The 136,374-nt window shown below is 49.4% G+C and overlaps 10 protein-coding genes across 16 annotated transcripts in view; 5 read left to right on the forward strand and 5 right to left on the reverse strand.

The window, feature by feature from the left end:
* Window positions 1–479: 479 nt before the first annotated feature.
* MAJIN (membrane anchored junction protein) lies at window positions 480–24,645 on the reverse strand. The gene is made up of 11 exons (XM_060017498.1): window positions 24,634–24,645; window positions 14,820–14,937; window positions 12,306–12,351; window positions 9,487–9,562; window positions 9,186–9,323; window positions 8,313–8,344; window positions 7,919–8,010; window positions 6,479–6,542; window positions 2,392–2,464; window positions 1,149–1,266; window positions 480–534 (listed from the first exon to the last, which is right to left on the reverse strand). Exons 2-11 carry the CDS (start codon window positions 14,918–14,920, stop codon window positions 480–482), a joined length of 795 nt encoding a protein of 264 aa, XP_059873481.1. The 5' UTR covers window positions 14,921–14,937; window positions 24,634–24,645.
* Window positions 24,646–31,238: 6,593 nt separating this feature from the next.
* BATF2 (basic leucine zipper ATF-like transcription factor 2) lies at window positions 31,239–37,664 on the reverse strand. 2 transcript variants are annotated; one of them, XM_060017500.1, is made up of 3 exons: window positions 37,551–37,664; window positions 36,096–36,200; window positions 31,239–33,114 (listed from the first exon to the last, which is right to left on the reverse strand). In XM_060017500.1, exons 1-3 carry the CDS (start codon window positions 37,587–37,589, stop codon window positions 32,452–32,454), a joined length of 807 nt encoding a protein of 268 aa, XP_059873483.1. In that variant the 5' UTR covers window positions 37,590–37,664; the 3' UTR covers window positions 31,239–32,451. The 2 variants fall into 2 exon arrangements, with proteins under 2 accessions (XP_059873483.1, XP_059873482.1); XM_060017499.1 differs by having other exon boundaries at window positions 31,239–33,117.
* An 11,130-nt stretch (window positions 37,665–48,794) lies between these two features.
* ARL2 (ARF like GTPase 2) lies at window positions 48,795–55,240 on the forward strand. Its single transcript, XM_060017501.1, has 5 exons — window positions 48,795–48,909; window positions 52,046–52,156; window positions 52,252–52,414; window positions 53,895–53,975; window positions 54,807–55,240. The coding sequence occupies exons 1-5, from the start codon at window positions 48,845–48,847 to the stop codon at window positions 54,939–54,941; spliced, it is 555 nt and encodes a 184-aa protein (XP_059873484.1). The 5' UTR covers window positions 48,795–48,844; the 3' UTR covers window positions 54,942–55,240.
* A 4,160-nt stretch (window positions 55,241–59,400) lies between these two features.
* Window positions 59,401–67,664, forward strand: SNX15 (sorting nexin 15). 4 transcript variants are annotated; one of them, XM_060019205.1, is made up of 8 exons: window positions 59,401–59,597; window positions 61,817–61,852; window positions 62,072–62,192; window positions 63,507–63,622; window positions 63,725–63,893; window positions 64,180–64,350; window positions 66,567–66,824; window positions 67,096–67,664. In XM_060019205.1, exons 1-8 carry the CDS (start codon window positions 59,499–59,501, stop codon window positions 67,200–67,202), a joined length of 1,077 nt encoding a protein of 358 aa, XP_059875188.1. In that variant the 5' UTR covers window positions 59,401–59,498; the 3' UTR covers window positions 67,203–67,664. The 4 variants fall into 4 exon arrangements, with proteins under 4 accessions (XP_059875188.1, XP_059875189.1, XP_059875190.1 ...); XM_060019206.1 differs by having other exon boundaries at window positions 64,207–64,350; XM_060019207.1 differs by lacking the exon at window positions 66,567–66,824.
* Window positions 67,665–68,297: 633 nt separating this feature from the next.
* SAC3D1 (SAC3 domain containing 1) lies at window positions 68,298–70,774 on the forward strand. The gene is made up of 2 exons (XM_060019211.2): window positions 68,298–68,957; window positions 70,272–70,774. The coding sequence occupies exons 1-2, from the start codon at window positions 68,384–68,386 to the stop codon at window positions 70,772–70,774; spliced, it is 1,077 nt and encodes a 358-aa protein (XP_059875194.2). The 5' UTR covers window positions 68,298–68,383.
* A 455-nt stretch (window positions 70,775–71,229) lies between these two features.
* On the reverse strand, window positions 71,230–82,155 carry NAALADL1 (N-acetylated alpha-linked acidic dipeptidase like 1). Its single transcript, XM_060019210.1, has 18 exons — window positions 81,956–82,155; window positions 81,713–81,885; window positions 81,510–81,631; window positions 81,001–81,123; window positions 78,706–78,989; window positions 78,500–78,604; window positions 77,710–77,795; window positions 77,447–77,566; window positions 74,461–74,546; window positions 74,314–74,377; window positions 74,161–74,228; window positions 73,828–73,919; window positions 73,656–73,746; window positions 72,833–72,914; window positions 72,575–72,748; window positions 72,412–72,499; window positions 72,209–72,301; window positions 71,230–71,901 (listed from the first exon to the last, which is right to left on the reverse strand). The coding sequence occupies exons 1-18, from the start codon at window positions 82,153–82,155 to the stop codon at window positions 71,715–71,717; spliced, it is 2,238 nt and encodes a 745-aa protein (XP_059875193.1). The 3' UTR covers window positions 71,230–71,714.
* Window positions 82,156–100,553: 18,398 nt separating this feature from the next.
* On the reverse strand, window positions 100,554–105,893 carry CDCA5 (cell division cycle associated 5). Its single transcript, XM_060017502.1, has 6 exons — window positions 105,797–105,893; window positions 105,484–105,578; window positions 105,337–105,402; window positions 105,215–105,250; window positions 102,394–102,831; window positions 100,554–102,201 (listed from the first exon to the last, which is right to left on the reverse strand). The coding sequence occupies exons 1-6, from the start codon at window positions 105,840–105,842 to the stop codon at window positions 102,121–102,123; spliced, it is 762 nt and encodes a 253-aa protein (XP_059873485.1). The 5' UTR covers window positions 105,843–105,893; the 3' UTR covers window positions 100,554–102,120.
* A 153-nt stretch (window positions 105,894–106,046) lies between these two features.
* On the forward strand, window positions 106,047–109,913 carry ZFPL1 (zinc finger protein like 1). 2 transcript variants are annotated; one of them, XM_060019213.1, is made up of 8 exons: window positions 106,047–106,232; window positions 106,550–106,659; window positions 106,970–107,081; window positions 108,286–108,479; window positions 108,572–108,644; window positions 108,719–108,865; window positions 109,115–109,238; window positions 109,727–109,913. In XM_060019213.1, exons 2-8 carry the CDS (start codon window positions 106,558–106,560, stop codon window positions 109,911–109,913), a joined length of 939 nt encoding a protein of 312 aa, XP_059875196.1. In that variant the 5' UTR covers window positions 106,047–106,232; window positions 106,550–106,557. The 2 variants fall into 2 exon arrangements, with proteins under 2 accessions (XP_059875196.1, XP_059875197.1); XM_060019214.1 differs by lacking the exon at window positions 109,727–109,913 and adding an exon at window positions 109,518–109,719.
* A 212-nt stretch (window positions 109,914–110,125) lies between these two features.
* On the reverse strand, window positions 110,126–115,943 carry TMEM262 (transmembrane protein 262). Of its 2 annotated transcripts, none has more exons than XM_060019216.2 (4): window positions 115,644–115,943; window positions 110,617–110,888; window positions 110,412–110,511; window positions 110,126–110,311 (listed from the first exon to the last, which is right to left on the reverse strand). In XM_060019216.2, the coding sequence occupies exons 2-4, from the start codon at window positions 110,788–110,790 to the stop codon at window positions 110,235–110,237; spliced, it is 351 nt and encodes a 116-aa protein (XP_059875199.1). In that variant the 5' UTR covers window positions 110,791–110,888; window positions 115,644–115,943; the 3' UTR covers window positions 110,126–110,234. The 2 variants fall into 2 exon arrangements, with proteins under 2 accessions (XP_059875199.1, XP_059875198.1); XM_060019215.2 differs by having other exon boundaries at window positions 110,127–110,311; window positions 110,617–110,907.
* Window positions 115,944–115,945: 2 nt separating this feature from the next.
* Window positions 115,946–136,374, forward strand: part of VPS51 (VPS51 subunit of GARP complex) — a 23,710-nt gene continuing 3,281 nt past the window's right edge. Inside the window, exons 1-5 of the mRNA XM_060019212.1 lie at window positions 115,946–116,223; window positions 116,715–116,844; window positions 135,637–135,783; window positions 135,865–136,084; window positions 136,187–136,374. The exon at window positions 136,187–136,374 is cut by the window's right edge and continues 530 nt beyond it. Of these exons, the coding sequence (XP_059875195.1) occupies window positions 115,999–116,223; window positions 116,715–116,844; window positions 135,637–135,783; window positions 135,865–136,084; window positions 136,187–136,374 (910 nt within the window). The 5' untranslated portion in view covers window positions 115,946–115,998. The remainder of the gene's footprint in view (window positions 116,224–116,714; window positions 116,845–135,636; window positions 135,784–135,864; window positions 136,085–136,186) is intronic.

Consider the following 136,374-nt stretch of genomic DNA (forward strand, 5'->3'; position numbering starts at 1 on the left):
TTGAGTCTTGCAAAACCCCATTCTCTAACCTGGCCAGGGGAGTTTAAGGTTTGAAGTCAGGTACAGACCCCACCTACCCAAACTGTTCTGTCAACAACAACCAGGGAGACCCAGGGGAGGTTTCAGGCATTGTTTCCCTGTATCTGGAGGAAAGAGTTTGCTCTCTCGTGCTCTCTCTCTCTACTCCACTAAAATTCAGTCAATAACTCTTCATAAATAATTTATTTTCATTAGAAATCTAAGTGCTGCAGATGGAAGACCTAACTGGCTCATAGGGCAGTAAAGTTCTCAGACTAGAGCATTTTAGAAAGTTACATTCTTAGTGTTTTAAATTGGGGAAGGACAATCCATTGTAAAGGACAAACCCACAAGAGGACTCAGGGAGTTTGGGGCTCTCATTCCCCAAGACTGGAACGTCATAAGCAGGGAGTGGAGCGGGAAGAGTCGCTGCAAGAGAAACGCTCTTCCCACCGCTGCATTTAGGAGGCGCACTGGCTGCTCCTTCTGAAGAAATACCGAAACGGGAAGAGAGAGCTGCAGGAAGAAGAGCAGAGCAGGTTGAGACTCTAGAGGTCCACTTCCCTTCTCCCAGGTCCCATTAGGGCTCCATTATTAGCTAGGGCATTTTTGCTCTGAGACCACTGAATGGAAATTCAAGTCTGAAACAGCATTTGAAAAGGTACCCAAGTTAGAGTATACTCGGGAGGTGGAAATAAAGAAGAACAATTGCAATGGTATGGCTGAGCTCTAGATAGAGAAAGCGATTTGCTAACTGTACTCTGCAAAAAGGACTCTGAAGACAGCCTAGATTCAGAGGGGAGAATGGAAAAATTTTGGTAACGAAATCATCTGAATAACCCAAGCACGATCAGAATAGTTTCTGTCCAAGCAGCATTTGTGGAATCAGGTCCAATGCTGGGCACATCGGGGTGGGGTAGATTGTGTACAAATGAACAAGACACAGTCTCTGTTAAATTCAGTTAGGGCCCTAATGCTCACTTCATTTCCATCATTTATCCCGTACAAAATAGAGATTAGGCAGGTAATCTTTCTTTTGTATTCTAATTTCCCTGAGAGACTCAGTGGGGCAGGCTCTGGAGCTAGACTGCCCTGGGTCTCAGTTCGATGGCAGGAGAGGTCTATCCTACCTTAGAAACCCAAAGAAGCCACTGGTTCCCAGCTCCGTGCGTCCTTCAGGAGGAGGTGGATTGTTTTGCTGCAATGGTGGGATAATCTTCCCTGCTCGGCCGTCTCCCCACTTAGAATCTGCAAGGAAAACACTCAGGCAGGGAAAAGGTGTCAGTCCTCAGGCTACTTTTATGTGAGCAGAAGGCAGGACACAGAGCCTGAGCCCAGGGCAGCCTCAAACCAAGATTATTCAAAGCCAGGTGAATTGCTTGTTCTGACCTTCCCAATTTCATCTGAGCTCAGTAAGGTGCTATTCTGACCTTGGAGTATTTTCAAAGTCAGGACCCTGAGATTTTTTTAAAAAAATAAATTTATTTTATTTTTGGCTGCGTTGGGTCTTCGTTGCTGTGTGGGCTTTTCTCCAGTTGCGGTGTGCAGGCTTCTCTTGTTGTGGAGCACGGGCTCTAGGTGCGTGGGCTTCAGTAGCTGTGGCTCGCGGGCCCTAGAGCACAGGCTTAGTAGTTGTGGCGCACGGGCTTAGGTGCTCCGTGGCATGTGGGATCTTCCCGGACCAGGGCTTGAACCCGTGTCCCCTGCATTGGCAGGCGGATTCTTAACCACTGCGCCACCAGGGAAGCCCTGCCCCTGAGATTTTTACACTGCTCAAATCCTAGACACCTACCGTGGCTGGTGTGTCTGCACATGGAATGACAACTTACTGAAGAACTCACCTGCTCACAGGACTGCACCTGTGATAACTGTATCCATATCGAATCCTCACGCTGAGTGAAAGATCAGCAAGTTGAAAGGGCGATACCTCAACATGCATTCCCAGCCCTTGCCAAGCATCCACCTGCACCTTCAATATTAACACTAGTGCCCCAAAGGGAAGAGGAGGAGAGACAGCTTCCCAGAGATTGTTCTCCAGGATAGAAACGTGAAACATATCCCTCCCAACATTTCTGTAAAACTTATCACACAATATGGAAATGTTCTGAAACTGGGAGCATCAGTTTCGCTATCAGAAGCACAAGAAGGACATACGTTGCCTCCTTCACTCCTTCTGGGAACTGCGGGGGCTTTTATGACTCAAGAGCCTGCCCCCAGGCTGGAGGATAGCCAACAAGCACCTCCACGGGAGTGAGGTACATCACCCACTGAGCGTGTCCAGACTCAGAGCTCTGTGCTGCTCTGCTCATCAGACGACTAAAGAGGACGGCATGATTATTAGAGGAGAATACGTATGAATTTCCCAGAACCTACCCTGGTCCTGAACATCAGTGATATCAAGTGCTGGGGTCTCCTGCCATTCCTGCTGGGTTTTTCTTTCTCTGTTCTGATAAAAAGACCAAGAAAAGTCTTAAACGTTACTCCTTTACAGCTTAGTGGTCTGAATGCTATTTGCTGGTAAGGTGATATCACATCAGTGCTGGGGCCTGCCTTCTGACTGCCCAGGCAGGTTCTGTTTTTCCTTCTATAGGACTGTCCTTTTCTCATATCAGCTTCCCAAACACTGTCTCTCTAAAATCATAGTATTTAAGAGCCAAGAACAAACCAAGCTGGGTATACCTTATCATTCCATGTTTCTGAGTGCCAACTATTGCCAAGGACAGAATATTGAGGTTTCAGAAATCAGGAGGACCTTTACTTTACCTTGGAGAAAAGTATAATCTATGTGGTAAAACTGACGTATAAACTAAATATTATAAGTCAGTGTGATAAGACTACTCCATCAGTCTATACAGAGTGCCGTGGTTACTGAGGAGGACATGAATAGAGTGGGTAGTGGTTAGTCAAGGAAGAATTCACAGGGAAAGTGTTATTTAAATGGGGCCTTGGTGGATGGCATCAAGGGGTCAGAGATGGCAGGGCATTCCAGAAAGGGACATGATGTACAAGGGCACATTGCCATTAACATGTAAATATGATCAACGTGGCTAGAGCCAGGGCAGCAGAAACGTGACTATGGCGTAAGCAATCTTATTATTTCTGTCTACTGCTCTATAGACCTTCCTTTGTACTTTGAAGGGGACATCCTACAACCTGGTTCCAAGCTTATAATATTCCAGGAGACACACTGGTAGCCAGAAACATGGTTGATATATTTCCTTTGAGAATCTCTGCCAGCTGGCCACTTCCCTCACCCAGGCACAACCTGAGGGCTTGACTGCCCAGCAGTGCTGGGGAGTTCCTTGAGCCATTTTGCTGGTGAAGAATTCTCTCTCTCTCTTTTTGCTTTTGCCATGCCACGCGGCATGCGGGATCTTAGTTCCCCAACAAGGGATTGAACCCATGCCCGCTGAAGTGGAAGCACAGGTTCTCAACCACTAGACGGCCAGGGAAGTCCTGCTGGTGAAGAATTCTATAGCAAGGGTGTATCTAGGAGGCAGAGGCACAGCAATCCCAGGAAAGTTAGGACAGATCCCCCATCCTAAGCATAAGCTGACATTTCTGTTAAGCTATTCCACAAACCCCTCAAATCCCAGACCACATAGGCAGCCACCTAAATCATACCTCCTATAAAAGTGAAAGGTAACTCTCGGGAGGAAGGAGACTATCTCTTATCTCTTCCAGACAGGGCGGAGATGAAATTTAGAGGGCCCAGGTCTGATTTCTAGCTTGAGGGAATGATTCTCACAAACTTACTATGGTGAGGTATGGAAACTATGGTTTGGGGTTTAAATACCGCTGCATTGGCCCTAATGGAAGCATCATCTACTAAGGTTGGTAGTGGGGACCAGAAGGGCGAAGGCCCTGGGCAGAGGTATAGCCTCTACCTCTGAACCAGGGGAAGTTTCCCTCATAAGGCAGCCTTTGTGCTCTCCTGAAAGCTTGACAGAGGTTTCCTCAGGCAAATGTTGTTAAGAGAGGAAAACCATTATAGCCTGAATTAAGACTGAGGGTACATCTAGGACATCCAACAACACATAATACCCTGAAAACCTGATGCAAGGGTGTCTGCTGTATGTTCAGGGTCAGATCTGCTTAGAAGTGCAGTTCAAGCAGAGGCTTGAAAAAAAAGCTACGTGCACGGCAGTCTGTTTCACTTCTGGTCCATTCATCTGCTCTCTCCCATTTTTTTATCTTTTTAGAGTCTGGATCTCTACATCTGGGAGCTAAAGTAACAAAGGGAATGAGTCTGTCCTTCCGTCCCATTCTCCTCAAAACACCTCTTATGAAACAGAGACCTTATTCAGGTATATGTTGTGTTCTTCTATGCTTTCCCTGCATAGGCTCCCTATGTGTGCAGATGTGCACCATCCACACTGACTGCGTTTCTACACCTTAACTTCCCCCAAAGGGAAGAGAAGATATCAGGCATTGGACCATAGGAGTAAATTCAATTCTTCCAGCTCAAGTGACTTACACTAAGAGTCCCTGTGATCACTTTAATTTAGGAGAAGTCTGCTCTCTGGGAACAGGGTCTACAATGGAGACTGCTTGGGCTGTGAGTCAAAAATCAATAAACATGCTCCTTTTTTTTTTTTCTCAGAGTTTTTTCTAAACCCAGTATCAGGTTGAAAAGGTAATTATGTTGAGTAAGAAACTGTGGGTTCTTAAGGGAGATGATGCGTCAAACTAAGAATAGGACGGTACAAAGGGTAGAGAGTGAGGGAAATGTTCCTTTAATAGTAATTATCTTGGTTGTATAAAGTGTCTTTGTTCTCCAGAGCTTCGTGTACTCTTCTTGTACTTTCTAATTTCTTCTTCTTCCCTCTCTAAAGGATGAGGGTATAGAAGAGGGAAACCATCTGCTTTAAATCACTCCATGGGCCAGCTGGCCATGGGCACAACAGGGCTCTGTACCCTGCCCCCGCTACAGAGGCAGAGGTCTTCATCTTTAAGGGTTCACTCTACTCCAACTAAATGCTAAGCTCCTGGAAAAAAACTAGGTTTTATATGTTTGGGTGCATCCCAGCACCTAACACAATGCCTTGCTAACAGGAGACAGAATTGTTTAGAAATGAAAATCACTCCACTTTTCTACTTTAAAATGTTTTAGGGAATTCCTGTGATCTTGAAGGTGGCTTTAAAGCCTTTTAGGATCCACCCCATGCTGACCTCTCCAGTGACAGTTCTCAGCACTGTACTCTAAGCGCCGGGTACACTGGCTTCCAGTCACCAAAAGCACTGTACTCTTTCCTCTTAGCCTTAGTTCTCTGAGCTACTCTGAGCTACTCTGGGAACTCTCTTTCACACCACTTGGTCTGAATGAGGTTCTCCTTTGTGGTCCCTTTGTACCCTGTGCTTCCTTTATTCCTGTACGTAGCACGTTTATCAGTAATGTCTACCCAGCTTTACACTTCTGGTATTTTTCGGGAAGAGTGTGTGTGATAGCTTTAGTACTTGGCACATAGGAGTCACTCAATAAATGTTTGTGGAATGAATGCATATGTAAACGTTTGTTCGATAACTGATCATGTTATAGGTCCTGGGAAGGTGAGGGAGGGAATGTTTGGATACCTAAGGTTCGAGCTGCTTTGGAGCGACGGCAGAGAAGTAAGAAAAGTCACAAATAACAGCTATTTCAAGAAAAAGGGCACTATTTTAGAGACTACTATGGAAAAGGAGTCCTGAAATGGAGGAGTAGCAGATGTATGAATATCTAAATGGAGAGCAGACCTCACAAAATGAAATGAAATATTATTAGGGCCGGACCATCACTGCTCTAAATGAAGTTTTCTCTTACCAGTATCCTGTGCTGATATATACCTATTTTATCTGTAAAAACGAGATGTTCCCATACAGATGAACTGGTTTGCTGGGCAGAAATAGAGACACAGATGTAGAGAACAAATGTATGGACACCAAGGGGGGAAAGTGGTGGTGGGGGGTTGGTGGGATGAACTGGGAGATTGGGATTGGCATATATACACTAATATGTACAAAATAGATAACTAATAAGAACCTGCTGTATAAAAAATAAATAAAATAAAATTCAAAATTTCAAAAAAAAAAAACAAAATAAAAAAACTAGATGTACCCAGACTCAGAGTCTAGTGCAGATGAGAGCAAAAAGTTTTCTAAAGAAAATTCTAAACTGGATCCTACCTCAATTCAACAGATCTATTTTCTTTTTCAACTGCAGAGTATAAGCAAGCAGCTTTTTAAGCTAAGAGAAGACCTTTTAACAAAAGGATTTATCACTGTATGTATTATGCAGCTACATTTAGGACAGGTTGTGGTGAGGGTGGAATGGTTGAAAGTTGTTCTGCAGATGGTGAAAGGTGAGAATGAGTCCAGTGAATTCAGCCTGTACTAAGGATCAAGATGTGCTGGTAACAGGAATCCTGACTTGTAATTGAGCAGAAATAGCTACGAGTCTCGAAGTCTCCATTTTGGTGCTTACCCTCCTGGTTTCCATAGGGGCCTTCTTTTTGCTGAGCCCTTGGCTGGAAGTCCCCTTCTTGGGCCTGAGGTGGGAGAAAAAAGCCCAGGAAGTGTTACTGGCAGCAGCAACATCACCACATTCAAGCAAATGTGGCCCAAATGAATATTTCAGCAGGTTGGCTATTTTTATGCCACTCCTGGCCTGCAGAATAAATCGTGTGGCCAAACTCTCTTTGGGTGCTGCTTTAATTCACAGTAGAATCACAATTTGAGACATTTTGGGATCTAGGGGTTGAGAAAGGGAAAATGTGATTGACAGCAGGTATCAGATTTTGAAATACTTGGCTGTGCATCAAAACACAGAGAAAGGGAAGATGTGAGGCCGCATCTCCATGGATAATTCAGTCAAATGGAACTGACCAAAGCTTCATACCTCCAAGTACCCTCACATCCCACCTGGCTGGGAAAGGAATTTCCTAACTCTTCACCGATGTGTGCATTTGGAGGGTGTAGGGGTCAGCTCCTTCATGGTCTACCCTCACTGCTCCTGTATGTCTTGGGGCCCACACAGTACCAGGAAAAGAACAGCTGCTTTCTGTGAACCTGGGCTGAAAGCACTTTGGGCTGGGAGCAAACCACACCTTGGATTATTCCAGCATCTCTCTCTGGGTGCTAACATGAACAACTGAATTGTCTTACTGACTCATTCTGTCCCTGACAGAGAATCAAAAGAAGAAAATAAGCCTCTACAACAGCAACTTCAACATGTTAAGGGTTGTGCTCAACACTCCCCCTAATTCGCAGCACCTCACCCAGTAATTGATGCATATCCTGTTGCAGACATTTATGTTGCCGCCTGTACTACCTCTTAAGGTAGAGCTCCAAAAGCTTACTGCTAACTGGGTAAAATAAGATTATATTTTATTCACTCTCACTCTTTTGAGAAACCCTCTAAAGAGGGTTTCTCTATGTCCCTGGATAATATTTTGGGACTTCATATCTTGTGCCTTCTGTGTTTTCCTATAGTACGACCATAGTAAGTACTCACTGAATATTTGTTGGATTCAATTGTACAGATATGTTTACATTTCCTCTCAGTCTTCATCTTTTTTTTCTGGCAGTGCCATGCGGCTTGTGGGATCTTAGTTCCCCAACCAGGGATCGAACCCGTGCCCCCTGCAGTGGAAGTGCAGTCTTAATCACTGGACTGCTAGGAAATTCCCTCAGTCTTCATCTTGATGAACAAAAGAATTCTACTTTGCTGAGGAAGGGACCGTGTTCTAATTACACTGCAAACATCAACTTGCTTCCTTCTCTTAGTCCACCCACTAGAATAGGCAGGTATGAATGAAGCCCTGAGACACAGAGTGACACGCCCAAGGACAAGATCAACCAGCAGCAACAGCTGGCAAAGCCTAACTAGGATGCAGGATTTAGCTCCTCTCTCAAAACCACTGACCTGTCCAGCCCTGGCCTGGCTGGGGAGCTGGGCACTTCTGCGTGTTTTCGTTTCCTCATCATGGCTCCTGCTGCCTTCCTCTCTGCCGGGACCTATAGAGAGGAACCACATTTCCTGTGACTCTTCCTTTTCCAGAGTTGCTCACATGAGGGCACAGTGAAGAGAACTCCCCATCTTTAAATTGCCAAAGGCAACTTTTAGCACCAGCTTTGCAAGTAAGGATAGACATAGTCTCAGAAATCTAGCCAAGGGGAAAAAGAATGTCTCACGTATACAATTCTGATTGGACTTGGGCAACGACCAAGGGGCGTAAAAGACGAGACAAGAGCAGGACTTTTGGGACAACAGAAGGCAATAAGGCCATTTTCATTTCTTACAGAAAAGGCAAACTTACCAACCCAGGAGGACTGCTGTTTATTGGTTTTCCTGCAACAGAAAATTTGAATGTCATAATGGATCAAGACTTTCTGACTATCATTGACATTTTAGAACTGGTCCTAGACAAAACTTTGGTGCGTACCCTTTTCCCTACCGCCCGGTACCACTTTTCCTACAAATACTGTGTCCTCAAACTTTCTTCCTCCCTTATTTTAGAACTACTGCCATCTACAAGCTAAAAATAGTTTGATTCGTACTATATTCTAACTATATGTCACTTAAAAGGGGATGATCCCTATTATGAAAGAAAAAAAGTGCAACTTTCAGCAGCAGTGACAAATGAATTGAGGAGATCTTTTGAGGTAAGGCCTTTGTGCCTTTTTTCAAATCAAAGTGGCAGGTGTCTCCTTATCCCTCTATTTGTAAGAATAGCGGTGGCCCCCAGAGATTAAAAATTGGGAGATATCTTTAAGATACTACTAAGGTGAAAGTCATTAAATACTCTAAAATGGAGGAATTATTTATATAATAAGTATCTTTCATTGAGTGATTATTCTAAGTCACACTGTACTTTCCATCTTCCGGTATTTATACATTTAATCTTTTTAACAACTCAGTGAGATAGGTACTATTATTATTTTTCACCATTTCACAAAGGTGGCATAGAATGAGTAATTTATCTAAGGTCACAGAGCTATTAAGTGGCAAAGCCACCAAGATTTGAAGCAGGCAGTCTAGTTTGGACACATGCTCCTGACTTCTGCACTGTCAGTGCTGGCGCCCAATCTGGCTGACTGTTCCACCATATTCAGCTTGCACTGCTAACCCATGGATGTTCAACCTTCCCTTTTTTCTTCTCCACCACCTACACTTCTATCATTCTACTTACCAGTTGACAGGTTTTCATGAAGCCATTTCATCTCCACATACAGAGTGAAAACAAATGGATAAGGGACCAAGACAATCTCTCCTTGTTTGAATTTCAGGTGGGACACTCTCTCCCATTTGCTTTTATCTGGGAAATGTGCTAAGGAGTAAGGAAAGAAGCCAGTACGAATCCCTGAGTACTATTTTAGGGAAAAGACTCCCTCTGGTTTCCCTGACCTACCCTCCAAACTGCCTATGGGTTTGCTGCTTCCATTTGAATATACAGTGTGAACTGTAGTTCATTTCCACCCAGTAAAGGATACAGGGAAATACAATGAAGTGTTCTGTAGCAAACGGCTGCAGATTATCCAGGTTTCCCAAGACCACACGAATAGAATCCTGAAAAAAAAAATTTGAAATGACTTTAATCTAATCCAGCCAATCTATCAATTTATCCTTATCACTGCTCTTCACATACTCTATACGCTTTTAAAGTTGAACTACTTGCTGTTCCCTGAATATGCCTTCTGCTTCTCTATTTCTATGCTCTTGCCTGAAATACCCTTTCAACCCATCAGTATATGACCAAATTCAACCTATCCTTTTATGATACAGTTCAAAAGCCACCTCCTCCAGAAAGTTTTCCCTGATTTCCCGAGTTTTATTAACTATTAGTCTCAAATTTCACAGCAGTTAGCCTTGGGCTTTTACTATATTCCATGTACTGTTTTTTTTTTTTTTTTCCTGTCATGCCCCATGGCTTGCAGGACCTTAGTTCCCTGATTAGGGAGTGAACCCTGGCCCCGGCAGTGAAAGGGCTGAGTCCTAGCCACTGGACTGCCAGGGAATTCCCTCCATGTACATATTTTTATTTTCCTTACTGAGAAATCTTCTTGAAGTAGAATATACACCTGATTTATCTTAGCATCCCTTCTATGGTGTCTACCATTAGTGGATGAAGCATAACAGGTCCTCAACAAACATATACTGGATTAGTGAATAATACTGGTATTTATTTACATATACTTATTTTGCTTTTGCTTAAATCAAATCTTTTCTTCTACTCTCTTTAAATCTGACTTGATTAGTCTCTAATTAACCTATGCTTATTAGTATACACTAGTTAAACAATTGGTATCATGAAAAGACTACTAAATTTCTATGGGAAAAAAAATTTGAATTTCAGTCTCAGTTTTTTTTTTTTTTGTGCGGTATGCGGGCCTCTCACTGTTGTGACCTCTCCCGTTGCGGAGCACAGGCTCTGGACGCGCAGGCTCAGCGGCCACGGCTCATGGGCCCAGCTGCTCCGTGGCATGTGGGATCCTCCCGGACCAGGGCACGAACGTGTGTCCCCTGCATCGGCAGGCGAACTCTCAACCACTGTGCCACCAGGGAAGCCCTCAGTCTCAGTTTTGTCATTTCATCTCTCTAAGCCTTATTTTCCTCATATTTGGGCTCACAGAAAACGGAAACTGTGTCATGTTCATCTTTGTATGATCTCTATTAGCATAGTATCTAGCTTATAATTTTAATAGCTAGTATTTATTGAGTAATCATTATGGCAAGTATTTTTGTTTTTATACACATTAGTGAATTTAATACTCATAAAACCCTATAAGATAAACACTTCTATTATCCCCATTTTACCCATGAGGAAACTAAGACAAAGAGGTAAAATGACTCATGGAAGGCTACACAGGTAGTAATGATGGAGTTAAGATATGAACCCAGGCAGTGGGGCTCCAGAGCTTACACTCCTGACCATCAGACTAAACTGCCTGTCAATAAGTGTTTTCGAAATGAGTGAAAAAGGATGATAACATCTGCCTCAGAACTAATGAGAGTAAGAAAAAGAACATATAAAAAGCATTTCAAAAACTTTAAATATGATTATAAATGGATGTAAGTGCTCTCTAGCTACTCTTAGTTGAACTACTGTGTGGCAGGCATTGCATACATCTATTTCTAATCCTCACCACAACCTTGAAAACTGGTATTATTTATCAATATCACTGACAGGTAAGGAAACAGACTCAGAGAAGGCAGACAGATTTCCCAGAGTCACACTGTGAAGGCAGAACTAGAGTTCAAATCCAGGTTTCACTGGCCCTGAAGTCTAAGCTGTCTCCACTCTACTATGCTGCCTTGAGCTTTTCTCTGCCCATATTAAGTGAGGCAAAATGAAGTAAATTCTGCTCTACTCATAATTAAAATAAGCAGAAAACTGTCATGGTCCTATATTAAAATAATTTTTATTTATACTGATGCCTCTGAAGTCCTCAAAGATCCTAATGTATCTTAAAACACACAGCTGAAGAGCCACAGGTACCTTTAAGACTTTGGTTTCACAGAGTTTTCACATTCAAATTCCTTGAAATGTGGCAACATATGTCTTCATAAATCACAACAGTCATAGATCACTCAGTTGTGAAGTTAGAAGAGAATACGCTAGTTTAAAACTCTCATTTTATGAATGAGGCGATTAAGACCCAGAGAGATAAATGATTTGCCAAGGCTCACACAGCTAATTAGTGGTTCAGCCAGGACTGGAATCCAGGGCCATCCCCCAGAACTCTAATTTCTTTTCCAATGCTTTCACCAATCTGCGAATTTGCCCACCTTCTCTGTCTTCTTGTGGGAGAATCTAAAGCTAGAGGAGCTGGGTAGCAAAGGAATGAAAATGAAGTGGGAATAAGGCAATTGCAAATGTTTCCAATTAAAATGAAGACACAGCAGCCTTGTCTGTATATTTACAGTTGAGTTTCCTGAACGTCAAGTACCGGGCAGTGGTTGGGATGGTGAGGTTTCCCAGAGCCCTGGAAGGCTGCAGTCCTCCGGAAGCTTTCTCTGTGCCAGCTGCCACAAAAGAGAGCTCCCCATGGCTGGGAACTCTAGTGGAAACAAAATAACTCTTAGCCTCAAAGGTGCTGACATTTCAACTAGGAGAATTGAGAAAGAGTATAGGCTTTAATTTCCCTGAAAAAGCAGTAAAGTTTCTTTGCAGAGGAAATGTGGCAGGGAGAAGCCAAGTAATCAAGTGGAGGTTGTGACTCAGTTTGCAGGAGATAACTAAAATCTGAATATGGACTCATCCTCAGTTCAAAGAATAACATTCCCAGACGTTGTCTGCTTCTTTCCCTACCTCTAGCTCCTGGACGATGACTTCCTTGTTTTCTACCTCTTCCCCTCTAGAAGGTAAACAGACAAGAGATAAGTAAGCCAAGAAGGAAAGCTCTGGAGACAACAGACTCTAGTAGAGCAAAAATGAAACTTCCATTGAGCTAAGGAAACATAACTAAATAAAAATTGTGTGTGCTGACCCAGTGCTCAAGGGAAGAAGTGATCACCTAGGTGGTGTGGTCTGAGAATTGGTACAAGGCTGTACCAAAGTATCTTCTCCATTAACCCGCCAAGACCTGAAATTTCCACTGTGAAAGTTAATAATTTGTTAGACCCGTTGTACAAGTGCAGCCTGTGGACCTCTAGGGGTCCTCAAGACCCTTTCAAGGAGTCTCCAAGGGCAAAACTAGTTTCATAATAATATTAAGATGTTATTTGCCTTTTTCACTATGTTAACATTTATAATCTGTAGTGCACAATCAATGGTGGGCAAAACTGCTGGTGCCTTGGCACAATATAGCCAGTTGCACTAAACTGTACTAGCAGTTGTAGTCATCTTTACCACCACACAGGAAAAAAAATCCAGTTTCATTTAATATCCTAGAGGAAGCAGTGAAAAATTAATAATTTTATAAATCTCAAGCCTTGAATACATGTCTTTTTAATATTATGTGATAAAACGGGAAGCATGCATAAAGCATTTCTGCTGCATACCAGAAGATGATGGTTGTCTTGAGAAAAAGCACCTGTACAACGGTTTAAGTTGCAAACTGAACCACTTGCTTTTTCATATTTTACTTGAGTGATCAGCTGACAGATAAACTATGATTGTTATTCAGACTTGGGAATGTGACAGACATTTTCTCAAAAATGAACAGTGAGCTTATCAATTTAAGGAAAACAACTGACAGTATTTGTTGTCAAGGATAAATTTTGGGATTTCAAGCAAAATTTTGAATTTTGGAAAACTTCTATCCACCACTGTGGGGTTGACAGCTTCCAAATACTTAGACATTTTTCTGACAAGTTTGGTAGTGATATTAGCAAATATGATTTTTTGATATTATATAATGAAATGTGTTGACATTTGAACAATCTGCATAAGCCAGTGAACCAATATTTTCCAAATGACCAACGAAACACTTCAGGTTACAAAATCAAGTGGCCTCGCTGCGCAGCTTGTGGGATCTTAGTTCCCTGACCAGGGATTAGACCCAGCCCTGGCAGTAAAGTGCTGAGTCCTATCCACTCAGGGAATTCCCACAGATACATTTCTATTTAGGTCTCCTTTAATTTCACTCAGAAATATGTTTTTTTTGTAGTTTTCAGTGTGCAAGTCTTGCACCTCATTGGTTAAATTTATTGCTAAGTATTTTTTCTTTTTGATATTATTGTAAACAAAATTGTTTTCGTAATTTTCTTTGCAGAGTGTTCGTTGCTAGTGTGTATAAGTCAGCTGACGTTGATTTAGTATCCTGTAACTTTGCTGAATTCATTGATAAGGTCTAACAACTTTCTGTTAGTTTGTGTGGATTCTTTAGGTTTTTCCACATATAAGATCATGTCGGGAATTCCCTGGCGGTCCAGTGGTTAGGACTCTGTGCTTTCACTGCTGAGGGCGTGGGTTCAATCTCTAGTCAGGGAACTAAGATCCTGCAAAGCCACGTAGCACAGCCAAAAAAGAAGAAAAAAAAAAAAGACCATGTCATCTGCAAACAGAGAAGTTTCACTTCTTCCTTTCCAATTTGTATGCATTTTATTTCTTTTTCTTGACTAATTGCTCTGGGTAGAACTCCAGTACTATGTTGAGAAGAAGTGATGAAAGTGAGCACCCATATCTTGTTCCCGATCTTAAGGAAAAAGTTTAAGGTTTTCACCACTGAGCATGATGTTAGCTGTGGGTTTTTCATATATGGCCTTTATGTTGGGGAAGTTCCCTTCTATTCCTAGTTTGAGTATTTTTATCACGAAAGGGTGCTGGATTTGGTCAAATGCCTTTTCTGCGGCAATTGAGATGATCATGTGTTTTTTTTCCTCTTTTTTTCTAATAATGTGGTGTATTATGTTGATTGATTTTTGTATGTTGAACTATCCTTGCATTCCTAGGGTAAGTCCTGGGAATATAAACAATGTCAATCTTCTCATTAATTTTTCAAAAATATAGTTATTTTAATAAAATGTTATATTATTTTTAAATTAATAAGTAATTATTTTAGTTTTTCTGTTTCAATTTTATATGATGAATATTGACAGGTATAACCCTCTTAATCAAAAACTCTTTGGGATCCTCAATTTTAAGAGTGCAAAGGGGTCCTGAGATAAAAAAATTTGAGAACCACCACCCCAAAGGTATGCCATTGCTAATTTAAAAACTTATATGAATAATAAATATATGGAACACAAAATACCTGGGAAAGAGTCCTACAAGGTGCTGCTTCAGCCAGTCTCCTGGACTGGGTGAAGGCAGAGAAGGAATGACCTGTGGGAAGGTACTAACCTGTGTTTGCAAAGACTACCCTGCTGGTTTTAAAATTACCTGATGTTGTTGCCATATCTAATTTTGAATTTATACACATTGGATCCTGCATGAAGAAACCTCGTCTCCGGAAATGGGTAGGTGAAAGGTTTTAAACTCATTGCTTCCAAACAATAACCTAAAGAAAATAGAAATATTAGAGAATTATTAAAAAGCTAAATATGGTTCCTTATGTACAGGAAAGAGAGCCTGCCTAACCTGTAGCATCTCTTCATCAGTATAATGTCCAATTCTCAGTGACACTGCCTATGTCCCAGGCTCAGTTCTGATATTAATTACCTGGACCATTTCCCCACCTGCATGGGGAGGATACATGATATTCTGGGACAATCTCTATACTTGAAGTCAAAAGACCTGAGTTGAAGTTTTGCTGTTTACCTTATGACCTTGTGCAAATTACTTCTCTTCCATGAGACTAATGATACTAACATCTGATGACTAACAAGGTTTTTGTTAGGATTAAATCTACCTCCCAAATATCTCTTGAATCTGTTCTTGTCCCTTGCCCCCACTTTCCCTGGAACCTATGTCAAGGTGAAGAGGGCTCAAATCACATAATGAAACAGGATGCACCAATAAGAGGCACAATTGGGAACACCTCTGCTATTAATTTTAGACGAAGTTTAGGAATTAGCACACCTCCCTGCTACAGCCAATGCAGTAAATAAGGATGTACACTAATGTTTTCCAGTGTTGCCAAGGAATGCCTTATCTTCCCTACCTCTCGACTACTCTTCTTCCTCACCACTTATGAGAGTGCCCTGTGCCATAAGAGTGCCCACTCTTCTCCTAGCACTTACTAGTTTTACTTTTCCTATTCCAGAATCTCTGCTCACTTAAGGTCCTCTCTGCTGGAAACTCAGGAGAGGAAGAAATGGAAAAAGAAGTACAGCATGTCTCTTCTACTCCAAGAGAGCATTTGATATGCACTCAGAAGTAAGAATCAAGCACACTGTGATTTTCTAAGTCACTAGGACTTTTCTAAGCCTCTTTTTATTTGTATAGATAATAAACCCTGTACTTTCTGTCTCTTCATATGGAAGTTTAAATAATAAACAATGAGAGTAAAATGTCCAGAGTTCCTAGGATCAAATCTACCTACATACAATGCAAGGTATTGACTTCAGAGGCAGCTGAGATGGGGTAGACACAACAGGCATAAAGTAAGAATAATTTGTGTTTTAATTTCAGCTCCATTGTCCCTACCTAGTTTCTCTGGGCCTTGGTTTTCTTGTTGAAATTTATACATAACAACTTATTTATACAACAACTAACAACAACAACAACTTTTTGTAATACCCTATTCTAAGTGCCTTATAAATATATCTCACTTAATCCTCACAAAAAGCCTATGAAATAAGTAGTCTAAATTTGATAGATTAGGAAATTGAGGCACTGAGAGATCAAGTTTCCCATGGCTATGAATGTTGGAATTGGGATTCAAACTGAGGCAGTGTAAATCCAGACTCGATGGTCTTAATCACTTTTCCTGGGGTCATTAGGAAGAAAAAAATGAGATAATGAATATAAAATCATTTTGTAAGTACTACAATATTATACACACATAAAGGACTATTTTCATTATTCTTTCCTTCATATTACCTTGATTCCATGTCTACTCAGAAGGGAGAACTCTAGTATAGTAGAATCAGAAGATCTATGTGCCCAAAGAATGAAATTTCCCACAATTTCCAAAGCTTAAGTCTGGGGCTGCCAGTAAAGAGATATCCCAGTGTCTGATCTTGGCTGCTTGGGATTAGAATCACAGGAGGCTGGAGCCAGAGCCCGAGACTATTTAGACTAGAACTACAGTCAAAAGTGAAAAGAAATAGTTGGTGCCAACTGCAAAGTTACCAGAGAGGAAATACCGTTCATATCCTGAGAAAAACTTGCAGATTCCCCATGTCCTAGGCATGGCAGGAACCTACGCCAGATTTGATGGTGTTTTTGGTCCTAGATGACTTTACTAAGTAAGCGGGGAGTCCATTTGGTAAAACTTAGGGTGCTGTCACAAAAATTGAGCCCTTAATTATTCAGAGGGTTCTTCAAAAATGCAGTCACCTTTCCCCACAGACTGAGGACTGGGGGCATCAGAGCAAAGGAAATGAAGAACATTTGCTGGAAATGACGATCCAGAGAGGAAACTTCATGTGCTGTGCCACAGCTGGATGGCTGAAAGAAGTAAAAACAACTCTCTTCTAGCTGGGGCCTGTTCCTGTTAATTGCTGGCTGCCTGCTTCAGAAACAAACACTACACTCTAATTACCCTATTTGAAAATAAAGATTAGACAGCACAATCCCAAACAACCACATAGTAGTAGTGGTTCAAAGATTTCACAAGGTTATTTTCCAACACGAGTACTGCAGTCATGGTGACACTGTCCCAGGGACTATCATTAAGTTGATGAGATCTTGCAGATGAAGGGTTAGACTCTCAACCAATTTTAGGTGATCATAAAACATGATGCCTTTAAGACAAAAGAAAAGAAGTTATAGGCAATACGGTATAGTGGGAAAGACACAGGATTTGGAATTGGGGGACCAAGGCTTGAGTCTTAGCTCTGTGTCTTATCAGTCATTAGACCCTGATCAAGTCACTTAGCCTTTTCATTTCTCAGTTTCTACATCTATAAATAGGGATTACACCTACCCCTGGAATTGTCGTGAGGATTAAATGAGATAAAGCTGTAAAAAGCACTTCGTAAACTCTGGATTATTATATTAACATTAGCCATTTTGATAGGTTTGAAGTGTTTCTTAATGCTTTACTAGAAAAGCAAATTCAAGAGAAGAAAACTGATTAGCTTTAATAGCAGTACAAAATCTGACAAATCTCAATTAAGAATCTTTCCTTGAAAATCCCCAGTAATAGATTTAAATGACACATAGGCACTGATGTTAGAAAGGGAAAGATTTTTCAAGGTTTTAGTAATTTGTCTCACGGAAAGAAACATCTGGGTCAATGCACAGAACCTGAAGCAAGGCTGAATGTGATATGAGGATAATGATATTGACTACTGAAGCTGAAGGAGAAGATCATACAGAAGTACTGTCACTAAATATATCTGGTGATATTTGACGGGAAAACCCTCCACAGTGTTAAAGAATAAAAGAGCTTTCATAAGCATTTAATAAAAATACATTTACTGAGCAAATCTAACATGTCAGGCTCTCTGACCACTAATGAGTGTGGGCAAAAAAACAGGGAAATCCCACTGATGCTATGAATCCAACACCCAAGTTTTAGAACTGAGTTTGAGGACAGACGCTCAGCTCCTCCTTCTACCTTCAAAAGTCCCTGGCTAGTTTCAGAGGTCTGTCGGTCTGTCTGCCTTTGCTGAAGTAGATCCAGACTCTCTGAAAATCTATATTCCTAATGAGATTCACGCTTGCCTATGGCTGGAAATGCCTTTCATTTTAGAGGGGACGAAAAGGAAGTGAATTCATCAAAGAAGGAAATGACTCCTATAGGTCACATAACTCAGTATGGAACCAGGATTAGCACCCCTGAGATTGTTGACTCCTTTGGCCCATACATTTTCCATTATAACACATCGACTGGTCATTTTATTAAACTGTAACCCTGGTCACTCTCATAACTCTGGATGACTCAAGGCAAACTCAATTTGGGTACAAAGCCATCAAGCCAAAATGGAAGATTTCCTGATTAAAGCTTCTTAGGGTTATATCTTGGGGTGCAGGGGTTACAGTCACATGTTTGTCTTCAAGCTCTATTTTCAAAAGGAACTCTTCTCAGTTTCCTCACTTGCGGGGTGACTAGGATGATTAATGAAATAATGTATGTATAATTGCTTATTGTAGTGCTCCATGCACAGGTTACTCAATAATGAATAGCCTTTTTAGACTTCCCTGGTGGCGCGGTGGTTAAGAATCCGCCTGCCAATGCAGGGAACACGGGTTCAAGCCCTGCTCCTGGAAGATCCCACATGCCGCGGAGCAACTAAGCCCATGCACCACAACTACTGAGCCTGCGCTCTAGAGCCCGCAAGCCACAACTACTGAGCCCATGTGCCATGACTACTGAAGCCCGCGGGCCTAGAGCCCAGGCTCCGCAACAAGAGAAGCCACTGCAATGAGAAATCCACGCACAACAAAAAGCAGCCCCCGTTCGCCACAACTAGAGAAAGCCCACGCGCAGCAACGAAGACCCAATGCAACCAAAAATAAATAAATGAAAATAAATTTAAATTTTAAAAAAATAGGCTTTTTTTAAAAACATCTTTATTGGAGTATAATTGCTTTACAGTGTTGTGTTAGCTTCTGCTGTATAACAAAGTGAATCAGCTATATGCATACGTATATCCCCATATCCTCTCCCTCTTGCGTCTCCCTCCCACCCTACTTATCCCACAAGAATAGCACTTTTTTTAATGTGTCAATATTTTCTCACATTGATAAGCAGCTACTATTTTTTATTCCTTTTTTTAAAATTAATTTTGGCTGCATTGCGTCTTCGTTGCTGCGCGCAGGCTTTCTCTAGTTGTGGCAAGCGGGGGCTACTCTTTGTTGCAGTGCGCGGGCTTCTCATGCAGTGGCTTCTCTTGTTGCAGAGCACGGACTCTACGCGTGCAGGCTTCAGTAGTTATGGTGCGTGGTTTCAGTTGTTGTGGCTTGCGGGCTCTAGAGCATAGGCTCGGTAGTTGTAGCGCACCGGCTTAGTTGTTCCACAGCATGTGGGATCTTCTCAGACCAGGGCTCGAACCCGTATCCTCTGCATTGGCAGGCAGATTCTTAACCACTGCACCACCAGGGAAGTCCCAAGAATAGCGTTTTTAAAAGCAAAACAAATCCAAGTGTTAAGATACAGGACAAGAAGAGGCTGATCTAAGACTACCCAAGATACTTCCATGCTTATTGATATCATTCTCTTTCTCATTAGATTTCTACCTACTCTTTCTGGTAAGATACAATCTTTAAAACACCACTGGTATTTATTCAGAAATATATTTGCAATTGGAACTGTGTCAGATTTTGTTTTGTTTTGTTTGGGAGGGGAGGAATAACTAAATCTTCTAACAGAGGGGTAGGAAGATGCCCTGAAATGAAATCAAAAGGCCTTAGTGAACAACTCAATAGGCCAGAAAGGAGATTAAGTCAACCTCTTAAGTTACTCTTTACACCTAAATGGCTCTTCCACTTCCATTTTAACCATCCTAAAAGTTAATAGCAAAGCTATCTTTGGTCAATAGGTCCAGGACTGTACTCCTTATTCTAGAAAAGCAACAGAATGGTATCTCATCTCACCACCTGCCCATTAGCTGTGGCTTGTTACATGATGATCAACCTATTAGCATTCACATCACACTGAATTCACTGCAGCACTCTAAAAATCCTACTAATCCCAGGAACCCTAAAAGCATTTGGATGTAAAATTGCAGGCAATGAGGGACATTTTATTTTTTGGTTACACCACTGGGTGATTGCCCTGAAGCAGTAAATGTAAGAAAGAAGATTAAAAATGATGAAAAAGCATCAGTAGTTTCAGAAGGGCAAATGATGGAGAGAATATCCTTAGCTAGAGAGAAAGGAACATCTTTTACAATTTTGAGCTATAAACTCTGAGTCCTTGATGTACATATCTCAAGAGTCTTAGTGACAGAAGACAGATATAGGAAAGTATGAAAAGAAAGCTTCTAAAATATAGCTTTGTTCTTGGCATGAAACAATGGCAGATTCTGAAGAAATTGAGTTAATAAAAAACTATATTACTTTTTATATAAAGAGAGCAAATTTCACACAGGAAACCTGCAACACTTTTACTGACTTTAATCTAACTCTGGTGAGATACTGGGGAGATAAGAATTGTATTCACTAGGTTTACAAAAAGATTAAACGTGACTTGAGGATATCATCTAATTTGACCAAGGTCACACATCAAGGGCAAGACTAAAACTCAGACATATTGCTAAAGCAAGATGGTCTGGCTGAATTAAGGGTGTCAAGAATATAGTTACCTTATGAGTTAGCCTAGACTCAATATTAGCCTCAATTCTTTACATTTTACCACCTAAGCATAGCTCTAAAGTAACAGAATCAGGCATATTGTTAAGAAACATAAAGCTTTGTACTTTGAAAGACCATCAGACCATAGGGATCTGATGAAAAAAAATCTTATATTTATAAAAGCACTCTCAGTTTATACAGTGCTTTCCTATCCCTATCTCACAAGATTCAAAAACATCTATTGAAGTAGGCAGGGCAGATTCAGCTAACTTACACTCCATGCTAACTGCTCTCCTAATTTTTACCTGATTTGATCCTCTCAATCTTATGTTCACTCAGTATTCATTCATTCAGTTCACAAATATCTGCATGCCTCCTATGTTCCAGAAACTTAAGTGCTGGAGATAAAGTGCAGAAGAATAAGAACTTGGTCACTGCCTACAAAGAGCTTACAAATAATTTTAAGTGTGATGACTGCTACAAAAAAGGATAGGATGGGGCTTCCCTGGTGGTGCAGTGGTTGAGAGTCCGATGTGGTTGAGAGCCTGCCGATGCAGGGGACGTGGGTTCTTGCCCCGGTCTGGGAAGATCCCACATGCCGTGGAGCGGCTGGGCCCGTGAGCCATGGCCGCTGAGCTTGCGCGTCCGGAGCCTGTGCTCCGCAACGGGAGAGGCCACAGCAGTGAGAGGCCCGCGTACGGCAAAAAAAAAAAAAAAAAAAGGATAGGATGATATAGGAACATGACAGAGAATCCTAACTTAGAATGGAGGTCAGGGAACTCTAAGTAAGTGACTCGTATCTGAAGGATGAGTATGAGTTGGGGAGACACACATGGAGAGTGGGTGTGGGGTCTGATGTGGGTACAGGAAATAGCAGCTACAAGAGTCCTCAGTTGAAAGAGAGTGTGGTAATTTCAAGAGAGAGAAGTACAGTACTTCAGAACACAGTCGGCAAGGACAGTGCTACGAACTAAGACCACAAAGATAAGCAGTGAGTCAGCACACATTTGAGAGCCTACTGTGTATCAGGCATTGTTCTGAGTACTGAGAAGAGTGGGTAACAAGAAAGACATGTTTCCTTGTCTTTACGAGCTTAGATTTCAGGAGGTTTGGGGAGCAATAATAAACATATAAATAAATAAATGTAATTTGAAGTACTGTAAGTATTATGAAGAAAGTAAAACAGGGTTTTGTAGTAGAGAGTGACTGGGAGGCTGCTTTAGCTAGTGTGGCCAGCGAAGGCCTTTCAGAAGAGATCACAACTGAATTAAGGCCTCAGTGGAAAGTGAAACAACAAAGTCAAGGGGAAAAGCATTCCAAGCAGGAAAAAACAGCAAGCACAGACGTCCTGTGATGATGGTAGTTTAACGCAGCGGTCTCAAACCTTTTTGGCACCAGGGACCGGTTTCGTGGAAGACAATTTTTCCACGGACGGGGGTGGGGGAGAATGGTTTCAGGGTGATTCAAGCACATTAAATTTATTGTGCACTTTATTTCTATTATTATTACATTGTAATATATAATGAAATAATTATATAACTCACCATAATGCTGACAGGAGGCGGAGCTCAGGCGGTAACGTGAGCGATCTGGAGCGGCTGTAAATACAGATGAAGCTTCGCTCACAGGCCTGCTGCTCACCTCCTACTGTGCGGCCCGGTTCCTAACAGGCCACAGACCACTACCGGTCCGTGGCCTGGGGGTTGGGGACCCCCGGTTTAATGGACAGAAAGGTCAGTGTGACTGGATCACAGAGAATGAAGACAGAGTAGAAAGAAATGAAGTCTGAGAGATAGGCAGGAGCTAGATCATATAAGGCCTGTAGGTCATTGTAAAGAGTTCAGATTTTATGCTAAGGGTTTTATAAAAAGAAGTGAAATTATTTGATTTATGCTTTAGAAATAGCACTCTGACTGCCAAGAAGAAGATGAACTGTAGTTAAGAGTACAAGAGTAGAAGCAGGGAGACTAGTTAGGACGATTTGTAGTAGTCCAGCAGAAAGATGCTTCTGATTTGGACTTTGAGGTCTTAGTAGTTAGTGACTAGTTAGATTTGGGGTATATTTTAGACTGATGGACTAGATGTGGGAATCAAGGATGGCTCTTGATTTTGGCCTCTGCTATTAGAAGGTAATGGCACACACACTTTACTGAGATGGAGAAGGATTCTGGAGAAAAAGATTTGCCATTCTCTTTCTGTTCTGTTTTGGTTAAGTGTGAGAGGCCTGTTAGATATCCTAATGGATGTTTCCAGGGGGTGGTCTCCTACTACACAAGGAATGGAAATCAGGATAGAAATATAAATGAGTCATCAGTGTTTAGATAGTATTTGAAGTTATTGGAATGGATGAGATCATCCAGGGAGACAATACAGATAAGAGAAGGGATGAGGGCCTTCCTTATAGGCCAGGTTATGGACTGCGAAGTCTATCCTAAGAGAAACAGGACTGCATAATAAAGAGATGACATGACCACATGTCTGTGAGTTTAAACAAACAAACAAGACAAAAACCAAAACAATCTCTCTGACTGTAATGTGGGAAATAACCCAGAACCAGAACAAATGCAAGAGGATCAGCCAGGAGACTCCTGTGGTTCCAGGCAGAGGCTAACAGCATGGTCTATAGTGATGAGTGGAGATGAAGAGAAGTGGACTGGTTTGGAAGATGTCTAGTCATGATTTGGTGACTTCATGGCGTAAGGCAGAAGGACAGATAAGGATAATGGTGAGTTGCTTGAACAAATTGAAAAAGTAAAAGTGCCACTTCCCAAAAAAAGGAGCCTTAGAAAGTAAGGTTTTTTTTTTTGTTTTTTTGAGGTATGTGGGCCTCACTGTTGCGGCCTCTCCCGTTGCGGATCACAGGCTCCAGACGCGCAGGGTCAGCGGCCATGGCTCACGGGCCCAACTGCTCCGCGGCATGTGGGATCCTCCCGGACCGGGGCACGAACCCGCGTCCCCTGCATCGGCAGGCGGACTCTCAACCACTGCGCCACCAGGGAAGCCCAGAAAGTAAGTTTTTGAGGGGAAGATGTTGAGGCCATTTTTGGACATGCTCAATTTTAAGGTGCCCACGAGATATCCAAAGAAAGATTCTAGGTAGACTGCTGGCTATTGTGGTAGATTTACTACCTGCAGATGAAGGAACTAAAGTTCAGAAAAGTCCAGGATGTACGGCCGAGTATACCTTTCCCAGATGCCAACATTCAAGGACCTGAGCAGCTGAACAGAGAGATCTGAGGGCCCTGACGCAGATGCAGTCAGGCGTCTGAAAGCCAGAAACGCATTCAAATCATGAAGACATGATGTGACAAGACATGTTGCGATGGAAGACTTGTTTTCAGGGCAACTGCTAAGCCTGGGTTAGAGGACGGTTACGGACAGAACGATCACTTTTGTGGGTGTTTTTTTTTTTTTTTCTTTTTTCAAAGGGGTGCGGCGAGCGGAGCTGGGGGCCTAAGAAGACTGGATCTCTGCCAGAGGCAGCATTCGTGCTGGGTGTGGTGTGGCGGCAAGAACAGCCCCCGGACAGGGATCTTCGCCTCGGCGCTGCTCACTCGCCCGTGGACGGGGATGCGGACACAGCTCGCGGCGCCCGCCCGGCTTCCCTCCCTGCCCGCCCGGCTCCCCCTCGCACCTCCACCGCCCGCGACCTGTGCGCCAGGCCTGCCGCCCCGACCACGAGGCCCTGCGCTGGGCACAGCCCAGGCGTCGTGTGCACTGGGCTTCCAAAAGGGCCCGGAGCTGCGAAGGCTGCCTCAGGGGGCGGCTGTGGAGTGGGGCTGGGGTCTGAAATCTCCCTCAGAGTAAGGCGCCAACCCCACCAGAGCACCAGGCCGGTGCCGACCGTTACCTCAGACCCGAGGACCTCCCAGGCTCGGCCAGGCTGTTTCTCATAAGGGTTCTTCGTGCCTCATCAAAGTGGCCTTGGCCGGGGTACCCACTAATAACTGCTCTCTGAAAAAGGCAGGCGCCGACCTCTCACGAAGCCTGGCTGGCTGACTCGACGACTCGCCCGGCCGCTTACCCGCGCCTCAGTTAGAGCCGCGCTCCGGCCAGGCCCTTGGCGCACGCGCAGCTGCGCTCCTGGGTCACCTGGTGGGCGCACGCTCCGAGGCCTGGCCGCGGTCTGCGCGTGCGCGGTGCTGCGACAGCGTCCAGGAGTCGCGCGAGGCCAAGACCCGGGGCGGCCCCCGGGCCCCACGCGCCCCACCCGCTGGAGCACAGTTCAGCGCCTTTCTGTGGTTCCCGGGCTTGTCCGCCCAGTGGTCTTTTCGCGCCTACTGCGCGCCTGGCGGGGGAAGGTCCGGTGCTGTAGACCGCGGAGCCCCTACTGTGTGTGGAGCGTCGTGGTAGCACTTTTCGTACACGCTCTCCTTTAGTCCTCACCCCGGTGCTGTACAGCAGTATTAACATCTCAGTTCTAAAGAGGCTCCAAAACGGGAGCGACTTGTGGACATTCAAGAACTACAACACTGGGCTTCCCTGGTGGCGCAGTGGTTAAGAATCTGCCTGCTAATGCAGGGGACACGGGTTCCAGCCCTGGTCCGGGAAGATCCAACATGCTGCGGAGCAGCTAAGCCCACAGGCCACAACTACTGAGCCTGCGCTCTAGAGCCCTCCGAGCCACAACTACTTGAAGCCCGCGCGCCTAGAGCCTGTGCTCCGCAACAAGAGAAGCCACCGCAATGAGAAGCCCACACACCGCGACAAAGAGCACCCCCGCTTGCCACAGCTAGAGAAAGCCCGCGCGCAGCAACTAAGACCCAATGCAGCCAAAAATAAATAAATAAATATATAAAAGAACTGGAACACTCAGATGGGTATGGGTCTTTGTGATACCAAAGCCCAGCACGTTCCCATCCACTTCCTGCTGATCAAATTCTGACGGTGTTGTGAATTATTAAGCCATTTCGTTGCAGGAAGGTGGACCCCTTCCAGGGCCTGAGAGTGGGCTCTTGTCTAACACTCAGAAATGAATTTTCCGAGGAGACACACGTGCTGACAAAGCAAGAGACTTCATTAGGAAGGGGTGCCTCGGTGGAGAACAGGAGGGTAAGAGAACCCAAGAGGACTGCTCTGTGCCACGTGGCTCGCAGTCTGGGGTGTTGTGGTGATGGGATTAGTTTTGCCACCACTAATCTGTTCTCCATAATTTTGTCATTTTGAGAATGTTACATAGTGGAATCTTACAGTAGGTGGCCTTTTGAAATTGTCTTTTTCCACTCAGCATAATGCCCTTGAGATCCATCCAAGTTGGTATGTGTCTCTGTAATTCACTCCTTTTTATTGCTGAGTAGTATTCAATGGTATAGATAATTTCCCCCTGGCTTTTCAAATTTCCTACTGAGCATGAAATATTTTAAGTCTTAGGGAAAAGGAAACATACTTGTGAGAGGAGCAGTGCAGAGAGAAGCAGTTCATGCATTCAAGGAAATTTTGTGTTGAATTAAATAATAGAATTTTAGTCTTGGCGTGCCCTCAGCATTCACCTGGGTAAGTTCTTCATGTTGTAGGAGTCCTCCTTGCAGTATCCTGGCAGGTTTTTGTGAAGCCTCTGTGTGGATGCTCCCAGCAACAGGGAAATCACTACCAGATGAAGCAGCTCATTAAATTGACACAAAATATGCCTTCCTTCCTGGAGCCTGCACATGACTGAGAAATCTTCCGTCATAGGTTATTTTTACCCTGCCTGGAGTCCTTCCCTCTCCCCACTAACTAGATAAACACAAGCCTAAGATTGTGAGCAAAGCCTGCAAGAACCTGAGCAAGATGGGGATGTCCTGGATCCAGAATTGGCCTCTCTAGGGAGATTTCAGCATTCACTGGCTTAGAAAAACAAGGGGCTGCAGACTTTTTAAAATGGAATGAATTTCTGCATGAACACACACACGGATACCCATGGTCCCCTAGGAATATTCTCCTTTCTGCATGATAGGCGTGCCCTTCAGAAGGAACTGAACTGCTAATCTCAGAGGAAATGTCTTAGATTCTCTCCTGCCTCGAGTCCCCTGTATCAGACCAGAGATCTCTTCCTTTTCCTCCAGCCATCCTTGAATGCAGATTCTGACCTGTCCATGGTTCTGATTGTTAATGGCTTCACTTGGGGCCAAGGCATGGGTTCTTTCATTCATTCCTTTGCGGTAGCTTATATTTATTGCTCACTTGCTATATGCCAGGGACTGTGATGTGCTGCTTACATCCACCCTCTTTCTATTGAAGTATATAAGACATAACAGGAAAGAGCACATATCATAAACATACAGCTCAGTGAATTTTCGTACAGTGAATATATTCATGTAACCACCACAAAGCTCAAGAAACAGAACATTATCAGCACCCCAGAGGCCCCTCCTGTCCCCTTCGAGGTTCTATCCTCCAACTGTAACCATAAACCTGACTTTTAACAGCATCGATTAGCTATTTTCTACTTTTAAACTTTTTATTTATTTATTTATTTTTATTTTTGGCTGAGTTGGGTCTTCATTGCTGCGCGTGGGCTTTCTCCAGTTGCAGTGAGCGGGGACTACTCTTCGTTGCGGTGCATGGGCTTCTCATTGCAGTGGCTTCCCTCATTGTGGAGCACGGACTCTAGGCGCGCGGTCTTCAGTAGTTGTGACACGTGGGCTCAGTAGTTGTGGCTCGCGGGCTCTAGAGCACAGGCTCAGTAGTTGTGGCGCACGGGCTTAGTTGCTCCACAGCATGTGGGATCTTCCTGGACAAGGGCTCGAACTCATGTCCCCTGCATTGGCAGGCGGATTCTTAACCACTGTGCCACCAGGGAAGTCCCTATTCGTTATACTCTTGATGGGGCATTTGGGTTGTTTCCAGTTTTCTACCCTTATCCATATTCCTGATATAAAAATTCTGTTCATGTCTTTTGGTGAACATATGCTTTTCTATTATATATATAATATATATTATATTTACATGTATATATGGATATGTATACACATACACACATATACATAGGGTAGATTGTGGGTGGGTACATTTTTCAGTTCCCATTTTTCAGATAAGAAATCTGAGGCTTGAAGAAGTTGAGCCAGGAAGTAGTGGAGCTGGGACATGAACCCAATCCTATCTGACCCTGGAGCTCAAGCTCTCTCACCATCATGCTTTACTGCCTCCCAATGAATGAGCTGTTTAAAAGTACTCATGGAGGGCTTGACTAGTTGCTGCCATTGAGGGAGATGGAAAGAGAAAAAGCCACAGTCACAAAAGAAGGAAAATGATAGATGCTGGTGAAAGGCACATGGGTGTGATTAGGAGCCTGAGGGGGTCATTTTTGTCTTGGAGGGTCATAGGAGGCTTCCTGGAGGAAGAAGCATTTGAAGAGAAAGGATGGGGGCAGATTCTGGGCGTGCAGGAGGGAAGGAGTGCCAGGCTGAGAGAGCTCTGGGGCACAAGAAGAGGAGGCCCACATAGAGACACAGCTGCAAGGGCCTTCACAGATCATTTTATCTGGTCCCCAGTGTCCACCCACCCATCTGTACACTGCTGGCTTCCAAATTTATATACCCAGTCTTGAGCATTCCCCTAATTGCCAAACTCTTTTTCTATTCAGTTAGATGGCAAATAGGCATCTCAAACTTGACATGGCCAAAACAGGCCTCCTGATCTCCCCTCCCCGCCACACACACCCACTCCAAGCTGCTCCTCTCCCAATCTTTCTTGGTCTTTGGCACTACCAACCACCGGTTGCTCAGGCCCCAAGTTGCAGCCTCATCCTTCCTTCCTCCCTTTCCCCACGTCCAATCCATGAGCACATCCCATCAGCTCTACCTATAAAGCACACCTTGAATCAGGTCTCATCTTACCACCTCCCTGCTACCCCCTGGTCATGGCCACCACCATTACTCACCTGGATGAGTACAACAGCTTCCTCACAGCTCTCCCTACTCCTTTTGAAGTTCCATAGGGGAGAAGCCTTCTTTGCCTCTTCCAGCTTCTGGTAGTTCCAGACGTTCTTTGGTTTGAGGCTGCCTAACTCCAATCTCTGCTTCTGTCTTCACATGACCTTCTTCTTTGTGTCTTCTCTTCCCATTACTAGCGACCTCCTCTTATTGGTCATTGGACTCAGGGCCCACCTGGACAATCCAGGATGATTTAATCTTGAGATTCTTAACCTAATTACATCGGCAAGACCCTTTTTCCAAATAAGGGCACATTCACAGGCTATGGGTGGACTTATCTTTTAGGGAGCTACCATTCAACCCACTATAGAGGTGAATACCAGAAAAAAAAAATAACAGCTCAAAGAGTTTAAATTGAATTTAAATTTTAGTCCTCCAGTGAGTGATTACTTTTCAAAGCACAGAAGACTCTTGGCCCACACCTACCTGCTATTTCAGCACTGACCATTCATGCATCACTTCAAAGGTCATTCTGAGGAGTGAGTGTCTGCTTGGTACTTGCTGCAAGGCTGCCTCGAGGCTGTGGGTCTCTAGCCTTGCTGCAGCCTCAAACCTACCAGATCCTCTCTGCCCACTGTAGGGGCATTGCCACTGCTGCAAAAGGTTCAAAATTGTTTCCTTCTAAAGAGATGGTCTCCCCAGAGAAAGCCAGCTGCTAGCGTTGATAATAAAAGGAGAAAGAAGGGATCCAGGAAAGTGCTGGTTGTCACCCAGTGTGATGGGCAGCCTCTAAGATAGATGTCCCCCAACGATCCTGCCTTCTGGGTTTTATGCCCTTGTGTAATCTTTTCTTCTTCAGCATGGGCTGTATCTAGTGAGTTGTCTCTACTCAATAGAATATAGTAAAAGTGACAGGATGTCATGTCTGAAATTAGGTTACAAAAAGACTGTGGCTTCTGTATCGCTCACCTTTTTTCACTCTCTAGCTTACTTGCTCTGAGGGAAGCAGCTGCCATGTTGAGCGGCCCTGTGGAGAGGCCCAAGTAGCAAGGAAATAATATCTCCAACCAACAGCCTATAAGAACCTGAGGGGGACTGACCTGTGGTCCAGCAGTTAAGACTCTGCGCTCCCAGTGCAGGGGGCCCAGGTTTGATCCCTAGTTAGGGAACTAGATCTCGTGTGCTGCAATTAAGACCCTGCACAGCCAAATAAATAAATAAATATTAAAAAGAAAAGAAAAAGAACCTGAGGTCGTCAGTCCAACAGCCCTCCAGAAACTCAATCCTGCCAACAACCTTGTGAATAAGCTTGGGGGTGGACCTTCTGAGGCCCGCAGACAGCCACACAAGTGAGCTTGGAGGTGGATCCTCCCACTTGAGCCTTCAGATGATTGCAGCCCTGGACAACACTTAGACTGGAGCCCGTGAGACACCCTGAGCCAGGGGTACCTGCTAAGCTATGCCCAGATTCCCACTCCACAGGGACTGAGATGATACATGTTTGTTGATTAAGCCACTGAGTTTTGGAATAATTTGTTACACAGCAATAGATACACCCAGATACAGATTTCTAGGATATATTCAACCATGTGGAAGGCTTCTGCTACAGTGGTAGCTGTGTTTACAGTTTGGGAATTCACAGATATTAGCTCATCTCCCTCAAGAATCTACAACACCTCCTTGCACTCCTTTGATTCTGTCTATATTTTTAAACAAACATAATATCACACTATAGTGACAGTTGCACATTCTATTTTTTCTGCTTGATATGTCATAAGCATTTTCTCACCTCACTAAATATTCTTCAAAGCATTCTTTGTTCTTAGCATCTGTTCAGGGGATGAGCGTACCAACGTTAATTAAGTGACTCCCCTCTCTTGTTTTGAGCTTAAAGTAGGGTTTTACCTTCTTGGGTCACATCTATGGGCATGTTTCGGCCCCTCCATTCCGGGCCTACAGGGAAGGTTCCGGGAAGGTAGAAGGCAGGATCACCTGTGGTTAAGTGCTCCTAAAAGTTACATTGACCCTATACCATTTCCTAGCTATGTGACCTTAACACCTCTGGGCTTCACTTTCCCCCTCCAAACAGAGGGGTAATAAGTATATCTACCTTGCAGAGTTATAGAGTCATCATTGAGTTAACCCGAGTTAAACACAGAGTGCCTGACAAATTTTAGGGTATATAGACACAAGCCAGGCCACAGTATCCTCATCTCCCTGTGAGTCCTGGAGCACCGTACATCATATCGACTCTTGTCCCAGACCTCCAACCAACAGCATCTTGGCTTCCCTCCCACCAGTCTGTTCTCCCTGAACCTACTGGTGACCCCAGCTCTGCAGCCATCCACAATCCTGTGGCCATGACACCTCCTCTTACTGCATGGGTCCAAGCACTTCCATCCCATCTCGAGGCCTCAGTTTCCTCATCTGCAGTATGGGAGGGGGGTTGGATTAGGAGGTCTACGAGGGATCACCTGCCCCTGAGATTCTAGACTATTCCCTCTTCTTGAAAAGGCCCTTTGGTTTCAATAGTACAAAGTATAGCCAGAGCTTTAAACAACTAACCAAAGCAAAAAGAATTGGACAACACTTTATTAACCATAAAGTCTAGGTACCAAGACTTGTACTCAGCATCCTGGAGTGTGTCAAATACTAGCATAGTGTCTGTTTACATGTGTGTGAAAATCTGGGTGAAGAGCTGGAGTTTCTCATCTCAGGCCCCTTACAGTGTTTGTCCTGAGTCTGAATGAGAACCCGCCACCCCCCAACCCACCCCCATCCCCGAGCAGGCGCTACAGCTGAGCTCCCACCTAGCCCCAAGCCCCTGCTCTTCCAGCTGCCATCAGGCCAAAGAGCAATGAGGGGCACTGCTCAGAGGGGCCTGAGGGTAATGAGGGCCTGAGGGCTGCACAGGGATGGGGGTGATACCGGAGAAGACACAGTTCTCACCGCGGCCAGGTTCAAGTCCAGCACTTGCTTAAACATAACTTTGCACCTGGTCCTTCCCTCATTCTTTCCACCTGCCTTTTGTGCGTGACATGAATGCTCTCAGAAGTCCACCCACCATGGCCCTGGGAGGAGGGGGGAGGCAGAGAGTTATTGGGGAGTAGCCTGGAGAGCTAACCCTTCACAATCTCCCCAAGGTCACGGTATGGCTATGGGTACTCAGCATGTAGAAATCCCAGGGGGGACTGCTCCAGGCTTGTCCCCAACTCCAACCCTCAGGTTCAGTTCTTTGGCACTGAAAAGAACAGAAAGAATTCACTTCTGGGCTCCTGCCTGGCATCTCCCCACCCAGGCTTGGACTCTGGACCAGCCCCAGAGAGGGCAAGGTTTCAGAGACTGCAGGGCTCTGTGGCCCTGGGAATCACAAAGCAGAAGGGAGAGCCCCTCCCCACTCCCAGCACTTAAGCCTCTCACACCAGTTCTCAGTTTCTAGGACTTCAGCCCCTGCAGTGCCTGGGCCATGACCCCACTAGGAGGAGGAGCAGATCATGGTGTTTCAGGTCCCAAGAAAGGCTGTGTGACCTTAGCCAAGTCATCTGGCTTCTCTGAGCCTGTCTCCTTCCCACTCCTGAAAAACAGACTGACAGTCTGGATTCTGCAGGATGACCATGAGGTTGAAATAAGAAAGTAGCGGTGACAGGACCTGGCAGAGTGGTGGGCACACAGTAACGGCTTCCTTTCCCTGGTGAAATACTGGTTCAGCTGGTCAGCCAATAAAGGCAGCTTCCAGTGGCAACAGAGGAGATGCCCACATGCTGAGGCTGCTTCCTGAGTCCAAGGAAGGGGCCAGCCTAGCTCTGGGGGCCAGGTTAGAAGTAGACTTGAGCAGAGGAGAGCAGGGGGAAGGCCAGAGGGGGTGGGGCCCTTGCTGATCTGTTGCTGGGGAAGCAGGCTTTATGCTCCCTGCCCTGCAGAAAGCCCAGCCCCAGAGGAGCTGAGGGGCTGTGGGTTGAGGATGCCAGCTTCCCCCTGGTGGGGTGCTCCAGCCCGAGGGACTGTAGAGGGGGAGGTTGGGCTGGGGGGCTGGGCAGGAGGGTGCTCAGCTTGGAGGAAGACCTCAGCAGGCCGGAGCCAGTGGGCGAGGCAGATTGGACAGGGCTAGGGGACGGCTGGGCAGAGGATGCAGTGACAGGGGCGGGACCAAGGGACAGTGAGGGCAGAGGGGACAAGAGGAGGCCAAGGGAACCATGAGGCTGTGGATCTGGAGAGAGCTGCAGAGCCATCGGAGAGGAGACCGGGGTCTGGAACGGGCCTGGCTGTTCCTGGCAGCCATGTTGTCCGGGGCACACGGGGCCTGGGGGCCACTCAGCCTGGCCCCAGCAGCCAGGGGACACCGGAGCCAAGCAGGAGGCACAGTCCATGGGGCATAGGCGCTCATGCATGTGCAGGGTCCGACTCCACCACGCCAGCTCAGCCTGAAGGGCCTGGATCTCCTTCCGCAGGGTGTGGTTGTGTTTCTCCAGTGACTCATGCTGCTGGGGGGAGAAGCAGATGGGTGGGGAGCGTTATGTCAGCCAGAATCAGGGGCCCAGCAAGAGCCCTATTTCCCAATCCCCCAGGGTCCTCGATTTAGGAGGAAGGATACCACCGCCGTCTGAATGCCCTTTGGCTACTCTCTGGCCAGGCTTCCGTAACACCAGCAAGTCCCCCCAACTCACCCTCCTGCTAGGGCTCAGATCTGCCTGCTCTCCATCCCTGCTGCCAGGTCCCTGAGCTAGTCAGCCTGGGATCTCCACTCACCTGGGAGCTCCACCAGCCTCCTAACTGGCGCGCCCCCCAAACCACCCAGATCTCTTGGCCCAGAGGAGACATTCAGTGATTGCGTCGTTAATCGAACATTAAAGCTCTTTAAAGTCTCTAATGACTCCCTGTGCATGGCGGCCCCAGTTCACACCTCCAGTTTTATCTCTCCGACTTCTCTTGATGCCCCTACTTCCTGTTCCCCATATGGACGCTGCTTCCTTGCCACACTTCCGTTCTCCCCTGCCTGGACACTTCCAGCACCCCCATCCTCGGGCTAATCCTGACACTGCCTTCTTGTGACAACTTAGATGTCCTCTGTCCTGGACACCTCTACGGCTTAGTGCCACTGCCAGACCTCCCCAGTGCCCAGAACTTTCCCACTGAGGCACCATGGCCGGAGTCCAGGGTCATGTTTTACAGGTTGGCAGCACAGGTGTGTTCTGTTCCGCATTTAGGTTCTGTTCTGCTGAACCCTGGGTTCTGTCCCAGTGGGACAGCAGTTCTAAACAACCATTTGTGATGACAGCAATGGTGGAAAACGCAGAAGGAACTTTATTTCCACAGCTCATCAGGCTCAGTGACTTCCTTTGGCTCCCTCCCCCACCTACCCCCCTTTATGGACACTTTTTAAAAGAAGAAGCTGCAAGGGTGTTTCGCATTAAAATGTTGCTTAAGCCATGGACTCAAAGTTCTAACAGGCCCCAAAGCCACCCGCAGCCCCACTCCCAAGCTGGTTTCTGCCGTGGAATGTGGAGACATTTTAAAAACATGTCATTAGGTCACCCTTCACCTAAATTCTCCAAAGGCTTCAATTCACCTCCAGAAATTGAGTCACTCGCTCCTCACTCATTCGTTCACTCATTCATTCGCCACCTTCAGGCTGCTCAAATGTCACCTCCTCCGGGACGGCTTCCCTAGTTAGGTTTCTATCACCCCACGTGCCGCAGTCCCTTCCCTCTTCCCTGCTTTACTTTTTACCAAAGCACGTATCACCATCTGATATCCTAAATACCTCATAGGTCATTTATTTGTCCGGCCCCCCCATGAAAATACGAGCCCTGGGGAGGGTGAGCTGGGCTTTTGTCTGCTGTCGTCACAGCTGTATCTCCAATGCTTAGAATTGTGCTTGTCACACAGGAGATACTCAATAGGCATTTCTGGAAGGAAGGAATAAACGAACGCATGAAGTCTCTACCGCTGCCAGGCAGGCTCCATCCCGGGCATCAGTCCTCATTCTCATGCATTCTACAGGGTGCTACTCTCTTATGGCCACGCCAGCCCTATTTCACTTGCCTGAAATGCCTTTTCTTACCTTCATCCATTTGGAAAACTCCTATTCATCCCTGAAAAACAGTTCAGGCTTCATCTCTATACCACCTTGACCCAACAACCCGTGTGTTGCTCCCACCTATGTGTTCCCAAAGCACTTTACCCTGACTCTATCATTTGCTCCACAGGGAATTATTGAGTCCCTTCTATTTGTCAGGCACTGGTCCAGGTGATGGGGAAACAGCAGGGAACAGAATAGGTCCCTGCCCTCAGAGTGCTTACAGTCTGGTGGGGAAGACAAGCAGTGATCACATCTAAATATGTGATAGAAAGTCAGTACTAACCAGAAAAATAAAGCCGAGTAATGGGAGAGGTCTCTTTAGATCAGATGTTTAGAAAGACCACCTCCTTCTGAGGACGTGACATTTGAACCAACAACCAGAAAGAAGTGAGGATCTAGCTAGGCTGCTGTCTGAAGGTAGACGGAGCAGCCAGGGGGAGCCCCTGAGGCTGGATGTGCTTGGCCAGTGAAGGAACGGAGAGAACAGGGTGTAGGATGTTAGGAGAGGGCAGTGGACAGGTGGGGGCGGGGTTACAGAGAGTGTAGGGCCTTTGGGTGTGGAGGGCTCTGAATGTTACTCATTGCTCTAAGGACTAACGTGTATGCAGCCCTCCCAAAGGCCAGGTCCTGAACCCAGCCTAATCGAGCCTCTGGGATGGAACTGGTGGTGTCCTTTCTCCCCGCATAGAGGTAGAAGGGAAGCTCCAAGGTCAGGTTACCATCCAAGGTCAGGTTACCATCCAAGGTGAAGAGGCAAGTGTGAGTGGAGCCCTCCCCCTTCCCACCGGGCTCCTTTGCCTTCTTTAGTCTCCACAAGGGTCCTGCCAGTGGGCAGGGATTATTGTCCCCGTTTTCAGATGAGGACAGTGAAGCTCAGTGAAGGAAGCGACTTGCAGCTAATGAGTGCCCCAGCTGGGACTCTAAAGCCAGCCCATCTTAACCCTGAACCGGTTTCTCACAGCGTGGTCTTGGCCAAACCCATCAGAACCCATCTATCAGAGTGTAGCACCTCCTGAGGTGGGTCTGGGTGGGGAGGGGCCAGGAGCTGCATTGTAACCAGTGCCTCAGCTGGTCACTGAGCCAGGTTTTCCCTGTTTGCCTCCCTCCTTGTCTCCTCCCCCTAAATTGGAGGTGCCTTGAGGGTAGGCCCGGGCTGAGGATGCACTGTCATGTCCCTGGAGCCCAACGTGTGTCTGGCACACGGTTTCCACTCAACACCCAGGAATTTCCAAATCTCAGTTGCAAAGCCCTTCCCTCCTCCCAAACTCAGGCCCCCTGGCACATACGGCAGTGCAGGGGGAACTGCTCATGGGCGGGACAGAGAAGAGGTGGCCGGGCCAGGTAAGTGACATCAGGAATGGGAAGGGAGGCATCCCCCACCTGGTGCAGGGCATCCGCCTTGTTCGTGTGCTTCTGTCGGCTCCTCTGGGCGGCCGCACGGTTATTCTGTTTCTTCTTCAGCTGCCTCTGATGTTCGTCAGGGTCCTGTAGGGAGACAGGCCAAAAGCTCAGGGGTCCTGGCAGGGGCTGGCTAGCTGTAAAGCCATGCCCTTCTTGAATCAAGTCCCCGAGGGTCCCCCTCCTCCTCGAAGCCCTCTCTGGCTCCCTCGGTGTCCACACACCCCATCGCAGACACAGCACTCCTCGGTGGATTGCCAGCCTCACCCACGTGTCCTGCTCACAGCTCACGATGGGGCAGCACAAGCGAGCGAGGATTCAAACCCAGACAGGACCAACTTCACACCCACCGTCTCCTTATCAGCCGTGCTACTCTGAGCAGATCACTCACTTCTCTGTGCCCAGCTACCTGATCCATACAGTGGAGGCACCAGCGCCTTCCTCGCAGGACATAAAGCAGGCAGGGGTTAATAAAAGCCAGCCGCTCTTGTTCTGATCGCTATTACTTCCACGGTCAAGGTGTTGATTTCTCTAGCCATGAGCTCTGTCTGTAAGGGCAGGGCGGGGGTTCTGATTTCACTCCATATTCCCATGCCTAGCTCAGGCCCAAAGCTGATATTCACTTACGCAACGCAACAAATATTTCTTGTGCACCTACTATGTGCCACACACTGAGCTATGGGGACACAGCAGCAAAGAAAAGAGGCAAAACTTCCCGCCCTCAAGTTGCTCGCATTCTAGGGGGACAGCAGCCTAGAATGGGTGAATCGAGTCCCTTCTGATAGAAGAGTGGACTCAAAGGTTGACAGCTGTGACCCTCCCCCTACACTGGGGTTCATGAAACTTAGATGAAATGTTTAACCCAAATGCCCAGGGCTCTGGAAGGTCAGACAAGAGGGAACATTGGAGACCCCACAGCCCAACTCGCCCTCCCACAGGTCACTCTGGGAGGTGTGTTCTGAGTGTAGGGACCTCAGGCAAGACCCTGGCCTCCCTGGTGGACGATTCTGTGCTCCTAGGTTCATGGCCATAGCAGGCCCCTTCTTGGTGATGTGGGGACTGAGGGACTGGAGCCTGGGGGAAAGACCTGCAGAGAGAGAAGTGGGTGGGCCTCTGGTACCTGGGTCCTGGGAGAGAGGCAAGGTTCCAAGGGAACCATGGCTAGAGAACTTGGGGAGGAAAGAGAAGCCTCCTCTAATGGCAGTGAGCAAACAGGTAGGTTAGGAGAAAGCAGTATTCAGAGGCTAAGTTCTAAACTGGAGGCTGGATCTGCAATGTGAGAGCAGGAAAGCCCTCGATCCAATCCCCTGGAGAAACTGAGGCCCAGAGAGAGGGTGTGTGAGCCCTCGGCCACACAGCCCATGTGAACAGAGCTGGCACCGGGCACCCTGGGGCATATTCCCCTTCTCATCCCCTGAACCTGGCCCCTGTACTCACCATCCTGATCAGCAGCCCATCAGCCCCACAGAGGTGCATGGTGGGGCAGGAGAACAGAGGCTCACACCCGGTTCAGGGCGTCCCTCCTCCGCTGTGACCTCCCAGTACCCTCTGGGAACCCCAGGAAGTGGCAGCTCTTTAAATTCCCCGTGACCACTCCACCCCCAGCAAGCCAAGTTTCAGTTTCTCCTAAAGCCACCGGCTGCTCAGAATCCCAGGCTTGGGTTGGCTCATGTGGCTGGAATTTCCTAACACGAACTGGCCTTCCGGTTGGGCCCCTTCTCTGGAAGGAGGACGGTGGAGGGTGGCGAGAGGAGGAGCCCGGATGCCAGGTGTGGGGAGGGGTGTTCTGGGAGAGTGAGGGCAGGCTGCCATGGACAGAGCCAAGAGGAAGCCAGTGGGGGACCGAGGGCTCACATGGGATACGGGAGAACCCCTGGTCTCTACAGTTGCAGGAGCCCAGGTTCACAGTCCACCTCTGGTTTGCTGGAGCTGTGCAGCTTTGAGAAGGTGATTTACCCTCTCTGAGCCTTAGCTTCCTCATTTGTAAAGGGAGATGATACAGACATCCACTCACAGGCTTGATGTTGGAACTAAGCAAGATAATACAACCGCCCCCAAACCCTGTGAGACTAAAGTTGAGGCATGTCTGCAAAAATAAGCAACGCCCTTAAATAGGAGAACAGATGGCTAATGACTGTGTTTTCATACAACAGACCACGCAGCAGTAGAGAGAGTGATGTCTAGCAATTAAGAGCACAGCTTCCAAGCTATGTGACTCGGGTACATAATTTCACCTTTCTGTGCCTCTGTTTCTAAATCTGTAAAGTGGGGATAAAAATAATTTTGTCGTGAAGGTTAAATGAGTTAAGGCAGGTAAGGCACCTAAAAGCATGCCTGGTGTAGAATGAGGGCTCAACAAGTATTCACAATTATGATACGGTGGAAGATTCAAAGCTGCACTGATCATCACGCCTAAAAGTTCGTAACATCCAATTGTATGAAAATGACAAGTGGCAACAAGATCTGAACAAAAATAATTTCTGTAGTGTTGAATAATATGGATATGTAATTATGTGAGAAAAGTATAAAAATATGCATGAGAATGAGAACCACAAAATTCAGAGAGTGGTAGCCTGGCGGGGGTGGAGGTAGAGATGGACTGAAGGGGACACACAGGGATTTCGGTTGTGTCAGGGATGTTCTGTTGCTTCAACTGTGGGAACACAATTGTCTGTGATAATATTATTAACTACACTTTGGGGTATACCTGAATGTTTCATAATAAAAACTTCTATTAAAGACCTAAAAAAACCTGAAGCCCCAAGCAAACCTGTATGGTTGTTGTGTCTCTAAGAGAGGCCATGCTTGGAAGGGACAACAGTTCAGGGGATGGTGGAGCCATTAATCCCTCTCCAAGAACAACACAGCAACTGATGTACAGTGAAGAGTCCTGTGCCCTGCTGACTAGAGCATCTGGGGGTTGTGCCTGAGACCTGAGGACTCAAGGCTGATGGTGTGGGCTCACTGGAATGGCAAATACTGTGGATTCCATTTTCTGATAGGAAATGGTGTCCTGGAGTACTGTGTTTAGGAGTTCACAGCTGCCTCTGAGCTTACTAGAAAAGAACACTGCAATTGATTAGCAATGTCTGCCATGCCATGATTGATTAGTGATGTCTGTCATGAGCAGGGCATTAACTGTAATAGTCTCTTGCTATGCTATGAAGTGGGTATGAAACCAGTTTGGGTTTTAGAGTCAGACTTGACTCTGACACCTGGCACTCTACTCACCAGGTCTATCACCTGGAGCCTCAGTGTTCTTGTATGTATGCTGTGGATGACCAAGAAATTATACCTACTTATAAAGTTGATTTGAAGACCGAAAAGAATAAGATGAGAAGAGAGCTCTTTGCATATTGGCTAGGATCCATTCCCACTCCTGAGATTTATGGGTACACAGGATTAATTATGCAGCCTCATAATTTAAAACACCTGGGTGGGTGGGGCTGGGCATGACAGCTGGGCCTGGCCCTCCTTGCTTGTGAAGGGCATGGGAGAGGAGCCTCTCTGAGTTATTTTTGTTTCCCAGAAACCGGGAGGGCTGAGGCATCTTGCCTGAGGAGGGCACCTGAGGGGCTCATTAAGCCATGAGCTCCTCAGGGAAGGATCCAGAGAGCCTTGCATGATGTAACCAAGAAAAAACATCTGGAGGCAGATGGGGTGGGGGGAGGCTAGGGCCCAAGTATCCCCACTCTAAGCCCCCAGCCCCAGACCTGGACCACCAGTCTTCCCCTCTCAAGACCCTGGCTTCAGGTGTAGAGGAGACAGTCAGCAAGTATGCCTGTGGCCCCTCTCAGAGGCCCACAGACCTGGAGGAAGATGGAAGAAGGCAGCGTTTATGGCTTGATCTCCCTGAGGAGTGGCAGGGAGGGAGGGACACAGAGTGGGTAATGTTTAACCATGAATGGCCATGCAAAGCTGGCAGAGCAGGCTTCAAGGCCAACCAGTCCAAACTCTCACTTAGAAGGTGAGGAGCTAATGCCCAGAGAGGCAAGGTCACCTGGCGGAAGGGGGCAGAGCTGGTGGGAGGACGCTCTTCTCTCCTCCAAACCCTCAGTCTTTCTCCACACCCAGCATGGAAGGGCCTGGTCCTTTAGTCCCAAACCTGCTGCCCCCTGTGGGTGGAGGCTCAGAGGCCTCCCCAAACCAGAGCTGCAGAGTGAGCTCCTGGGCAGCCGGATCGTTGCCCATCTTACTCTCTGAAGCACCCCCAGTGCCTCAGACACTGCCACCACATAATAGGCGCTCCATTAATGAATACGTAAGTGAAATCCAGCAGGCAGCTTGCCATCCGGGAACCCCAAAACTTCCTGGATGAGTAAAAAACTGCTTTACTCATTCCCACAGGAACTTTCCTAGGTTCCTGAGGGACTCTCCCTAACCATCCTCCTCATTTTACCAGTGAGGAAACTGAGGCACGGGAGGTGACAGTCACACAGCTGGTTTGGGAGAGGCCAGGATGCACTGATACCCTGTCCCAATTCCTTCCCATGCCTCCTGGGCTTGGAGAGATGCCTGCGGTCTTCAGCTGCCCGGGGATGAGGACCCCTCTCTGCAGGTCCCCCACCATGAGCACCCCTCATTTGCCTCCTCAGGGCACCTCGAGGGAGCTTCGGATGATGGAGAGCAGAGAAAGAGGCCAGGCGACTGCTGGTGGGTCTGAGGCTGGCTGTCGACTTCCTGCCCACAACCATGGATGGGCCTGTGTGGAAGCTAAGCCTCAGCTGAGAGGGGTTCACAACCAGATGGGGTGTAGGACACATGCCCAGCACATTGACTTGCAGGGCAGGGCAGGAGGGTGACAGCCTGCCTCTGTGAGGGCATCTGGGGCGGCCAGGGGGCACTTCCTGTTGGGGAGATCAGAAAAGGCTTTGCAGAGAAAGAGCTCTTTGGGAAGGACATTGAAGAATGGGGGGAGGGGCTTGATCCCAGGGCCTGGAACTTGATCTTGAGCAAGTCATTTAACCTCTTTATGCCTCACTGTAATAATATAAGTATTTAATGAAGTAATATATGTAAAGGGCTTAGAACAGTGCTTGACACACAGTAAGTCCCATAATCATCTGTTAAACTTTTAACAAATGCACTTAATAAACGACTGATGAATTTTTTGCTCACATACAGCAGGCTTGTATTTTATTATTATTCTTCTAAGAAAAAACGGCAGAATGCAAAAACAGGGATGAGTTTTTTTTCTAATGAAATACATTTGATGAAAAGAGGGTTAATGACTGTGTCCATATGTAAGAAGCAGCACTTAATATTTGATGAAATCTGCTAAAAATTTCTCATGCTTACAAAGGAGTCTCAATAAGAGATGGGAAATTAGTTATCTCTGGATCCTTAGCTTCCTAAATGATCTAACTAAGCTTAAGTTACTGACAAGTCTCGAGTATAACAGCTTCAGGTGGGCTAGATCATGATGCCCAAGCAATGTCATCAGCAGTCATTGTCTCACCCTATCTGCTCTCCCCCGGCTGGATACATCCTCAGGCAGGTCCGGCTCAAGGTGGTAAGCTGGCCACCTGACACACCAGCTTAGCTGCCCCAGGAGGGCGCATCCCTCCATCCCCTGCCACTTTCCCAATACTTCCAACAAAGGTCCCAGACCTGGCTCTGCTTGGTCTGGCTTTAGTCCTGTGGCTATTCCTGACATCAGTCACTGTGGCCAGGAGATAAGGCGAAAGGGACTGGGGGTGAGGGAGGGGAAACTTCCAGAGGGTACTGGGGTGCTGTTGGCAGGAGAAGGGGGAACGAATGCTGGGCTGACACCACCACCTTGGTTCAGATTCAGATATGAGGAAGCTGCCGCTCAGCGGTACATCCCTTGGCCAGGTCACATCCCCAGGTGGGATGGACTCAATCCCCACTTGTCTCTGACACCGAGCCCAGCCCTCTCTCTTTTTATTGTTTCACAGGGACCCATAAGTGGGAAAGGAAAGGCTTGCTAAGGGGATGACTCCAGATGAACTGAATGCTGGGCAAGGACTGGGGCAGTGACATCGTGGGGACAACCCAGGGCATAGGGAGGAAAGGATTGACCTTCACTTCAGCACAGCACCTTGACCTTGGGGGCTCTCATTAAAGCTGGAATCTGCCAATAGCTGGGCCTCCCAGGAACTGGGTGACTTCACAGGGGCTCTATGACGCCATCACCGCCCAGTCCTAGGTGGGAGCTGGCGCACGTTCCCACCCCCCAGTCCTGCTGGGCCCCCTGCTGCCTCCAAAGCCTTGTGCTTCTGATTCTCTGCTACTCCTTGAACGTACACATCTTTCTGGGAAGCCGACTTAAACTTCTGGAAGAGGGCAGGGACTATAAATTATAAACAACTGAGCACGGAAGAGTCAGCGAGCCTCCCAGGGTTTCGTGGGATGTGACAGCAGTGACCACAGCACGTGGATTTTCCCCGGTGGTCCAAGTCCCAAACAGGCTTGAGTTCAAATCCCTGCTCTGCCTCTTTTAACCATGTGATCTTGGACAGGGCCCTTGGTTTCTCTGGGCCTCAGTCTCCTTGTCTGTATAATAGGCTGTCATGATAACTGAAACCATGCATGGAAAGCAGTCACCAGGGAGCTCCTTCTTGTCCCAGTGTCCCTGGCTGTACCTCCCTTGTGATGTCACATTCCCACTGTCCACTTTGGATGGTGGAGAAGTCCATGCCGGGCACCCTGCTGAGATCCTGGACACTGGAGAGAAAGGACAATCACCCCGGCGCTGGAGGGAGCCTTTCCATTCCTCAAACAGCTCTCTCCCTTCTTAGCTTCTGTGTCGGTTCCCACAAGAGCGCTGAGAGACAGGAAGGCCTCACTCAGAGGCCGGTTTGGGGAAGTGGCCAGCCAGGGTCACGAGCAAGAGCCTGGAGGGCTGGGGTGGGATGGGGGATAAAGCCCAACCCTGTGTGGCCAGTGACTCACAAGCACAGACAAGAGAGGGCTTGCTTTGGCCGACCAGCCCGGGACTTGTACCAAGGGTGCTGAGAGCTCTGGCAAGGGGGACTGGCCGTCGGTCATGGTCAGAAGATTCTAGACATTGTCGTCCACTCTCCTCGCTTTATAGCTGGGGAAACAGGCTCAGTGAGAGGAAGGTACTTGGCCCCGGGCGGGGAGGAGGCAGAGCCAAGCAGACGGGGTTCTGTTGCAGCTCCGGTGCGCTCTTCCCATCTTACTCCTCGCCGAGCCAGCTAATGTCTCCCAGCTCTGGAGTGGAAATAACAGGGACACAGGGCACCCTCAGAAGGGCGGGGAGCATTCGTACCTGTGGCAGAAACCTGCCGTGGGTCAGAGGGGGCAGGACTGCTGAACTTCACTGAAGCACCATTGAGGATGGGGTCTCCCACGGGTCCTGGGCCAGGGTTCCTGAAGCCGGGAGGGGGCCCCAGCCAGAAGGCGGCTAGGAAGTTGTCCCAGGAGAACTGGGTTCACCTGCAGTCAGGTGCTACCAAGTGCAAGGCCTCAGGCAGCCTTGTGCCCTCTCTGGGGCTCAATTTCCTCTATGGAAAATGAAGGAAAGTGACAACTGACCTCGGAAGGCCCCTTTTCTGCGGCTGGAGGTTGGGATTAGCCTGAGGCCTCTTGGGAGGTGGACACCTCCACGGCTGAGGGCGGTTGTGCCATTTGAAAGAACAGAGTGGGCATTTTACCGAGCCAGGGGCTGACCACTGAACTGAGGGTGGACATGTGGGCACAGGAGACCTGGCGCTTCCCTGCCTTCCACTCCAGGCCCCAGCTCCCACTCTGGACATGTGCAGGAGGGCTGTCTATGAGATGCCCTCCTCGGTTTGGGCCTGGTCTAGGAGTTACCCTCTGTGGGATCTCACAGGAGACAGTGGGGGCCAGGCCTGAGAAGCCTGGTGGTTAGGAACAAGGCTGATGAGGTTCTGCTGCTTTCTGGTTGGGTGAGTAGCTAGAAAGCAGTTAATGAACCCTCTGCTCCATTCCTTTTACTTAATGGATATTTATTGAGCATCTACTATGTGGCGGGCCTTGTTCTAGGTGCTGCGAGACAGCTTTAAAAAAAAAAAGATCCAACTCTCTGCCCTCATGGTGCTTCCATTCTAGAGGGGACGGAGGGGTGGGGGAGAATAAATGTAATAAATTAAGGGAATTATATAGGCTGGTAGAAGACCTTAACTGTCATGGGGGAATATAGAGCAAAATAAAGGATTTGGGGAATGTGGGTAGGGGATTGAGCAGTTTCAGACCTAAATAGGGCGGTCAGGCTGGGCCTTACTGTGACATCTGAATAAAAAAATTTTTTGAGACATTGGACATTTGAGCAAAAAATTGAAAAGAGGGAGGTGACAGGGAGGTATGGGTTAAGGGTGCTGGAGAATTGGTAAGCAGGGGAGGAACAGGCGATGGGGCACAGAGCCATGGGGACCACTCATGCAGGGCCTGGTAGGTCACTGAAGCCCTTGGGCTCTAACACGTAAAGATACGGGGAGTACCCACCCAGCAGACAGTGGAGGGCTTTTTTTTTTTTAATATTTATTTATTTAGGCTACACCCAGTCTTAGTTGCGGCATGTAGACTCAGTTGCAGCACGCAGACTCTTAGTTGCGGTGTGCGTGCGGCATCTTGTTCTCCGACCAGGGATCGAACCCAGGCCCTCTGCATTGCAAGCGTGGAGTCTTACCCACTGGACCACCAGGGAAGTCTCCAGTGGAGAGCTTTGAGCAGAGGCCAGACATGATGTGACCAGAGGTTAAAAGGTCCCTCCGCCTTGGGGAGGAGGAACAGGGAAACGGGTGGAGAGGCTACGGCAGCAATCTGGGTGAGTGGAGCCCCTGGCTCACCTGTCGAGTGGAGGTAAGTGTGGTACCTGCCTCTCAGGTTGCTGAGTGAAGGCACAGCAACTACTCCCTCCCCCCAGCCCCATTCACCAGGCCAGGCCTTGCAGAGACACGAAGCTGCTGGCACAGCCTTACTCTTGGGGATGCCAAGGCACAGGTCAGGTGGCCGTGGACGTGGTTGTTGGAATAGCTCAGGTTGTCATATCCTTAATCACTCCTAAGGTTCTGGAAAGGCCTGAGGATGTCACGTGCCCTGAGGAGGATGACAGGGGTATAACAGCTCACTGCGTCATCTGGAAGTTGAAGAGGATACCTCCTCTGTCTCCCACAAGAGGCAGCTGGGCTGAGACCTAGAATGAGGATGCTCCAACACTCTGACTTGCCATCTGAGGCGTTCTGCTGTGGCCTGCACGTTGTACACATGCACTGGGGACAGGATGGCCCTTGGATACTTAAGGCTTATAGACAGATAAGGGGTGGAGTACAGGAGCAGGCCAGGGTAGAACTGTCGTCTGTAGGCAGTTGCTGGTTCAGTGATTAGGATGTACATTCAAGCCTCCAGTTGTTTACTCATTAGTAGGACGAAAGCTACACTTGGGTATGCTGCCATCAAGTGCTGGTTGGTGACTCTGTCATATGCATGTGGTCCCCAAAATAAAACTTGCATCACAGATGTGTTTCAACAGAGAGAAAAACAGGATTCCTCTTATCAAAACTGTAAGTTGATTTTAAACCACCTCACATAAACATTACAGTTTAAAAGAATCAAATAGGAAATTCATCTAGAGCATTAAATATTTATATTATATTAAATATATATTATAATATATAAATATTATATATTATATATAAATATAAATAATATATAAAAATATATAAATATAAATATATAAAAATATTTATATTTATATTATTTATATATAAATATATAAATATAAATAATATATATAATATATAATATATATTATTATATATTAATATATAATAATATATATTTATATAAATATAAATAATATACATTTAAATATATATTTATATTAAATATTTATATATACAAATAAATAAATAAAATACTTAGATATACTTCTTGCTAATGCTTAATGATCAACAATTATACTTAAGCAGCGTCTTTTCCCCTGGCTTTTTGTTGTTCTTGTTGTTTCTGAGTAGCAAATAAAGTTTCTTTTATGATTATAAAGGTGATATCTGGACTGTCTGGATCAAAAAGGCTACACCTCTTAAAATTAAAACCATAAAGCCAAAATTTCCTCCCCAGACATTGGGTAAATTTGCCCTTTTAAAAGGCATCTAGAACTCTACCCTCAAGTTATAATCCACTTACTTAGCCCCAAGAAACTCTCCTTTCAAACGCCTGTTTCACAGCTGTTAGGATTTGGGTATTTTAATCTCATGATTATTTCCTGTGAATATATATATATATTCACAGTTATATATAACTACAGCTCTAGAGATCTTCTTTCCCAGTTTTCTTCCAAAGGTATTCCCCAAAGATTTTATTTCCTCAGGAGCACCCTTTCCACCTTTCCATGAGGCAAATGAAAATACTGTCATGAGGCCCCTACATCAGTCCTTAAAAGCCCCTCCACCTTCACTCCCCTACCCTTGACTTCTAGCTCCTGGCAATCATTATTCAAAAGTTCAATACAGTTACCCCCTGGTCTCCTAATGTTTCACCAAGCTATGAGGTTGTTTTTCAAATTGGTGTCCACTGCAATCCTACTCTAACCCCTGGGAAGCTATACTAAGAGCTTGGACAGGACAGGGCTTTAAAGCCTGACATTTAAGGATTTCCATGCCAGTAGTAGTAGTGAAGTAAAACAATCCAGAAGTGCTTATGGTAACAATTTTAAGTTTCCCTCAAAACTGCTCCAGAGTCAACAGCTGAACTGCAGCAATTTTAAAACTTTTGGGACTGTGACTCAGTGTGTACATATATCCATATAAGTATCTGAAACAAATGTTTCAACAAACACCACTTACCTGCTCTTCAAGGGGGCACCGGCAGCAATGTTTTCTGCTCTGTTCATTCTACTTAATTTTTGCTAATGCTACTAGGTTGAGCTATACGAAACTGATATCTTTGTTGTCAAAATGGTCAAATATGGGCAATTTCATACATTTCAACTTGTGACACTAAAATAATTTCACAATATACTTAATGGGCTGTATCCCATAGTGTGAGAAAACATTGTTTAGGGGGTTATTGTTATTTTAAATGTTAAAATGGGTTTGAAATTCGGGTTTGTTTTTCACTTAATATGGCATGGACAGCTTTCCACGCAGGTACTTCACCTTTCTCAAAGGCTTCATGGAACCCACCACACAGGGGTACCCCGGCTTAGGTAACTGATCCCTGGTGAAGGCACTTAGATTTTTTCCAATTTCTTGCTGTTCCAAACCATGCCAAAGTGAACTTCCTTGTCATAAAGGTCCACGTGCTGGTGCTAGAAATTCTGTAGCATAGACTCATGGAGGCAGGATGGCAACACATTGTGATCTTAGTTGTGTCTCAAAGGCTTTGAAGAGGAGTTCCGCTCACTTTCTTCCCTTGTGTGCGCTTGGTGGAGAGCAAATGGTGCTGATGGAAGGGGCCCAGCCAGGCACCCGCTTCTGTCCAGCCCTCATCTGTCTACAACCTTCTTCTGCAAGATGGGGAGCTCCAGCTCACTCCAGACCTCTCCCTCTCTAGACAAACACCATGGAGGGACCCAGAAAAACACTGCCCTTTCCTGTTGACCAGACCCGAGTTTAAATTGTTGCCCAAGCTCTTTAAACTCTGGGGACTCCACTATCACATCTACAAAAAGGAAATAAACCTCTCAGGGTTGCGGGGAGGATAAAGTAGAAAACGTGAATGCTTTACAAAATGACACAGAAGTTAGCCATTATCTTCATCTGATGCCTCACTGTTCTTTCCCAAGCATTAGAAAGAGCCCACTCTGCTGCCTACTCACATTTACCCTGTGGTGGCCTAGGGGAAGGGCTCAAGAAAAGACAATAAGGCTCACCCTTCTGTGTTTACAATCTGTCTAGTCCTCGGCCTCGGCTTCCTCACTTTTTCTGGACTTGAGCGCTAAGGTTAAGAACCAAACGCTTGCAGTCATTCATTCAACCACAAATATTTACTGAGCACCTACTGTATGTCAGTCACTATGTCAATCACGCTAAGCACCATGTGAGCTTCAATTTTCTTATCGGCAAAATGAAAATTATGCTTCTCAATAACGAAACAATGAGCATCTTGGGCGGGACAATTCTTTGTGCAAGTCTTTCCCCTGACCTCTAAACGACAGGGACTCTACCTTGTAATCGGTACAATCCAATGACGCCTCCACACATTTCCAAAGGGGCCCTAAAGGCCATTTTCACCCTGGGTGGAGAATCCCCGGGCTACCCTCTACGATTTCAGGAGCCAGGAAAAGTAGGGAAGCCCTGTAACTGGTAGATTTGGGATGATGTCGAGTCCCAAGATGAGCAGGATATGGACCATGCTTCCGGGGAACTGAGCCTCACAGTGGCCGCAGGGTGACGTCAACATCCTTGGGGCTCTTGGTTCTGGCTCCTAAGTCAGAACTCCTACTCCCTATATGCAGCCAAGATACAACCCAGGAATTTCAGGTTTCCGTTCCCAGCCGAGCCTGGGATCCTGGAAAGGAAAGAATGGCGATGCTCTAGTCACCCAAGCCCTCGGGATGCTAAGGGTTAACGCAGGTGGCCGCGCAGAATCCGCCAGCGCCGCTAGAGGGACCTTCCGTCGCAGCAAAGCCAGGCAGCTTCACAGTCACGTGGGAACGAGGGCGGGACTAAGCGCGGAGCCCACCAATAGGCTTGCTGTCTGTGGGCGTGATAGCCAATAGGAGCAGGGAAAGGGGTCCCGGGATTACGAAGAAACGGCGGCCGGTAAGGGGCTACTGGGACATGGGGCTTCTGACCATTCTGAAGAAGATGAAGCAGAAAGAGCGGGAGCTGCGACTGCTCATGCTGTATCCTCCCCGATGCCGGAGCCGCGAGGGTAGCAGGGGGCCCCCGCCGGGTGGGCGGTGCCAGGCGCCCCCTACCGGCTGCGGGATGTGCTGCCGGCCGGCCCATACCAACTGCCCTTTGTGCGTCACGCTCGTGGGCCCTACCAAAGCTTTTGGCGGGTGGCCGGGAGGAGGCCGTACCACCGGCTCGGGGCGCGGGGGGGTCGGGAGGCTTCGTTCCTAAGGCCAAAGGTGTGGGCGTAAAGGCGCAGCGGCCGGACCAGATGTCCCAGTGTAGGGGGAGGTGGGGCCCGGAGGTGACTCGAACGTTACCACCCGTCGGTCTGGCCCGAGCGTGGGGCCGCTGTCCTCTCGGGCCCTGGGCGCCTCCTCTCCCTGTCGGAAGGTGCCCGGCCTCGGCCCCGCCCTCAAGGTCGGAATCCCGGGGGCGTGTGGGCCCCGCCCTTCACTCCTGGGAGAAGTGGGTGTGCAGTCCGCGGGTTGTTCAGCCCGTGGGTCCAACCGTGCGTCTCCTTACTGCTTCACGGCCAGTCGGTGTCCCAGCGGCTGACGGCTTGCAGGCCCGAGGGCCCCGCTGACCTTCTGAGTCTCGTTAGCAGTCATCTGCACTCGTTCGCCCTCCTCTGTGCCAGGCCCGGGGGCACCCCTAGAAGAGAGAAGACATTTCTGTGCGCAGATAACTTAAAATGTACATCATGTCTGTTTTGAAGAACTCTGAGAAAGGCACAGAGAATTCACTCATGCAGTAAACATTTATTGAGCGCCTACTGTGTGCTAGGCACTGTCCTGGGGGCTGGGGTAAAACAGCAAAACAAAAAACCCGAACTTCACGGACATTCTAAGTAATGCTGAGGGGAGAAAGACCTTAACAAAATGAGTAAAATGCATAGCATGAACGGAGAATAATGCAGCTTAAATAAGGTGGTCAAAGAAGGCCACACTGAGAAAATAACAGTTGAATAAAGACGGGGAGGTGAGGGATGAACCATGTAGATACCTGGGGAAAATTATTTAAACAAAGGGAGCAGCAAGTGTAAGGGTCTCCAAGGAGGAACTTAGCTGGTGTGTTCAAAGGACTGTCAAGGAGGTCAGATGGAAGAGCCACCTCACGTGGGACCTTTTGGTTCTGGACTTTTCCTTGTTTTTCTTCTTTTAATTTATTTAATTTTCATTTTATATTGGAGTATAGTTGATTTACAATATTGTGTTTGTTGCAGGTGTACAGCAGAGTGACTCAGTTATACGTTTACATATGTCCATTCTTTTTCAGATTCTTTTCCCATAAAGGTTATTACAGAATACTGAGTAGTGTTCCCTGTGCCATACAGTCGGGGACTTTTCCTTAAATGAGAAGTGCAGAGAGGAGGTGAGATCTGAGACTAGTTAGGCCACTGCAAGTAACACAGGTGAGATACTATGGGAGCTTGGATCACGATGGAAGCAGTGAGGTAATGGAAGTTGAGGGACGTCTTGATAGTAGGCCAGTAGGAATTGCTGCTGGATTGGACATGAGTGTGAGAAGGAGTGTAAAGTCAAGTGTGACTCCTAGGTTTCTGGCCTGAGCAATTAGAAGAATGAGGAGCCACTTGCTGAGAGGTAGAAGGGTGTGGGGAACACATTCCGGGGGGAGGATGAGAGCTCAGCTTGCGCCATGTGAGATGCCTCTGAGACAACCTAGAAACATCATCTAGGCAGCTGGATATAGGGACCAACGTCCAGGGGAGCAGCTGGGTGGGACGTGTGAATTTGGGAGTCATCAGCATAAAGATGGTATTTGAAGCCGTGATCCTGGATGAGATCACTGAGGGAGGGAGTGTGGACAGGGAAGAGAACCTAGGCTGCTCAGATCTAGAGGTCAGGGAGATGAGGAGGAAGGACCAGGTAGGCCAGGGGAGACCCAGGCAAGGGTGTGGCCCGGAGTGGGGGGCGGGGCTGGGCTCTGTCAGCGCTGCTCATTGAGCAGGGGGAAGAAGGCTGAGGACTGCCCAGCCAGCTGAGAACAACATGGCGTCTCTAAGGACTGACCTTGGCCAGAGCAGTTTCGGGGAAGCAGTGGGAGCAAAAGTCTAACGGTTTCCAGAAAGAGAAGGAGGATAGAAATTGGAGAGGGTGAGTATGGACAACAGTTCTGAGATTTGCTATAAAGGGAAGGAAATAAAGGAAAAAGTCAGGGGGAGAGGGATCAAGAGAGGGTGTTCGGGCTTCCCTGGTGGCGCAGTGGTTGAGAGTCCGCCTGCCGATGCAGGGGACACGGGTTTGTACCCCGGTCCGGGAAGATCCCACATGCCGCGCAAAAAAAAAAAAAAAAAAGAGAGAGGGTGTTGTTTGCTTCTTGTCAGCTGACGGGAAGCATCCAGTGGAGAAGGAAGCATGGATGCTGGAGCTGCGGCGGGTGAGGGGGGACGATCAGCCGCCAATTATCAGGGACTACGGTGGGGTCTCCGGAGAGGTCCTCCCGCCCGCTCCCAGCTGCAGGCCCCCTTAAGTGTTCGAAGGAAAGAGGAGGGTGGTTCTCTCCTGCTGCTGAACTTACCCATTTGTGTGCATGCTCAGCAGCAAAGAGTTTGGAATATTCGAAAAGCAGAAAAGGCAAGGGTGGCCGCCCCCACATACTTTGTTTTGTTATTCCCTCTGCCTAGAATGCTCTTCCCCCAGTCCTTCAAAAAGCTGGCTTCTTGCAGTTTGGGCCTCAGCTCGAGACGGTCAGAGAGGCCTTCCCTGGTGCTGAGCTAAAGGAGGCTCCTCGATGGCCCTCTCCGAAAGCCTCTTCACTGCGCTGACACTCACCGGGATCTGACAGCGCCTTCCTTCTCACTTGTGTGCCCCGTGCCACTGTCCCGCCCTAGACTGTAAGCTGCACAAGGTGGGGACTGTGGCTCCAGGCCGCCCGCAGCACCAGAGGTGTTCTGGCTCAGAGCAGGCCGCCAGTATATGTCGTGGGATGAATTAAGGAGCCTCTGGTCAGAAGATGATAAGGTATTTCTTGACACTTTCACATGTATCGTGTGGGTCTGGCATGTATTCAACTTATTTTGATATGTGGTGGGAAATGATTTGTCCCCCAAGAGAGGGGCACTGTGACGATGTCACCAGGCTGCAGAGCATGGGGACTTCTCCTTAACCTGGCACACCCCAGTGGCCTGGACAATGCTGGCAAAACAACCATCCTCAAGAAGTTCAATGGGGAAGACATCGACACCATCTCCCCGACGCTGGGCTTCAACATCAAGACCCTGGAGCACCGAGGGTGAGCGGGGTCCCCGAGGGGGGGCCCGCCCAGAGCAGGGCAGGGAGGGCAGGCGAGGGGCCAGGCTGACCTCCAGCCACCCCCTCCCTGTCCAGATTCAAGCTGAACATCTGGGATGTGGGCGGCCAGAAGTCCCTGCGGTCCTACTGGCGGAACTACTTTGAGAGCACCGACGGCCTCATCTGGGTGGTGGACAGCGCCGACCGCCAGCGCATGCAGGACTGCCAGCGGGAGCTCCAGAACCTGTTGGTGGAGGAGGTGGGCAGGAGGCCTGGCTGAGCAGGGGAAGCGGGGCTTTCCCCCGTGTCCGGGCCCCAATACTTTGTGCGCATATGTGGATGTGTGCACGCCTTCCTCAGCAGATTCCCTGAGGGGGTCGTGAACCCAGAGGGACACCTCAGGTGGGGTCTGTTCCTTCACTGAGCCCTCACCACGTGTCCAGCACCCTTGTGGAGGCAGAGACAACCTGTACACCTGGTCTAGGGAGGCCCACAGTGCCTTGAGCAGGACACTCTGTGGATGGAGACATTAGTTTACATCCCTACGATGTCACTGCTTCACCACCCTGAGCTTCAGTTTCTGCACCTTGAATTGGGCTTCAGGGAGGATGACTTGAGGCCAGTGTGTGAAGCTTTGGGAAGCAGTGGAACCTGGCTCAGCAGTCGGACTCTTCGCTGTGTGACCTCAGGCAAGGCACTTAACTTCTCTGAATCTCCACTGCCTCATCTCTCAGATGGGCATTATAATTATGGCGATCTTAAAATTTATTGTCTGGGCCAAAATGCTCTTCTTTAAATAAAATTTTAGATCTACAGAAAAGTTACAATGATAGTAAAAAGATACCCCATATACCTTTCACCTCGCTTCTCTTAATGTGAACATCTTACAGAACTGCCATACAAATGGCAAAACTAAGAACTTAACATTGGTAAGTTACTATTAACTGAACTCCAGGTTTTATTTGGATTTCACCAGTTTTTCCACTAATGTCCTTTCTCTGTTCCAGGGTTTGAGCCAGGTTACTACACTTCATTTAGTTGAAAACCAGGACACTTTTGAGAGTAAAAGAGAGCTGTTAATAATTATGGAGGGACAACTGGCATAAACAGGGGTGTCGAGCAGGTCCAGTGAGACCCTGGCTGTTGAATGCTCAGCCCTGGGCTGGCATGTCATGGCCCTTTTTAAGGGCCAGATCCACCATCCACATGGAGGAACTCCCAGTCACAAACACATATATGGAAATAACTGGAATCACAGGCAGAGAGTGAGGCCTGTCAGGGTAGTGGGACAGTTAGAGGGCTACATGAACTTGGAAGAGGGAAAGGTCATTTCCAACAGAAATAGCCTGTTCCATAGCCTCTGGGACAGTCGCATTCCTTGTGCATGTCAGGTCATCAGATCGGAGCAGTCTAGAACTGGGGAGCATCTTACCCATCACCCCCTCCCCATTTATGGAAGAGGAATGTGAGGCATGGAGGAGAGAAGTGCCCACTGGGCTGGTGATTGGGCTGGAACCAGGGTCTCAGCCCAGCCCAGGGCTCCCTCCACCCCATAAATGGCTGGGCACGAAGGCCGTCTCCACACTACCCACCCCGCTTGTGCCTTCGCAACTACCGCGGGACCTTGCCCTGAGCTTCCAGGTTGATCTCTGACCCCAGGTGCTCTGGGTGATTCGTGCAGGGGCCAGGCTGCCCTCTGAGCCTGCACCCCCTTGACCCCCTCTGTTTCTCTTCCCCAGCGCCTGGCTGGAGCGACCCTCCTCATCTTTGCCAACAAGCAGGACCTGCCCGGAGCACTGTCCTCTAATGATATCCGTGAGGTGAGTCCAGGCCTTGACGCAGGCTCACGGAGGAAAAGGGGCACGCATTTCTTTGTTAATTTATTTAAAAAACATTTATTAGCCCCTCCTGTGTGGCTGGACCTATTTGGGATACTGGAGATTCAGTGATTAATAGGATATAGTTGTGCCCCACAACCTGGGGGAAGGCAGACCTGCAAATAGATTATTCCACAGGATAACAGTAGCCAACAAGCAGTGGGTGCTTTCTATGTGCCAGGCCCTTTGCATAGGTTAACTCATTCAATTCTCAAAGCAACCTCATGAGGTAGGAACTCTTATAATCATTCTACAGATGGTGAAGCAGGCTTAGAGAGGTTAGGTAACTCACCCAAGGTCACACAGCCAGTAAGCAGAGAAGCCAGGATTTAAACACAGGCCTGTGTAACCCCAGGTTGCATCTTAACTCCTATTCTAGGGCTTGAACACCAGAATGAGAAAGAGTGGGGTTAGAATCTAGGTTCTGCCACTTACTAGCTGTGTGACCTTACACAGGTTGCTTAACCTTTCTGAGGTTTCCTCCTCAGTAAAATGGCCAACACATCCCTGGCTTATGGGGCTGTTGTAGGGCCCATAGCACAATGTCGGAAGCCCTTGTTGCCATCTCATTACTAAGGGATAGTACTGGCGTGGCGGTGTACAGAGAGCCTGGGTGCCCTGGGGCCCTGACATCTTCACCAGGGGTCAAGGGAGGCTTCCCAAAGCAGGCCCTTGAGGGAGGCATGCATTTCCCCTGGGCCAGCAGAGGGCAGGGGCTGAGGGTGGGCAGGGCCTGTGGTTACTGGGGCCCACCATCACCTTCTACCCTCCCAGGCCCTGGAGCTGGACTCCATCCGTAGCCACCACTGGTGCATCCAGGGCTGCAGCGCTGTCACTGGGGAAAACCTGCTGCCCGGCATCGACTGGCTCCTGGATGACATCTCCAGCCGCATCTTCATGGCTGACTGAGGCGCTCCCAGCAGGCCCTCACCAGGCACCATCCGTGGGGGGATGGGAGTCAGCCAGGCCAGCTAACACCCCCTGCCCACCCTGTAACCTGCTGCTACTGCTGCTGACTGCTGCGCTGTGGCCAGCCAGTTCCCATGGCAGGAGGGCTGCTGCCCTGGCTGTCACCCTGGCTCCTGACCCGGCCTGCTTGCAGCTGCTGTACCAAGAGGAGAGGGCTGGGGCTGGGAGGGCCTGCCTCTGCTGCTACCGAGGCTGTGAGCCTTGCCATTCGCTCAGCTGTGAGAATAAATTGTTCCTCGCTCCCATTCCTGGCTGAGTCATTTGTTGATTCAACAGCTCTAGAGACTGCCTAGAACCCACAGTCCAGTGGGGGACAGAAAGGGACAGATGATTTCAGTCAGAGGGTTAACTGTCGCTGTGTCAAAGGGATGGCAAAGAATTATAGAAGCACAGGACAGCGCTGTGTAATTGCATTTGGAAGGGTCCAGGTGGACTTCCCAGAGGTGGTGACATGAAAGCTGAGAGTTGGGACTTCCCTGGGTGGCGCAGTGGTTAAGACTCCACGCTCCCAATGCAGGGGGCCTGGGTTCTATCCCTGGTCCAGGAACTAGATCCCACGTGCATGCTGCAACTAAGGAGCCTGTGAGCCGCAACTAAGGAGACTGCCTGCTGCAACTAAGGAGCCCCCCGGTTGCAACTAAGACATGATGCAACTAAATTAATTAATTAATTTTTTAAAAAAGCTGAGAGTGAAGGATGAGTAGAAGTTTTCTGGTGAGAGGATGGGAGGAAAGTTTACTAGAGCAACTGCTACCATCAGGGGGTATGAATTAGAAAAAGGAATGCACCGCCACATCAGGGCTCGCAGCTTATTGACTGGAACATGGGCTGAATTTCAGCTCCCAACTTCCCACTGCAGCCAGGAACCCATGTGCAGTAGACAACCTGCACAGCCCTGTGAGGCAGCATTGGTTCAAGTAGAGATAATTACAGGAAGAAAAAAAGAAAGCAGAGCAAGGGCTCTTGGGAAGCACAGAGGGGTAAGGTCTCCGGTGAAGGATGTGGACATCAAGCCAGGTTAGCTCACCAAGAGCGGAGCTGGGAAGGGGCCTTCCCTGAAGGCTAAAGGGCACTCTCTGAAGCTGGGAAAGAATGGGAACTGGTGCGGGGCGGGGATGCCAGGGCCTCCATCCAGGTGGCAAGATAGACGGATGTTTTCACAGGGCCCTCTGCTGTGGTCCTACCAGCGGGGCCTTACTCTGTAGGGTTCGGTTTGAAGCAGTCTCACTTGCCGTCACATTGAAGAACAGCCCCAAGCAGGACAGACTCTTAGTGTCCCCATCTGTATAAGAACTGAGCCTCCAGAAGTTTACGGGACTTACTCAAAGCCACCCAGCTAGGAAGCAGGGGAGCTGGGATTTGGACCCAGCATGCTTAGCCACTACACCCTACTAACCTGTTTTCTTTTTCTTTTTTTTTTTTAATTCGGGTATAGTTGCTTTTCAATGTTGTGTTAGTTTCTGCTGTACAGCAAAGTGAGTCAGCTATATGTATACACATATCCCCTCTTTCTTGGATTTCCTTCCCATGTAGGTCACAGAGCATTGAGGAGAGTTCCCTGTGCTATACAGCAGGTTCTCAGTAGTTAATCTATTTTATACATATTAGTGTATATATGTCAGTCGCAATCTTCCAATTCATCCCCACCCTTTTCCCCCTTGTGTCCATACGTTTGTTCTCTATGTCTGGGTCTCTATTTCTGCCTTGCAAACTGGTTCATCTGTACCATTTCTCTAGATTCCACATATATGCGTTAATATATGATACTTGTTTTTCTCTTTCTGACTTACTTCACTCTGTATGACAGTCTTGAGGTCCATCCATGTCTCTACAAATGACTCAATTTCATTCCTTTTTATGGCTGAGTAATAGTCCATTGTATTCTGGCTTTGTTTCTCTGCTTGAAATTCAAGTGCCAGATAGAGGGAACCTAATGTGTTTATGAGGGAAGGTCAGTTTTCCCAAGGGAAAGGCGAGGAAGAGATACTGACTTACTCGTAGACTGCCACTGGGATCCCTCGTGGAAGAAGGGAAATGGATGTTGGGTGGACAACCTTAGAACATAAACTGTCCTTCAGTGTAGAAATGTAGAACCTCTTGCCCTGTCCTCTGTGCAAGACTGGCACTGTGGTCCCCAAGGTTCCATCCCTGCGGTGAGTGGACACCCAGTCTCCAGAGCCAAACCCTGGCTCTGCCACTCACTGATTGACGCTGAGCAAGTTGCTTAACCTGTCAGTGCCTCAGTTTCCCCATTTGGGTTAAAGATAGTGTCACCTACCTCCTAGGGTTGGGAGGAGGACCAAATGGGTGGGTTCCTTGTGTGTCATAAGCACTGTATGTCAGCTATAATTATCATTATTTGAACCAGTAGGATCCAATCAATGTGAACTCAGCCATCCACTGATCTGGGTTGACTCACTCATCTGGGCAAGGGAAGGGAGGGAATGATGGGCAAGAAGGGAACTTGGAGCCACAGCCCTGCTGAGAGAACTCTGAAGACCAGGAGCGGATGTCTAAAGGGGTCTCCAGAGGAGCCCTGGTGTGGGCTGTGGGAGGGGACACCACTCCATCCCAAACACCTCCTGCATGTACTCCCCTCTTTGCATGCTCCCAGGAGTCTGATTTGAGAGTTTGCTTTGTGTTTCTTTCTGCAGTTACAGCGCCCACTCATCTGAGGTCCAGTAACAAGAGTAGCCATGAGCGCTTCACCCATGGTACTGCATTCAAGCTTCGAAACCTGGTGGTGGTGGTGTTACCAAAAGCTCGGCCTCTCTGTACACCAGTGCCGAACCAAATCCCGGAGACAGAGTTTTGGGTGAAGTAGAAAAGGATAGCTTTATTGCTTTGCCAGGCAAAGGGGAACACATCGGTCTTCTGTCTCGAAAAACTATGTGCCCCGACCCCAGAGGATTTGATGGAGGGTTTTAAAACAGTGGTTCAAAGGTGGGGTCTCTGGGCTTCCCTGGTGGCGCCATGGTTAAGAATCCGCCTGCCAATGCAGGGGGCATGGGTTCGAGCCCTGGCCCGGGCAGATCCCACATGCCGCAGAGCAACTAAGCCCGTGTGCCACAACTACTGAAGCCTGTGCCCCGTGCTCTGCAGTAAGAGAAGCCACTGCAATGAGAAGCCCGCGCACAGCAACAAAGACCCAATGCAGCCAAAAATAAAAAATAAAATAAATTTAACAACAAGAAAAAAGAAAAGGTGGGGTCTCTGACAAGATAAGGGCGTAAGCAGGCTAATCTCAGGTGGTCATCTCAATCTGGGTGAGCTTCTCTGGTCCCTTTAATCTCGCCTCAGGTGGTTTCTTGGCTGCTCCTCCCTTGATGAGCAACTGTTCAAATCCGCCCTTTGGAACTCAGGAAAGGTCATGGAGGCTGGAGTCTTGCCTAAAAGAAATGGTGGACAAAAGGAGGCCTCTGTGCCCAGGCCCCACTCGGTTTCAGCAGTATCAGTCAGGGTCCTGGATGGTTTGCCCAGACACAGATTACTGTCTTTAGCAGAAAAAGCCTCTCTCGGAAGGATACTGGGAACTCATGGCATCTCGATGGAGGTCGGACATCCAGGCTTAGAAAACAGAGTGCTCCAAAGGCTGGGCAGCCAAACCCACAGCCAGCACTGTACTCAAGGAACAACTTAGTCCCCTTGCCAGGCACTGTGCCCTCTGTCCCTCACTCAAGATTCAAGGCTTCAGGAGGGAATCCCCCACCCCCACTTGGGACCTGGAGCAAGGAAAGGGGCGGGCATCTTCGGATTCTGGACTAAGAGGCTGGAGGGCTGCACATACTAGCGAACTACCTCTAAAGATCTGGTGCTATGGTGCTAACAGAAAGAGGCAGGGGTGAACGCTGGACAGACCAACAAAGGAAAAAGAAATATCCACTGCAGTAGATTCTATTATAAACATCCCCATTCTAGAGATGACAAACTGAGGCTCGAGTAGTTAAGGGAATCTTTTGCAGCTAGTAAGACATGTGACTTCAGAACCCATGACGCCATTGTGCTTCTCTGGAGTTCTTTTTGCTCCCCCCACCTTTCCAGAAAACGTGAATTTAGTGAATCCTCGGGAAGGAGACAGGGGAATGACTTGGCAATGTCTGGCACATACTGAACACAATAAAAGTTGGGTGGATGGATGAAAGAAGGGAATTGGGAAGCAAAGGAGAAGTCATTTGGAGATATGTGATGAGGGTTTACGATCGCATGGGGTGGGCTTATCTCTAAGCAGACCTGAGTTGATCCAACCTCCCCAATCCTTATTCTCAAATCACTTAGTTCCTGCTTTACCAACAACCGAGGACTTTTTAGACGCTCCCTTGGCCAAGCGCCCTGGCCGAGAATTGCACTGTCACTTGCGACCAGCTCCCTGGGCCCGAGGACGAAGGGCGCAGGCCCGGGAGAGGCTGTGGCTGGCGGAGACTGACCTGGAGGGGCAGGGGCGGGGGCGGCGTGGAGGAGGCGGAGGCCGGCGGTCAGCTCTGCTCCAGCTCGATTGCCATGTCCCGCCAGGCGAAGGACGACTTCCTGCGGCACTACACAGTCTCGGACCCCCGGACCCACCCAAAGGGCTACACAGAGTACAAAGTGACGGCTCAGGTGAAGTGGGGCCCAGCGGGGACTTTGCCCTTTTAACAAGGGGGGGCCGTGTTTTACGTTAAGGCAAGACGCTGCTGTAAGCTCCCATGTTAGACGACAGATATGGATTTCCCCTTTAAGGGGAGGTGCCGGTAGGGCCTTAGTTTACTTCTTTAGCCATCAAGGGGCGGGGCCATAGGAGGGCGGTGCCTTTTTAAAAGGGCGTGACAGCCGTTCCCAGACTGAGGTGTGGGTGACCACGCGCAACGCGTGACATCTATCTGTCAGGCTGTGAATTTCTTTTAAGTTAACATGAAAACTCTGGCTCAACTCAAATACTGGTTAGTTCTCCAATCTCTTGGAGTAAGTTTTATCTATTGGTTTGTTTGATATTTATATAAAAGCCCTTTAAGGAGTTGAATTACTTTTAATTTTTAAAAAAATAATGCTTTGTGTATGACTAAAAATTCATACAGGTCAAAAGAAATTAAGGAGTAAGCCTCTTCACACAGCAGGAAGTCAATAGATAAAGACTGAAGTTGATGTATGAAGCAGTAACAACGTTATAAGCATATATAAAGACGGAGGAAATCATGAAAAGAATTAAAAACAGTATAACAATATCTGTAGAATGATATACAAGAACTGCCTAGGGAAGATTTTTCACTGTAAAATTTTTGTACTTTTACAATTTTGAAGTAGGCAAATATTAAACTGGTGCATTAATGACTATTAAAGTGGAGCAAAAATGTAGAGACTTCCAAAGTGATTTAGAAATTTATTTATTTTTATTTTTGGCTGCGTTGGGTCTTTGTTGCTGTGCGCGGGCTTTCTCCAGTTGTGGTGAGCGGGGGTTACTCTTCGTTGCTGTGCACGGGCTTCTCATTGTGGTGGCTTCTCTTGTTGCAGAGCACGGGCTCTAGGTGCACAGGCTTCAGTAGTTGTGGCGCACGGACTTAGTTGCTCCGTGGCATGTGGGATCTATCCGGGCCAGGGATCGAACCCGTGGCCCCTGCATTGGCAGGCGGATTCTTAACCACTGTGCCACCAGGGAAGTCCTCCTCAATGTTTTTTAAATATAGTTTCTTTTATCCAAAATATTTTAGGCAAGTCTGTTGTGAAAAGCAAAGTCCAGGGTTTCATTGCTAGCAGTCCCTCCACAGGTCATGTCCCCTCTCTGAGCCTCTACTTCCTCATCTTTTAAATGGGCATGTGAATCATGTCTGCCTCCCTGGGGTCTAGGATAATGAACAGATGTTTTGAAAACTGTCAAAGTTACTTCAAACTGTAGGATTTTTTTTTTTTATTATTATGAACGTAACATAATGAAAATGGAGTCTTTTTTTCCACCTAAGACACCAGTCTGCTCTTTCTGGGTCACAACCCCAGTGAGGGTTTCTTCTGTGTCTGGGAGTGTTCACACACACAGGCTTCCTCCTTTAAGGGAGAAGTGGCTCCTGGGACAGAACCTCATTCTTTAGAGAACTTGGGGTTCTTTGTTTTCAGAAGAAGATGCAGGGACTTGGCCCTTTGAAGGACCTGAGATAAAAGTTGGGCTGAGAATGGAGTCCTCTAGATGGACCTTTAGGGACCTGGGGCCCTTTACTGGAGTGCTTGCACTTACACCTAGACAAACAGAAAAAACAAAGAAACTATAAGGGGCTAAAAATAACTGTATGCCTGCAAAGCCTAGGCAGTTATGAACAATAAGATACAAAAAGACCACAAACCAGTTGCCACTTCTGAGGTGCCTGGAGCAGAAGCAGGGTACTGCGCATGGTCCCCGCACACAGCACCACCAAGGGGGTGGGCAGACCACCTAAGCCGCCCCTCCAGCCCAACCCACAGATCTGCCCCTGCCCTCACCCCATTTAAGGAAACAGTCAACCCTCCTTGGAGACAGCGGATAAGGGCACATGTTACTTGTTTTCCATGCCAAACCAGTAAAGCCTTAGGTCCCAATGAAGCCGTGCCTGAATTTCTCAGCTGGCCTCATCAATTTCTGTTGATTAAAGAGTCCAAGGACCGGTAACAATTTGACAGATGAAGAAACTAAGGTGCATGGTAGAAAAACTGCTAAAAGTTACACTCAAAGCCTTAAAGCCAGGACACCTTGATACCACTGGCCAAAGCGCTCTGCCCCTTTGAAGGTGGCTAGGAGGTGGCCCCGATTTTACAGGGTGATGGGGTGTCTGCGATGTCAATCTCTGGTCTCACTGGTTCTTAACTTTCTTCCTCAGTTCATCTCAAAGAGGGACCCGGAGGATGTCAAAGAGGTGAGCCTCCTGGGAGGAAGGGACCATTTCGTAATTCCAGATCTGGAAACAGTAAAGGGACGGGGGTAACTCTGCCAGGAGACCAGCCCCCCTTCCTCGCTGGCCCTGGGAGGAGGGGGTGCTGTGCCCTAATGCACACACCGCGTGGGGCCAGGCTGGGGGTGGGGAAGGCCACTTCCTACTGTTGTTCAGCCCTGTCGAGTCACGTGTCCCTCTTAGGTGGTGGTCTGGAAGCGGTACAGTGACTTTCGAAAGCTGCATGGAGACCTGGCCTATACCCACCGCAACCTCTTCCGCCGCCTGGAGGAGTTCCCTGCCTTCCCCCGCGCCCAGGTGTTTGGTGAGTCTTGATCCCAGCTTTCAGGCCAAAGATGGAGAGGGCATTGAGCAAAGGGGACCCCTGCTGGTGAGGGCTGGATAGAGGGACCCAGAATCTCCTGGCAAAGACGTGTTTCAGACAGCTGGAAGGGCCCTTAGAGATGGCCTCATTTGACAGATGGGGAAATTGCTCTCCCCTTATTGTGTGTTGAGCCCTTTAACATTCCTGTTCTCATTAGCCCCATTTTCAAGATGAGGAAACTGAGGCTCAGGGAGATGAAGGGGCTTGACCTGTAAGTGGCAGGACCTGAACTCCAAGCCACAAGCCAGTGTTTCCTCTAGACCTGTGCTTGTCCAGAAATAGCAGCCACGGACCACCTGTGGTTGAGGAGCCCCAGAGACGTGGCTAATCTGAACTGAGATGTGCTGTCTGATCGAATACACACTGAGAAAAGAATGTAAACTATCTCAGTAATTTACATATTGATTACATGTTCAAATGAGAATATTTTGGATATACTGGGTTAAATAGAGTGTATAATTAAAATTAACCTGTTTCTTTTTACTTTTGTAAAATGTGGCTTCTCGGGAATTCCCTGGTGGTCCAGTGGGTAGGACTTGGCACTTACACTGCTGTGGTCCCGGGTTTGAGCCCTGCTCGGGGAACTAAGATCCCACAAGCTGGTGCAGCACGGCCAAAAAAAAGAAAAAAGGTGGCTTCTAGAAAATCGTAAATTATACGTGAGGCTCATATTCCTTGTTACGTGTATCTCTAGACTCAGAGGACATGTTCTTTTGTAGCAAGGTGAAAGCTCGTTCCTGGTAGATTATGCCAGGTAATGCGAAGTACAGCAGGTTCCCCACCCTGACAGCATGATAACTAGCCCAGAGTTAAATAACCCTACATGATACCTAGACCAGAACAGTGAAACTGTAAAAATGGGGCTACTTGCTGTGTGACCTTGGGTGAGTCAGCTCCCCTAAGTCTTACTTTCCTCCCTAATACATCAAAACCACCTGTAATTATCTGTTTCCTGTTGGTTGCCTGCTTCCCCCTGTCTAGGATGTGATATGCATGAGGGCAGAGACCTTGCTTTTCTCTCATTCACCTTCTGAACCTAGCACATAGTAGGTGTTCAACAAACATCTGGTAAATGGATGAATAGGGAGGTTGGTCCCTCCTTGCAAGACCCTCACCCCAGGCAGAGCCAAGGAAGATTCCTAGGAGAATGGGGAGGGGGGCAGTGGGCTCCTCAGAACCAGGAAAAGTGGCCTGGGGGCCAGAAGCCCTTGTGGGTCACTGTTCTCTCCCTGCCCCTTGTCCTGGCGGGTGCAGGCCGGTTTGAAGCCTCGGTGATCGAGGAGCGGCGAAAGGGGGCCGAGGACTTGCTTCGCTTTACTGTGCACATCCCCGCACTCAACAACAGCCCCCAACTCAAGGAGTTCTTCCGGGTATGTGTACCTGCTCTTCCCCCGTCCTCCGCACCTGGGAAGCTTACCTGCCCACCAGGGTGCACCCTGTGACTCCCCGTGGCTGGTCTTTCTCTCCTGAAGGGTGGGGAGGTGACACGGCCCTCCGAGATGTCCAGAGACGTGCATATCCTGCCACCCCCTCTGATCCCCACACCGCCCCCTGACGAACCCCGGGTGCAGCCTCATGAGCCCTGGTTGCCCCAGCCGCTCCCTGCAGAGAGGAGGGGCCTCGAGGAGTTGGAGGTGCCAGGTACATGGGGTGGGAGAAGGAGCCAGGGCTGGAGGGCCCAGAGCATGTGTATATGGGGGGTGGGGACCACTCCCTCCTCAGTGAAAAGCCTGGGGTGTTTCCCAGCTCCTCTACCACCATCCTGCTGAGGAACTCTGCACAGGTCATTTTCCCTCTCTGGGCTTTAGCTTCTTAATCTGTAAAATGGGCACAGACCCTAAGAACGGGCTTATGTATGCCTGTGGTTGCTGAAAGGATACAGTGAGAGGGTAATTACATTTTGAAAGCTGGGAAATAATAAAAGCAGGCATGTCCCCAATGATCTATTCCTCAGTGGACCCCCTGCCATCCAGCCCTGCCCAGGAGGCCCTGGATCTCCTCTTTAACTGTGGGAGCACCGAGGAGGCGTCCAGTTCCCCCGGCCGAGGCCCCCTCACCGAGGCTGAGCTTGCCCTCTTTGACCCCTTCTCCAAGGAAGGTAACAAGTTGGGACAAGTGAGGGGTGGGGCGAGGGCGGTAGCTGGGCAGGAGGTCCTTAGGGGCAGGGAGGCAGAGGCGGGCACAGCCAGTGGCTGGCCTCGCCTTGCCCGTGTAAATCTGAGAAAGGCGGCCCCTGTGGGCGAAAGGCAGCCTTGGTGAGAATTAGAAGCAGTGACCTTCCCCATGCTGGCGAGCTGGACGGTCCTGTACAGTGAGCAACTACGGAGGAAGTGAGCCACTTCCCACCATGGCATCTTCTCCCTGAGAAAGCTGTGGAACCAGCAGGATGTCACCGTGCCCCGGGAGGATTTCGGTTCCTTTGCTGGAAGCCCGAGGTGGGGTTTCCTGGCTAGCTTGGGGTCTGGCTGTAGATCTTCTGCCAAGAGGCCCTGTTGGTCAAGGGAGGGGAGGTCTGGGTTCAGAGGACAGCAGAGGAGGCCCCTGGAGCAGCCACTGACATGTGACGGCACCAGAGATGGAAGGCCCCCCATGGAGGCCCTGGTCCTGAGCTCCTTGTCAGATCAGGGACTTGACCATCCCAGGCTCTGAGACACGGGGTCTTTCCGTTTTAAAATTCTCCAAGTTTATGCTGTTACTGAAACTGGGGTATTGAAGTGGCTGACTGCACTTCCGGATCATCACGCAGCAGTTTCATTCTGGATTCCGCAGCAGTCTTTTTAAGCCCATTTTTTGGCTTCCCTTGGTGACCTCTTGGGTAGGCCCTTAGCTTTCTGAGGTCCGATCCAAATCGGGACCTCAGTCTCCCATCCACTTTTCTCCCATCCACGTCCCCGCCAGCTCAGGCCTGACTGCCCTTGGCCATGGTGACAAGGGTGTGAGGACTGTCCTTTTACTCTTCTTGTTCTTCTTATCCCCCTGCCCTGCTCCCAGGGCTGGGGAAGGGAAAGAAGGGACTGGAGGGGAAAGGCAAGAGTGGTGTCACCATGGCTGATGAACCGGCCACAGGTGGGCGGGCATCCAGATACTCTGCCTTGCCCCAGCCAAACCCCCTGGGGTACCCAGTGCCCAGATGCTTGGGCAGGAGCCTGTCAAGACTCCTCAAAGGCAGCTCCCATGAGACATTCCCTTGGCCCACGGACAAACTCCTAAACCCTTGCCCACACCAGGCCTGGAAGTGCACTTCACTCAGATGCTGCCTTCTACCCTTGCCCCTCTTTGTGGGCACCTCCAGCCAGCCTTTCACCGTGAATTCTCCAGGCGAGGAGCCGGCGCTCGTCTCTCTCTTTTCAGCACATACACCAGGCTCTTGAACTCAAGTACTAGGGCATCCCAAGAGCTCTTCCGTCTTCTGCTCCATTAGCAACACAGGGAGGGCTGTAGTCCAACTGGGAAGTGAGATGTCACCTCCCCTTCCTGTAAGAGGCCCCTGGTCTCCACATGGGGTCCCTTGGATAGGGTTGGAGAGAGGCCCACCCTTCCCTCTCCAGGCCGGTGGTGTGCAGCGGTGGTTCCCAGTCCTGCACCTTCCCTTCAAAGGCCCTTTCATCAAAGATTCACCAAATCTCTAGCCTTCTTTTGTGTAAGCTATGGAGGGCATCTTTAACCATCTCTTTGCCAGTCCTAGAGGATATGAGAGCCCTTCTGTCTGGAATGTGCGAATACCTACCACCCCCTGTCTTCACATTTGGGGGCCTCAACTGAAATTGTAAAACCTTAAAAAAGCCTTGAGATTTTCTGGATCCATTATCCTAAGATTACAAGGCTTGGAGCATTTCTGCACTTGACCTGGCATAGTTGGTCTAGCATCCTTCAGTTAAACTTTATGGAGGAAATTCTTGGATTTATAGGTCAAGCGTAGTCAGGACGGAAGTAGAACCAGTGACCCAGAGCTTGCAAGCTAATGTTAATGTGTACCTAAAGAAAGAATTAGGCTACACTGTACATCTGAAACTTATATAATATTGTAAATCAATTATACCTCAAAAGAAAGAAAGAAAGGAGGAAAGAAAGAAAGAAAAAGAAAGAAGGAAAGGGAAACAATGAATTAGGGAAGTAAGGGTGTTTTCACCAAAGTACACGAACTCCACCAATCAAATAGATCATGGCTAGTGTGCTATGTACAAGTGGCTTTTGGATTGCTCAGGCACTGAAGAACCCAGGACAGGTTGGTGGGCAAGAGAGGTCTGGGGATGGACAGCAGGCCCTGGGAATAGAAGGTCCAGTCTGGCTTGAGTCCTCCATATCTGATTGCAGAAGGTGTAGGCCCCAGTCCTACCCACATGGGTGAGCTGGCAGCATTGGAGGCAGAATCTGAAAGACTGGACCAGGAACCCTGGGAGCCAGGAGGGCAGGCGGAGGAAGAGGACGAGGAAGGAGGGCCCGCCCCTGCCTATCTGAGCGAAGCCACAGAGCTCATCACCCAGGCCCTACGGGATGAGAAGGCAGGCGCCTACCCTGCAGCTTTGCAGGGTTACCGGGATGGTGTGCACATCCTGCTTCAGGGAGTTTCTGGTGAGCGGGACTGGAGGGCGGAGGGTCAGGCCTGGGGTACTGGCTGGTGCAGTGAAGAGAGAGGAAAGTAAAAAACAAGTCAAGGATCAGAATTGCTCCTCACTGGCCAATTGTATAACCTTGGGTGGCCTCAGTTTTATTTGTAAAATGGGGAGAATATATCTGCCTCCCAGGGAGCAGGGAAAGACACATGGTGATGCTCTGAACTGTAAGGGGCTAGACCAGGGGTTCTGAACCCAGGTATCTCTGCTGAGCCATTCTGTCTTCACAGGTGACCCATCACCTGCCCGCCGGGAGGGTGTGAAGAAGAAGGCGGCTGAGTACCTGAAGCGGGCAGAGGAAATCTTGCACCTGCATCTGTCCCAGCTTCCACCCTGAGACGGGAGAGGACCCTTTCCCAGGACTCTAGCTCCAGCACTGCCAGCCACCCTCTTCTCCTCTCCCTGGTGCCTGGCCTGATCTTCTGGTCTTGTAACTCCAGAGGCCATTTCTGTGTGTAACTGGACCAAGAATGAGACAAAGAATGAATTCTCAGCTCCCTGACCACACCTGCCACCTTGGAATCAGGGACTCACAAGTCTGATCCTGCCTATCTCTATCTTGATATGTGAGCAGCAGCTCTGGTCCCTAGGCTCTTTGTTTATCCATCTAGAACCGGGGTCTGCAGGCTATGTCCCACACCCAAATATGGCCCACTGCCTTTTTTTGTAAGGCCCACAAGCCAGAAGAGTTTTTACTTTTTTTTAATAGTTGAAAAAATTCAAAAGAATAATATTCTGTGGCAGGTGAAAATTACATGAAATGTAAGTATCTAAAAAAATAAAAGTTTATTGGAACACAACCAGGCTTGTTTGTTTACGTGTTGTCTATGGTTGCTTTTTCACTACACCAGCAGAGTTGAATAGTTGCAGAGTTGACTGGTTACGACCTGTAAATCCCAGAACATTTACTGTTCTGGCCCTTTGCAGAAAAAGTTTGCTGACCCCTGATCTAGAAAATAGGGATTAGAGTCTCCAGGGAAACATTAGAGAATGACAGCAAGGCCCCTTGAGCCAGGTTATTGGGTGAAGAGGAACCAAAGAGGGTGCACGCACTCCGGGCCCGTGGTTCAAAGCCAAACCGTGATGATTCAGAGGGCTGGAGCCTGGGAAGGCGTGGCCCCACTCCTGCCCCGCCTCTCCTACAAAGCGATTGGTTGCGGAAGGGACTACAAACCGGAGCATCATGGGAGTGGCCCAGACCGCCGAGGTGCATGATGGGCGGGCTTTAGCTGGGCCTGAGCGTGAGGAACAGTGTTGACCCTGAACTACAACGCAGAGCATCTCGGGAGGCCTGCTCGAAGATCTGTGGGAAGCCACAGGACTCGGTGAGAGAACTGCGGAGCCAAACGGACGGCGGGGATGCTTAGACCAGGGCGGGGAGGCGGGCCCGTCGGGGTCGGCCCCGCCCCGCCTCCCCTGAGCCTCCGCCGGCCTTGGCGTGCTCTTGCGCAGGATGGGGCGAGTGGCCGCACCTGTCCACGGGATGCTGAGCGCCCATCCTTCCCCCCCAGCCCACCCATGCCCGGCTACGAGCTGCCCGTGGGCACGTGCGTGGACATGTGTCCGGCCGCTGAGCGCGCCCAGCGCGAAAAGGAGCGTCGCCTGCACCGCTTCGAGGTGGCGCCGGGGTGTCGCGGGCACAGGCCCCGAGCCGACCCGCAGCGCGCAGTGAAGGAGTACAGCCGGCCGGCCGCCGGGAAGATCCGGCCCCCACCGAGTCAGCTGCGTCCGCCGTCCGTGCTGCTGGCCACCGTGCGCTACCTGGCCAGCGAGGTGGTGGAGCGCACCGACGCGTCCCGCGCAGAGGTAGCCAGCTTCGTGGCGGACCGGTTGCGCGCCGTGCGGCTGGACCTGGCCCTGCAGGGCGCGGGCGACGTCGAGGCGGCGTTGGTGCTGGAAGCGGCGCTGGCAGTGCTGCTGGCAGTGGTGGCGCGGCTCGGACCCAGCACAGCGCACGGGCCAGCGGACCCGATGTTGCTGCAGGCCCAGGTGCAGGAGGGCTTTGGTTCTCTGCGGCGCTGCTATGCGCTGGGCGCCGGGCCCTACCCCCGGCAGGCCACCTTCCAGGGCCTCTTTCTGCTCTATAACCTAGGTGAGTCGGGGTCCCCACGATAGAACAAGGGGCAGGCGGCCCTCCGTGAGGACAGTGGAGGCCGGGAAAGGAAGGAGAAGCTTTAAAACCTCACCAGAAGCTCCCTCTCCATCCCTGCCTCCTAAATGTGTGTCTCAGCCAATGCACAAGATGTACCGGCTCCTACTTGGACCTTCTGGCCTGTCTCTTCCCATCTTTGGGTCTCAGTTTTCTCGTTACAAAAGTGGAGGGGATGGGGTTAGAATGGGACAGTTGACCTAGATAGTGTTTTTTTTGTTTGTTTGTTTTTGTTTTTGTTTTTGCGGTACGCGGGCCTCACTGTTGTGGCCTCTCCCGTTGCGGAGCACAGGCTCCGGATGCGCAGGCTCAGCGGCCACGGCTCACGGGCCCAGCCGCTCCGCGGCATGTGGGATCTTCCCGGACCGGGGCATGAACCCGTGTCCCCTGCATCGGCAGGCGGACTCCCAACCGCTGCGCCACCAGGGAAGCCCTAGATAGTGGTTTTCAACCTTTTTTTTAAACCTCCAGTTCAGTCAGTGTTACAAAGCAGCCAAGAACACATATGCTAACAAATGTATCTGAAACAGAAGGTTCAAGACTAGATCTTTTCTATGGATGGATGGTGCATTTTAATAAATTCTTTTTAATTGTAATAAAATGCTGTTGACTTCACAACCACTAATGGGTCAGAAGCCTCAGTTTACAAAAAGTGACCCAAGTTTCCAGTGTCGTGATTCTTGGAAGGGGAGCAGAGGCAGAATTTGAAAAAATAATTGCCTCATCAGGCGGACAGAGGAGGATGTGGCAGAAGCAACTCCCAAATCTTGGGGCAGCTACGGCAGTGGAGAAAGGGCTGGGTTGGAAGTCAGAAAACTCAAGATTTGGTTGGGTCAAGTTCTACTATGTACAAACTCTAAGGCCGTCTGAGGCAAGTCATTAAATTATCTGGGCCTGTTTCCTTCCTCTGTAGACACTGCCTCACTTTATTATGAGGACCCAGACTATTTGAAGGGGTTCTCGAACCTCTGGCAACAAATTCTGATGTGGCTTAGGAAGGGGCCAAGGGGGAAAGGGGGAGGGAGGGTGGGCTTGGCCTGGGGGAGGGGCGTGGCCAGACTGGGAGGTGGGGGTGGGGTGGGGAGTGAGGTAGGGTGATGAGCTCCGAGGAGGGCCTGAAGGAGGTGGCGGAGGTGGCGTGGCTGAAGACCCGAGCAGGTGGGAGGGGAGATAGGGGGAGACCTAAGGGGATGGCACGGGAGGTTGGCCTGCTCCAGAAGGAATCAGCGTCCTCATTTGGGCTTCCCGCCCTCACAGGCTCGGTGGAGGCCCTTCACGAGATTCTGAAGCTGCCCACTGCCCTGCGTTCCTGCCCAGCCCTGCGCACTGCCCTGGCAGTCGACTCTGCCTTCCGCGAAGGCAACACTGCACGCCTGTTTCGCCTGCTCCGGACCCTGCCCTACCTGCAGAGTTGCGCCGTGCAGTGCCATGTGGGCCGTGCCCGCCGGGGAGCCCTGGCCCGCCTCGCTCGTGCCCTGAGCACCCCCAAAGGCCAGACCTTGCCCCTGGGCTTCATGGTCCACCTACTGGCCCTGGATGGGCCCAAGGAGGCACGGGACCTGTGCCAGGCCCATGGACTGCCCTTAGATGGACAGGAGAGAGTTGTGTTCCTGAGGGGTCACTACACTGAGGAGGGGCTGCCACCTGCCGGGACCTGCCAAGTACTGGTGGGGAACAAGCTTGGAGGGCGCACCCTGGAAGAGGTGGTCACGGCAGAGGAGGAAGATGAGACTGTAGACACACCCAAGTCTGCGGCATGAGGAGGGCTGTGCAGTCTCCCAGAGCCCCAGGAGTGGGGCTGAAGCGCTCAGGTTTTTTTTCATGATTCCCACACAGTAAAAGGAACTCGTTGGGCATCCCTGGTGGCGCAGCGGTTAAGAATCCACCTGCCAACGCAGGGGACACGGGTTCGAGCCCTGGTGAGGGAAGATCCCACATGCCGCGGAGCAACTAATCCCGTGCGCCACAACTACTGAGCCTGCGCTCTAGAGCCTGCGAGCCACAACTACTGAAGCCCGTGCGCCTAGAGCCCATGCTCCGCAGCAAGAGAAGCCCCGGCAATGAGAAGCCCGTGCACCGCAGTGAAGAGTAGCCCCACTCACCGCAACCAGAGAAAGCCTGCGCACAGCAACGAAGACCCAACGCAGCCAAATATAAATAAATAAAATAAGTCTAAAAATAAATAAATAAGTGAAAGGAACTTGTCTTGCAAGGACAGCAGCTAGGCTCAATTTATTTGGGGAGGGCAGGGAGGAGTTGAGACATGCTAGGGGCGTGGGGGGAGCGGAACCCAAATTGGGCAATGCCCTATCCACCCTGGGCCTCAGTTTCCCTGCTGGTCACTGAGGAGTAGCTCTGGTGGTCTCTGAGTTGACATCTAAGGTTGCCATTATGCGTCCCATCCTAACCCACCCACCACCAAGAGCAGTTGGTGGTTTTGCCATCCCCACCATCCCTATCTCCTGTTCACCCTCTGCCAACCAAGAGCCAGGAAGAGGGAAAGTTTCATCTGGGGCTTGTCACTCCCTTCAAGTGTCCGCACCGGTGGGGCCCTGAGCTGTTGCCTCAGAAGTTTGAGAGGGTCCTGTGGTCGTGCCCTTTCCTAGCATCAGGAGAGACGGGGACACACTCAAAGAAAACTGGAGTGGGAGAGGGTTAGGATAAAGGGTGGGGATGGGAGCTGAAGAATGAGGGCTAGGGTCAGAGGTCAGCCACAGGCCTCAGGGTGGCTGCTGCGCCCTCCAGGGCCACCACCAGGATGCTGAGCTGCCTCTGCACCTCAGCCCAGGCTGCAGATCCGGGGCCTGTGTTCATGGCCTTGGAGCAGGCATTGGACAGGCCCGGGAACGTGGGTACAGAGCCGGTGCGGGGTGCCCAGAGCACATGGCTGACAGGAGAAATGGGGGAGGATAGGACCATTCAGGGGCCAGGAGAGAGGGGCGCTTCAGCCCGGAACAGCTCCTGTATACAGCTAGGCACAAAAGCCCCTCTCCACTGGTGGTGGGAAGAGATGCAGCTTCTAGTCCCAGGGTGACCTTCACCGATTTGCCTCCCATCCTTTAAGCCTGACTCCCCAACTGTCTCAAGGGACTGGGTTGTGCTCTAAAGGCCAGCAAAACTGACATTTTCGTCCCTCCAGCGGGTGCCCATTGCCCAGCCTCACTGCACCTCGAAGAGCTTCAGGACAGGTTCACCTGTAGTAGCGTTCCTCTGGGAAGGCTCGCGAATTCAGGAAAGTCCGTTCCAAGAGCATCAGCTGGTCATTGAGCATCCGCACCTGCAGGGGGCTGGAGGCGACAGGGCCCTCTGATCACCCTACAGCCAGCAGCCCAGCTGCCAGCCTGCGTCCTGCCCTGGATGCCGCCCTCCCAGACACCTGCTTGCAGCCCTTGCTCACTCGGGGGTGCCCTTCTGCAGTGCTGATACGTGTTGGCCCAACACCGTGGCTGCCTCCTCAAACTTCTCCACTGCGGTCACCAGAGGTCCTGTGGGGAACAGCCAGCATCTTAGCCCTGGGGGTGCAGGGCTCCCCATGCCTCAGTGTTGGGGGGGCTCCGTACCCAGGCTGATGTTGTGCTGCTCCAACAGGCCACCAAGGTCCTGCTGGGCAGCCTGCAGGAGGCTGCGGAGGGTCTCGCTGTAGTCACTGACATTGAGAGGCAGGAAGAGGCTGTCACTGATCCGGAGAAGCACACTGCCCACGGTCTGGGCCACGGCCTGATGGCTGCTGAAACCTTGCAGGAAGCGCAACAAGGCCAGGACTCAGTCTTCAGCCCATCCTCCTCCAGCCTCAGGATGCCCCTTGCCCTCGTCCTCACCAGGGTCCACAAACTTGTCCACGTAATCAAAGGTGTCAAAGGCTGTGTGGTAGGTAGGGTAGATCCGGGCTGAGGTCTTGCTCTGGGGGAACAAGACCCAGAGGTGACAAGCTTGGGATGGGAAGTGGAGGGAAGCATACAATGTAGAGACATTATTTCAATTCAATTGTCACCACATCTGTGAGGAAGGTTCTAGGATTCCTACTTTACAGAGGTGGAAGCAGGCTCAGAGAGGTTAAGTAACCTTCCTGACATCACACAGCTAATAAGTGGCAAAGCTGGGTCAGGTGCCAGTTTCCCGTTTCACATGAAGGAGAAGAACCTGGGGTTTGCAGTCAGACAAGAGGATTCACATCCCAACTCCACCACTCAAGAGTGGTGTAGCCATGGAGGGGTGAAAGGGCCTTTTGGAGCATCAAACAGGGAGACAGGTTGGGCACTCCGCATCCCTTATCTCACTTTACCCTCAGACCACCCCTGGTTTATACTGTTATTTAATCTATTCTGAGATAAACATTTTAAGATCTCTGGAATCAGGATGCTTCTTACAGTCAGTGTCATTCTGCAACTACTTGACAGTGCTTTCTTCCCTCCTGAATAGTGCGTATCATGACAGTGCATCTTATACTCAGCTGTATCTTAAATTTGATAAAATAACATAGATGAGGGTGAACATGCTCAAGAGAGGTAAAGAAACTTGGCTGAGGTAGCACAGCTAATGAGTGAGGGAGCTGGGTTCAGTTTGCACTGGAGCGGCCCGAAGGAGAGGAGGGGGCTGGTGGAGCAAGGAACCGGGATGGGGGACGGAGGGGTGTCCGTTTACCCGGTCATAGGTGTAGGCGATGTCCATGGAGGAGATGCCCAGGAAGTGAATGAAGGGTGCGTAGTCGCTGCTCGCACCCAGAGTGCCCAGGCTGCGGGAAGGAAGATGGTTAGGCTGCAGGGCGCTGGGCCAGCTCACCAGCCCGGAGTCCCCAGCCCGGCCCTGGGCTCACCTGGGGACCAGGCCGTACACCGGGCTGCTACGGTTGGAATATCGGATCCAGTTGTCATAGATGCTGAGACTGCCGGGGCCTGGTGCGCGGATCTGAGCGGAGGGGGATCTAGTCTCGGGGCTGGCCCCTCCCCAGGCCCCACGACCAGGCTGGTCCTCCGCTCTGCCCACCCGAGCCCACGCACAGTCCTGCGGGTCCTACAAGGCCCACCCCGCAGCCTCAGTCCCACCCCCAGCCCTTCTAATAAGTACCAGCTCCAGCCCCGCCTACCCCGTGTAGCCCCGCCCCGCCCGTCCTCCTCCCAGCCCAGCTCCCAGCCCCTCCCATTTCCACCTGTTTGGCTGCAGAGAAGATGACGCTTTGGACCGGGGGCGTCCCCTGCGCCCTCAGGGTGGCATTGGCTGTGAGGGGATCCGAGAAAGACTCTATTCGGGCCCCGCCCTTTCGTTTCCCTCCTCCCCGAGTAAGCCCAGCCGCCCCTCATACCAAACACCGAGATGTCCACGTTGATGTAGGCTACGGCGCGCTCCTGCAGCTTGCTGAAGGACTCCTGCAGGCGGGTGGGACCCCGTCAGCCCCGCGCTGCCCTGCCCCGGAAACCCCCTCGAGCGGCGAGCTGCGGGGCTCGCTCACCTCCGTGAACTCTGTGGAGCCGATGAGCCCAAACTCCTCTGCCCCCCAGCTCGCAAACACGATGGATCTTCGGGGACGCCAGGTGCCTGGGGAGGGGGATAAAGGGCTGGAGGGCAAGATTCCTCGGATCATGGGGTGGCTTAGGGGGAAGGTTGGGGATGTGGAGAGGAGGGAGGACTGGAACGGGCCGGGCACAGGCGACTGGAGGTAGGTCCTGGCACCTCCCTGGCCAAGCCTTCCCTGAGGCTCCATCCTCCTTTTACCCGCGCCCCTCCGCTTCTGTGACAGCCCCCAACATTGACGCCAACACCGATCTCCCTCCGTCAGGGGGTCCCTTCTGCCAGAATGCCCTATCCCCCTCTTCTCTCTGGCTATGCTGATTAGAGGTCCCCCAACTCTCTCCTCCATGCATCCTATGCAAAACTCTCCCCAATCATCTTCACTTGGCGATGATACATTCACATTCTCCTTAGAGCGTTATCCACATTGAGCCAATCCTTACAACACGTCGTGAGGGACAGACTATGACTCTCTCCATTGAGGAAACTGAGCCATAGAGAAGTTTAATGACTTGCCAGGATTACACAGCTGGTAGGCAGCAGAGCCAGGGTTCAAATCCAAGGCCTGGCTCCAGAATCCAGGGGCTTAACCAATGTCCCACATTGCTTCTCATAGCCTCCCGCAGCCTGGCTTCCATCTCCAGTCTCTGTGCTCTCGCTGCTCTTGCCACAGGCCTCAGCCACCTCCCGGAAGCCTCCGAGGTCCTTGCTTGACCCCCTCACCGCCTTCAGATTCCCCCTACCCCTCCACAGCGCTATGGGCTCCTGGCTGTGCTCCCGTCTCTGGATGCAACTCAGTCCCCTTTGATCATTCCTCATCTTTTTGTTTTAAACCAAACTTTTTAAGTATAGGGACTTCCCTGGTAGCCCAGTGGTTAAGACTCCACGCTCCCAAGGCAGGGGGCCTGGGTTCGATACCTGGTCAGGGAACTAGATCCCGCATGCCGCAACTAAAAGATACTGCGTGCCACAACTAAGACCCGGTGCAGCCAAATAAATAAAATTTTTAAAATTTTATTTTATTTTATTTATTTATTTTTGACTGTGTTGGGTCTTCATTGCTGCGCGCGGGGTTTCTCTAGTTGCAGCGAGCAGGGGCTACTCTTTGCTGCAGTGCGCAGGCTTCTCATTGCAGTGACTTATCTTGTTGCAGAGCATGGGCTATAGGTACGTGGGCTTCAGTCGTTGTGGCTCGCGGGCTCTAGAGCGCAGGCTCAGTAGTTGTGGCGCACGGGCTTAGTTGCTCCGCGGCCCGGGGATCTTCCCGGACCAGGGCTCCAACCTGTGTCCCCTGCATTGGCAGGCAGATTCTTTTTTTTTTTTTTTTTTTTTGGGTTCGCGGGCCTCTCACTGTTGTGGCCTCTCCCGTTGCAGAGCACAGGCTCTGGACGCGCAGGCTCAGCGGCCATGGCTCACGGGCCCAGCCGCTCCGCGGCATGTGGGATATTCCCGGACCGGGGCACGAACCCGTGTCCCCTGCAACAGCAGGCGGACTCTCAACCACTGTGCCACCAGGGAAGCCTGGCAGGCAGATTCTTAACCACTGTGCCACCAAGGAAGCCCTAAAAATTTTTTAAGTATAAAATGATTACATGCTTGCAATGAAAAATTCTCATTTTTTTCTGCCAAAAATGCATAAGATGAATCTAATCAGACAAACCCAAATTGAGGGACAGTCAACAAATGAAATATCAGGATCATGAAAGAAAGAACAGCTAAGAAACTATTACAAATGACCCATGCAACTACTACATGTGCAACGTGTGATCCTGGATTGGTTCTTGGACGAGAAATTTCTTTTGCTCTAAAAGTTATTGGAACAGGGGCTTCCCTGGTGGCGCAGTGGTTAAGAATCCGCCTGCCGGGTTTCCCTGGTGGCGCAGTGGTTAAGAATCCGCCTGCCAATGCAGGGGACATGGGTTCGAGCCCTGGTCCGGGAAGATCCCACATGCCTTGGAGCGACTAAGCCCATGCGTCACAACTACTGAGCCTGCGCTCTAGAGTCCGCGAGCCACAACTACTGAGCCCATGTGCCACAATTACTGAAGCCCGTCACCTAGAACCCTTGCTCCGCAACAAGAGAAGCCACTGCAATGAGAAGACCACGCACCGCAACAAAGAGTAGCCCTCACTCGCAGCAACTAGAGAAAGCCCGTGCGCAGCAACGAAGACCCAATGCAGCCAAAAAAGTAAAATAAAATAAATAAAGTACTTTGCCCATTTAAAAACAAAACAAAAGTTTTCAGAACAATTGGCAAAATTGTTAATTTCCTGATTCTGAGCATTGCACTGTGGTTATGAAAGAAAATGTCCTTATTTTTAGGAAATATCCAGCTCTGCCACCTGGTCCAGCTGCTCCTTCCCATATGCTGTGCCCTCCACCTGGATCTCCACCCCTACCGCTCCCAGAACTGCCGCCTCCCTGCGCTCTGGCTTGCATCTGGAAAGCCTGGTAGGTATTTTTCCTTATAGCACGTTTCACAGTTGTCATTACAGCATGAACTCTGGTGTTCACTGGGGGACGTCCAGTGCCTAGAACTGGCCTGGCACATACTAGCCACGGGGGACATATTTGTTGAGTTGACGATTGTCCGTCACCCCTGCCTCAACTGGGCTGAGACTCCCTGAGGGCAGAGCCTGGGCACTGCCTCGCTCGAGGCCACATCTGGCCTTGCTTCATTGGAGGGGCCCAGGAAACCCTCAGAAGGTATTGCACAAGTTCCCTGCACCACCCTGGGCTACTCGAGCGAGGCCAGGGCTGGTGTCCATGCATGTCTGCCCCCAGGGCCCTCAAGCTTCGCCCAAGTGGGGACTGGAGAATGAGAGAGAGGAGGGGGGACAGGACGCCCAAAAGCTCGGGGAGGACTGAGCAGAAGGCGACCTCCTGGGGAGAGAGTCCCTGGACCAGGGGAGCAGGATCCGCTCACCCTTCTTCAGCAGAGTCCCCAGGACGCGGGAGAGCTCCAGGAGGACAGCAGTGCCACTGCTGGGGTCCACGGCCCCGTGAACCCAGCTGTCCCGGTGGTTTCCATACAGCACATAGCGGTCTGGCGGGAGGAGCAGAGTCAGACGCCCAAGTGGAGGAGCGAGGGTGGGTGGGGCAGCCAGGCTGGGCAGAGGGGGCGTGGTCAGGGGCGCTCAGAGCAGGGCCGGGTCCTGGGGGCGCAGGGAACAGTGAGGCGGCGCTCACCAGGCTCCACGGCCCCGCGGATGATCCCCAGGACGTTGGAGGAGTTCCGCAGCTCCAGGCGGTTGTAGACACTCACGTTCACCTGGCTGGGGGAGCGTAGGGGTGTTAGGAGTCTTCCCCTCCACCAAAGTAGGAGAAACTGAGGCCCAGAGCAGGAAAGGGACCTGGCAAGATCACTTGCCTGGAAATACCAGGAGAGACAGCGAGGCTAGAGCCCAGCTTTTCTGATTCCAATTCTCCTTTGTACTCACTCACTTATTGGATACCTAGTGTATGCCAGCAGCGTACCAGGCTCTGGGCGATGACTGAGACAGACATGGACCCCACCCTCGTGAGGCCTCCCTCTCCTGAGGGAGGCAGACCCCAAGGAAGTGAACAACTGCAGGCAGTGAAGGGGCTTGGGAGGACACCGACAAGGTACCTGGTGGCAGGTGGGGAGGTTAGTGCAGGCCAGGAATGACAGAGCGTGGGGAAGGATGTTCCCATCAGCAGGAACAGCAAGTGCAGAGGCCCTGATGTGGGAAGGAGCTGGGTGTGTTCAAGAGAGGGGGCGGCTGGAGAATGGAGGTCCAAGGTGAGGTGGGGGGGACCCCACAGGGCCTTGTGAGGCACGCAGCTGTTTCACAGGCTTCCCCAAAGACAAGACAGATACTCTGGAATCAGGGAGGGGTTGGGAGACAGGAGAAAGGGAAAGGCCAGGCCTTGAAGTGAGCACTGAGGAAACCAGGATCAAGGAAGCATAACAAGGGAAGAGAAGGGAAGCGTTGGGGAGGAGGAGGCCCCATCTCACCTGCCTGCTGGGAAGATACCATCAGAACGGAAGCCGGGCCCCAGCTTGTAGTCACAGCCCAGGGCTCCCTGCCAGGCAGCCGGGGCTGAGGCTCCCTGCAGGTTGCTGGGGAGGAGGGGGAGGCCCATCAGAGCAAATATGGGTGTGGGGGTTGAAGTTTGGGGGCCACTGGAGAGTGGGAAGGAGACCCCAGGGCAAAAGCTCACCAGAGAAGGACTTCTGCATCCTTGAAGCCAATGGGCTGAGTGGGAATTGGGGGAAATCCGGAGGCATTGTCAGAGTCCAGGCGGAAGGAGGAGGGGTTGGCTGGAAGGTAAGGAGTCAGGGGGTCCCCAAAATACTCAAAGTAGGAGCCTCGCTCCACCCCCGAGGGAGGAAGTCCCCAGGAGTGCGGGAAGGTCTCGTTCGGCAAGCTTTTCCCGTCGTTGATATCTGCAGGGTCCGTGTACACCAGCACCCCAGCCACCCCATACTTGGCAGCATTCACAGCCTGCAGAAGGCAGAGGAGGCTGTGTTTAGGGGAGGGGCGAGAAGGGGGCACATCTTGTTCCTCTTCCTCCCTCCCTCACTGTGGAAGCCAGGACAGATCTGTCTTCCCACCGGCAAGATGATACTTAACGCAAGTCATTTGTTGCAGTGCCGCTTGAGGCAGCAAAAGACTGTTGAGCCTAGGCAACGGCTCATCAATGGGGTCATTAAATAAACGGAGGTACCCTACAGTGGAGTACTATGCAGCTGTGTAAAAGAAGGAGGATGTGCTCCTAAACCTATGTTCATATAAACACTGTTCATAGTAGCCAAAAGGTGGAAACAGCCCAACCGTCCATCACTGATGAATGGATAAGGAAAACCTAGTATATAACGTGCAAAGGAATATTACTGATTCTTAAAAAGGAGTGAACTTCTGATACATCAATGAACTTTGAAAACATTGTGCTAAGTGAAATAAGCCAGACACAAAAGGACAAATATCACATGATTCCTCTTATGTGAGGTACCGAGATGAGGCAAATTTATAGAGACAGAAAGTCAAATAGAGGTTACCAGGGGCTGCAGAGGGAGAATGGGGGAGTTAGTGTTTAATGGGTACAGAGTTTCATCTGGAACCATGAAAGCATTCTGGAAATGGTTAGTAATGATGGTTGCATGATATTGTGAATATCCTTAATGCCATTGCAGTGTACATTTTAAAAATGGTTAACCTGGTAAACTGGTAAAATGTATGTTACATATATTTTAGGACAGTAAAAACAAAACAGTACATTAAAAAAAAAAAAGATCAAGGACAGAGTTTATGCACCAATTGAGAATGATCTCCAGGACGTATTAAGGTGAAAAAAGCATAGCTCAGAACAGTATATTTATGCTACCTTTATATAAAAGGAGAAGGAAGTGAGAATATATCTTCATATGTTCTTCTTCCCAAAGAAACTCTGGGTACATATCCCATAAACAAACAAACAAGCTACCTTTTTGGAGGATGGCATTATGAGAAAACTTTTTCACTCTATACTTTTTTTTTTTAAACTGGAAGTTTCATAATCTGTATAATTCCACCACGCCTGTTCGCCTTTCTTCTCTTTTCTTTCCATTTTTTTACCCCCAGCTCTTATCACGGGCACTTCTTTTATTTATTTATTTATTTTACTTCTTTTTAAATTGTGATAAAGTACACATAACATGAAGTTTACTCTCTGAACCATTTTAAAGCATACAGTTCAGTGGCATTAAGTATATTCCTATTACTGTGCTACCATCACCTCCATTCACCTCCAGAACTCTCTTCATTTTGCAGATTTGAAACTCTGGACCCACTAAAGACTAACTCCCTAGTCCCTGCTCCCACTCTATACCTTTTTATATTTAAAATAAATAAGTAAGTAAACATTTAAGAAAACACAAACATGTAACCCTCAGTCAAAATTTTGTGTTGAGGGCTTCCCTGGTGGCGCAGTGGTTGAGAGTCTGCCTGCCGATGCGGGTGACATGGGTTTGTGCCCTGGTCCGGGAAGATCCCACATGCCGCGGAGCGGCTGGGCCCGTGAGCCATGGCCGCTGAGCCCGCGCGTCCGGAGCCTGTGCTCCGCAACGTGAGAGGCCGGTGTACCGCAAAAAAAAAAAAAAAAAAATTTGTGTTGAAAAGAAGCAAGTTGTGGAGGAAGGGACAACAGGAGGGATTTAAGTCGAATGTTCAGAAGAACTATGTCACAGGAGGACTTAGACTTCCAGAATATACCAAAGCTGAAAAATGTGCCCAATTCCTTTATTTCCCAAGGCTCAGGGAGGTTAGGGGAGATATCCAAGGTCACACAGCACCTAAGTGTTCTTTGGGCCAATCAATGGGCTAGAGCCTGGCTGGGCAGAGTGCCAAAGCAGGCCATTGGTGGGTGGAAGGAATCCTTCACCCTCTACTGCCCCGAGCCCAGGGCTTGGCCTACCCCTCAGCCCTGCTCCATTCCCTTCCCCACACATCCTCCTGTCCACTGGGGGCTGCTGCTTACCTTAGCCCTGCGCCCTACACCCCCATAGCGGGTCAGGACGATGCTATCTTGGAGTTTGATGCCCTGTTGGTATAGCTCCATGAAGTCTTCTTCCGAGCCCCGGTTAGCATAGACGAGGAGGCCCTGTTCCCCAGAGAAGGTGACCCTTAGAGCCAGGCCCAGGAAAGAAGGGGAAAGGCTGAGTGGCAGGATGAAGGATTTAGATTCCGTCCCCCAACCTCGCCTAGAGCTTATAAGCTCCCCAAGACAAAGTCACACCTGGTTTGCTCTGTGTCCAGGTACCCTGTATCAGGCCTGGCTTTGAGCAGGGCCCATTAGTGTTTGTTGAATGACTAAGTGATGGGCAAAAGGAGTCGTAGTGGAGTGTGGAAGCAAGTAAATTCTGGGTGGGGCTGAGCCCCAGTTGAGGCACTTTTCTTCAACTGCCCGTGGGTCAGGATGGGAGCAGCTGGGGTAGAAGCCAGCGGGAGCTGGGCCATGGCAGTGGGGAGGGGGTGTCCCAGGCCCACCTGAGGGGTTCCGGGGGGAGCATAGGCAGCATATGGTGGTACCACATTGGGGTCCCCCTGCTCCCCAGTCAGGTTCTCTTCACTTCGTTGGGAGGAGAAGAGGATGTCCCCAGCAGGACCCACTGTGGAGAGAGGGCAGTGTCTGGGCTGGGCCAGCAGCTCTCCCGGCCCACAGGCCTCCCCAGGCCAGAGCAGGACCTCACCAACATCCACACGGTTGGGCTGCTTCTGGCTGGGGAAGGACAGCAGCACTTCGTACTCAGAGGTCCCGGCTGAGTCCAGGCCCGACTCCGGGTCCTGCCAGCGCCGCAGTAGCAGCTGCACCAGCGCCTCATCCCGGGGGCTGGTGGCCAGGTGCGGCTCCTTGGAGAGTTCTCTGCAGGGTGGGCCCAGGGTCAGGGAGGAGCCTCTGGCAAACAGGAGGGGCACCTGGGCAGGCCTCTCACCTAAGGTTCTCCCGGATCCTGTTGGCATCGAGCTGTCCCACGACAGCCTCAAGGATCTCCAGGTCCAGGTCCTGGGAGGCTGAGGCACTGGGGGCTGGCAGGTCAGTCCCCTTGGGGATGGCAAAGTGGCCCAGGATGATCCCCAGCCCCAAGAGGGCAGCGGCCCCCAGCACCCCTCCAAGCACCTTCACACACTGCATCCTGTGGAGTCTTGGCCAGCTGGTGTGGCTCCTTATAGATGGGGTGTCGGGTCCAGTTAACCATTACCTAATAGGTGGCCCTGCCCTTTGGCCACTAGCTGGCAGGGAGAGTAAGGGAGTGTCCTGCAGGAAGGGCCAGGAGCTCTTCACATCCAGCTCGATTTCTGCAACATTCACTTGGAAGAGACCTCCAAGGGGCGTCAAATGCATACCTGGACGCTGAGGCTTGGAGAGGGACAAAGTTTCACCCACGGTCTCCCAATAGGAGAGGCCAAGGTAGGACTAGAACTCAGCCCCTGTCTCCAGAGCAGGGCTGGGCCTGCTGCCCACCACCCCTGCCTCTGTTTCCCTGGTGTCATTCCATCTCCAGCACATCCAGCTCTGGCTACTTGATTGGGTTTTAAGTTCAAATCCCATCCTTTGCTAGACGTAAGTTGTGTGACCTTAGGCAATTCACTTAGCTTCCCTGAGCCTGTTTTCTTAGCTGTAAAATGGATAATAGAGCCTATTTCACAGAACTGTGGTGCTGTTTTCATTAAACAAGGCCACATCTGTAAAATGTCTAGCGTGGTGTTGAGCCCATAGTAGGGACTCAGTACATTGTAGCCACTCCTGCCTCATCTGACCCCTTAAAATGCTAAGCCTAGAGCTAAGGGGAAAAGAGGGACTCAGAAGAATTCTCTGTAACTATCCCGCAGGGGTCCCAGTTTATGGGAGAAAGTGGGACTCTTAGAAGAGGAGACTGGGCACTTCACTGGTGGCGCAGTAGTTAAGAGTCCGCCTGCCAACGCAGGGGACACGGGTTCGAGCCCTGGTGTAGGAAGGTGTCACATGCCGCAGAGCAACTAAGCTTGCGAGCCCCCACTACTGACGCCTGCGCACCTAGAGCCCGTGCTCCGCAACAAGAGAAGCCACCGCAATGAGAAACCCGCACGCCGCAACGAAGAGTAGGCCCTGCTCGCTGCAACTAGAGAAAGCCCGCGTGCAGCCACAAAGACACAACGCAGCCAAAAAGTAAATTAAATTTAAAAAGAAAAGAAAGGAAGACTGTTCTAGAGGACAGAGCCAGAGAAGCACACTTTCTTGACAAGCTGACCTCCATCCCCTGACCCTACCAGGAATCCATCCATCTATTCATTCATCCATCCATTCATTCATCCATCCATTCATTTATTCACTCCTACCTGCAAGCACCTTTCATTTATTCAGCCCTATGCCACCTCCATGCCAGGCCCTGGGGAAGACAAGGTGCCCAGGGACTCAAGTCTAGCAGGGGAGTCAGATAGGCTTTGGGTTCAACCATGTGGTAAGCGCCCCTATAGAGGGAGGACCACCATGCTCCCAGTGGAGAGAATGACAAATTCTGTCCAGAAGGGAACACTTGAGGGGAATCTTCCAAGGATGAGAAGGCATTCAGCGTGCAGAGGAGGCAAGGGGCAGGCCATCCTTACAGAGGGCCTGGCACGTATAAGGGCTGAGAGGGAGAGGGAACCACCAAGTACTCGCTTTAAGCCTCTTTCAGACTTCATAGACAGCCAGGCAGGGCTGGGAAGGTCCCTGGGGCTCAAGTGTGACTCCTTCCACCTGCCATGGCCTATCCTGCCTTGGGATTCTGCCCAGCCAGGCTGCAACCCATTGGGTTTTTTTGTTTGTTTGTTGTTTAAATATTTATTTATTTGGCTACATTGGGTCCTAGTTGTGGTGCATGGGCTTCTCCAGTTGCAGCATGCGGGCTCTCTAGTTGTGGCGTGTGGGCTCCAGAGTGCGCAGGCTCAGTAGTTGTGACGTGCGGGCTTAGTTCCCCCTCAGAATGTGGGCTCTTAGTTCCCCAACCAGGGATAGAACCCGCATCCCCTGCACTGGAAAGCGGATTCTTAACCACTGGACCACTAGGGACGTCCCCAGGCTGCAACCCATTGATTGGCCCAAAGATGCCTGGAAATCTGGGGGAGCTGGGCACGGTGTGCACGTGTGTGTGTGTGTGTGTGTGTGTGTGTGTGTGTGTGTGTGAGATTTCACAGCACCCTCTCAGAGCAGCCCCCTTCCTACTGCTTACAGCCCCATTCACCTGCACCACCGTACCCACGTCCCCTTGAGCTGGTTGGGAGGGTTAGCGTGTTAGAGTGGCGGGACTAAGGGTAGGGTATAGTGTGATCAGGGACTTCAGGAAGGTGCACCAGAAAGCCACAGTCCTTGGAGAGCTGATTATGAACACCTAGAATATAATATTATCAGAAGGCCATCAGTGTGGGGGGCACACACATTCCTTATGAGGGCACAGGGGGACAGCCACCACCAGGCAGCCAGCCAGACACCAAGGTCAGCTGATAAGCTGAGGAACAGACATGGTGATGACACCATGAGGCAGCAGCTCCATGGTCCTGCCCCACCCTCTCCTGGAAGGAACATGTGAAGCCACAGACATGACATCTGGACAAGAGCGTGTGACATCTGAGTGGGTGACACCGGAGAGCTCCGGCTCAGGCTGTTGGAGTCAGCTGATGTCTATGCTGCTGTAGGCACCAGACAATAACTCGATCAATCTTTTTTCCCCTTCTTGGATGGGAAGATCGTATGGCCCCTCCCTGAACATTTTGGACTGTGAGTGTTGATGGAAATCCCTTCAGGGAGCTAATGCATTTGATTTCCTTTTTATCTTCCCACCTCGCTCGCTCCATCACTCGGACTTGGAGAGTTCTTCCACCCCTCCAGGACAGCCAGTCCATTGGTGCTAGCTCCTTTCCACTCTCCCTCACCTCCCACGTGTGCTTTCCTCCCTCCTGGCCCAGCCTGAGTCCCTTGCAAACCCTCTCCACCCCCTTGATCCTCTCTGTTTTGGTCACATTCACTGGAAAACCCCCGACCTGGTTACATCCGCCCCTCCACCTACTCTGAACCTGCACCCTTGACCCTGAATATGCCTGTGGAGTCAGATGACCTCCCTCATCTCGCTTTAGGTTTACGATCCTAGACCTCAAACAGGTCCTCAGTACTGCCCGGCAGTCCTACCGTCCTTCGCCGGTCCACACTCCCACCAGCACTCCTAGATGGGAGTTGCACATCCCCTCCTCTCTTCTCAAGCCTCCAACACATTCTCCTCCACCCTCACGCCCAGCTGATGACCGTGCTTCCTACTTCACTGAGAAAATCAGAGGGAACGTCACCGTGATGTGTGATCCACACCCCTGTCCAAGGCAGCCTCTCCCCTGTGCAGAGCCCACCCCCTCGCTGCTCAAGGATGTGGCCCCACAAGCCTCCCTGCCTTTAGTGGATCACTTCCATCCACCTAAAGCCCCTGTTTATGGTGTTTAACACCATCTTTAAAAAAAAATCTCTCAGGCTTCCCTGGTGACACGGTGGTTGAGAGTCCGCCTGCCGATGCAGGGGACACGGGTTCGTGCCCCGGTCTGGGAAGATCCCACATGCCGCGGAGCGGCTGGGCCCGTGAGCCATGGCCGTTGAGCCTGCGCGTACGGAGCCTGTTGCTCCGCAACGGGAGAGGCCACAACAGTGAGAGGGCCATGTACCACAAAAAAAAAAAAAAAAAAATCTCTCAATTCCACTTGCTCCTCTAGTAACCGTCCCATTTTTCTGTCCCCTTTTATGATAAAACTCCTCGGAAGAGTGGACCATGCTGGTCTCCAGATCCTCTCCTCCTATTCTTTTTTTTTTTAATTTATTTATTAATTAATTTATTTTTGCCTGTGTTGGGTCTTCGTTGCTGTGCACGGGCCTTCTCTAGTTGCGGCGAGTGGGGGCTACTCTTTGTTGTGGTGTGCAGGCTTCTCACTGCAGTGGCTTCTCTTGCTGCGGCGCACAGACTCTAGGCGCACGGGCTTCAGTAGTTGTGGCTTGCAGCCTCTAGAGCACAGGCTCAGTAGTTGTGGCGCATGGGCTTAGTTGCTCCGCGGCGTGTGGGAGCTTCCCGGACCAGGGCTCGAACCCGTGTCGCCTGCATTGGCAGGCGGATTCTTAACCACTGTGCCACCAGGTAAGCCCTCCCGTTCTTTCTAGAGGCCACTCCATTCAGGCTTTACTCCACTAAAATTACTCTTGAAAATGTCCACTTTGCTCCATGTTGCTGGATCCAGTGGTCAGTTCTGTCCTCTCTTCTTACTTGACCCGGCAGCAGTGCTGGTCACAGCTGATCAATCGTCCCTGGATCGCTTCTCTAGCTACACCCATTTCCCAGGCCATCTCCTGACTGTAAATTCCACTGTGGCCCCTCCCTCAGGTCCTCCACATCTCTGCTCAAATGTCACTTCTGCACGAGTGCCACTTTCTCTGAATTGTGTTCCTTCTCCTCCCTCAGGCTTCCTCTCCGTCTCCAGCTTCATTTCTCTCCATTGCATCTATCACTCTCTGACATTAATTATTCCTTATCTCCCCTCCTAGAATGTAAGTTCTACTGGGGCCTGGATCTTTGTTTTATTCGTCGCTGAATCTCCAGAACCAAGAGCAGTGCCTGGCATGTAGGAGGCGCTCAATAAATACTTGTAGAATGGATGAAAAACTGACCCAAACGAGCTCAGTTCCTCCACCACCCTGGGCATTCGTACAGCTGTCTGATATTTAAGGAGTGTCCAGGGCAACCACAAGGGATACAAAAGGTGGGCACAGAACTCCTGGGAAACAGACCCCATCAGAACAAGCCTCAACAGGATTGCTGAGCCAGCCGTGGGTGGGAGCCTGCATAGCACAGGGGCTGTGGGATTTAACAGACCTCTACGGCAGGATCTTTCTGAAGGATGATTCCCCTGGATGGAGGGTGACGCTGCCAGGCTGCAGGATAGGGGCCACCTTCTCGGGCAGGAATAGCAGGACCTTTAGGCTGGGCAGGAGTGGGGAGCCTGCTGGGAGCCTCTAGAGGTACCCCAACCCACTTCCACTGGGCCTCCGAAGCCAGTCGGAGGTTTGGGTAGATCTACTGGAGGTTGGCTTCAGCAGAGAGATGGGACCATGCGGACACAAGAGGCTGATTTGCCAACCTGGCCCCAGCGCCTTGATGGCATAGAGGCTGGAAGATCTGGGCACAGCTTGTGACGAACACAGTAGCCTGCTTTGACTAGTAGTTCTGGGGGAAATGTGTGTCTGTGTGTGAACTAAAATACCTGGTAATGCCCTGGGGCCCACACAGCTTTGCCTTGGGACTTCCCCTTGAGAAGGGCTTCCTGACTGGGCTGCAGGATTGCAGGGACATGGCGTCCACAGGAGTGGTTGTAGGGACTGAGCTCGGGGCCATGCTGGGGCCCTGGGCTGCTGGGCCGTGGCCAGGATGCCTTTGGGACATCTGTCAGCACTTCTGTGGTTTAGACATAACTGGGGAGGGGGCTCTGTAACCGTCTCCATTTCCTGCAGCCGAGCAGCATGGATGTCGCCACATGTGCTTGCTTTCCCAGGCTGAGATGCTGGAGGCTTTCAGAAAAAACTCTTTAAAAAAAAATAAATAAATCGTGGATTATTTATACAGCAATAAAAGAACAAACTACATTTACATACTCTCACCTGTAGCAACATGGATGAATCTCACAAACGTAAAGATGCGCAAATGAAGCCCGACACGAAAGATAATATATTGTAGAATTCCATTTATATGAAGAGTCAACTCATATGAATTTATATGAAGTATATTAGTTATAGACTGTTGCAGGAGGTCATTGACAGGACGTGACCGCCAGTTGACCCGTGAGCTGCACCGGGGCAATTGGGGGCTCCTCGCCCCTCCCCCGTCTTCAGAATGTCCGCTCTGCCCCACAGTTCCCACACTAGGAGCTGTTTTAAGGATGCAGCCTTGAGAGAGTAAGGTGGTGTTGAGACCATCTGGACTGAATACCTGACCAAGCCCAGTTAAAGCCTCTATATAAATCTTCAGGATTCTGGCAGGCGGATGCAGGGATCTACTGGTCTTTTGGAGCCCAAGATAAGCCTTGTATGTAAGTTCCTTTGCTTATCAAAACTGCCGCCTATCTTGCCAAGGGTGGGGGGGTAGGTGGAGAAGGGATGGATAGGCGTATGGGATTAGCAGATGCAAACTATTATTATATATAGAATGGATAAACAACAACGTCCTACTCTATAGCACAGGAACTATATTCAATATCCTGTGATAAAACCAGCCTAAGGCAGACACTCCCCACTGGCCAGGTTATAACCTGGTGCCAGCAGAGACCCCAGGGAAGACAGAGCTGTTCCAATTCTGTATGTCTTCTGTAGAGGGGATTACTGAGACAGGGAAGAAAAGTGCAAGAATTGGTCGCTGGTGCTGCATGGTGGCAGCTTTGACATTTCTCTGGCTTCTACTTTATTTTTTAAATATTTACGATTCTCACCTGCCCTAATCCAATATTTATAAAAGAGGCAGTCTAGAGAAAAAAAAAAAATATATATATATATATATCTCCTGTAATAAACCATATGGAAAAGAATATGAAAAAGAATATATATATGTATAACTGAATCACTTTGTTGTATAGAAATGAACACAGCATTGTAAAACAGCTATACTTCATAAAATAAAGTTTTAAAAATATGCCACCTATCAAATGGGAGCATGCTGATGACTGTGTCTTGGTGACAGAAGCCCTTAAGTGCTTACATTGATTTAACCATTTAGCTGTTGGTCCAGCTATGCCCCTCAATCTCAGTATCAGATGATTCCCATCAGGAAAATAGCAAGATGGCTGTACAGCTGGGTCACTGGTTGGCGAGGCCACTGGTCAAGAGCCAATCAGGGAGATGCCTGGGAGCCCTGGAGCCATCCAGGGGAGGAGGGTAGGGTCTTGGGGGAGGAGAGGAGCTCAGCTCAGCCTAAAGCTGTGACCAAATCAAACCTTCACTAATCAAGTGTGTCATCAGTTTTTGGCCTGGGCAAGGTCCCACGGGTCTTAGTCAAACCAGGTCTGACAAGGGGCCACAAACCTGGATTTCCATCCTCTTGGCTAGTGTCCCCCCTGTAGTGGGTATAAGGCAGAAAGATGGTCACAGTTCTTTCCGTGTCATATTAGAGGATTCTGCCCAGTAAATAATACCACCCTTAGGGTTAATGGGACTTTGCGAAAAATTGCCCTATAGCATATTGACTGATTTTGTATCTGATTTAGCAATCTTATTTCAGGATTCCTTCCATTTTTCCCCCATGAATATATATATATATATGTGTGTGTGTGTGTGTGTGTGTGTGTGTGTGTGCCACTTTCTTGTATCCTCCTTTAAAGTGGCTTTGTCATCTTGCTGGCTCTGTCATCTCCCTCATTAGGGAGTTAAAAAAAAATCGAAAGCACATTCCTTGTCTAGTTGTATGGGAATTATTTCTAAGTTTTGAATATTCTACCTATACATTCTCTGTGTGTCTCTGTCTCTCTCTCGTTACATCAGTAACCAGGGGATGCTTAGAAAGCCTCCCTGGGGCTGGACCGAGTCTGAGGGCAGCAAGGCTGATGGGCGCAAGCCTTGAGGGCCTGTCGGTGGCCAGGGCACAGTGACCACAGCTGGACACTCAGGCCTATGGATGGGGTGGGGGTGGGACCTATGACCCAGGACAGGGAGAGCCCCATTGGTGAAGGGAAGCAGGTCTCAAGGGAGGCCCCAGGAGGCCCTGGTTGAAGGTGGGAGTGGGAATTCAAATTCCAGAAGCACCTCCAGGCCTGAAGCATGTTGCATGTTGGGCCCTTGGGAAGCTTTCACTAGCCCCTCCCCCATGACTTGAGTGACAAAGAGGAAGAGACTTATCCAAGGCCATAGTATGGGAAGTGGCTCTTCCTACCCCTCCCTAGTCTTCTGCCCTTTGGAGTTAGACCTGGGGCTTCCAGTCCTCCCCAGGAGAGGGTGTGGCCCCCTTCCAGTCCCAGCCCAGGGCTTATCACAGGGGCATTGATCTTGAGGCTGATAAGAGCCAGACCTGGAGCCTCCTGGGGGTGGGGGCAGCTCAGGGCCAAGGGAGGTGGTGGACGACGGCCTAGGGCCCACAGACAGGCAGGGGAGCCATGGATCAGCTGTGGAAACGTTTACTGCTGGGACTTGGAGAGGAGCCACCAGAATGGCTTCCCAAGGAGATGTCCTATCTCCAGCCTTGGGCCTGGTTAGGGCTGACATTGGTTTCCATTGTCACGGGCAGTGTCAGGCTGCAGGATGACCAGTTCTGCCTTCTGGGAGCCGGCTCGCTGCAGGCAAGGGGAGCCGGGTGAGCAACGCTGGGAAAATGTGTCCTCTCTCCCCACCCACGAGTAGGTGGAGGCCCGGGTACCTGGAGCAGTGCCCCGTCTTGGGCGGCCTGGGCTCCCTCCTGGGTGGCCTTCCCTTCCTCCAGGATGGCCTTCTCTCCCTTCAGGATGGCCTTTGCTTCCTCCTTCAGGCTCTCATACAAGGAGTTGGGCTGGAACAAAGGGTTGCAGGGTAGCTGACGCCAGGCAGGACTGCCTGCCACGTGCCCGCACGGGAGCTGGGCTGGGAGGCAGGGAGGAGGCACAGCAAAAGAAGGGGGTCCTGGGCTGAGGTCTCACCAGGTCTTGCAGCTTCTCCCCCAGCGCCAGGTTGTCTGCTTGGATAGTGCTCAGAGACTCCCGAAGCCTAGGGTTGAAAGCGAGACCCCCGTCAGGCCCCAGACTCTTGTCCTAGGCAGTGCCCCACACCCACAAAACACAGCTCTTGCATGAGCTGCGTGGCCCGGCACAGCCAGGAGCCCAGGGTTTCACCAGCAGCCGCGTCTCACTCTGGCAAAGCTACAGGCAGGGAGGGAATTGTTCTCCCCATGTGACTTGCAGCAGGGGACCCAGGCAAAGACGAATTGTGCTTTTCCTCTTCTCCAGCGAGGGAAAACCAGGCTGCTTCATCGCATATGCTAGGCTGGAAAGCCTCTAAGGCAGCCTCGGGCTAGCTGCCCATCCCTCTGAGCAGCAGTGGGGGCAGTGGCAGGGCTCTGTGTGGAACTAGCCCTGCCTGAGCGTGCAGGCCAGCTGTGTATGAATAAAAGCGCTGACCACTCAGATCCATGGCTCTGGGAGCCACATGCAGCCCTGGGGAAAGGACTGTCACACTCCCCCCACCCCAAGACCTCTGTCTCCAGGTGGAGATCGGACCCTGGCATTGCCACTGACAGGCAAGCGGCCATGGGACTCTGCAGACCTAAGCTCCAGAGCCAGACATCCAGAGAACAGACCCCCACCCCCACCCCCCGCCTTCTCCACAGACCAAACTACCCCTCAAGTCCTTGGATAATTAAAGATGGCGGTCTTGGGACTTCCCTGGTGGTCCAGTGGTTAAGAACCCACCTGCCAATGCAGGGAACACAGGTTCGATCCCTGGTCCGGGAAGATCCCACATGCTGTGGAGCAACTAAGCCTGTGCACCACAACTACTGAGCCCGGGTGCTGCAACTACTGAAGCCCACTTGCCTAGAGCCTGTGCTCCGCAACAAAGAGTAGCCCCTGCTCGCTGCGACTAGAGAAAGCCCGCGTGCAGCAATGAAGACCCAACACAGCCATAAATAAATAAATATATTAATTAATTAATTTAAAAAACCCAACCAATACCTATTAAAACAAAAAAGAGAGATGACCGTCCCTTACAGGTAGCTTCATAGACTGCCCACTAACCAGGCATATAGGCACATTGATGGGAAAGAGCTGTGGCCCCCACTCCCGTGGGGCAGGTCCTGCTCACATACAAGGACACTGATGCTTGGGAGGGAAGGGACCTATTGGCCAGCAAGGGGGTCACCCAGAGTAGAACAGAGAGAAGGCAAGGGAAGGAAGAGGGCCAAGTGAAGGTGCCAACCCACAGCTGTCAAGCTCCAGGCCCTGACCTCCATCGGGCAAGGCCCTGTCACCTTCCTGTCCCCACCTGCCTCCGCCCAGCTCACCTCACGCAAACATTCTGCAAACAGCTCATTTCCTTGGAGGTCCGCTGGGGGCCCCAGTCTTCCTTATCCAGGAACTGGCACTCCTGGATCTCCAGGTCCCTGGGTGGGTACATAATGAGGGCTGGACCGGAATCTGGAGGCTGGGGAGGGTGGGGCGGGCAGAGAGGGGAACCAAGCCCGAGGCCCCGGCTTCTTCAGTCCTGTCTGGGCCACACCCCCTGAACCCCACCGCAGGCTGAGTCCCGGCCCAGGTCTGAATGCTGATGGCGGGGGAGCAGTACACTGTGCCCGCCTCCCCCCCGCAGCCTCACGCACGTTCGCACGGCCTCACTCTGCAGGGTCTTTGGTGGACTCTGCTGTGCTCAGGAGCGTAAACAGGAACGTGACGGTGGCTTCCTGTTGCAGGCCCAGCTTCTGCTCTGAAGAATCTGAAGAAGGTGGCTTTGGCAGAGAGGGTGCCTTGGTGACTGAAGTGGCATGAGGCTGGCAGCCCAAGAACCGGGGTCCTCCCACACCCAACAGCAAGACAGTGGAGTGCAATGGTCGGGTGTTCAGATCTCCATCCAGGCAGGAGGAGAATTTCTCTAGCCCTCCTGCCACCCCGGCCCTCTGCCTTGGGAGGTCCTGTCACCTCTGTGCCCTGCTCCCTGGAGACCTGAGTGTCTTCTGGCTGCTGCTCCCCAGGAGGCTGCGGCAGCGGCTTCTCCTTGGGCTTGGAGTGGGCTCTTTGTCCACCCGTGGGAGACTGAGGGAGACGGAAACTTGGTTGGTGAGCCATGCCCACCATCCTGCTGGCCTCCCCTTTCCAGCCTCCCCTGGTTTTCTTGGGGCGGCCTCCAGCCTCGAGAACCTCCACCACCAGCTCTGTCCAGTAAACCAGATCCCTCAAAGTTTGGGTTGCTAGATTTAGCAAGTAAAAATAGGACACCCAGTGAAATGTGAATTTCAGAATAAATAGTGAGTCATATTTTTCAAGCATAAGTATATCCCAAATATTGCACAGACCATACTTATACTTTAAAAAGTATTTGTTTTCCATCTGAAATTAAAATTTCACTGGGGTGTCCTGTGTTGTGTTTTCTTTCTTTCTTATTTTTGTTTTTTGTCACACCGTGCAGCTTGTGGTATCTTATTTCCCTGACCAGGGACTGAACCCAGGCCCTTGGCAGTGAAAGCGTCCAGTCCTAACCACTGGACCACCAGGGAATTCCCTGGGGTGTCCTGTGTCTTATCTGGCAACCCTACTAAAGCTACATGTTGACAGTATTTTGTAAAAATGAATTTCTGCAAATGCAAGGTGTCAGGGTAGGGGGTGGGGGATAGAATGGCACTGTTTAAAGGGATCCTATAGAAGCTTATAGGAAAGTGGAGACTCCCTCCCATTCTTGCTGTAGAAATCATCTATCAGTTGGGCATTGAGAAGCAAATAGTGTGGCATTCAAGACCCTGAACTATGGACACCCTTGTTTGTAACCCACCTACTATTCCACCGTCCTTGAACAAGCCTCTGCTCAGACTTGGCCAGGAACTTCCCTTCCCAACACCACCCCAAATGTCCCCACCACCGTGCTCTCACCCACACTGTTGCCCCCCTCCCATTCCCTCCTGCCTTGGTAATCTGAACCTGGTCCACTCTTTTCTCTGCTGAGCAAAGACGGCACCTCCCCCGGGACCCCCTTAGATCCGTGGTGGAGCCGGAGCTGCGCTGAGCCTGAGGATGCTTCTGTCTCTATGAGGTGGTGTAAGATGTCCCACCAAGCAGGCTTGAAATAGCAGCTTCTCCCCAAGTCACAGAAAGCCTTAAGTCAACAGATGGACTCGTCATCATTTTTCGCTCTCCAATTTTTCAGAATCTTGTACGCTTGCTGGCCAAAAGGTGAAGGAAAATCCAACTGGAGAACAAATGGTGACCTCAGAAGCCTCTTTCTTTACACTGAGCTCCACCTGGGTTTCGGAAAGGCCTGTGGGTTGTGGCAGGAATTCTGTGCCATGTGCTCTCTGCATTACATCGAACCTTTCCAGATGGCGCCTGAAATACCACAGTCCCGTGCATGTGATGTAAACAGAATCTCATTGGCTGGCAGTGCCCGCAGAGGGCCGGTTACCCTGGGGACTCGCTGTGCCTCAGGGTAGACCGATTCTTGGAAGCAGGGAGCTCTGCCACCGGGTTTGATCTGTCCCAAAGGGATGCCGGCAATGTACAAGATCTGCAAAACTAGCCAGACCCTTGCCCTGGTAACTTTGCTTTGGAAACTAGGCCTAAAGAAACAACTCCAAAGGAAATAGAAATAATTCACATGGAGGTCCACGGTAGCCGATTTACACCATGAAGAAAAACTGGAACCTGCCTAAAGGGCCCAAATATAAGAAAAGGTAAGTAAACGATGACTTATGAACATGATAGAACACAATCCACTCTGAAGTTAATGGTCCCCAGTAAACGCTGGTCGACCAACCACTGTCCGTGGGACAAGCCTCGGGCTGGGCCCTGAGAACACACTGATAGATGACTGTGACCCGGTTCTGCCCAGGAGAAGCCCCCAGGGATGAAGCGGTGGCCCAGGCTCCCAGGTGACCACAGGGCAAGGACATGTGCCATCCAGAGGCCTGTACAGAAAACCTTGACCAAGAGAGGAGGGAGCCACTGGGCTTAGGAGCACCAGAAAGACTCCACCGAGGGGTGCTGCTTGCTCTACGAGTCGAGTCAGCCAGAGAAGGAAGAAGGGCAAGCCAGAAGAGGGAATGGTTTGGGCGCGACGGTGCCAACAGGCATGGTGCGTCCAGGCGTGGGGTGCTCCCGCTAGCTCCCAGGGTGAGCAGGCCTGGGCTGTGGCCCCCAGGTGACAAGGAGGCATGGGAGGCCTTTGAGTGTTTGTCTGTGTGGGTTGTTTGGGCCGTAGCTGAGAGGATGGATGGGAGGAGGAGACCCTGGGGGCAGAAGCCCAGGGCCTTGGGGGTGAAGGAGAGGGGCACGCACAACTGCTGCCCATGACAAGTGTCTACACTGTGTTAATACCAGGGAAGGCGAGCATGGTCTGTACGGCTACGTACCAATGCACCGCACAGGGTTGCCAAATAAAATACAGGATGCCTGGTTAAATCTGAGCGCCACATAAACAGTGAGACTTGTTCTAGTATGATCATGTCCCAAACACTGCGTGGCACGCACTCGTACTGCAAAATTCCTCCTTGTTTATCGGATTTGGGACATGCTTATGCTAAGCAAAAACTCCTCGTTTATCTGACATTCAAATTTAACCAGGCATCCTGTATATTTTTATTCGTTACATCTGGCAACTCTAACACCATGCCCACCTGTTGGTACCCATCAGAGGAAACTGGGAGGCACGAACAGCTTCCTGGTTACCAGTTAGTAACCAGGAAGGATTGGAGAGGTGGATGACTGGAGATCTAGGTGTGTATCTGAACAATTAGCGATACAGGAAGTTGTAATAAGATAGGGAGTCGAGGGTCACTAGTTCTTTGACTTCCCTCGGTGCCCCCACCGGCCTTCAGCCTGGCTAACAGCTGACTGTACGCAAGCTCTCTCCCCGCAGTCCGTGGAGCTCTTCCCCAGAGAATGCCTGGGGTTCCCTTGGTGCCCCCTCAGGGTCCCACTGGCCAAGCTTAGACAGGTGCTTAATTCAGATTTAGAGAGAAGACAGCTCAGAGCTGAAAATCCATAAACCCGGGTTCAAGTCCTGCTCTGCCGTTCAAAGGTGGGGCAGCCCCAGGCACTAGGCTCAATTTCCTAGCCTCTAGAATGGGTATTCAACTCCACAAATATTTACAGAGCCCTGATTTTATTCAAGGCCTTGCTCTGAATGTGGGGAGGATACAAAAAGGAATCTCCTCCTTTAAGGAGTCAGTCATGGACTGAGTACAAGAATACTAGCAGTCAGTTATTACACTCTGTCAGGTGCTGTGCATGTGACCATCAGCCTGGAAAACAATCCCCAGAGCAATTCTCTAATAGAGGTAGAATTAGCCCCACTTGGGACCTCCCTGGTGGCATAGCGGTTAAGAATCCGCCTGTCAATGCAGGGGACACGGGTTTGATCCCTTGTCCAGGAAGATCCCACATGCCGCGGAGCAACTAAGCCCATGCACCACAACTAGTGAGCCTGCATTCTAGAGCCTGCGAGCCACAGCTACTGAGCCCACGCGCCACAACTACTGAAGCCCACACGCCTAGGGCCCGTGCTCTGCAACAAGAGAAGCCACTGCAATGAGAAGCCCGCGCACCACAACAAAGACCCAATGCAGCCAAAAATAAAGAAAGAAAGAAAGAATTAGCCCCACTTTTCATAAGAGAAAAGTGAGGCTTGAAGAAGCTAAGTGACTTGCCTATAGTCTCAGAAGAGTCAAAGCCAGGGTTCAGACCCAGGGCTACCCGGGCCTCCACCTGATGGCTGTCAGAGAGTTTGACAACTTGCCAGCCAGGAGATGGAAATACGTGAGGGGAAGGCAGCCTGCTTGAAGCCCGTATGTTGGGAGGACCACCCGGGCCTTGGGCCAAGGCCTCACCTGAAGGTTGGCGGTTGCAAGGGCTCAGGACTCAGGCTGAGGAGGCGAGGGCCGTGGTTCGGGTAGGGAGCTGTCCTGTGGAAGAGGGAGGGTACAGTCCACTCCCAGGGCCATGGGGGTCAGTGTGAGCCCTGGGGCTGGAGCCAGGATTCACGCTGGGGGAGGCAGAGGCCCCATGCCCGAGTGCAGGCCACCCAGGGGCCACTGCTCCTGACTCCACCTGCACCTCTCTCTCCTCCAGGGCACCCAGAAGCTCTCAGCCCCTAGCTCCTACAGGAGGGTGTGAGCTGCTGTGGACCAGGCTGGAGTGAAACCACCACCCCTATTCATCCATGACGCGCCCGGATGCTGGGGGGACAGAGACAAATACGATTCTGCCTCCACGCTCGGAGCTAAGACTACTGTGTAAATGTGTGTACCTCACAGACAGACTCGAGCTTACAGGAGCTGTGAGAGAGGTCCGGGAGTCAGAAAGGAGGGAGTGGTCAGGTCTCCCTGAAAACAACTACTGTCCACCAAGTACGTATCACGTACTAAGCACTTTACCTGTATCATCTCCTCTCTCACCTAAACCCCATGAGGTGGGGAAAGGTATCCCCCGCTTTTCCAAAGTTCACTTTACGCCAGTCACTTTTACAAAAGACCTAACATTAGCACCTGTTTTTGCTAATTGAAAGAAATCTGAAGACAATTTTCATTTTTAGGGAAAAAGCGAAAATAGCTTCCAGCATCAGTTTTGCCGTGTGCCGGTAGAGGCAGCTCACACCCCGAGCAGCCAGCGTGGCCCCGCCAAGCGCCTCCACCGGGAACTGCACCTTACATCTCAGCATTGTGAGCGTCTGTGCTTTAACCGCGATTTATGCTGTGTACCCGTTAGCAAGCGGTTGTGACCTAAGGTAAATTGCGTCTTTGCTTACGCCATTTCGGCTTACAAAAGGTTCACAGGAATGCTCTACTTTCAGATAGCGGGGAAACCTGTACTATTATTGTTCTCATTTTACAGATAAGGAAACTGAGGCACAGAGAAATTAATTAACTTGCCTGGGGTCTCACATCTAGAAACTGGCAGCGCCAGGATCCAAAGTCCATTGAACTCCGGAATCTGTGCTGTTACCCACCATGCCGTTGCTGCAGAAGGGACAGGCAGGTAGGAAAGACTGAGCAGAGGTGGCGCTTGAGCCAAAGCCAAACCTAATCAAGTCAGAACTCAGCAGGTGAGACAGCATTGGGAAGAGTAGGTGAGGCAGAGAGTAGTCTGAGCAAAGGCTGGGAGGGAGGACCTTGCAGCAGCTCAGGGTCTGCACCGGTTCTGTGGGCCTCAGACTGGAGATGTGGCCACCAGCCTCACCCTGGAGTCCTCATGAGCCCTGCCAAGCAGTCTGGAGCAACAGGGCTCTGGGTTGCAAACAAGAGAAAACAACATTGGTTAATTTGAGCAAAAAAGGACTTTATTGGAAGGATACTAGGGAGTCGCGGAACTCATAGAACAGACTCAAAGGGCAGGAAGTATGGGATGCTGGCTGCCAGGACCACGTGAGGACCCTGCCACAGGAGCCAACGGTAGCGTTCTGCCATCTCCACCCTGGACGGCGGAGGCCCAGGGCTGCCGCTGGACACGTGAGGCCACCACCTCGCTGAATCCTCAATTATCTTTCCCTCTCTTCCTGGTCCTCGTTCCAGGTCCTCATGCAAAATCTGATTGGCTGAGCTCAGGTGAGATGCCTATGTCCTGGTTGCTGGGATCACGGGGAGCAAGTGTCTGGCCTCTTCATGCCCATGGAGGGAAGTGGCGTCTTGCAGTCAGCGCATTTGTAGAGGTTGAGACTGGGCAGCCAAAACCCAATAACCATCCATTACACGACTGCACGGACAATGGGAAGTCGCCAAAGGGTTTTTTTTTTTTAATTGTGGCACGGTACATAAAATTTACCATTTTAAGCATTTTAAGTGTACAGTTCAGTAGCATTAAGCATACTCGCATTGCTGTGCAACCATCACCAGCATCCATCTCCAGAACTTTTTCATCTTCCCAAAGTGGAACTCCGTCCCTGTTAAACAAGAACTCCCCATTCCCCCCGCCCCAGTCCCTGGCGCCTACCATCCTACTGTCTGTCTTGATGCATTTGACTGTTTCAGGTATCTCATACAAATGGAGTCATACAATATTTGTCCTTTTGTGTCTCATTTCACTTAGCATGTCTTCAAGGTTCATCCACGTTGTAGCATGTGGCAGAACATCATTCCTTTTGAAGGCTGAATATTCTATTGTACTTCTATATAGCATTTTGTTTATCCATTCATCCATTGATGGATATTTGTGTTATTTCCACCTTTTGGCAATTGTAAATAATGCTGCTATGAACATGGGTGTACAAATATCTTAAGACCCTGCTTCCAATTCTTTCGGGTATCGTACCCAGAAAGGAATTGTATCAAAGGGTTTTAAGCAGGGGAGAAACAGCATATTTTTGTCTCCTAGAAAACTCATTCTGGCCGCAGTGTGGACAGTTTGTAGAGGTGAGAGTAAAGGGAAGAAGACCCACTAGGCCAGAGCAACTGTCCAGTGGCCATGGGGATGGAGGGATGTTGAGGGTGGGGCTGATGGGATGGGGTAAAGGAGAGGGTAGAGCTGCAGAGGACCCCCAGTTTCCTGGCTTGTGCAACTTGGGCCAGCTGGTGGTGTTGCTAACATCAGGGGGAGCACAGGAAAAGGCAAGCTGGTGGATGAGCTGAATTTGCGATGACTTCTGAGTTGAGATACAATTTTTTTTTTTTAACATCTTTTGAGATACAGTTTTAGAAGACAGGTCTAGATTCCAGTTTGAAGCCCAGGAGGGAGGTATGGTTTGGAGATAGACTAGAAAGCCTTGAGCAAGGAGGCAGCCCAGAGAGAGCAAGCAGATCGGAAAGAGGGTCCAGGACTGGACCTGGGTGTCCTGATATTTCAGGGGAATCCAAGAAAGAGGGGCCAGCAGTGCCAGGGCCCCAAGAAGGTGTTCTCCGCTAAGGCTACAGAGGCCCGAGTCTTTAGCACTGGGCATTAGGCGGTCACTGGTTACTTCTGCCCAAGCAGTAAATGGAGTGATGAGGGCACCCAAAGTAAATGAAACAGAAGCAGAAAGCAGTTTTTGAACATTTTTCAAGGAGCTTAACCTTGAAAGGCATAACAGTAGCTGAAGACAGATGCTGGACAAAACTTTTTGGTTAGGATTAGGGTGGTTGTTTTTAACAATAAAATGAACATAAGCTTGCTTAAGGCTTGTAGGAGAAAGAGGAACAAGGTCTCAGAGATGAGGGAACTGGATCAAAAGCCAAAATGCAAAGCTTGGCCTTGAAAAGAGGAGCCTGCTCTCCTCTGGGTAAGGGAAGGAGGTAGAAGTGGGGAGGTTTAGGGAGAATTAAAGAATTTAAAGGCCTTAATTTGTTCTAAGGACTAGGAGGCAAGGACAAGTGTAGGAAGGATGAGGGGAAGGACAGTGGTTGTGACACCTGCATCAAGGTGCACGTATGTCCCTGGGCCTCCTCTGGCCGAGTGCCATAATTCCTGAGAATCGCACCTTTGACTAGCTCCCCAGGGGGTTCTGCACCCACTGCTGTAGAGCACCCAGGTTGGGCCAGTTGTGAGGAACTGGCTCCTTCACAGGAGTCTGTCAGGAAGAGGGGGCGGGGAATAAGAGCTGGACTCGGGGTGTGGTGGAGGGTTGGTTCCCAGGCACTAAGTGAAGCTCTTAGCAGCCTCACCGCAGACCGACTTCTTTCCTCCTGGGACAGGAGGGTACAGGGCTCCCCTTCTTAGAGGAGTGGGTGAGTGACTGGACAGAAAAAACAGACCTGGGGGTGGGGTGGGGGTGGGAGTGATCTACCACAGGCTACTGGAGATCTACCACAGGCTACTGGCAGCCCCCCATACAAAGGGACAACCCTGGTGACACAGTCCAAAGAAGGCATGGCTTCCTGGGTCCCACACCTTCAGCTCTGCCTTTGACACAACAAAGAAACAGTCTATGAACAGGCAGAAACTCTTTAATTGTTTTCTTTAAAAAACAAACCCCAGTTTTTCCTTAAACTCCATTCTTAGTTTTTCAGGGACAAAGAGAAGTTTGCAATCATGACATCAACTCAACATCATTTGGCTACTCCCGATTCTGCAGGACTAAGACATTTCCCAGGAGTTGTCCCGCCAGCCAGCGAGGACAACTGCAAAGAGTTTAACTAGCACCCACCAGGCCCGTGCCATTTCAGGGACCCTAACCAAGCAAGCACTCATCTTCCCTGATATTCTCTGCTATCCACTAGCCTCTCCACACTCCTCTTATCCCCTACTTCCATGAACATGTAAACATCAAAAGGCACAGAGGCCTGGGCTATGGAGGAAGTTGTGGGTGGGCAGCCTTTGAAAGCTCACCTTTTAACAATATTGAGAAAAGAGAAACAGGGGCTAGGGGAGTGGGGATCCCCAGAGACAATGAGATGATCCCACCCTCCCCCTAGTTCAACTCCTAGCACCTACCTCAGGCAGTGTCCTCCTGTGAGAGGACACTAAGGAAGCTGAAAGTTAAAACTGCTATCAACCCTGGCCCCTTTCTGGCACGTGAGAAAAGCTTCCTAGAACTTTACGAAATGCTAATGTCACCAGGACCATTCAACCCCTAAGTTCTTCTTCTAGAGCTAAGTAGACGCTGAACACTTTGTTTTGTAAAAAACAGGTATGAGTGATAAGAAGGGGGGCCTCCTGCCATGGGCCCCTTCCTGCCCTCTGCAGTTATCCGTCCATATGCCCTGAGCCTCATGTTCTGGGGGGTCTGGAGACACCTTCCCTCCCCAAGCGGCCACTGCTCCATCAACCTGCATTTAACCGAACATCTCAGCAACAGCACACAGAACTATAAAACACAGCTTCTGTGCAGCAGACATTTATAGTCTGAGACCCAACCAAGGCTTCCCTCCCTCCTTCAAAACTTAAGACTATAGGCTGAATATTCTGCTTCTTCCTCACAGACAGAATTGTCTCCAATCCATGGCGACAGTCCTCCCGGACCATCTACAGAATCTAAGAGGAAACCCAAGCCTCGTTACCTAGACGCACTCATGGCTGGGAACCAAGCCTCAGCAGAGGCAACTCAGTAGAGAAAGCCCGAGGCTGGCTGTGGCCCTCGGCATCCAGCTCTGGTGGGGCTGCCGCAGAGCGGCCACATTTCCCCACAAGAGCAGAGGTGCTCTCTCTCACCCCCAGCCCCCAGCCCTTTAACCTCTTCTGGCTGGGCCAGTGATTCCTACTCCCTAGTCTGAGGCCCGACTGGAAACAGGCTGGGATACTCTGGGACGTAGTGGGGAAAGGATGGTAGGTGACTGACTACAGGCAGGACACCAGTGCGGGGCTGGGCCAGGCGGGCCCCATTTCCTCAAGCTGAAACGGCCGCTGCCGCTGTGCCAGCCCTCAGAGGACAGGCCTCATGTGCAGCAACAGCGCGTGCACAGGTAACGAGACCAGGGGAGGGGACCCCAAGTGTCTTCTCCACAGGGAGAGGGGACTATGTACAGGGGGAAGAGGGGAGTCTGGCCAGGGACAGCCCCACTTCATCTCATTCAACCAGGAGATCAAACTGCTCAGCAGCTTCAAACTCAGCATTCATGGCCGCGGCCCACTCATCCAGCTCCGATTTCTGGGGGAAGAGAAATGGGGGGCAGGTGAGTGGAGAAGCGGGCACATTGGCTGGAGCATTTCTACCCATACCCTGCAGGCGCCGCCTTTCTCCCGTGACAGCCAGGGCCGAGCCCCGGCCCTGCACGTGTCCCGGTGCGTCTCCCCGTGTGTCTGGCATGACGGCAGAGGAAGGCCCCTGCCCCTCACTCACCAAGATCTCCGGCACCTTCCTCTTCTTTCGTTTCTCTTTCACGGCCGGGGGAGAGATTCCAGGGAGAGTTGTGTCTGGGGCCCAGGGCTTCACAGGGACCCTGGGGACCTCAGTTAGCTTTGAACCCACCACAGGCGAGACTCCAGCCAAGTCTTCTGTGGCCAGCATCCCCTCAAAGCCAGAGCAGGACCAGCGACCCGGGGTGGAGGTGGAGGCCGAGCCAGGAGTCTCCAGGCGGCTGTAGGATCGCCTGACTTTCTTGGACATTTCCAAGTCTCTGGCGTCCAGGTCTCCCTCCCTGGAGTCGGACTCAACATTCAGGGAGCACAGCGCAGGAGTGGAGGCGGAGGTGACCCGGACACTGCGTGTCGGGAAGACGTCCTCCCGAGTAGGCTCCTTGCTAGGAGGGTTGTTTTCTTTCTCCAAAAAAACAGCGATCTGTACCAGGACAGAAGAGAGAACGCCTCCCTGTTACTTGGCTGTGTTACTTACTTCAAGAAAGGCGCAAGGAGATTTAGGGCAGAAAGAAAGACCCACAGGACCTAAAATGTCCATCCAGTCAATAAGTCCTTACTGGCCATCTGCCAGGCACTGGGAGTAGAGCAGGGAATAAAACCGAGAAGACCCGTCTCCACAGTGCTGCCACTCTGGTGGGGAAAATAGAGAATAGGGAGAATCACGTCGTATGTTAAGCACTTTGGAAAAAAACAACAGGACTGAGCATACTGGGTGGGGGAAGGGTTTGGAATTTTAAGTAGGTGTAGGTCAGTGTAGGCCTCACTGAGGTAGCACTGGAGCTATGACTTGAAGGAGATGAGGGAGTAAGTCATCTGGAGGAGAAATATTCTAGGCAGAGAGAACAGAAGGTGCAAAAGTCCTGAGGTGAACGGGTACCAGTCAGGGTCAAGGAACAATAAGGCTAGTGTGGCTGAAGTGAGAGGGAGCGAGGCGAGGAACTGAGCATGGGGTTCGAGAGGTAATGGGGGTGTTATAGGGCATTTTGCAGGCCACTGTAAGGGGAGACCCATGGAGCCCCTTGCTCCGAGACCCAGGGAGCCATGGCAAAGTTCTGAACAGGAAAGCACTTAATCTGACATGTGTATTAAGAGGTTCACACACTGGCTTCTCATAATTCCAGTCTCAGCTGAAGTGCTGCCTCCTCAGGGAGGCGGTCCCTTACCGTGGAACGGAGCAGCCCCTCCTCACCTTTGCTAGTCACCCTCTGTCACAATGACCTCTTTCCTGAACAGTGAGCATCACTATCTGATTGTGGCTGTTCGCTGGGTGACTGTGACGCCAACTAGAATGTGCGCGTCACATGTGAGCATCTTCATCTGTCTCGCTGACCTTGCCTGTGCCCAACACCTTCAGCAGAGCCCTGCGTGGAGCCGGTGTTCCATAAATAATCACTGAGTTAACTTTCACAAAACTTGACACTGAGCTTTGTGCCAACCAAGACAAGGCGAGAAACAAGACAAATTTAGGGCCCTTGTGGTTTAATAGAATTATATTGGTTATCAAGAGAGACATTTCCTGGCTACAGATTCTGGGGAATCTGCCCCATAAGTCTTAGTAAAAGGGATACTGAACAAAATGGGAGTCACCCAGACGACTTCTTCTTCAATCCCTACAGCCAAGCAGTCATCGAAGTCCTTGTGCATTTTTTGTTCGATATCTCATGAATCTATCATTCAACCAACAAGAAAGAGTGGCCACCATAGGGGAGACAGAAGTCCCTGCCCCTAAGACAACAAGCATGCAAACAAAATACTCTCGGCTATTCATAAGGCCTATGGAGAAATGTATCAGGCAGGCTTCGGGGAGGCAGTGCCCTTTGAGCTGAGTCCTATGTGATGCGGTGGTCACGCGGTGAGCCAGGGGAAGAAGCAGCACTCTGCCTTTACCTAACTTCAGGCTCCCACCATCTCACTTCGGGATTCCTTTCATGCCCGCCCACCTGGTCTGGGGGTCCCCAGAAGGCTTTCTGCAATCCATTCTCCACCCAGACCCTAAAGAGATCTTTCTAAAATACCCAAGCCTGCCTCAGTCACTACCTTAAGACTCTCCAAAGCTGCCCACAGAACAAAGGATGAAGTCGAAGCTCATCCTCATGCCTCATCAGGATCTGCTCTGGCTTGGCACGCTCCCTCCCCTGACAAGGTCTGGGGCAGACACATCAAAGCTGCTGTTCCCCAAACCTCATGCTTTTCCTTGTGGACTCCAGGCATCTGCAAACACAGCTTCCTTTGCCTAGAACACTCCTAACTTGTCTTCAAAGACTCAGTTTAAACACTTCTTCTGTGAAACATTCCCTGAGCTACCTGGTCTGGGTTAGGTGCCTTTACAGCACCTAGTACTTTCTTTATTGCAGTCCTCAGCACACTATGTTATCACTTATTTGTCTTTCTCCCCACTTGACTGTAAGCCCCGTGAGCCACTCAAAGGCAGTTAGTATTTCTCATTCATTATATCTTCAGGTACAGACCTCCTTTTAACGAGACATCCTTAACAATAACTTCCGCTAAAACAGTTAAGGACATTATACTACACTGAGAACAATAGACGAGGAAGAAGAAAGTAGTTAAGACACAGCTCAACTTTTAAAGGAAAATGGTAGAGAACACAGGGCATCAATAGCTAAACGCACCAAGTGTGCAGGAAGTAAGCAAGACTGGCGATACACATAGGTGTCCAAAGGCAAACTGTTTCAAAATACAGCAAATAGCTCCCTGGGCAGACGTGAGCAGCCATTATATTCCGCCGCAGCTCTAGACTGTCTGTCCTGGATTTCCCTTAACTAAGAAAATGAAAATGAACTTACCCGGGGGCTCCTTCGAGGCGAATGAACAGACGGGATCTGTGGAGACAACACTAGTTGATCACATCAACACTAGTTGATCCCACTTCTGGCTCCCCACCTACAACCCCTCTCTCTGTCCTCACCTCTACAGTATGGGCCACGATCTTCTTCAAGACGATGGGCTTTCTGACGGGAGTCGCCTGGGGTGCCTGGAGAAGAGGGGTGAACTTGAGCTCTACATTAGCCCAGGGGCCTCCGGGGCAGGAGGAACTGAGGAACCCGGGGCTCACCTTAGGCCAGATTTCCGGGAGGATGCTTGGGAGATCAGAGCCTGATTTCCGCTGGGACCTCCGCAGAGACTGAGTGGAAGTTGGGGCGCTGGGCCCTGGAAAGAGACAAATTTAGCAGGTAGGGGAGGACTCTAGACCTCAGAGTCTAGAGAGAACAGGAGCTGAAGAGAGCGAGAGTTCCCAAACAGGCCCTTTGGGGGCGCCTTCTCGGGAGGGGGACGAGCCTCCTAGGGCGGTGGGGGGAGGGCCTTCCTCACGGAACTGCGTCCCACAAACTGCTCAGCCCCATCTCTCCCGCGCGCCCTCCGCTCACCGGAGCACTGGGCGGCCCCTCCGGACCGGGTTCGCCTCTGGGACATGTCTAGCCTTGGTCTCGAGCTCTACTGCCGCAGCCGCCGCAGCCACCGCCGCCAGGGCTCGCGCCAACCCGAAGGGCAAACGTTCGAATTACCCGCCTTACCCGGGAGGAAGTGGAAGTGACGTAAAGCGGGAGGGCCGCCGACCTCCGGTCACCCCTTTTCCACCCGCCTCCACGTCTAGCGTCTGCAGGGGCGGGGCCAGAGGCGAGCTGGTGTCATCAGCGCGCGCCGCACCCGGAAGAGACGTGGCAGTGGAGGGATAATCGGAGGGTTCTGAGCTGGAGGGAGCCGAGCGAGAACTCGGCTGAGTGCTGTCTGACCTTCCGCACCTCGGACCGGCGCTCGCGCCCTGGGGACGAGTGCCGCAGCCGATTCGTAACACACAGTGGGGTCTGTGGGGAAGGTGGGGGCGGGGCTTGGAGGGGGTGGGGCTCGGGAGGGGCCCCTAGGGGCGGGGCCGGTGGTATCGGAGAGACTGATGGAGGGGCCTGGCCAGGTTTGGGATGCGGGAGGCATCTGGGGTCTCCGGAGGTGGGATTTATGCAGGGGGCGTGGCCGGAATGGAGAGGGACGGTGGGCAAGAGTTTGGGGTTGGGGCGAGTACGAGAGGTGTCTAGGGCAGGTAAGAGTGGAAACAACTGGGCTGGTGAGTGCGTTGTGGCGGCCACCAGAACCTGGTTCCCTGCCAACTCAGACCCCTTCCTCAGGGTCGACTATGGGGCTTTGCAAGTGCCCCAAGAGGAAGGTGACCAACCTATTCTGCTTCGAACACCGGGTCAACGTCTGCGAGCACTGCCTGGTAGCCAATCACGCCAAGGTGGGTGTTCAGAGGAACGGCTGAGCAGGGCACTAGGTGGGCAGGCAGTATTGACTTCCTCCAAATCCATGAAGGGCCTGGCCCTAGAATGGAAGCTCCACAAGGACAAGGACTTAGTTTATTTTGTTCACTGTTGTATCCCCAGTGCTTAAGTCAGAGTATGGCACACTGTGTGTGCTCAATAAATGTTTATTGATTGGTCGAACAGAAGTATCAATCTCCTCTGTGATGAGAAAAAGAGGCATCTGGGCTTTGGGGAGATGGGCTGTGGAGTTCTTGCTCCAGTTGTGACCTCTTTCTCCCACTTCAGTGCATCGTCCAGTCCTACCTGCAGTGGCTCCAAGATAGCGATTACAACCCCAATTGCCGCCTCTGCAACATACCCCTGGCCTCCCGGGAGACGACCCGCCTGGTCTGTTATGGTGAGGCCTGGGCACCTTATGGGGGGATCAGGACAGGCCCAGCGTGACCAGTTTCCAGGCACTCCCCAAGCAGCAGGACAGTGACCTCTCAAGTCTGGGAGGCTGGAGCCCCAGGTTCTGGTCCAGCTAGGTTACTTACCTGCTGTGTGAGCTCAGGCAAGTCATTTCCCCTTAAGAGGCCTTAGTGTTTTTCCCTAAAAATTAAAGCTTCTAGCTTCTTCCCTGCCAATCTCTAGGGTTGAGCGAGAGCCAGTCAAACTTGTGGGTGTGGTTGTAGCTGTGAGCAGTAGCTGGCCATACCAGCAGTGAGCTGAAAGCATGGGGCTTTCAGACATTCAGGATCCATTTCTGATTCCAAGATTAAACAGAGAGGAACTGCATTCCTCACAGTAATGTCAGCTAAAGGAAGTCAGCAGGGGCATGTGTCATGACCTTGACCTGACTCTGGTGTAAGAGCCTTAGCTCCACTTTTTGAAGGAACTAGTGTAAAAGAGTGCGCTCCATGTATGTGTTTCTCACTGTGTGTTTATATGTGCATGAACTGAACGTGCATTGTGTCTTTACATAAGTGTTAGTGTATTCATTAGTACTATGGGTGAATGAATGGGTAACTGTTGTATGTGAACATATAAGCACAGGTGTGTTGTGGGGTTGCAGGAGAATTCCTAGGTGAGGGTGCGTAAGTGTTAGCAAACGTGAGTGTATAGATGTGTATGTGAGAGTTAGTCTGCCCGTATGGGTGGATGTAGGGGATGGCACCTGCGTTTGACATGTATATAAACACGTGTATATCTGTGCCCATGGATGTGTACACCCATACGTGTTCCTGTGTGTATGTCTAGTAACCTTTTCTGAAACTGTTCTTGATGAGCTGTTAGCCCAATGAGCTTGTGATGAGTGCGAGTCCAGAGAGGACTCATGGAAAGGGTAGGTGGCATCTTCTTCCCACCCACCCCCACCCCCTAGTGGGCTGGGAAGTTTGGTAGCATCTGCCTTAACTTAGTCAGATAGTGGTGGCCAGGAAGGCCAAAGTCTTAGGGAATACTGAGGAAGTGGACCTGGGGTAAGGATGGGCAAGAGAAGGCCCTGGGCTTACACTTATGTGTGCATGTATCTCTGCAGCAGGCTGGGGGCTCTTGCTGGGCTAGGGGTCCTAAGTGTCTGCTTCTTCATGTCTTTCCTCCACTACTTCATGGGCCCTCAGATCTCTTCCACTGGGCCTGCCTCAATGAACGTGCTGCCCAGCTACCCCAAAACACAGCACCTGCTGGCTACCAGTGCCCCAGCTGCAGTGGCCCCATCTTCCCTCCAACCAACCTGGCCGGCCCCGTGGCCTCCGCACTGAGAGAGAAACTGGCCACAGTCAACTGGGCCCGGGCAGGACTGGGTCTTCCTCTGGTGAGAGCCTCTATCCCCTGGGTCCCACCTGGGCCAGGTGGGTGGGTGGGGACAGCACTGGGCAGGCTGGTGACATCTGTTCTTTCCTCCAGATTGACGAGGTGGTGAGCCCAGAGCCTGAGCCCCTCAACACTTCCGACTTCTCTGACTGGTCCAGCTTTAATGGTAAGTGGTGGTCTCCACCTGCTGTTGGGGCCCTTGCCTCCCTGCTCTGCTGACAGCTCTCTTCCTGCCCACAGCCAGTGGTAGCCCCAAACAAGAGGAGACAGCCAGCGCTTCTGCTGCCCCAGCCTTCTACAGCCAAGTCCCCCGGCCCCCTGCTTCCCCGAGCCGACCCGAGCAGCACATGGTGATCCACATGGGCAATCCCGAGCCTCTGACTCACGGTGAGCCGGGGAACTGTCCAGGCCAGAGGAGGATAGAATGGGAGTGGGGTGCTTTGCGTGGAGGGAGCTCGGGGGTCTGGACACCCACCCACAGGGACCCTTCCTCACTGCATCACAGACGTTACCTCCCCACAATTCCGAGATGCTGTTAGGCTGAGAAGGGCCGGGATCTCCTGCCCTCCCCTCTCCCCACCCCGCTATGGGCCAGTTTTCCTGAGCCTGTGGATGCCGGTGGCTCTGCCCCTGCAGCCTCAGCCCCAAGGAAGGTGTATGACACGCGGGATGATGACCGGGCGCCAGGCCTCCATGGGGATTGTGATGATGACAAGTACCGTCGCCGGCCTGCCCTGGGCTGGCTGGCCCAGCTGCTCAGGTACATGGGGTCAGGTGGGGCAGGATGCCAGGAAGGGGGAGGAGGGGAAGTGAGAGCCAGAGACCCTGGCAGGGCGATTTCATGACAAAAGGGGCTTGTTCTGGGTAATAACGGGACCTGGTATAGGGGCTGTGCACCGAAGCCTGGGCTTGGGTCTGCCCCGCTCTGGGTGTTTCCTTGCGTGCTACGTATGAGGTTCGGACTCGGGCTCTTTGAGGCCCCTTCCTGCTCTGACACCTCCCAATCTTTGTGACTCTCCTTATGCCCGACACATTCCAGTTTCAGAACACAGTTGTTGCCTCAGCTGGTTTGAGCTGCACAGTCAGCCTGGTAGTGGGCAGGCGCAGGGATGACCACCCTTGAGGAAACCAGGCTCAGGGATGGTGGCGCTGGGGCCGGAAGACGAGCGTCATGGCTGGGGCTCCTCTCCCGGCTGCAGGGGCCGCCAGGGACTGGAGGCCTGACCTGACTTCCCCTCATCCCCCCAGGAGCCGGGCTGGGTCTCGTAAGCGGCCGCTGACCCTGCTGCAGCGGGCAGGGCTGCTGCTGCTCCTGGGGCTGCTGGGCTTCCTGGCCCTCCTTGCGCTCATGTCTCGCCTGGGCCGGGCTGCGGCTGACAGCGATCCCAACCTGGACCCGCTCATGAACCCTCACATCCGTGTGGGTCCCTCCTGAGCCCCTGCTTATGGCTGGGCCAGCCTAGGAGCTGGGGGCCTGAGGGTGGGTAGAGGGGGAGGTCCAGGGGCCCTTCTCTGCTCCTCTTCCTCAAGCCTGAGACACTAAGATCCCAGGCCCAAAGCCAAGTCCACCAGAGTGGCTGCAGGCTAGGCCTGGGGTTCCTGCAGATCAAACATTTGTCTTGACCTTCTCCTCCTGGGTCTCCAGCTTTCCCTCTCCCTCCCCCAAAGGAGCTGACAGGTGGAAATAAATTACAGACTTTATTAAAACACCCGAAGCAGCCTTTTCCTTCCCCCTTCTCAGCCTGGGCCCCAAGCCTCAGTGGTTCTCTTCCCGGTACTCTATGGCCAGAAACTCCAGGGACAGGCGGTTGAAGAACATGGCTCCGTTGAGCACTGGGCAGAGGAGAGAGCCCCCATCAGCCTTGCCTGCCCCCTCCTTGCTGCATCTCAGGGTTCCAGAGCTCCCCCCTCCCGCTGCGTACACCCTACTCACTCAGGACGGTCAGGGAAAAGCATCGACGAAACTTGTCATGTGTCATCTCAGCGTAGAGTGACCCCATGGCGGCCCAGCAGATGCCGATCACCTGGGAGAACTGTAGGCCCCATCCCGTGGGAGAGTGGCCCCCTGACACACAGGGGGGTTTCCATCAGCCCCTGGGCCTCCTCTGACCAGCCCTCGAGCCCCTGCCCTGGCCTACCATCAGGACAACTGTGTAGCGGAAGCTCATGCGGTCATAGTGGTGGGTGATACAGAAGTTGTGCACATCGCTGGCGAAGACGGTCAGGTGTACGAAGAAGAGCATCAGAGCAGCCATGGTGAGAATCATGCCTTGTGGGAAGAAGAGCACGGCCACGCGGTCCCGCCACCGCATCCTGGCGGCAGCACAGACTCAAGGCAGCTGGTACAGCTTGAGCAAGCGGACACTGCCCAGGAGGAGCAGCCGACCCCTCCAGTTCTGGAGCGCACAGTCTGGAATAGCCGTAGGATTCTAGAATCAGGAGGACATAGAGAACAAGATTCTCGAGCACAGGCTGTTTCCAGCCAATACAGGAGTGTTTCATGGGTGGCCAGGGCAGCTCTGAACTGTGGAGGGGGGCTGGGCTAAAGGCAGAGAGCAGCGGGGCCCTAGCGTGTTGAGGGAGGGACAGTGTGCCTCACCATCCCAGCCCACACACTTTGTGCTCTTGGGCAGATCTTCTCACTAAGTCCTCAACAGTTCCACGCAGGAGGCAGTGTGGGCACATTCTGCAGATGAAGAACTGGGGCTCAGAAAAGCGAAGGGGGGACTTCCTTGGTGGCACAGTGGTTAAGAATCCACCTGCCAATGCAGGGGACACAGGTTCGAGCCCTGGTCCGGGGAGATCCCGCATGCCATGGAACAACTAATCCTGTGTGCCACAACTACTGAGCCTGCAAGCCACAGCTATTGAAGCGCACATGCCTAGAGCCCATGCTTCACAACAAGAGAAGCCACCGCAATGAGAAGCACACGCACCACAACGAAGAGTAGCCCCTCCTCGCCGCAACTAGAGAAAGCCCGCGCACAGCAACGAACACCCAACACAGCCAAAAAAAAAAAAAAAATGTGAAGGGGCATGTAGGTCCTCAGCAAGTCTTAGGCAGATGAGAGGTCACGTGTAATCTCTCCTAATGAGATCTCTCCAGTAGAACTGGAGGATGTAGCCAGGTGAGGGCAGGCCTGGGCTGGATCACAAACTCCAAGTATTTGTTCCAGCCCCTAATGGGGAGGAAGTAAGGGAAGGGACAACAGATTCTCCATAGCTGTCCCAGGACCTTCCCACATCCTCCCCAGGTGGGCCCTGGAGAGCAACTGGCTTTTCCATCTTCTCCCCAGATGTTCTTCCAACACATGATGCTGACCCGCTCTCCCCTCTGCTGCCTTCCAGCACTCAGCATCTTAACACTCATTGTCTCTACCATTCCAAGAGTCCCATGAGAAAGCTGAGACTGGTGGCACAAATCCTATTTTACACACAAGCCTGGGGCACAGAGAGGGATTGTCAGCTCAAGTTTTCGCAGCCAATGAGTGAGGGAATCAGTACTAAGACTAATATCCACTTCTACCTGAGGCTGTGGAATGGGTAGGGACAATTAGATGCCAAGAAAAAAACATTTCCTCTGTACGTGTGAGAGGTGAGAACTCCAGGACTGTCAACAAAATAAGTCAGAAAACTGGCCAGAAATGGTGTGGAGGGACATGCAAACTCCCAGGAACTAAAGTATTGTAGAAGAGTTGATGTTGAACTTGGCCAGCCCCATTGCCTCCTGCCTGACTGTCTGCCCCAGAAGTCAGGTCCCAGGTCAGGTCAAGACCGCAAGTCTCCTGCCTGGAAGCAGTAAGGTTAAATAAAGCCTGACACCACCATCCATTATTGCTGCCCAGTGTCATTAATCACAAGAGACCCTCAGACCCCCATCTTAACACATTGAAGGGGTGATGCCCGATGCCCAGCTGTGTTCACACCATTGAAACAATTGTTTGCACTTTAGTTCTCATTTGAATACAAACGAATGTTTTTATGTTAGGGCTTCTACCTGAATGTCATTTAAAAAAAAAATTACCCCCAGGGGCTTCTCTGGTGGCGCAGTGGTTGAGAGTCCGCCTGCCGATGCAGGGGACACGGGTTCATGCCCCGGTCCGGGAGGATCCCACATGCCGCGGAGCGGCTGGGCCAGTGAGCCATGGCCGCTGAGCCTGCGCGTCCGGAGCCTGTGCTCCGCAACGGGAGAGGCCACAACAGTGAGAGGCCCGCATAACGCAAAAAAAAAAAAAATTAATTAATTAATTAAAAATTACCCCCATAGTGTATGAATATGTTCTTGTAAAAGATTTGCATCATACACAGGCATACAGAGGAGAATGTACCAGTCTCCCCCCTCCACCCCCACACCTACGGAGGTAACCCCTTCAACAGTTCGGTGAGTGGGCATCTTTTGAGTTCCTTCTTTTTAAAAAAATTTTTTTAAATTTATTATTATTATAATTTTTGGGTTTTTTTTGCGGTATGCGTGCCTCTCACTGTTGTGGCCTCTCCCGTTGCGGAACACAGGCTCCGAACGCGCAGGCTCAGCGGCCACGGCTCACGGGCCCAGCCACTCCGCGGCACGTGGGATCTTCCCGGACCAGGGCACGAACCCGTGTCCCCTGCATCAGCAGGCGGACTCTCAACCACTGCGCCACCAGGGAAGCCCTATTATTATTATTTTATTTGTTTAATTTATTTATTTTTGGCTGCGTTGGATCTTCGTTGCTGAACGCGGGCTTTCTCTAGCTGCTGCAGGGGCTACTCGTTGCGGTGCGCGGGCTTCTCATTGTAGTGGCTTCTCTTGTTGTGGAACATGAGCTCCAGGCACATGGGCTTCAGTAGTTGTGGCACGCGGGCTCTAGAGCGCAGGCTCAGTAGCTGTGGCACACGGGCTTAGTTGCTCCGCGGCATGTGGGATCTTCCTGTACCAGGACTTGAGCCCGTGTCCCCTGCATTGGCAGGCGGATTCTTAACCACTGTGCCACCAGGAAGCCCTGAGTCCCTTCTTGATGTTAACTTCATACACCTACGTGTACATCTACATGCATAATTTAAAAAACAAAATCACACCATGTGTACTGTCAAAGTATAATTTTCAGAAAGTTAAAAATATGATCTCTAAATAAAGAATAAACATGTAACTAAGATGTCTTAACTCATCGGTGAAGGGTTCCCCCTCAGTAAGGTAGGAATGCGTCTTGAGGAGCTGGATATGGATAGGCATTTAAAGAGAAATATTAGAACATGATTACTAGGTTAGATACAAAATTGGCTGGTGTCCTACAGGGCAAACAAACCAAATTTTGAGGTTATTTTTCCATTGGATATAGATGTTTTGCATCTCTTTGGGACAATATCTAAATAGCAAGATCAAACAAATGTACACTCCTATAGGTAATTAAATAATCCTTGGGTGGGCTTGTGAAACAATGCCCCAGTATGATATTGGAAGGTCATGCTACCGTCTGTATTCCAAATTTTGGATAATTTTTCTTAACAGTATTCTGCAACTTTTTTTTGAAGTTTATAGATTTCTTGGAGTAGATCTACATCTTTCTACTCTTTTTAAAGACTATATTTATTCAGGCTGCGCTGGGGCTTAGTTGCGGTGGGATCTTCGTTGCAGCATGTTTAGTTTCGGCACGTGGGATCTTTAGTTGTGGCATGCGGACTTCTTAGTTGCGGCATGAGAACTCTTAGTTGCAGCAGGCATGTGGGATCTAGTTCCCTGACCAAGGATCGAACCCGGGCCCCCTGCATTGGGAGCGCAGAGTCCCCCCCACTGGACCAACCAGGGAAGCCCCTAAATCTTTATACTCTTTTCTTCATTTTTCTTAAGATTATAGCTTGATAAGCTTAAATCTTCATGTATATTTTTTATACAGCCTCTGAGTATCCCATAGAGTCAGGGGTCAGCAAACTTCTGTGAAAAACAAGATGGTAAATGTTACAGGTTTTGCCAGCCGTACGTCTCTGTTGCAATGACTCAACTCTGCTGTTGTAGTTAAAAGTAGGCATAGGGCTTCCCTGGTGGTGCAGTGGTTAAGAATCTGCCTGCCAATGCAGGGGACGTGTTTGAGCCCTGGTCTGGGAAGATCCCACATGCCGCGGAGCAACTACGCCCGTGTGCCACAACTACTGAGTGTGCACTCTAGAGCCCGCAAGCTGCAACTACTGAGCCCGCGTGCCGCAACTACTGGAGCCTGTGTGCCACAACTACGGGAGCCCACGTGCCACAACTACTGAAGCCTGCATGCCTAGAGCCCGTGCTCCACAACAAGAGAAGCCACCGCAATGAGAAGCCCGCGCACCACAATGAAGAGTAGCCCCCGCTCGCCGTAACTAGAGAAAGCCCGCGCGCAGCAACAAAGACCCAAGGCAGCCAAAAATAAATAAATTAAAAAACCAAAAGCAGGCATAGATAATATGTAAATGCATGGGCATGGATGTGTTCCCATGGACACTGAAATATGAATTTCATATGATTTTCACATCATGAAATGCCATTTTTTTTCAACCATTTAAAAATGAAAAAAAAAAGCTTACAGGCCATATGAAAACAGGTGGTGGGCTGTGTTTGGCTGGCAGGACCCCTGCCAAAGAATAAAGTGGTTTCCATTCCATCCCTGGCCCCCCCAGCCCATCATAAGTAATGTTTCAAGGACCACACTGACACAGTCTTTTTCTCCTTTTCATCCATTCAAACTCGGCGTGTCTCAGTTTGAACTGCAAGTCTTTCCCTATCTTCAGCTCTTCACCTGGGTGAACAGCTGTACCTTTGTCCCAATCGGAAACCTGAGAATTATCAACATCTCCACCTAACCCCTCCGTCAGCACATCCCATCAGTCACTTAAGATGTGCCAACTGTGTCTTCTAAGCGGCGTATAATAGGAGTTCTCAAGTTCAGGTGCACCAGAACTGCTTGACTTAAAAAAAATAAGCTAGGTCTGAGGGGAGCCCAGAGTCTTTGCAACACGCCACAAGTAATTCTGAAGGCAATTCTGATGCACGTCAGAGGACCAGGCCTTGAGAAACACTGCGCTAGAGCCACTGTGCAGCACTGTACATGCATTTAATCCTCGCAGCCCCCTTGTGAAATACGTACCCCAATATTAGGAATGGGGGAAACTGAGCTGCTACCCCCGTAACAAGGCAGTGGCAGGATGCCAGACATACCCTCTCTGGCTCCACGGCCCGCGCTCCGTCCACTGCATCTAGGGACATATTCCGCAGCCCCTGTCTGCGGGGGTGCAGGGTTGGAAGCCACGACTCGTCCTCCTTCTGGGAGGACAGCGACTCGACCAGTTCCACAAAATCCTTCCTGCAAAGCTGGGGGAACCCAGGGCTCTGGCGGAACCTCTTCGCTCGGGGAGGAAAGGTGCGGGGGAACTCCAGTCTCGAAGGACCCAGGGCTGCAGGGGGACGTTTCACCCGAAGGACTGCCTTGTTTCAACAACAACTTTATGGCTCCCGGAAGTACCTCCTCCCTATCCCCTGCCCAGCTTCACTCCTGTGGGCTGCACTTGGAGCCATGGCGGCGGCAACCGCAGGACGTGGCCCGGGCTGTGGACCTGGGGACTCCCCAGAGGGGCCCGAGGCGGAGGCTCCGGAGCGTCGGCGGAAGGCGCACGGGATGCTGAAGCTTTACTACGGCCTCTCGGAGGTGGAGGCGGCGGGGCGCCCCGCGGGGCCGGACCCCTTGGACCCTACAGATCTCAATGGGGCGCACTTCGACCCGGAAGTGTATCTGGACAAGGTGTGTGTATCGGGAGGGGGAACAGGCCCCCGATATATTGCACCCCACATCACGCCTGCGACTTTGTTGCGGGGGGGAGGGTGGGGCGAGGGAAGAGGTGTTCATAAAAGCAGGATGACCCTGGGCCGGGCAATAGGGGCAGAGCTGGAAGATAAGGGGTCGTGGGCAGACTTGGACTGGCCTGAGATGGTGCGAAGTCTGAGGTCTCCTGGGCTGAGGTTCTGATAGACCCGATATAGGGGGCGTGGCCCAGGCGCTGACAGGCGTAGGACTGGGCCTTGGCTGCAGCTGAGTATTTCAAATGCCAACAAACCCCAAATAGGGTCTGACCTGGTAACTCCTGAGCTATGCCACTTATAGGTTCCTTGTCTGAGATTCCTGGCAGGGGTGGGATCAGGGTTTTCTTGCACCAAAAGCCTACCAGTTAGGGGCAAGCCTGGGGGACATGAGTGCCCCCTTGTCCTGGATACTAACCACCTAATTTCCTCCAGCTGCGAAGAGAGTGCCCACTGGCCCAGCTGATGGACAGTGAGACGGACATGGTGCGGCAGATCCGGGCTCTAGACAGCGACATGCAGACCCTGGTCTATGAGAACTACAACAAGTTCATCTCAGCCACAGGTGATTCCTACTGGGGCACACTCCTCACAGTCCCACATCCCCCAGTTTCTCCTATGTTGGGGAAGCCAGTAGAGGATTTAGACAGAGCAGACCCAGATTCTAGTCCTGCCCTGACACTAATGCACTCTCATCTTTCTCGCTCAGAGCTTTCGTGGTTTGATGACTATTGAGGTGATAACTGTTCTCAGAGGGTTGTTTTGAGGACCAAAGGGGAGAAAAGGACAAAATGAAATTTTAAAAAGAAATGAATTTACCTGAAGTACTTAGAATCTCTGACACTAAGGTTGTGTCACTAATCTCTGACACTAACCATGCCTAAGTAATGGTTAGTTTCTCTCATTAGTGGTAGCTTTCTTCTCTGGTTCAGGTCTTTCTCGAGAATGGGCTTATCTCTCTTTCATTCTCTCTTTTTTTTTCTTTCTTTTCTTCCTTTCTCTCTCTCCTTCTTTCCTTCCTTCCTTCCTCTTTCCCCTTTTCCCTTTCTCTCTTTTTAAATGAAGCAGAGAGAGAAAATGTATGACATTAAGGGACAAACATCATATAAAGGTTTTTTTTTTCCCCTTCTGTCCCCTTTATTCTCTGTTCAAGATGGTACTAGACAATGTTCAGTATCATCCACACTAGCTTTTGTCCTGTGTTGGTGAAATGCACTGTTCAGATTTTTGGGACCCACATGTACTTAGTCCTAGAGGCAGATCCTGCAGGTCTACCTGCAGTCTATGGGAATGTCTGTCCTCTGAGTGAGATGAACAGAAGAATGGGGTGACCTGACTGTTGTTTTAAAAGGATCCCTCTGTCCACTTGTTGAGAGTGGACTATAGGGAGGCAAGGATGGCAGAGACACCCATTAGGAGGCTATTATAACAGTCCAGGCAAGATGCTGGTTGTATGGACCAGGGTGGTAACCATGGAAAAGTAGAATGGCTCAAGATTCTTAAAAATTTGTTAGTTGAGGGATCTGGAATTCAGAGAAGGCTGGAACTTGAGGTACATGGAACAAGATGATCTCTCCTGGGGGGAGTGTACAGAGAGAAGAGGTCTGAGGACTGAAGCCTGGTGCATCCTAACATTCAGAAGTCATGAAAAGAAGGAAAATCTCACAAATCTTCTTTCTCAAAGAAACAAACATTTGGGAATGTTTGAGAACGACCCAGACCATGGCTGTCTTAGAAGATAACGAAGAAGGCATTCCAAGAAATGGAACTGATAAGCTTGACCAATACATTAGCTCATGGAGTGCTCATCAGTGGTGCAAGAGAGGGAAGAACTGCAGAAGCAAAGTCCTCAGGAAAGAGGGAGGGGATTGAGCAGTGCACATTGGAGAGGCTGGCCTTAACAGGAGGTCAAGAGCTCATCTACTGTAGCAGGAGGGAAAGCAGACTGTGGGCAGAGCCAGTCAGGTGGATAGGTGTGGTAGAGTTTAACTAGAGACCTTTCAGAACACATTAAGGAATTTTCCATTTATCTAAAGAGTACTTAGCTAATCAAAGTGTTTAGACAAATGAGTGATGTGATGTGTGTTTTGAAAAGATCCCTCTTGTCCCTGGCTACATTGAAAGGAATAGATTGGAGAGGTGGCTGGAGTGAGGCCATTTCAGCAGTCCAGACCAGAGATTCTGGGAGCTAACACCAGGATGATAATGGGGGGGATGGACAGTGATGAGTGAATTGAGAAGTGTTAGGAGGCAACATCGACAGGACATGCTGTTGAGGAGCTTTGGGTGTACAGAATGACCTAAGTTTCAACTTGAACAGTGGATGGTGGATGTGGTGCCCAAGAAACTGCAAGAAGATCAGGTGTAGGAAAAGGAACATAATGAGCTAGGTTTTGTTTTGTTTTGTTTTTTTAAGGGGAGCAAGGCATGAGATAAACCTGGATGAGCCTGTGGGGCCAGATCATGAAGGCCTTTGTAGACAAAATAAGAAGGATTTTGGTCTTAATCATAAGAACTCTAGAGATCCATGTCAGATAATCACAGCATCTCAGTATGGAAGGAAGCTTGAGGGGGTCTAGTCCAATCCATCTCTTCTTTCCTCAGAGTATCTCTAAGGAGTGGCCTTCTGACTCTTGCTAGAAGTGGGGAACCTTTACCTAGTGGTGAGAACTCATAACTCTTTGAAAGAACTTTGAGGCTAAGGGAGCTAGGTTTTGAGGTTTTGGAGCTGTGCATAAGGAGCTAACAAGAAGGCAGATGCATATGTGGCTCTGGAGCTCAGAAGAGAGATCTGAGCTAGAGGAATAAGCCTTGGAGGCAGCTGTGAAGAGGAGGAGAGTTTAAAGGGAAGTGTGGGCAGGGTTGCTTAAGAATGGGATAGAGCCTGAGAAAAGAAGAGAGCCCAGGACAGAGCTTGGAGGAGCGCCTCCGTTTGATGGCCATGGGGAGGAGGAGGGTGAGCCTGTGATGGAGACAGGAGTGGTCATAGAGGGAGAGTGGTGTCAGTATGAATATACATTAATTCAACTGATTCATTCATTTATTCAATCGCTTGTCAAATATTTGCCTGTGTGCCAAGTACTATTCTAGGCACCAGGGATATAGCAGTAAATAAGACAGTTTCTCAGCTGTCACAGAATGTACATTCTAGAGAAAGAGACAGATAATGAAGAAAGAAAATAAGATCAGTTCACTTCAACAAGAGCTCTGTAGAAAATGAAACAGGATAATATATTAGAGAGTGGGTGGTTGGGACTGATATAGAGAGAGTGGCAGAGAAAGACTTTTCTAAAGAGGTCACAGTTAAGGTGAATGATGAAAAGTTGACGATGGGAGGATTTGGGGGCGGAGTGGCCCAGGCTGAGGAAACAACTTGTGCAAAGGCCCTGGAAACTCTACGACCAGAGCAGGGAGAGCAAGAGTGTGGGGGTGAAGGGAGCGGGGTCTGACTGCATAGGATATACAACAGGGGTGGTGAGGTTTTTCTTTTCTTTTCTTTTCTTTTTTAGGTTTTCTGAAAGGACCAAAAAGTAAATATTTTAGGCTTTGTGGGCCATCTGGTTTCTGTCACAACTACTTATCTCTGCCATTATCATGAAAGCAACTACAGACAGTATAAATGAATGAGCATGGCTGTATTCCAGCAAAACTCATTTACAAAAACAGCCCTGGCATCCAGAGTGACGTCAGCAAAAATAGTGGAGTAAGTGCATTTGAAAATATCCCCTCCATGAAAGCAGCCCTGAACTGGCCAGAATGGTTACAATAAGCTTTCTTAGAACTCTGGAAAGTAACCAGAGGTGTGCAGCAATCAGAGGAGCATTTATTCAAGAAAAAGAGCTGAATCATGGTAAAAATAATGAATCCTATGGTATTTTAGCTTGTCCTAGCCCCACCGTTTTCTCTTAGCAGTAGCCTTGAAAAATAGCCCATACCCCTAATACTAGAGGGAGCAGAACAAGGCTGGAGTTCTTTCAAAGCCTCATGCCCAAAGAATTGTCATTATTTAACCTGTCTGGTGGTTTCCTGAAACAGTCTACCCCATAGGTTTGTCTTGACCTGGAGGTCACCCAGTGCTAAAAGTCTCTCACCAGGGCTTCCCTGGAGGCGCAGTGGTTGAGAGTCCACCTGCCGATGCAGGGGACACGGGTTCGTGCCCCGGTCCGGGAAGATCCCACATGCCGCAGAGCGGCTATGCCCGTGAGCCATGGCCGCTGAGCCTGCGCGTTGGAGCCTGTGCTCCATAATGGGAGAGGCCGCAACAGTGAGAGGCCCGCGTACCGCAAAAAAATTTTAAAAAAGTCTCTCACCAGAGTTGTTTGTCAAAAACAATTACAGGCAAATGGTGTGTCTGTCTGAAGTGATAGATAACACTTGGGCAAACAATAGTACCAACCCAAACGCTTAAAAGGAAAAGCTGAGGAATGAGATGTCCCTAGGGGCTTTGACAAGCTCTGACACATTATTAGGAATCTTGAAGGCCACAAATGTGTACAGTAGTACACATACTTAGAAAGACCTGAGAGACTTCCCTGGTGGCGCAGTGGTTAAGAATCTGCCTGCCAATGCAGGAGTCACAGGTTCGAGCCCTGATCCAGGAAGATCCCACATGCCACAGAGCAACTAAGCCTGTGTGCCACAACTACTGAGCCTGCGCTCTAGAGCCCATGAGCCACAACTACTGAGCCCATGTGCCACCACTACTGAAGCCCATATGCCTAGAGCCCATGCTCCCAACGAGAAAAGCCACCACAATGAGAAGCCTGTGTACTACAACGAAGAGTAGCCCCCGCTCGCCACAACCAGAGAAAAGCCCGCATACAGCAACGAAGACCCAACGCAGCCAAAAATAAAATAAAATAAATTAATTAAAAAAAAAATCCACCTGCCAGTGCAGGGGACACGGGTTCAAGCCCTGGTCTGGGAAGATCCCACATGCTGCAGAGCAGCTAAGCCCGTGTGCCCCAACTACTGAGCCTGTGCCCTAGAGCCTGCGAGCCACAGCTACTGCACACCCTGAAGCCTGTGCTCAGCAACAAAGAGAAGCCACCGCAATGAGGAGCCCGTACACCACAACAAAGAGTAGCTCCCGCTCGCTGCAACTAGAGAAGCCCTGTGCGCAGCAATGAAGACCCAACACAGCCAAAAATAAATAAATAAATAAATAAAATAAATGTATTAAAAAAAAAAGGAAAGAAAGAAAGACCTGAGAACGTCCTAAGCTCTCACTTCTGGCTTACTTCAGGCTCAGTGCAAGCAGGAAGTGAAGGTTAAGTGAGAGTTGTAAACCTCCTGGCTGAGTGTTTAAGGTATGCCCCAACACACACACACACACACACACACACACACACACACACACACACACACACAGCCCCTCAGTAAATACTAGGAGATTTATTAGTACTAGATACTTAAGGAGATCCTTGTCCAGTCATTAGCTAATCACTAAGCTAACCAAGTAAAGGTTTCAGTGGCTATACACAGCAAAGAATACAAACTTTACAGAGTTGGTTCAGAAACAAATTAGTACAGGTTTAGTAACTCTGAAAAATAATTAAACAAACAATAGCAACAAGGAGCAACAACAAACCCTGGGGAGGAGAGAGGATCTGATTTCTAGAGTTGCCATGTTATATCAATATTATCTAACATGTCTGTTTTTTCAATAAAAATTGATGAGGCATGCAAATAAAGTAGAAAGTTGGACCCATACACAAGAAAAAGCAGTAGAACCTGTCCCTGAAGAAGCCCAGAAGTTGAATTTACTACGTAAAGATTTAAATCCACTATTTTAAATATGTTCAGAGACCTACAGGAAGCTGTATCTAAAGAACTAAAGGAAGGCATAAGAATGTTTCACCAAATACAGAATATCAAAGAGAAGAAATTATTTAACAAAAGAACCAACAGAAATGATGAAGTACCACAATGAAAATGAAAAATTCACTAGAGGGTCTCTATAACAGATTTGAACAAGCAGAGAAAGAATCAGCAAACTTCAAGATAGGTCAGTTGAAATTATTCAGTATGAGGAATAGAAAGAAAAAAGGATGAAGAAAATTGAACAGAGCCTTAGAGACATGTGAGACACCAAGTGTACCCACATATGCATAATGGGAAGAGTGAGAGGAGAGAGAAAGTAGCAGAGGAATATATGAAGAAATAATGGCCCAAACCTACCCAAATTTACTGAAAAACATTAATCTACACATCCAAGAAGCACAACAAACTCCAAGTGGGATAAATGCAGGGAGATTCACACCTAGGCATATCACAGTGAAACTGCTAAAAAAAAAAAGAGAGAGAAACTTGAAAGCATCAAGAGAAAAGTGGCTCATCACATACAAGTGATACTCAATAAGATTAACAGCTGATTTCTGGTCAGAAACCATGGAGGTCAGAAGGCAGTGGATTCACATTTCAAAGTGCTGAATGAAACAAATGTCAACAAAGAATTATATACCCAGTAAAAATATCCTGTAAAAAAGAAAGAGAGGGACTTCCTTGGTGGCACAGTGGATAAGACTCAGCGCTCCCAATGCAGGGGGCCCGGGTTCGATCCCTGGTCAGGGAACTAGATCCCACATGCATGCCGCAACTAAATTTGCATGCCACAACTAAGGAGCTCACGTGCCTCAACAAAGGAGCTGGTGAGCCGCAACTAAAGGAGCCCTGGAACCGCAACTAAGGAGCCCACCTGCCGCAACTAAGGAGCCCACATGCTGCAACTAAGACCCGGTGCAACTAACTAACAATAAATAAATATTTTTTAAAAAAAGAAAGAAATTAAGACATTCGCAGATAAGTAAAAACTGAGTTCATTATTAGTAGATCTTTACAAGTAAAACTAATTTATTAATAGTTATATATAATAGCAAGTTTAACTGGTTAATACTAGACAATATTTATTGAGTGTTTAATATAAAACTACACTGATTGAACTGCTTACATATATTAATTAATTTAATTCTTACACATCTATGAAGTAGTTAACTATATCTCCATTTTACAGATAGGGAAACTGAGGTAATGAGATGCTAAATAACTTGGTCAAAATCTTATAGATAAGACATAATGTTTAATGCCTTGTTTCAAACGCAAAACAAGTCCAAAAATAACTTTAAAAAATCAGATTTTTTTGTTCTAGTACCTGTAGAAGGAACTGCATTTCTATAAAAGACAAACATTATGCATAATAAATAAATCCCTAAATGAATAAGTTTTATGTTAGACTGTTGTTTAACAAGTGAAAAATAAAATCATGACAATCAGAGAGTAGACAAATAGACTAAAAAAAAAACTGCCATAAAGGAGAAATAATAATTCAAGAAAATCTAGTAACCTGGGACCACTTGGTGTAGGAACCAGCAGCTCTGTCAACATCTGCAGTCACTGGCAAATCATTATCTTTGCAAAAAGTTTATAAAGTTCATCCAGAGTCAAGAAAACAGTCTAAATTACATCCACAATATTATATTTAAGAAAATAGAGGCAAGGTTTATATATTCAAAACATATTTAATGAAAACCCCTGCCACTCACTTCCTACAGGGGAAAAAAATCCTTAGTATTTGTGTGAGTGTCCTGTGGTTGCTATAACAAACTGTCACAATTTTGGTGACTTAAAATAACAGAAATTTTAAGAAAATAACAGAAATTATGGTCTCATAGTTCTGGAGGCCAGAAGCTCAAAATCAAGTTGTCAGCAGGGCTGCACTCCCTTCAAAGGCTCTAGGGGAGACTCTCTCATGCCTCTTCCAGGTTCTGGTTGACTTAAAACATTTCTTGCAGTTGCACCACTCTAACCTCTGCCTCTGTCTCCACATGGCCTTCTCCTGTGTCTGTGTCTTTATTTCTTTAATGTCAAGTGGCAGTGAGGTGGCTAGATGATAGGTCAGATTTTGCCCTCTAGTCCCATTAGTTGTGGCTGGGAGTGAAGAGGTGGCAGTCGATGACTTTATGGTGTAAAACCTTTCTATTGCAGGAGAGAGACTTGTGGATCAGGAATTGGAATATGGCCAGGGCAGGTAACAGTGCTTTGACACCCGCTAGTATTGGAGGGTCTCCTGCTAAGGTGGGGGCCGGCTTTGGCTCACTGTAGGGACAAGGACACTGGCAGTGGCAGTTCTTACTGGCGTGAGCCCTCGTGAAGGCTGCCGTTTTCTCACCCATATCTGGCCCCACATAACAACCTGTAGGCTTCTGTAAATTGAATAGAATTGAGTCCAGAAATAAACGTGTACATCTGTGGTCAGTTAATTTTTTTTATAAGGATGCCACAGTTACTCAACAGGGAGACTAGGTTTTTCAACACATGGTTGGGATACCTGGATAGCCGTATCAAAAGATTGAAATTGGATCCCTACCTCACACGCTATACAAAAATTGACTCAAAATGGATCATAGACCTAAATGTAACAGCTAAAACTAAACACTCTTAGAAGAAAACATGGGTGTAAGTCTTCATGTCCTTGGATTAGACAAGAGTTTGTTAGATATGACACTGTGATTTGTGATTTATAATAAGAAATATACATTTGGTCTTTGTGCACCACCCCTGGAATAGCTCCTAACCCCTTGTAATTCCCTATATAAGAGCCTTGTTAACAGTATTTAGTTTTGTTTCCAGTTCCTGAAATAGCTCTAGTGAAATAAAGTGACATGGATGTCTTTTGGTATTTATATAACAAGCCCTTTTCAACCACACCTGAGTTTATGTTAATGAGGTGATATTTGGAAAACTCCTAGATAACCCACGGATGGGGGCAGGTTGCCAGCAGAACCAACCATGTGATTAGAGGGTTGGAACTTTCAGCCCTACCCCCCAGGCCTCCAGGAAGGGGAGAGGGGCTGGGGATTGAATTCAGTCACCAATGGCTCATGGTTTAATCAATTATGTCTATGTGGTGAAGTCCCCATAAGCACCCACAAGGATGGGTTGGTGAACCATGTGGAGGTGTTGGGAAAGTGGCGTGGCCAGAGAGGAAATGGAAACTATACCCCTTCCCACATGCCTTGCCCTATACACCTCTCCCATCTAGCTGTTCCTGAGTTGTTTCCTTTTGTAATAAAACAGTAATCTAGTAAGTAAACTGTTTTCCTGAGTTTGCTGAGCTGCTCTAACAAATTAATTGAACCTGAGGAGGGGGTCATGGGAACCTCCAATTTAGAGCCAGTCAGTCAGAATCATAGCTGACAACCTGGACTTGTGATTGAAATCTAAAGTGAGAGAGGATAGTTTTGTGGGACTGAGTCCTTAACCTATGAGATCTGACGCTAACTCCCGGTAGATGGTGTCAGAATTAAGTTAAATCATAGGATGCCCAGCTGATGTCACAGAATTGCTTGATGAGTGGAAAACCCACACATCTGGTGTCAGGTGTGAAGTAGTGTTGAGAGTAGAGACACACAGGAGTGGGTTTTTACTTTATAGACACCAAAAGCACAAGTAATCAAAGGAAAAAAATTGGATAAATTGAACTTAATCAAAATTAAAATCTTGTGCTTCAAAGGACACTATAGAGAAAGTGAAAGGACAGCTCACAGAATGGGAGAAAATATTTGCAAATCATATAGCTAATAAGGGTCTAATATCCAGAATATGTAAAGAACTTTGATTAAGTCAGCGCTAAAAAGACAACCCTGTTTAAAAATGGGCAGGGGCTTCCCTGGTGGCGTAGTTGTTAAGAGTCTGCCTGCCAGTGCAGAGGACATGGGTTCAAGCCCTGGTCCGGGGAGATCCCACATGCTGCGGAGCAACTAAGCCTGTGCACCACAACTACCGAGCCTGTGCTCTAGAGCCTGCGAGCCACAACTACTGAGCCCACATGCTACAACTACTGAAGCCCACACGCCCAGAGCCTGTGCTTTGCAACAAGAGAAGCCACCGCAGTGAGAAGCCCGTGCACCACAACGAAGAGTAGTCCCCACTCACCACAACTAGAGAAAGCCTGCACGCAGCAATGAAGAGTCAATGCAGCCGAAAATAAATAAATAAATAAATAAAATTTTTTTAAAAATGGGCAAAAGATTTGAATAGACATTTCTCCAAAGAAGATATACAAATGACCAACGAGCACATGTAGAGGTGCTCAACATCACTGGTTATTAGGGAAATGCAAGTCAAAATCACATGAGATAACCACTGCACACCCACTAGGTTTTCCAGAAAACGGAATAAAACAAATGTTGGTGAAGATGTGGAGGATTTGGAACCCTCTGCATTCCTGGTGGGAATGCAAAATGGTGTACCCGAAAACAGTTTGGCCATTCTTCAAAAGGCTAAGCATGGAGTTATCATGAGGCCCAGCAGTTCCACTCCTAGGAATATACCGAAGAGAATTGAAAACATATGTTTACAAAAACACATACACAGTTGTTCATAGCAGCGTTATTCGTGACAGCCAAAAAGTGAAAGCAGCCCAAATGGCCACCAAGTGATGAATGGAAAACAGGTGTGGCCTATTCCATACAATGAAATATTATTCTGCCATGAAAAAGTATGATGTACTAATACATGCTACAACTTAGATGAGCCTTGAAAACATGCTAAGAGGGAAGAGATATGGGAACATATGTGTATGTATAACTGATTCACTTTGTTATAAAGCAGAAACTAACACACCATGGTAAAGCAATTATACCCCAATAAAGATGTTAAAAAAATTTAAAAAAAGCTAAGTGAAAGAAGCCAGACACAAAAGGCCACATAGTGTATGTAATTCCATTTATTTTATTTTTTTGGTATTATTATTTATTTATTATATTTATTTTTGACTTCGTCGGGTCTTAGTTGTGGCACGCGGGGTTTTTGTTGAGGCGTGCACGATTTTTCGTTATGGCGTGTGGGCTCTTCCTTATGGTGCGTGGGCTTCTCTCTAGTTGTGGTGTGCGAGTTTTCTCTAGTTGTGGCGCACAGGCTCCAGAGCACGTGGGCTCTGTAGTTTGTGGCACATGGGCTTAGTTGCCCCACGGCATGTGGGATCTTAGTTCCCTGACCAGGGATCGAACCCACCTCCCCTGCATTGTAAGGCAGATCCTTTACCACTGGACCACCAGGGAACTCCCTAATTCCATTTATTTTAAATGTACAGAATAGGCAAATCCATGGAGACAGAAAATAGGTGAATGGTTGCCAGGGACGGAGGTGAGAGTGAAATAGGGAGTGACTGCTAAGGGATACAAGGTTTCTTTCTGGGGTGATGAAATAAAGAATTGGATAGTAATGTTGGTTGTGCCATCTTGTGCATATAATAAATATACTAAGAACCACTGAATTTTATGCTATGTCCATTATAGCCCAGTTGAAAATCAAAAAGCCAAACCGCTATCAAGCCAGGTTTGACCCGCAGGGTATATAGTTTGCCAACCTTTGGCCTAGACACTGAGTTTGTTTATGTAATAATGCATTTATCTGTTCCAAAATTGGAAAGGTCCCAAAGGTTGTATAGTGAAAAGCCTCTTCCCATTCCTTTCCCCAGGTAAAGACAAAACAATCTTTAATGGTAAACTTTACTGAAGATTAACAGAAAAGTGCACAGGTCATAGTGGCCAGCTCCTGGAATTTCACAAATGGAACACCTCTGTGCAGTCAGCATCCCAGTCAATCAACAGCATGACCAGCAAGGCCCCCTCCAGCCTCCTACCAGTTACCACCCACTCTCCTCCCAAGGAGAGTTTGCTCTAGTTGCAAACTACTTATCTTAGCAAGCCTGAAAGAGTTCGGGGATGTACAGTGTAGTCTTTATTACTCAGTGGTGTGGATGGTTTTTTGTTTTGCCGTGGTGCAACTTTTATTTCCATTTAAATGGCTCTGTGGCTGTGCATTCAACAGCAATGCCACCAGTACTAGATTTTCTTTTATTCTGTTTTAATGACAACTTAGTTTTTGGATTTTTTTTTCCCTTTGAAAGTCAGATTCAAGTTTCCTTTCTGATGTAGTACCTAAATGTCACGGTCCCAAACACCCACTCCAAAACGAATCGGCTCCTCTGATGGTAGCATTTGACAGCCCTGGAAGGAGGTTGTGTCATAGGTTAAATGGTTTGTAAGCAAAAACAAGAATTCACTGGGGGAAGACGAAACGCCTCATGAACTTCCAAGCCTCTTCATGATCGTCAGCCCGTGAGCCTTCTGGTACCTGAGCTTCCATCTTTTGCCTTTGCTCTGGTTTTATTCAGTTAGTTTTTTTGTTTTGTTTTTTTGGCTGCATTGGGTCTTCGTTGCTGCGCCTGGGCTTTCTCTAGTTGGCCGCAAGTAGGGGCTACTCTTCGTTGCGGTGTCTGGGCTTCTCATTGCGGTGGCTTCTCTTGCTGTGGAGCATGGGCTGTAGGTGCACAGGCTTCAGTAGTTGTGGCTTGACAGCTGTTGAGCACAGGCTCAGTAGTTGTGGCGCACGGGCTTAGTTGCTCCAAGGCATGTGGGATCTTCCCGGACCAGGGATCGAACCTGTGTTCCCTGTGTTGGCAGGCAGATTCTTAACCACTGCGCCACGAGGAAAGTCCCTTTCATTCAGTTTTTAACTGCACGGCACTGTCTGTGCTATGTCCATTAATTCATTATTTGTGAATTGGCAACAGTCACCATTTTCCAAAAAATATAAGTAACTCCAACCAGTAGCCCCAAAGAGTAGTACAGATGTTTCATATTATGGGACTTTATTTTTTTAGTTACCTTCCTCTCTGTGGAATCTAAGAAGGGTGAATGGTCTTGTCCCACAGACTGTGTTGCTAACATGAGAAGTTCATTTTGTGATTCTTGGTCTACCTCTTCGTGTAACTTTTTAAAAAATCTCTTAATTGTTCTGTAGGTGTTAGCTCTGTGAGTTCTTGTGCATTTTTTTTGTTTGATTTTCTCCAGCTATTTTTTCCCTGCATATTTTGTGTCTGTCTGTTCCTTTTTATTGTCATTGTCATTGATGTTTTTCTCCTCACTTTGCCCAAGCTGGGTTGCTGCCCCAATCCTGCTCAGAGAACATTCCCACAGTCCAGGAGCCACACACAGGCCAGGTGTGGGTGTGCGAAGGCTCACAAGTGACTGCTGTTAGATATTGCCATATTCTTTTCCGTAGAAAATGACCTGTTTGCACAACCACCAGCAAATAGGAGAACAGCTCTTTCCATACACCCTGGCCAACACTAAGTTACTAAAATTTTCAGTCTTTGACAATCTGAAAAGTAGTATCTCTGTAGTTTTTTTAAATAAGATTATTTTTTTACATATTTATTTATTTGGTTGCACCATGTCTTAGTTGCTGCACGTGGGCTCCTTAGTTGCGGCAGGCAGTCTCCTTAGTTGCAGCTCATCAGCTCCTTAGTTGCGGCACATGGGCTTCTTAGTTGTGGCATGTGAACTCTTAGTTGCGGCATGCATTGTGGGATCTAGTTCCCTGATGAGGAATCGAACCTGGGCCCCTTGCATTGGGAGCGCAGAGCCTTATCCACTGTGCCACCAGGGAAGTCCCTCTGTGTAGTTTTAATTTAATTTCTCTCGTGAGGTTGAACATTCTTTGTATGCTTAAGAGCTGTTTGATATGCCTTGTCTGTGATGTCCTCTTCCTATTTTTCTATAGAGTTGTTCTTTCTTCTTTTTCTTTTTGGCCATGCTGGGCAGTTTGCGGGATCTTAGTTCCCCACCCGGGGTTGAACCCAGGCCCCAGCTGTGAAAGTGCCAAGTCCTGACCACTAGACCTCCAAGGAACTCCTGAATTGTTCTTTTTCATAATGATTTGTAAAAGTTCTTCACATATTAGGGAAAAGTAGCCCTGTATGGTATGATTTGCAGTTCTTTTAAAGTTCGTTTTGATTTAGCTCATGGTGGTTTTTGTTGATCAAACAATTTTATTAATCTCTTCTTTGATAACTTCTGAGTTTGAGGTGTTTCTAAGCAAGACCTTTTCCATTCCTAATATTATTTTAAAATTCTCCCTGACTTTCTTCATGTACTTTTGTGATTACATTTTAAAATCACATTTAAACTTTGATCCCTCTGCTCTGTGTGTATATAGAAGGTGTGAGGTCTGAGTCCAACTATATATATATATATATATATATATATATATTTATATTTTTTTTTTTTTTTTTTTTTTTTTTTTTTTTTTGCGGTACGCAGGCCTCTCACTGTTGTGGCCTCTCCCGTTGCGGAGCACAGGCTCTGGACGCACAGGCCCAGCGGCCATGGCTCACGGGCCCAGCCGCTCCGCGGCATGTGGGATCCTCCCGGACTGGGGCACGAACCCATGTCCCCTGCATCGGCAGGTGGACTCTCAACCACTGCGCCACCAGGGAAGCCCCCAACTATATTTTTATTTTAAATGGCTTTCCAGTTGTCCCAACACTATTTAATAATTCATCTTTTCCCCACTGACTTGAAATGTTACCTTTATCATAATAGTAAATTTCTTTATGTTTCTAGATTTTTGAAAAACCTGTTTTGTTCAATTTATCTCTAATTGTCCATGTACCAGTGCCACACACTTTAAGTTACTGTAGCTATAAAACTGCACGTTTTAAATTCTAGTAAGGCTAGTTCCTTCTTACTCTTTTTCACTTCCAAATTTTAGTTCCCCCTTCTTATTTTTCCACCTGTTCATCAAATTATACTTTTTAAAAAAAAGGAGGGGGGTCTCTTAAAATTTTACTGGATCAAGTTAAATTTCTAGGGAGAATCAACATCTTAGGTTTTGGGGCTTCCTGTCCAAGAATGTGGTATGTCTTCACACTTCTTCAGGCCTTCTAGTATGTTCCTCAGCTTATAAAGGTTTCTTTATGTAAATGTTGAACATTTCTTAAATTTATTTCTAGATATTTTGATCTTTTAAAATTACTATTTAAAATGGGTCATTTTCTACTGTATCTTCTTATTACTATGTGTGAATATTGTTGCTTAATTCTATAGGTTTTTTATATTAATTTCATGTTCAGTCACCTTACTAATCTCTTATTGTTTGTAGTAGTATTTTCAGTGATTTGTTTTTTAGAGTTTTCAATTTATGCAATTATATCATCTGCAAATAGTGATAATTTTACCTCCTTTACAATTTTTGTATCTCTGTAATATATTACCTGAGTCTAATTGTGTTGGCTAGTACCCCAGAACAATGTCAGACAGCAGTGGTGATCATGAACCTCCTTGCCATGTTTCTGATTTTAATGGGAATTGCTTCTAGCATTGCCTCATTAAACATGATGCTGGTGTTTGGAGGTTAGGGAAATATTCAGCTGTTCATATTTTATTGAGAGTTTTTTTTTAAAAATCAAGAATAGCCATTGAATCGTCTTTCTTTCATCTCTTAATATGGTGAATTATTATCGAGATCCTCTCATATTGAGCCGTCCTTGCATTCCTGAAGTAAAAACCATTTGGACATATTTGTCAATTATTCTTTTAATACATTGCTGGATTCTGTTTGTTAATTTATATGTGTATCTCCATTTATTTAATTAATTTAATTAATGTATCTATGCATCTCAATTCATAAGATATGAATGTGTCACTTGCATTTTTGAGCTATTTTTGTCACATTTTTGTATCAGTGTTATGTTTCTTCCACAAAGTTAATGTGAACGCTTTTTTAATTTTCTCTGCTTGAGTACTTCTTACACAGAGCTTTGGAATGAGCTGTCCTTCAGAGCTATGGCAGCACCCCCATGACATCCTCTGGCACCTTTGTTGGGGGGGGAAGGAGAATCTTTCTTTTTTTTTTTTAATTTTTAAATTTTTGGCTGCATTGGGTCTTCATTGCTGCACGCGGGCTTTCTCTAGTTGTGGTGAGCGGGGGCTACTCTGTTGCAGTGCACAGGCTTCTCATTGTGGTGGCTTCTCTTGTTGCAGAGCATGGGCTCTACGCGTGCGGGCTTCAGTAGTTGCAGCATGTGGCCTCAGTAGTTGTGGCTCGCGGTTCTAGAGCACAGGCTCAGTAGCTGTGGCGCACAGGCTTAGTTGCTCCATGGCATCTGGGATCTTTCCAGACCAGGGCTTGAACCCGTTTCCCCTGCATTGGCAGGCAGATTCTTAACCACTGCAACACCAGGGAAGTCCTGGAGAATCTTTCTTTGACAACATTCTCAGTTCTCTCTGTTCATGTATTCTTGCGCTTCTGGAATTCATTTAGGTAAATTCTGTTTTTTTGTAGCAAATTATCCATTTCATCTAGGTTTTCAATTTCTTTACACAGAATTGAGCTAAGTTGTATCTTGTGATTTTTTAAATATCTGTGTATTTGTGGTTGTTTCTCCCCTTATTTCTTACTTTGTGTATGTTTTTTTCCCCATTTAAAGATTAGGGTAGCTCACATTTTATATATTTTGTTTTTCATTTTTTTTCAGTGACCCTGACCTTTGATCTATTCATTAGTTCTCCCATTTAAAAAAATAAATTAATTTCTGCTTTTAGCTTTATTAATTCCTGCTTTCTTTTTTATTTTTCTGCTTTCTTTTTCTGGTTTCTTTTGTAGTGCTTTTTCTAACTTCTTGAGTTGAATGTTTATTCTAATTAGTACTATAAGAATTTAGGACTGCTTTCCTGAGAACATTGCTTCAGCTATATCCTATAGGTTCTTATAGTGTTTTGATTGTTGTTATTTTTTACATATACAGAAATTTCAGCTTTGATTTCCTTTTTGATCCAGTAGTTGATAATAATGAGGTTTTCTCTAAATAATGGGATCTCTTTATTTTCTAGTTTTGTTATTAATCTCTAATTTCATTGCATTGTGATCAGGGAATGCTTTCTGTACCATTTAGTTTCGTTTCTTCTGTAAATTTATTGAGATTTTTTGTATGACCTAATATGTGGTAAGGTTTTGGTGTATTTTATGGAATCTTGAAAAGAATAAAAATCAAATAGGTCTTCCATATTAATGATATTATTTAGGACTTCTGTAGCTTCATTTGGTTTTTATCCTTTTGGTCTGTCACGGATTGACAGAAGTGGACTAAAGTCTCCTATAATAGATATGTTTCTGCTTCATCCTCATTGCTTTCATTTATGCATATTGATGGTGAGTTCCAGAGTGGAATTAGGGAAATTAGTTGGGAAATGTTAGTAGTAGTTGGACAAGAGATGATGGTGGCTTGGAAAGAAAATGTTGGAGGTAAACCTTATGCAACTTGCCGGTGGACTGAATGTAAGGTGAAGGAGAGATAAGAATCAAAGATGACTCTTAAGAAATGGCCAGGAGGGCTTCCCTGGTGGCACAGTGGTTAAGAATCCGCCTGCCAATGCAGGGGACACGGGTTCGAGCCCTGGTCCGGGAAGATCCCACATGCCACGGAGCAACTAAGACCACAAGCCACAACTACTGAGCCTGAGCTCTAGAGCCTGTGAGCCACAACTACTGAGCCCGTGTGCCACAACTACTGAGCCTGGAGCCTGTGCTTCGCAACAAGAGAAGCCACCGCAATGAGAGGCCTGCGCACCGCAACCAAGAGTGACCCCCGCTCGCCGCAACTAGAGAAAAGCCCGCGTGCAGCAACGAAGACCCAACCCAACGCAGCCAAAAATAAATTAATAAAATTAATTAATTAAAAAAAACAAGTAAAGAAATAAATGAACAGGAGCCAAAATGGAAAAGGTTAGTGGAGGAACAGGTTTGGGGGAAGTCAAGAATTCTGTTTTGCGTATGGACACCAAGGTGGGAAAGTGGTGGGGAGGGGTGGTGGTGGGATGAACTGGGAGATTGGGATTGACATGTATACACTAATATGTATAAAATAGATAACTAATAAGAACCTGCTGTATAAAAATAAATAAAATAAAATTCAAAAATTTTTTAAAAATTCTGTTTTCAACATATATTTGAGGTGCCTGTTTGCCATGCACATCAGGATATTAAGTAAGTTGTTAGGCAGGGCTTTGGTCAGGACTGGAGGCAGAAATGTCCAAGTCATCACAGCCGTGGGACAGGATGAGACTCCCTCAGGGTCTACTCACTCTGCAGGTTTGGAAGGCGTTGATGTTTGCTTGTATTTTCTCTGTGAAGTGTGAATCAAGGTCACCATTTGAGAGTTGGGGCCATGTACTGGCGTTTTGAGAACTGAGGACAAAATGTTATTTTGGAAAATGGAAACACAAGACTCACTAGAAGGTTTGGAAGGACAGCTGACCAGTGTGCAGTGCTGCTTTGGGACTTAAAGTCCTAACTTGAAAGGGAGGCCAGTTGGTATGATTTTGTGGCTCATTTTCAGCTGTCATTCTTAGGGAGTGGGTTGGTAATTGGGCTTAACCTGTGGTAGGGTTCTGCCGACAAATAACGGGGGCCAGGGGGCAAGAGATGCAAGGGGCTTGCAAATGGGTGCTGATGCTCGTGGAGGACCACAGATTCTAAGAGGAGTGAGGAAGGAAGTGCAGCCATGAGAGGTATTACAAACAGTGACCAAGTGGTAGGGCTGCTGGGTCTGGAGTTACTGAAAAGGCCAAAGGATTGTTAGGGCGGGGTCAACAGGGTGAATGATCAGAAGGTTGTGAGGCTTGAAGCTAAGGTTTTAGAGGATGCAGTTCTTAGCAAGGGCAGGGAGAGTGTGGCACAGATGAGGCAGATGCAAGAATGGATGGAGTTGAGGAGGTCAGCAAACGGAGAGTCAAGAATGTCCAAAGGCTCATCCTTGTGTACGCTGATGTCCACGAGGAGGTGTGGCCGTGATCTGGAACTGAGGGGCGTGGCAAAGAGGACAGTAGGGATGGCAACAAGAAGGGGTGTAGTTTGATGTCATGGTCTTCAAAGAAGCTGGGGTCTCAAAGAGAGGAGGAGTAGAAGCTATCTAGAAGTGTTAAGGGGCCAGGCCCTGAGGCATCTGGGTTGAAAGGAAGAACAGCCTCCTTAGGCAGGTTTCTGTCAGGACCAAAGGGAAAGAACCCTTCAGGGAAGGTCAACCATGTTCTAGAAGGCAGAGTGAAAGGGTTAGGGAATTCTGGGAAAGAGGTAAGACTGAACTAGTATTTACTGTCTGTCCCATGGCAGGCAGGGTGCTGGGCATGGAGGATGCCCTTGGGAACGAGCAGACAGGTCCCTGCCAAGTGCCCTGGGCCCTCCTTTGGATCTGGGCATCTTCTGAGATCAAGGACTGCGGCTTCATGGGCATCTCGCCACTGCACTGGGGCTAGGGGCACACACGGGGTGTTCAGAAAACGTCTGCTGCACTGACTAATGACACCTCACCCCCATTTATAGTGACCAAGCACCACTGCAGTCCTCCTTTTCAAGCACCTAATCATCAATGTGACCCTCGAGGAGTGAGCTCAGGCGCGTTTGGGAAGGGGGCGGGTGTGTGTGAGGGCATTTGGACTACCTCTCAAGCTGAGTGTTCTGCCTGTGGCCCTAGTCATCTGCCTTTCCCCCTCTTGCGCCCTTGTCCTCCTAGACACTATCCGGAAGATGAAGAACGATTTCCGGAAGATGGAGGATGAGATGGACCGGTTGGCCACCAACATGGCAGTGATCACGGACTTCAGCGCGCGCATCAGCGCCACGCTGCAGGACCGCCACGAGCGCATCACCAAGCTGGCAGGTGCGGCCCGCCCCAGAGCTGGTGCTAAAGTGGGCCACCCCCAGGGAGTTGGGGCTAACACCACCTCCCCCTGTCCCCCAGGGGTCCACGCGCTGCTACGAAAGCTGCAGTTCCTCTTCGAGCTGCCCTCGCGCCTCACCAAGTGCGTGGAGCTGGGCGCCTACGGGCAGGCGGTGCGCTACCAAGGCCGCGCGCGGGCCGTGCTGCAGCAGTACCAGCACCTGCCCTCATTCCGCGCCATCCAGGACGACTGCCAGGTCATCACGGCCCGCCTGGCCCAGCAGCTACGGCAGCGCTTCAGGTGTGGGCTCTGGGCCCTCATGCCACACCCGCTGGTCTCCTGGGTCTGCCCCCGCCCCGAATTCTGTCTTCTTGCCCTTCACCTCCCTCTCCCTTCCCGCAGGGAGGGTGGCTCTGGCGCCCCTGAGCAAGCCGAGTGCGTGGAGCTGCTGCTGGCCCTGGGCGAGCCTGCGGAGGAGCTGTGCGAGGAGTTCCTGGCTCACGGCCGAGCGCGGCTGGAGGAGGAGCTGAGGAGCCTGGAGGCGGAGCTGGGGCCCTCCCCTCCGGCCCCCGACGTGTTAGAATTCACTG

Source organism: Delphinus delphis, chromosome 8 (assembly GCF_949987515.2).
Source record: "Delphinus delphis chromosome 8, mDelDel1.2, whole genome shotgun sequence".
Classification (NCBI taxonomy): Eukaryota; Metazoa; Chordata; class Mammalia; order Artiodactyla; family Delphinidae; genus Delphinus; species Delphinus delphis.

Excerpts from the sequence above, each read along its gene's own strand:
- MAJIN (XM_060017498.1), bottom strand. The coding sequence starts at position 14,920 with ATGAGTTTAAAACCTTTCACCTACCCATTTCCGGAGACGAGGTTTCTT. Across the intron at positions 9,324-9,486 it reads ACACTTCATTGTATTTCCCT|CACATTTCCCAGATAAAAGC; the intron begins GTATCCTTTACT and ends CTTACTCCTTAG. Across the intron at positions 8,345-9,185 it reads TCATGAAAACCTGTCAACTG|GAAAACCAATAAACAGCAGT; the intron begins GTAAGTAGAATG and ends TTTCTGTTGCAG.
- BATF2 (XM_060017499.1), bottom strand. The coding sequence starts at position 37,589 with ATGCACCTCTGTGGGGCTGATGGGCTGCTGATCAGGATG. Across the intron at positions 36,201-37,550 it reads ATGGGCTGCTGATCAGGATG|GACCCTGACGAACATCAGAG; the intron begins GTGAGTACAGGG and ends GTCTCCCTACAG. Across the intron at positions 33,118-36,095 it reads AGGCGGATGCCCTGCACCAG|CAGCATGAGTCACTGGAGAA; the intron begins GTGGGGGATGCC and ends TTCTCCCCCCAG.
- ARL2 (XM_060017501.1), top strand. The coding sequence starts at position 48,845 with ATGGGGCTTCTGACCATTCTGAAGAAGATGAAGCAGAAAGAGCGGGAG. Across the intron at positions 48,910-52,045 it reads GAGCTGCGACTGCTCATGCT|TGGCCTGGACAATGCTGGCA; the intron begins GTATCCTCCCCG and ends GGCACACCCCAG. Across the intron at positions 53,976-54,806 it reads CCTCTAATGATATCCGTGAG|GCCCTGGAGCTGGACTCCAT; the intron begins GTGAGTCCAGGC and ends CTACCCTCCCAG.
- SNX15 (XM_060019205.1), top strand. The coding sequence starts at position 59,499 with ATGTCCCGCCAGGCGAAGGACGACTTCCTGCGGCACTACACAGTCTCG. Across the intron at positions 63,894-64,179 it reads CGAGGAGTTGGAGGTGCCAG|GCATGTCCCCAATGATCTAT; the intron begins GTACATGGGGTG and ends TAATAAAAGCAG. Across the intron at positions 64,351-66,566 it reads TGACCCCTTCTCCAAGGAAG|AAGGTGTAGGCCCCAGTCCT; the intron begins GTAACAAGTTGG and ends ATCTGATTGCAG.
- SAC3D1 (XM_060019211.2), top strand. The coding sequence starts at position 68,384 with ATGCCCGGCTACGAGCTGCCCGTGGGCACGTGCGTGGACATGTGTCCG. Across the intron at positions 68,958-70,271 it reads CTTTCTGCTCTATAACCTAG|GCTCGGTGGAGGCCCTTCAC; the intron begins GTGAGTCGGGGT and ends CCGCCCTCACAG.
- NAALADL1 (XM_060019210.1), bottom strand. The coding sequence starts at position 82,155 with ATGCAGTGTGTGAAGGTGCTTGGAGGGGTGCTGGGGGCCGCTGCCCTC. Across the intron at positions 78,990-81,000 it reads GTGTAGGGCGCAGGGCTAAG|GCTGTGAATGCTGCCAAGTA; the intron begins GTAAGCAGCAGC and ends TGCCTTCTGCAG. Across the intron at positions 72,302-72,411 it reads CTGCAGAAGGGCACCCCCGA|CCCCCTGCAGGTGCGGATGC; the intron begins GTGAGCAAGGGC and ends TGTCGCCTCCAG.
- CDCA5 (XM_060017502.1), bottom strand. The coding sequence starts at position 105,842 with ATGTCCCAGAGGCGAACCCGGTCCGGAGGGGCCGCCCAGTGCTCCG. Across the intron at positions 105,579-105,796 it reads AGGGGCCGCCCAGTGCTCCG|GGCCCAGCGCCCCAACTTCC; the intron begins GTGAGCGGAGGG and ends GTCTCTTTCCAG. Across the intron at positions 105,403-105,483 it reads TCCCGGAAATCTGGCCTAAG|GCACCCCAGGCGACTCCCGT; the intron begins GTGAGCCCCGGG and ends CCTCTTCTCCAG.
- ZFPL1 (XM_060019213.1), top strand. The coding sequence starts at position 106,558 with ATGGGGCTTTGCAAGTGCCCCAAGAGGAAGGTGACCAACCTATTCTGC. Across the intron at positions 108,480-108,571 it reads CAGGACTGGGTCTTCCTCTG|ATTGACGAGGTGGTGAGCCC; the intron begins GTGAGAGCCTCT and ends TCTTTCCTCCAG. Across the intron at positions 108,645-108,718 it reads TGACTGGTCCAGCTTTAATG|CCAGTGGTAGCCCCAAACAA; the intron begins GTAAGTGGTGGT and ends TCCTGCCCACAG.
- TMEM262 (XM_060019216.2), bottom strand. The coding sequence starts at position 110,790 with ATGCGGTGGCGGGACCGCGTGGCCGTGCTCTTCTTCCCACAAGGCATG. Across the intron at positions 110,512-110,616 it reads GCTACACAGTTGTCCTGATG|TTCTCCCAGGTGATCGGCAT; the intron begins GTAGGCCAGGGC and ends TGGGGCCTACAG. Across the intron at positions 110,312-110,411 it reads CTTTTCCCTGACCGTCCTGA|TGCTCAACGGAGCCATGTTC; the intron begins GTGAGTAGGGTG and ends TCCTCTGCCCAG.